Here is a 121896-nt window from a genome sequence, read left to right on the forward strand (position 1 = left end):
TGCTCCCCTTAAAGGCTTGCTGGTCAAAACAGAAGGCTTTTTATCACAAGAAAAGAAATCAGCCCTCGACAACTTAAGCAGCAGAAAAAGATATTTTTTAAAAAATCCATAAGTGCCCGGGGTCACAATTTCATCAAAAACCTGACTTTCGGCAATTGACTCAGAAATGGTGCCAAACCGTTGCACATGCTCCCCTGAAATGTTTGGCGATCGAAACAGAAGGCTTTTTATCACAGGACAAGAAATCAGCCCTCGACAACTTAACCGGCAAAAAATATTTTTTTGAAAAAATGCTTTTGAAAATATTTTTTTGCAAATGCTCCCCTTAAAGGCTTGGTGGTCAAAACAGAAGGCTTTTTATCACAAGAAACTCTGACTTTCGGCAATTGACTCAAAAATGGAGCCAAAGGGTTGCAAAAGCTCCACTAAAAGGTTTGGCGTTCGAAACAGATGGTTTTTCATCACAGGAGAAAAAATCAGCCCTCGACAACTTAACCGGCAGAAAAATATTTTTTTGACAAAACCCCAAAGCCCCTGGGTCACAATTTCATCAAAAATCTAATTTTCGGCAATTGACTCAAAAATAGTGCCAAACGGTTGCAAATGCTCCCCTAAAAGGTTTGGCGGTCGAAACAGAAGCCTTTTTATCACAGGACAGAAAAGGAGCCCTCAACAACGTAACCGGCAGAAAAATATTTTTTTGAAAAAATCCCTAAGCCCCGGGGTCACAATTTCATCAAAAATCTGACTTTTGGCAATTGACTCCAAAATGGTGCCAAACGGTTGCTAATGCTCCCCTGAAAGGTTTGGAGTTCGAAACAGAAGGCTTTTCATCACAGGACACGAAATCAGCCCTGGACAACTTAACCGGCAGAAAAATATTTTTTTGAAAATATTTTTTTTGCAAATGCTCCCCTGAAAGGCTTGGTGGTCAAAAAAGAATGCTTTTTATCACAGGAAAAGAAATCAGCCCTCGACAACTTAACAGGCAGAAAAATATTTTTTTGAAAAAACCCCAAAGCCCCTGGGTCACAATTTCATCAAAAATCTAATTTTCGGCAATTGACTCAAAAATAGTGCCAAACGGTTGCAAATGCTCCCCTAAAAGGTTTGGCGGTCGAAAGAGAAGGCTCTTTATCACAGGACAAGAAATCAGCCCTCGACAACTTAAGCGGCAGAAAAATATTTTTTTGAAAAATTTTATTGAAAAATCTGACTTTCAGCAATTCAATCAAAAATGATGCCAAACGCTTGCAAATGCTCCCCTGAAAGGTTTGGCCATCAAAACAGAAGGCTTTTTATGACAGGACAAGAAATCAGCCATCGACAACTTAACCGGCAGAAAAATATTTTTTTGAAAAAATCCCTAAGCCCCGGGGTCACAATTTCATCAAAAATCTGACTTTCGTCAACTCACTCAAAAATGGTGCCAAACGCTTGCAAATGCTCCCCTGAAAGATTTGGTGGTCGAAACAGAAGGCTTTTTATGACAGGACAAGAAATCAGCCATCGACAACTTAACCGGCAAAAAAATATTTTTTTGAAAAAATCCCTAAGCCCCGGGGTCACAATTTCATTAAAAAACTGACTTTCGTCAACTCACTCAAAAATGGTGCCAAACGCTTGCAAATGCTCGGCTGAAAGGTTTGGCGGTCGAAACAGAAGGCTTTTTATCACAGGACAAGAAATCAGCCATCGACAACTTAACCGGCAGAAAAATATTTTTTTGAAAAAATCCCTAAGCGCCGGGGTCACAATTTCATTAAAAATCTGACTTTCGACAACTCACTCAAAAATGCTGCCAAACGGTTCCAAATGCTCCGCTGAAAGGTTTGGCGGTCGAAACAGAAGGCTTTTTATCATAGGACAAGAAATCAGCCCTCGGCAACTTAACCGGCAGAAAAAATTTTTTTTTGAAAAATCCCTAAGCCCCGGGGTCGCAATTTCAGAAAAAATCTGACTTTTGGCAATTCACTCAAAAAAGGTGCCAAACGTTTGCAAATGCTCCCCTGAAATCTTTGGTGATGGAAACAGAAGGCTTTTTATCACAGGACAATAAATCAGCCCTCAGCAACCTAACTGGCAGAAAATGGTTTTTTTGAAAAATCCCTAAGCCCCGGGGTCACAATTTCAGCAAAAATCTGACTTTTGGCAATTCACTCAAAAATGGTGTCAAACGCTTGCAAATGCTCCCCTGAAATGTTTGGCGGTCGAAACAGAAGCCTTTTTATCACAGGACAAGAAATCAGCCATCGACAACTTAACCGGCAGAAAAATATTTTTTTGAAAAAATCCCTAAGCCCCGGGGTCACAATTTCATTAAAAAACTGACTTTCGTCAACTCACTCAAAAATGGTGCCAAACGCTTGCAAATGCTCGGCTGAAAGGTTTGGCGGTCGAAACAGAAGGCTTTTTATCACAGGACAAGAAATCAGCCATCGACAACTTAACCGGCAGAAAAATATTTTTTTGAAAAAATCCCTAAGCGCCGGGGTCACAATTTCAGCAAAAATCTGACTTTCGTCAACTCACTCAAAAATGGTGCCAAACGGTTTTAAATGCTCCCCTGAAAGGTTTGGTGGTCTATACAGAAGGTTTTTTATCACGGAAAAGAAATCAGCCCTCGACAACTTAACCGGCAGAAAAATACTTTTTTGAAAAAATCCCTAAGCCCCGGGGTCACAATTTCATCAAAAATCTGACTTTCGGCAATTCACTCAAAAATGGTGCCAAAGGGTTGCAAATGCTCCCCTGAAAGGTTTGGCGGTCGAAAGAGAAGACTCTTTATCACAGGAAAAGAAATCAGCCCTCGACAACTTAACTGGCAGAAAAATATTTTTTTGAAAAAATCCCTAAGCCCCGGGGTCACAATTTCATCAAAAATCTGATTTTCGCAATTTACTCAAAAATGGTGCCAAAGGGTTCCTAATGCTCCCCTGAAAGGTTTGGCGGTCGAAACAGAAGGCTTTTTATCACAGGAAAAGAAATGAGCCCTTTACAACTTAACCGGCAGAAAAATATTTTTTTGAAAAAATCCCTAAGCCCCGGAGTCACAATTTCATCAAAAATCTGACTTTCGGCAGTTCAATCAAAAATGATGCCAAACGGTTGCAAATGCTCTTGTGAAAGGTTTGGCCGTCAAAACAGAAGGCTTTTTATCACAGGACAAGAAATCAGCCCTCGACAACTTAACCGGCAGAAAAATATTTTTTTGAAAAAATCCCTAAGCGCTGGGGTCACAATTTCATCAAAAATCTGATTTTCACAATTCACTCAAAAATGGTGCCAAACGGTTGCAAATGCTCCCCTGAAAGGTTTGGCCGTCAAAACAGAAGGCTTTTTATCACAGGAAAAGAAATGAGCCCTCGACAACTTAACCGGCAGAAAAATATTTTTTTGAAAAAATCCCTAAGCCCCGGAGTCACAATTTCATCAAAAATCTGACTTTCGGCAATTCACTCAAAAATGGTGCCAAAGGGTTGCAAATGCTCTTGTGAAAGGTTTGGCCGTCAAAACAGAAGGCGTTTTATCACAGAGCAAGAAATAAGAGCTCAACAACTTAACCGGCAGAAAAATATTTTTTTGAAAAAATCCATAAGCCCCGGGGTCACAATTTCATCAAAAATCTGACTTTCGGCAATTCAATCAAAAATGGTGCCAAACAGTTGCAAATGCTCCGCTGAAAGTTTTGGCGGTCGAAACAGAAGGCTTTTTATCACAGGACAAGAAATCAGAGCTCAACAACTTAATTGGCAGAAAAATATTTTTTTGAAAAAATCCCTGAACCCCGGGGTCACAGTTTCATCAAAAATCTTACTTCTGGCAATTCAATCAAAAATGATGCCAAACGGTTGCAATTGCTCCCCTGAAATGTTTGGCGGTCGAAAAATAAGGCTTTTTATCACAGGACAAGAAATCAGCCCTCAACAACTTAACCGGCAGAAAAATAGTTTTTTGCAAAAATCCCTAAGCCCCGGGGTCACAATTTCATCAAAAATCTGACTTTCGACAACTCACTCAAAAATGGTGCCAAACGCTTGCAAATGCTCGGCTGAAAGGTTTGGCGGTCGAAACAGAAGGGTTTTTATCACAGGAAAAGAAATGAGCCCTTGACAACTTAACCGGCAGAAAAATATTTTTTTGAAAAAATCCCTAAGCCCCGGAGTCACAATTTCATCAAAAATCTGACTTTCGGCAGTTCAATCAAAAATGATGCCAAACGGTTGCAAATGCTCTTGTGAAAGGTTTGGCCGTCAAAACAGAAGGCGTTTTATCACAGAGCAAGAAATAAGAGCTCAACAACTTAACCGGCAGGAAAATATTTTTTTGAAAAAATCCATAAGCCCAGGGGTCACAATTTCATCAAAAATCTGACTTTCGGCAATTCAATCAAAAATGGTGCCAAACGGTTGCAAATGCTCCCCTGAAATGTTTGGTGGTCGAAACAGAAGGCTTTTTATCACAGGACAAGAAATCAGCCATCGACAACTTAACCGGCAGAAAAATATTTTTTTGAAAAAATCCCTAAGCGCCGGGGTCACAATTTCATAAAAAATCTGACTTTCGGAAACTCAATCAAAAATGTTGCCAAACGGTTGCAAATGCTCCCCTGAAATGTTTGGCAGTCGAAACAGAAGGCTTTTTATCACAGGAGAAGAAAAATCAGCCATCGACAACTTAACCGGCAGAAAAAATTTTGTTTGAAAAAATCCCTAAGCCCCGGGGTCACAATTTCATCAAAAATCTGACTTTCGTCAACTCACTCAAAAATGGTGCCAAAGGGTTGCAAATGCTCCCCTGAAAGGTTTGGCGGTCGAAAGAGAAGACTCTTTATCACAGGAAAAGAAATCAGCCCTCGACAACTTAACTGGCAGAAAAATATTTTTTTGAAAAAATCCCTAAGCGCCGGGGTCACAATTTCATCAAAAATCTGACTTTTGGCAATTCACTCAAAAATGGTGTCAAACGCTTGCAAATGCTCCGCTGAAAGGTTTGGCGGTCGAAACAGAAGGCTTTTTATCACAGGACAAGAAATCAGCCCTCGACAACTTAACCGGCAGAAAAATATTTTTTTGAAAAAATCCCTAAGCTTCGGGGTCACAATTTCATCAAAAATCTGGCTTTCGGCAATTCAATCAAAAATGATGCCAAACGGTTGCAAATGCTCCCCTGAAAGGTTTGGCGGTCAAAACAGAAGGCTTATCACAGAACAAGAAATAAGAGCTCAACAACTTAACCGGCAGAAAAATATTTTTTTGAAAAAATCCATAAGCCCCCGGGGTCACAATTTCATCAAAAATCTGACTTTCGGCAATTCAATCAAAAATGATGCCAAACGGTTGCAAATGCTCCGCTGAAAGGTTTGGCGGTCGAAACAGAAGGCTTTTTATCACAGGACAAGAAATCAGCCCTCGACAACTTAACCGGCAGAAAAATATTTTTTTGAAAAAAACCCTAAACCCCGGGGTCACAATTTCATCAAAAATCAGACTTTCGGCAACTCACTCAAAAATGGTGCCAAACGCTTGCAAATGCTCCCCTGAAAGGTTTGGCCATCAAAACAGAAGGCTTTTTATCACAGAACAAGAAATCAGCCCTCAACAACTTAACCGGTCAGAAAAATATTTTTTTGAAAAAAATCCCTAAGCGCCGGGGTCACACTTTCATTAAAAATCTGACTTTCGTCAACTCACTCAAAAATGGTGCCAAACGCTTGCAAATGCTCCGCTGAAAGGTTTGGCGGTCGAAACAGAAGGCTTTTTATCACAGGACAAGAAACCAGCCCTCGACAACTTAACCGGCAGAAAAATATTTTTTTGAAAAAATCCCTAAGCTCCGGGGTCACAATTTCATCAAAAATCTGACTTTCGGAAACTCAATCAAAAATGTTGCCAAACGGTTGCAAATGCTCCCCTGAAATGTTTGGCGGTCGAAACAGAAGGCTTTTTATCACAGGAGAAGAAATCAGCCCTCGACAACTTAACCGGCAGAAAAATATTTTTTTGAAAAAATCCCTAAGCCCCGGGGTCACAATTTCATTAAAAATCTGACTTTCGTCAACTCACTCAAAAATGGTGCCAAACGCTTGCAAATGCTCGGCTGAAAGGTTTGGCGGTCGAAACAGAAGGCTTTTTATCACAGGACAAGAAATCAGCCCTCGACAACTTAACCGGCAGAATTTTTTTAAAAAAAAAAAATCCCTAAACCCCGGGGTCACAATTTCATCAAAAATCTGACTTTCGGCAATTCAATCAAAAATGATGCCAAACGGTTGCAAATGCTCCCGTGAAAGGTTTGGCCGTCAAAACAGAAGGCTTTTATCACAGAACAAGAAATAAGAGCTCAACAACTTAACCGGCAGAAAAATATTTTTTTGAAAAAATCCATAAGCCTTGGGGTCACAATTTCATCAAAAATCTGACTTTCGGCAATTCAATCAAAAATGGTGCCAAACGGTTGCAAATGCTCCCCTGAAAGGTTTGGCCGTCAAAACAGAAGGCTTTTTATCACAGGAAAAGAAATGAGCCCTCGACAACTTAACTGGCAGAAAAATATTTTTTTGAAAAAATCCCTAAACCCCGGGGTCACAGTTTCATCAAAAATCTGACTTTCAGCAATTCAATCAAAAATGATGCCAAACGGTTGCAAATGCTCCCGTGAAAGGTTTGGCCGTCAAAACAGAAGGCTTTTATCACAGAACAAGAAATAAGAGCTCAACAACTTAACCGGCAGAAAAATATTTTTTTGAAAAAATCCCTAAACCCCAGGGTCACAATTTCATCAAAAATCTGACTTTCGGCAATTCAATCAAAAATGGTGCCAAACGGTTGCAAATGCTCCGCTGAAAGGTTTGGCGGTCGAAACAGAAGGCTTTTTATCACAGGACAAGAAATCAGCCCTCGACAACTTAACCGGCAGAAAAATATTTTATTAAAAAAAAACCTAAACCCCGGGGTCACAATTTCATCAAAAATCTGACTTTCGGCAACTCACTCAAAAATGGTGCCAAACGCTTGCAAATGCTCCGCTGAAAGGTTTGGCCGTCAAAACAGAAGGCTTTTTATCACAGAACAAGAAATCAGAGCTCAACAACTTAACCGGCAGAAAAATATTTTTTTGCAAAAATCCCTAAGCCCCGGGGTCACAATTTCATCAAAAATCTGACTTTCGGCAACTCACTCAAAAATGGTGCCAAACGGTTGCAAATGCTCCGCTGAAAGGTTTGGCGGTCGAAAGAGAAGGCTTTTTATCACAGGAGAAGAAATCAGCCCTCGACAACTTAACCGGCAGAAAAATATTTTTTTGAAAAAATCCCTAAGCATTGTGCTCAGTCTGAGATTTCCCTTGCATTACTTCAAAAAGGCAACACTGCTTGTGCTTTTCTCATTGCAATTGATTTCCCAAGCTGGGGTGAACTTTCCTAATGAAGTCATTATTCGTGACTTCTAATGTTTATTACTTCTAATCTTCTGGTAATTCCAGAGTATTTAATGCATAGCAAAGTAGATTTTCTTCTTCTATTTCTATGTAAGGAATTGATCTAAAGTTATTCACTTAGAATAATATTAAGCCTTCAAATAGGATAAACTTCAATGAAGAGAGAGTGGAGGGTGGGGAACACTACAGGTATATTTTCCTGGTAGGTTCTAAATATTATTAGAGTATAGGGATGTCCTACTTAAAATCTGGGAGACATCCACATCTTGCCCTTACCGGGCTCTGAGCTCCCAAGGAAATGGGCTTTATTTGTGGTACCTCTTAATAGAATCATAGAATCATAGAGTTGGAAGAGACCACAAGGGCCATCGAGTCCAACCCCCTGCCAAGCATAATAGAATGGTGTTGCAGCAGATACGGTGCATTAAGGCCTAGGAGAGGGCCACAAATGCACTATAGTTCAGTACTTAGTCAACCAGGTTTTCAGGGGATGTGAAAACCAGTGGCATCTTGGTATGTGCTCATGAGTTCTTGAAACAGCACCATCATAGATTCTGTGACTGGGAAGGAGGTTCCACTCTGGTTCCTAGCAGTCCCATTACATGTACCAGGTTCCCAGCTAGGTGAAATTCTAAGTCCAAATACTGGGTGTTGGGCACATGGAACAGAATAAAGATTCTGATAGTGCACCAACCATCCTGCCGCCTAACAGACTGTGTGATGGCCTGGGATTCGGAGGCTGAACCTGAGGGATCCCAGCCTGCACAGGAGTCCCTGCCTCCAGAACCAGCTGAGCCGGGGCTGGGGCTTGAGCCTGAAGGGTCCTCACCTGTGCTGGATCCTCAGGTGCAGGCACCAGCTGAGTCTGCTCTGGCTCCTGAGGTGATGGAGGACCCATTGCCTGCAGGTGCTCCACTCTCAGCCCCGTCAGGGGAAGCTGAGGTTGCCTCTGGGTCCGGTAACCCTCCAGCCTCTCCTGAGCTGCAGAGGCTCAGGGCAGAGAGGCGGAGGGAACTAAATTCCCCCGGGAGGAGTGCTTGCCTCCAGGCCAGGAGAGGCGAGTCACCGGTGGACCGGGGCCGCCCTATGCCTCGGGGCAGATAAAAGCCAACCAGCCCCAGTCCCATGTTGTGGGAGCATCATTGTTGGTAGCCTGTTCCTGCCTGCACCCTGTCCTGCTCTTCTGCCAGAGTTCCTGACCTCACCCGACTCCCTGCCTTGGACCCCGCTTCAGCTTTGACGGACAGCCTCCATACTGTACCCTCAACCTCGGACTGGACTTGGACCTTGCCGCACGGTTAGCCCTCAGGACCAGCACATTCTGCCTGTACTGGCTACAGTGGCCCCCGACACAGCTTTTCAACCTTTTAGGGTCCACGGCTCTCTTGACCAACTATGTTTTTTTTCTGTGGCACCCCTGTGGGGCTCAGGAGCCCAGTTATGTCACCCCTTGCCTGCAGAGCCAGCAGTCCCTCACCCCTTTTCAAACACCCTCCCTTGTGGAGTGTTCCCTCAGCCTCCTCTCCCTTCTCCTTCGGAGTCCTCTGGGCAGCCACTGCTGCTGCTCTTGGTCTCTGAGCTGACCCCCTGCCCCAAAGAGAGCTGCCTCCTCACACTGCCCCACAGGGGGCTGGGAAGCAACCCCTGGCCAGCCCCAGTGTGATGGCCTGGGAATCCGATTCAGAGGCTGAACCGGAGGAATCCCAGCCTGCACAGGAGTCCCCGCCTCCAGGGCCGGCTGAACTGGGGCAGGGCCTTGATTCTGAAGCGCCTGCACCTGTGTCGGATCCTCAGGAGCAAGCACCAGGTGAATCCACTCTGGCTCCAGAGGTGGTTGAGGACTCAGTGCCTACAGGTGAGTCTCCCCCTGGGCCCAGTAACCCTTCAGCCTCTCCTGAACTGCAGAGGCTCAGGGCAGAGAGGCGGAGGGAACTGGTTTCTCCCAGGAGGAGTGCTCACCTTAAGGCCAGGAGAGGCGGGTCTCCTGGGGGCCGGGACCGCCCCTGGCCTCAGAGAAGATAAAGGCCAGTCAGCCCGGTCCCAGGTTGCGGGAGCAACGTTGTTGAAGAGCTGTTTCGGCCAGCATCCAGTCCTGTTTCCCCAGAGTTCCTGTCCTTGCCCGGCTTCCCTCTGTGGACCCCGCTTTGCCCGAGGAGGACTGTCTGCCGACCCTCAATTCAGGTCCTGGACCTCGCCCCACCGTAACCTCCCCCCTGGACCAGCACACCCAGAGGCTTGTAGCCAGGGCTGCTGCAACAAACAAATAAGCACAAATAAACCCAAATAGGCTTCAAGTAAAAAAACCGAACAAAGTATATAACTATATATACTAAACACCCCCAAAGCCAAATGATTAGGGTGGACTTTTCATAGCAAAATTAAGGCAAAATAAAGAAGGTACCAGTCAGATCTCTTATGCGAGGGAGTTTCAGAGAATAGAACATAAACTGGATTTTCTTATATAAACTCAATATATTCTGTTCCAATATTAACAGACAAGCATCATGACGTATAGCAGGTGTCAGCAAACTTTTTCAGCAGGGGGCCGGTCCACTGTCTCTCAGACCTTGTAGGGGGCCGGACTATATTTTGAAGAAAAATAAATGAACGAATTCCTATGCCCCACAAATAACCCAGAGATGCATTTTAAATAAAAGCACACATTCTACTCATGTAAAAACACGCTGGTTCCTGGACCGTCCGTGGGCTGGATTTAGAAGGCGATTGGGCCGGATCCGGCCCCCAGGCCTTAGTTTGCCTACCTATGACGTATAGATTCTGCATTAAAAATATTGCACACATGAAACACTAGATGTCACTCTAAAGTAAGACATATTCATACACACAATGAAGAGGGAGGAAACGTGTTAGCAGTAGCTTTTATATATATTTTTAAGCAAGATAATATATTTAATTACCGTATTTTTCGCCCCATAGGACGCACCGGCCCATAGGACGCACCTAGTTTTTTGGGAGGGAAATAAAGGGGGGAAAATTATTTCCCCCCCAGGTGCCCTGCGCTAAGCCCGAAGCTTAGGGCGCGCTGAGCTCAGCGCACCCCAAGCTTCTGGGTGCTGGCAAGGTCTCCGCTAGCCCTGGGAGAGCTGCGCGGCTCTCCCAAGGCTAGCAGAGCGCTGTGCTAATCCCGAAGCTTGGGGCGTGCGGAGCTCAGCGCGCCCCAAGCTTCTGGGTGCCGGCAAGGTCTCCGCTAGCCCTGGGAGAGCTGCGCGGCTCTCCCAAGGCTAGCAGAGCGCTGCGCTAATCCCGAAGCTTGGGGTGCGTGGAGCTCAGTGCGCCCCAAGCTTCTGGGTGCCGGCAAGGTCTCCGCTAGCTGTGGGAGAGCCGCACGGCTTTTCCAAGGCTAGCAGAGCGCTGCGCTAATCCCAAAGCTTGGGGCGAGCGGAGCTCAGCGCGCCTCAAGCTTCTGGGTGCCGGCAAGGTCTCCGCTAGCCCTGGGAGAGCTGCGCGGCTCTCCCAAGGCTAGCAGAGCGCTGCGCTAATCCCGAAGCTTGGGGTGCGTGGAGCTCAGTGCGCCCCAAGCTTCTGGGTGCCGGCAAGGTCTCCGCTAGCTCTGGGAGAGCCGCGCGGCTGTCCCAAGGCTAGCAGAGCGCTGCGCTAATCCCAAAGCTTGGGGCGCACGGAGCTCAGCGCGCCCCAAGCTTCTGGGTGCCGGCAAGGTCTCCGCTAGCTGTGGGAGAGCCGCGCGGCTTTTCCAAGGCTAGCAGAGCGCTGCGCTAATCCCAAAGCTTGGGGCGAGCGGAGCTCAGCGCGCCTCAAGCTTCTGGGTGCCGGCAAGGTCTCCGCTAGCCCTGGGAGAGCTGGGTCTCCCACGGTTAGTGGATAGCTTCCTGAAGCCTGGAGAGCGAGAGCGGTCGGTGCGCACCGACCCCCCTCGCTCTCCAGGCTTCAGGGAAAGCCTGCATTCGGCCCATAGGACGCACACACATTTCCCCTTCATTTTTGGAGGGGGAAAAGTGCGTCTTATAGGGCGAAAAATACGGTACCTTTTCCAAATTAATTCTTTGGCAGCTAAAACACATTCTATTCTCTCTCTCTCTCTCTCTCTCTCTCTCTCACACACACACACTATATATATATATAGTTTGTAAATATCAACTATAAAAGCACTCATAGTTCAAACTAGAGTCTGATATATCCTGGTTTAATTTTTGAGGGCAAACATATTTGTGCTTGCTTGCTGAAGTGACCTAATTGCAGGACATTGTACAGTACAGGGATTGTTCCCTGCAAAATAAAATCTTGCATTACTGCTTCCCAAACATTCCACAAGAAGTACTTAAACAAGCATCTTTATACAAATCATTGGCTTAAGTGTTGTAAAGTCATGTTTCTCTTCCAGCGCTTGGACAACTCACTTCATCAACAATCTGAAATATGTCACAGATAGATTTAGTCACAGTTTATGGCCTCTAATTGTGAAGCAAATTGTGAAACGAAGACAAGAGTTTCTTTGTGGAGGAAGCCTTATAAAATATGTGATAATGACAGAAGCAAAGTGTCCCACTTTTCAGAAATTAGAGGACGCCGCTTATGCAACAATGTTTGCACATTTAAGCAGTCATTAGCCATGTTTCCAGCTGAAAAAAAATCCCAAACTGTTATGTGCAGGTGGATTTATTGCAATCAGATGTCTTTAAGGAGCAGATTCATGACTTGGGCTAAAAGTGCATTGTAAAGAAATAATCCAGAACTTTACATGCATCATGTACTTTGCTCTTTTCAGGAAACCAAAGCAGGAAAAATAGTGGATGATTGTAAATGACAATGTAGGTATTTTTTGCAGGTGATTTCCTCCTAGCTCAGGGGTCGGCAACCTGCGGCTCCGGAGCCGCATGCGGCTCTTTAACGCCTTTGCCGCGGCTCCGGGGTGGAGGCGAGGGGAGGAGGCGCATTTTCCTTTGTTCCCGCCCCAAGCCTCGCGCGCCCGACGGGAGCTCCTGCCGGGCGCGCAAGGCTTGCAGACACTCGCCCGAAGCACGGGGAGCCCTCCGGAGGGCTCCCTGTGCTTCGGGCGGCAGGCTGCCGCCCCAAGCCTCGCGCGCCCGACGGGAGCTCCTGCCAGGCGCGCAAGGCTTGCAGACACTCGCCCGAAGCACGGGGAGCCCTCCGGAGGGCTCCCTGTGCTTCGGGCAACAGGCTGCCGCCCCAAGCCTCGCGCGCCCGACGGGAGCTCCTGCCAGGCGCGCAAGGCTTGCAGACACTCGCCCGAAGCACGGGAGCCCTCCGGAGGGCTCCCTGTGCTTCGGGCGGCAGGCTGCCGCCCCAAGCCTCGCGCGCCCGACGGGAGCTCCTGCCGGGCGCGCAAGGCTTGCAGACACTCGCCCGAAGCACGGGGAGCCCTCCGGAGGGCTCCCTGTGCTTCGGGCGGCAGGCTGCCGCCCCAAGCCTCGCGCGCCCGACGGGAGCTCCTGCCAGGCGCGCAAGGCTTGCAGACACTCGCCCGAAGCACGGGGAGCCCTCCGGAGGGCTCCCTGTGCTTCGGGCGGCAGGCTGCCGCCCCAAGCCTCGCGCGCCCGACGGGAGCTCCTGCCAGGCGCGCAAGGCTTGCAGACACTCGCCCGAAGCACGGGGAGCCCTCCGGAGGGCTCCCTGTGCTTCGGGCGGCAGGCTGCCGCCCCAAGCCTCGCGCGCCCGACGGGAGCTCCTGCCAGGCGCGCAAGGCTTGCAGACACTCGCCCGAAGCACGGGAGCCCTCCGGAGGGCTCCCTGTGCTTCGGGCGGCAGGCTGCCGCCCCAAGCCTCGCGCGCCCGACGGGAGCTCCTGCCGGGCGCGCAAGGCTTGCAGACACTCGCCCGAAGCACGGGGAGCCCTCCGGAGGGCTCCCTGTGCTTCGGGCGGCAGGCTGCCGCCCCAAGCCTCGCGCGCCCGACGGGAGCTCCTGCCGGGCGCGCAAGGCTTGCAGACACTCGCCCGAAGCACGGGGAGCCCTCCGGAGGGCTCCCTGTGCTTCGGGCGGCAGGCTGCCGCCCCAAGCCTCGCGCGCCCGACGGGAGCTCCTGCCGGGCGCGCAAGGCTTGCAGACACTCGCCCGAAGCACGGGGAGCCCTCCGGAGGGCTCCCTGTGCTTCGGGCGGCAGGCTGCCGCCCCAAGCCTCGCGCGCCCGACGGGAGCTCCTGCCGGGCGCGCAAGGCTTGCAGACACTCGCCCGAAGCACGGGGAGCCCTCCGGAGGGCTCCCTGTGCTTCGGGCCGCCCCAAGCCTCGCGCGCCCGACGGGAGCTCCTGCCAGGTGCGCAAGGCTTGCAGACACTCGCCCGAAGCACGGGGAGCCCTCCGGAGGGCTCCGCGTGCTTCGGGCGGCAGGCTGCCGCCCCAAGCCTCGCGCGCCCGACGGGAGCTCCTGCCGGGCGCGCAAGGCTTGCAGACACTCGCCCGAAGCACGGGGAGCCCTCCGGAGGGCTCCCTGTGCTTCGGGCAACAGGCTGCCGCCCCAAGCCTTGCGCGCCCGACGGGAGCTCCTGCCGGACGCGCAAGGCTTGCAGACACTCGCCTGAAGCACGGGGAGCCCTCCGGAGGGCTCCCTGTGCTTCGGGCAACAGGCTGCCGCCCCAACAGGCTGCCGCTGGCTGATTTGCTGCTATTGCTTTGCAATTTGCAGCTACTGTTTTGAAGGGGAGTGAAGAACACACACTCAAAAAAAGGTAACTTGTTAATATAACGTTTATTTCTATGAGGAGGAGTAATTCTGAGGGGTCAAACAAAAAATAATTAAAAAGTGTCAAAAAAGTTATTTTTATAATGACGAGGATAACATTGGGCTAAGAAACAATGTATGCAGTGTTATATTTGTTTTAAATGTCGCAATGGTTTTGCGGCTCCCAGTTGTTGTTTTTTCTTCGGAAACGGGTCCAAGTGGCTCTTTTTGTCTTAAAGGTTGCAGACCCCTGTCCTAGCTCATATTTTATGCTGCTAAATTTAGATCACTTTGTGACCAAAGTCTTACATTGCTCCCAGGTTTGGCAATCACAGGCATACTATACCCTGGCCTTTGACACCTGAGATGTGTCAGGGACCACCCTAATCCTGTGGTTGTAATCTGTTTCAACTGTTTTTCATTCTGAAATTTTAATTGCTGTAACTCGCCCTACGACCTGATGGGAAAGAATGGGACGCGGGTGGCACTGTGGGTTGAACCAGAGAGCCTAGGATTTGCCAGTCAGAAGGTTGGCAGTTCGAATCCCCGCGACGGGGTGAGCTCCCGTTGCTCGGTGCCTGCTCCTGCCAACCTAGCAGTTCGAAAGCACATCAAAGTCAAGTAGATAAATAGGTACCGCTCCGGCGGGAAGGTAAACACAGCGTTTCCGTGCGCTGCTCTGGTTCGCCAGAAGCAGCTTAGTCATGCTAACCACATCACCCGGAAGCTGTACGCCGGCTCCCTTGGCCAATAAAGCGAGATGAGTGCCACAACCCCGGAGTCAGCCACGACTGGACCTAATGGTCAGGGGTCCCTTTACCTTTACCCTGGGTTACGAACTTAATTCGTTCCGGAGGTCCGTTCTTAACCCGAAACCGTTCTTAATGTGAGGCGTGCTTTCGCTAATGGGGCCTCCCGCTGCTGCTATGCCGCCGCCGCACGATTTCCATTCTCATCCTAGGGCTAAGTTTGCAACCTGAGGTACTACTTCCGGGTTAGCGGAGTTTGTAACCTGAGGTGTTTGTAACCCAAGGTACCACTGTAATACATAAAATGACACAATCCTCCATAAAATGGTCTTTTATAAGAACCATAGAAGTAAATGAGAGCCACACAAGAGTGCATTTACAGACCCTCCAAGTGTCCCTACTTTCTAGGGACAGTCCTGGATTTACAGAAGCCATCCTGGTTTCTGATTTGATTCTGGAATGTCCCGCTTTTCCTTAGGATGTCCCAATTTTCATTGGAGAATGCTGGAGTATATGGAGTTATGCAACCTCCGAGCCAATGAGATAAGTAACTATACAACCTTTAGAGGACATCTGAAGGCAGCCATGTACAGTGGTACCTTGGGTTACAAACACCTTGGGTTACAGACTCCGTTAACCTGGAAGTAGTACCTCGGGTTAAGAACTTTGCCCCAGGATGAGAACAGAAATTGCACGCCAGCAGGAGACCCCATTAGCTAAAGTGGTACCTCAGGTTAAGAACGGTTTCAGGTTTAGAACAGATCTCCAGAACGAATTAAGTTTGTAACCAGAAGCACCACTGTATAGGGAAGTTTGTTTAATGTTTAGTGACATTTTTATATATGTTGAAAACCACCCAGAGTGACTGAGGCAACCTAGTGAGATGGGCGGGGTATAAATAATGAAATTATTATTGTAATTATGGAATAGGATGTCTCTATTTTCATTGGAGATATGTTGGGGAGTTAGCATTTGTATTCTTGCACAGCTTCTATTACTTGCACAGGACAACTTTCCAGACAACTGTGCCTTTACTTGGAAGTAAGTCCTATTGAACTTAGTGGGCACCTGCTTCTGAGTAAGGAGTAGCAAAATAATAATGTCATTGCAATTTTCTTGCGGGCAAGTATCCCAGCTTAATGTTTAGGACCTTTGAGGCAATTATATAACATTAACAAACAGAGCTTTCATATTAAGAATTCCCCAATAGATTGGTCTTAAGATCAAAGTCAATAATATACAGACTATTTGTCAAAAAACAAGGGAACCATTCTATGTAATATCTAGTCTATGGAGGAATATATTACAGAATATTAGCAGGCAAGCTCGTTCACATAAGAAAAACACAACAATAAGCCAACAATTTTTCTGTTCCCAAGTATAATCTCTTCCTCTTGTCAAAACAAAAAAAATTCCTTCCAGTAGCACCTTAAAGACCAACTAAGTCAGTTCTTGGTATGAGCTTTCGTGTGCATGCACACGAAAGCTCATACCAAGAACTGACTTAGTTGGTCTTTAAGGTGCTACTGGAAGGAATTTTTTTTGTTTTGACTATGGCAGACCAACACGGCTACCTATCTGTAACTCTTCCTCTTGATCATCAGATTCCTTGACTCCTGGACCATCTGACCACTTGAACTGCTGTTGTTCGATCCTAGGACTGGACCTGACACTGGATATAGACTCTGCCTACAGCAAGTGCACCTCTGACACTCTGTTGGTTGGCTGGTTTCCCACTCCCCTTAGCTTGCTCGTTGTTTCTTCAGCACGAAATTGTGACACATTACACTTTACCCAACCCGCAACAGCTCCTTCAAATCCCCAACACTGTTGCCAATCCTCATTCCCTACAATTTGCCAAAATGTCCCCCCACGTCATCCATAAGTTCTCCCTCCTCTACGTAGATTGCCGCAGGCCCAAGATCTCACGGCCACTTGTGGAGGAGAGGATGATGAAGGGCAGAAAGTATTGGATGGATTTGCAGCTAGCTGACTGACCGAACCCAAAGAACGCTCACTAATGGTTCCTCATCAACTTGGGGAAAATGGACCCGTTGTTGTTCAATGTCTTTATAAACGACTTGGATGAAGGCATTGAGGGGATGCTGATCAAATCTGCAGATGACACCAAGATGGGAGGGTTAGCCAAAGCCGTTGAAGACAGATGTCTCAACAGACATGCACAAGAATGCACACCTGCGCGCGCGCACACACACACACACACACACACACTGATTAAGGTGTGTTTTGAACTTTCCCACAAATAAGGTATTGGGAACTAGTAACCAACTTCAGCATTGTACTGATGATGATGATGATGATGATATTTGTATACCCCACCCTTCATCCAAAAGATCACAGGCTGGTTCACAGCATAAAAATACAAAATGAGAATACAAAATAAATGTTTACTTGTAGGTAAGTTCCACTGTGTTCAATGGAGTTTACTACCAGGTAAATATGCATAAATGATTTCAACTTAAAGATCTGAAATCATAACTTTGAACATGAACGAGGCTTTGTCAGCAGCCTGGATGCCACGTTCTAAACCAGCTGAAACTTTCAAAGGCTTTTCAAAAGTCACCCCATGTATAATTAGTAGGTTCACCAACCCCTGGGAACAGGAGACTAGAATTACGCACTGAAATACATTGTAACTGTTAGAAGGCCCCGGAGAAAGGTATACTGCATTTAAATATTATCCTACGATTCTGGAAAAGCAGAGAAGCTCAGTAACATCTACATAATGTGTCCCTTGTCTTCTTTCCTGAATGCACCCGTTGTCCAGCATAACTTTACTTCTCATAATTACATATAATTAAATAAAGTAAAATTAAGTGTGACTGGCCAGATAGAAGACTAGGGTAGTAGCAGGAAAATACATGGCCTCTGTATGTGCAAATGTGATATTCACTTCAGAGCGCAGGATAACATGTACATTTGAATGGTCGCACAGGAGCGTAGGAAGGGGGCACGGGTTGCCCCAGGTGCCATCATTGGGGGGGGGGGTGTGACAATTTATCAAGGAACAATTACTGCCCTACTAGAGTGGTTCATAATGAAACCTTTTTTTGAAAATGCCTGCTCCGAAGGTCTTATCTTACTACAGTAGGGATTATATAGCTATATGTGAAATTTCATGTGTATCAGTTAATATATTGACCCTCCTCCACAAAAATAGCTGTTTACTTGGCCGTTTTCCTATGTCGTGAAGGCTGAAATTTCAATTCAGTGGAGAGGGGTCGAGATACTAACTGATATGCATGAAATTTCAGATAGAGACTTTGAGAGTATGTTGTCCCTTACTCATGAAAAAGAACAGAAACTAAATCTCAAACACCTTATCCCCTTTTGACATGCCCCTGATAGCCATACATAGATAATCCAGGTCTCCATTAGTGGCTCTGATTTGCCTTTCCAGGGATGAGCAACGGCCAGTTGTGTTGCTGTCAATGAAAATAACATTTCCCCATAATTTTTGCACTGTATTGCAGGCCCACTGTGCATGGAAAGAGGAACCACAATTCCTACAGCCTTTTCAACACAATGGGGACATTGATGAATCACTGTATTTTAATATTCTGCTGGAACCCACCCAGAGTGGCTGGGGAAACCCAGTCAGATGGGTGGGGTATAAATAAAAATAATATTATTATTTTTTAAATTATTAAGACCACTACCTGAAGGAAGGCACAAGATAGTTATTTTTTTTGGGGGGGGGAGCAGGACCACATCCCCTCCCATTTGTTTTCAACAATTGCTTAAAAAAAAGGACAAGGGGAACACAGATTTGCCGAAAATGTGCATACATTTGCTAACATACATACATATATGCACATTTAGAAATAAATGCTATAATTTAAATAGTCAAGTACACATCTTGCATTTCTATCTGCTGTTTGGGTATTGTTTGATTAGCAGCTTCAAGACCTCTGCTCTCTTTTTGGTCCTAAGCTGGGACTGGAAAGGCCTTTAAACCGAAAACATCTTTAAAAAGAGGATTGTCCTCTGTACAGCAGGACCCCTGGCCTCTCTAAAACAGTTGCGTGTACAAATTTTATACTAAAATTTGCAGATGGTAGGGAAGAGGAGGTGATGTAATTCTGTTTCCTCACTCAGAATATACAAGGGTGGGGAATAGCTGAACAAGCTATGGGTTTTGCTGTGAGTCACATTTTACTGTGTCATGAGCCCTCTGATATATTTACCAGAAAACTCCTGGTATCTGCTACTGCTGGATGTTTAATGTGAAGTATTTGTTCTACTGATATGCCGACCTTAGAGCAAGCAGAAAAAAGAAATCATGAGATGGGTAGACACTGTCCACTGAAGACTGAACTCAGTCCCTTTTCTGGGGTAGTTCTTGCATAATGACATCAGAAAATGATAAAGGGTAATTACAAGCAACTCTCTCTCATGGAATGATATGTAATCTGATATCAAAGTGCAAAATAAATATTTGTCCATCTAACACTCAGGATAGATGTATGTCAGACCCTCCAAGTGAACCTATTTTTCAGGGACAGTCCTGGATTTACAGAAGCTGCCCCAGTTTCTGATTTGATCCTGGAACGTCCCTATTTTAACGGGAGAAATGTTGGAGGGTATGGAGTTATCTGACCCCTGCAGCCACCTGAAGGCAGTCCTGTATATGGTTTTTTTATATATATATAAAAAGTTTTTTTTAATGTTTTTACATATGTTGGAAGCTGCCCAAAGTGGCTGGGCTAAGTCAGTTAGATGCATGGGGTATAAATAGTAAAATGATTATTATGGAAATCCCTATTTTCACCAGAGAAATGTTGGAAGATATGGTAGGGCCTTTTGGCGGTTCCCTTGCTGCAAGAAGCAAAAGTTACAGGGAACCAGGTAGAGGGTCTTCTCGGGGGTGGCACCCACCCTGTGGAACTGCCTCCCATCAGATGTCAAGGAAATAAACAACTATCTGACTTTTAGAAGACATCTGAAGGCAACGATGTTTAGGTGAGTTTTTAATGTCTAATGTTTTATGATTTTTTAGGTGCTGTATGCCGCCCAGAGTGGCTGGGGAAAGCCAGCCAGATGGGCACGGTATAAATAAATTATTATTATTATTATTATTATTATTATTATTATTATGTGTTGAACTGGCCATGTCCTCCTTTATACTACCATCCAAAAACCCCACTTCCCTTAGCTTCATTCCCGTCAAGTTTTGGGCAACAGCCTGCGGTCATTTTAAGCTGGGCTTCCCAATGGTCGTCTTCCTCTGAGATAAGAGGCACTTGCTGACAATTTGGCGCAAAATGGAAAGAAGTCCCAGCAAAGGAAGGCTGGATATAAAAACTTCTGGAATATACAGAAATGGCGAAACTTACTGGAAAAATAAAAAATCAAGATAACCAACTTTTTATAAAAGAATGGAAATGGTTTATTTACAGATAAATTGCAAACTGATAAAACATTGGCAGGACTATTGTAACAACCTGCAGTTTCATTAAGAGCGTATATGTAAAGCAGATAATGAAACGAGCAAATTAAAGGAATTTGGATATGCAGAAGGTATTTAAAAAAACAAATTTAAGGAACTGCAGAAAGATGGGGAAGTCAAGCTTTGAAATGTTAGAATGATTGTAAAATGAATGAAATGTATAAATCTGGAAAGTGCATATATATAGAGAGAGAGACACACAATTTGATGCAAAAGACAACAGCCTTTTGGAGGAAAGGAAATTAATAATAATAGTAATAATAATATACAAGGAAGAATGAAGGCAGGGATACCCGCTATGACCGGGGATATTTTCCCCTTAGCTTGCTTTTGTCAACTCATTACCACACTAATGATAACTTATGTTGGAAATGTAAAGAGAAAGAAGGCACCTTTTTTCATATGTGATGGGCGTGTCCCAAGGTGAAAGACTTCTGCGAAAAGATTTATAATGAATTTTTAAAAATGTTGAAAAATACATTTATTAAGAAACCAGAAGCCTTTCTACTTGGAATAACAGACCGGAACTGCCCAAGAAGGATGTTAGACTGTTTTTGTATGCCACTACAGCAGCAAGACTTTCATTAGAAATTGGAAATTGCAAGAAATACTGACAATAGAAGAATGGCAGATGAAGATGGACTTTTCGGAGCTGGCTGACCTGACTGGAAGCATCCGCGACCAGAAAGAGGAGGAAACACAAGAAGACTGGAAGAAATTTAAAGAATATTTAGTGAGATTCTGTAATATAATTAGGAAATCCTAGAAGTAACAGATTAGGCTAAGGGATAGAAAAAGATGAATAATAAAGATTATCATGGATGACAATTGGAAGTAAGCTTAAGAAGTGTGTAATGAAAGAAGAAAGTGATGTTATAAATATGAAATTGGGAACTGCTAAATATGTAATAGGATGAAATCCAGATTGGAGGGTGTCAGGGAAGTCTTATACACCAGGGAATAAGAAGAAAAAATTCTTTTATTTTGTGTGTTTTATTGTTAAGTGTTTATGTTGTGTCAAATGTAATGTTTTTCTTTTGTGTTCTTGTCTGTGTTATAAGAGAAAACTAATAATTTTTTTGGGAAACAAAACTCTGAGGCGGGAGGGCGCCTCGAAACCGCCTTTTCCTCGCGCCTCACACAACCTGAGGTCGCCATTTCCTCCGCATCCTTCCCTCAGGAGAGCCGCCTTTTTTGCGCGGGCGAGGGGCACTTCGCCGCCCCCCTCCCCTCACCCCGCGTTGCCCAGCCATCTCCCTCCGTAAAAATCCCCTTTCCCCGCTCCCTCGGTTTCGTTTTCGGCGCCTGCGGCTCCTCCCGCTTCCCTCCCTCGGGAAAGCCAAGCCGCCAGGCGGGCCGAGCTGATTTCCCGCCTCTTTTTTTCCTCCCCGCCTCGAGGCCGGCGGGCCAAACGGCCGCAACGAAAGCGCCATCTACGGGCATGGGGCGCGCACTGCCGGCTCCCTTCGCCGCCGCCACCCCTCCTCCTCCTCCTCCTCCGTCGCGGCCGAGCGGGCAGAAGGGAGCCTGCCGTGGGTCGGCGGGGTTTGTGAGGGGGGGGGGGGATCCCTCCGAGCTGCTCTCGCTGAGGGAAAGTTTGTGGCCGCTGAGGGAGACATGAGCAGCGACCGGAGGGGGAGCAGCAGGAGCTGCCGGGGCGGCGAGGAGGAGAGGGAAGCGGCTCTCCAGAAGCTCATCGTCCGCTTGAAGAATGTCCAGGAAGGGAAGCAGATCGAGACCCTCGTCCAGATCCTGAGGGATCTCCTCGCCTTCGCCTCGTCGCCCAGCGGTAATCTCCGCCTTCGCGTTTCGGGGTTTTATTCTTGCTTGGCTTTCCGAGCTGTTAAGTAACGTGGCAATAACTTTTTCGCGCTCTCTCTCTCTCTACCCCCCCCCCGCATTTTCCTATTTCGCTTTTCTTTTTTATTTATTTTCTCTCCCTTTTCGATCTCGCTCAGGTCCTCCCTTGCTCGTCGGGAAGAGCGTCCACGTGCCTCTGTTGTTGGTGCTGGCCTCGTACATGAGGGTGGCGAGCGTGCAGCAGGTAAATGAAGAACAGCAGGTTTAAAACAAGAACGGAAAATGCTTGCATGGGTGAAAAAATGTGTGCATTTTTTAAAAAAAATCCCGCTGGCAGCACTGACATGATAAATTCAACGGTGTAGATCAGTTTTGATGGATGCAACACTGAATGGTTTCGCGTTATGTAAAATAGGCAGGGATTTGTGGTATGTAAAATGAGAAAGAGAAGAAGGGAAGCCGTTGGTTTAAAAGAATACAGTGGTACCTCGGGGTACATACGCTTCAGGTTACACACTCCGTTAACCCAGAAATAGTGCTTCAGGTTAAGAACTTTGCTTCAGGATAAGAACAGAAATCGGGCTCCAGCGGCAGCAGTGGTGCTTCAGGTTAAGAACAGTTTCAGGTTAAGAACGGACCTCCGGAACGAATTAAGTACTTAACCCGAGGTACCACTGTATTCTAAAATGTAAAATAGAAAAACTGAATAAAAATCCTACAAAATAAAAAATAAAGAACTGTTTGTTAGGTCGTAGAATTGAGCACTTGGAAGGGGACCCCCCCTCCCCAGGTCATCTTGTCCAAGGCAGGAAGAAACATGGTCTAACCCACTGAGCTATTGGCTCCTCTTTTTTTTTTTACTTCTCCCACCCCTGCTCCCACTTTTTAGCCCAGCGCATAGAGAATTGTGGAGTCGGAACCACAAGGGTTGTCTAGTGCAACCCCCTGAGATGCAGGAATCTTTTGCTCAAACCCAGAACCCTGAGATTAAGAGAGTCGTGATCTACTCACTGAGCTATCCCAGCCGATAAAAAACAATTCGGCTTTGTTTTCTCCAACCTAACTTTATTGCAGGGTGATGTCTACTGCAAAGTTTTATATGATATAGGGATATAGAAGGGGATGCCCAAACGGAAATCCTAGGTCCGAAGATGCTCTTTGCGGTGACTAGGGATGTCTCAACTCAATTTGTACCCATTTCTAAAGCAAATTTGGTTTAGTTCATATCTCTCTGAAAGGCTCATGTGTGAGTTACTTGAAAATGGGGAAGCAAGGAAAAACGTGCCATCCTGAAGAGAAACTATTAGGCTCATGACATATGCATTCATCCTTAAGGTGCCCTAAAACTTGATGTTTCCGCTGCTAGTGCATGAGGCTGTCTACCCTTTGAAAATGAGAGTACTGCAAAATAAATGACTTGAATGTTCAAGTTCAGCCATCATTCCAGTTCCGTAAATCCAATTGACCTTGTCTTGAAGCTCTTCCCCTGGGGCATTTCTACCTTTTGTAAACCACCCTTTGATCCTTGAATGAAGGGCAATATAGAAATTTAATAAATAAAAATTATTTAATAAATAAAAATCTGATGGCAGGCAATGGTTAACCCATGAAATTCTTGCCATTAGTTTATTTTCATGTCGGAAAAAATGTTAACTGTAAAATATGTGCTGCAGGTATAGACTTCAGCATGGTGGTCTTATATCACAACTGCTGTCTCATTTTGGTTAAGTTTAAAAGCAGCACAAGATGAAAGGAAATGAACCCATCTATTATATGTCTTAAGATTTGACCTGGATGTTCTAACAGGCTAGCCCACTTTAAAACAACAATGTGAAAAGTATTATTTAAAGGAGTTATTCAACTTTGCTTGATTTGCATGTATAATTTTAATTGAGATATGTAACTATAAGTATTTTCAAACAACGTTCTTAGAAAACATGAATACAAAATAGTTAGAGACTAAATGTCAAGAAATTTACATATCTGTTTCATCCGGCTGATATAAATGGTTTCTGCTTTAAGTGCACGACATATTGTATAATGAGCAGAGAATATCACACCTCAAGCAGTAATTTTAAATAAAGGAAACTGTTGGAATGCAAAGCATACATTTTAAAAAGGAAATTATGTGGGTGTGTTTAGTTATCATAATAATATGAGTGTTTTTCAGGCAGAAATGAACAAGAAGGCAGCTGGCAGCCTCTACGTCCTATCAAGTCTGGTTCTGCTTTTGGGGGAGGGTACCTGTGAAGATCTCTCCATGATTAAGTTATCACACACTCAAATTAAAGAAGAAGTGATTTCCCCCCCTGTTCTGTTCAGGATTTGATCCTTCTGCATAGTCAAAGAAATGGATGATTTGGACAAAGTTGATGATTATGGACTCTTTGCACTGCTGTAGCCTTTTTTCATCAGGGCAAATCAGCATGCTAGTTTATTATTGGCTTTATGACTGCAATACAAGCAGCGGCTTGTGCCGTAAAACCAAATGTGCATCCTACACAATGCATTTCTGGAAATAAGTGATTTGCTATGGTTTTATAAAATCTACCAAATCAAGTGGTTAAAGCTTTTCCTTCAAAGTGTGAGGGGAGAAGTTTTAAGGAATGTGGATGAGGAAATATTTGATCTCTGCACTCTTGGGGGGGGGGGGAGTAGAATACATTGGACACTGTATCCGTGATCCGTGCGGGATGCACTTTCGTAACCCAGAGCGTTGGCAATCTGCCTGAAATGGTAGATTCCATGATAATTCCTCCCATTTTGATTCTGCTGATTATTTGAAGTGGTTTTTAGTTATGTTGTCACTTGAGGAACAGGGCTGCCCTGAGGGCCCTTATAAATGAGCGCAAGGCATTTCTGGCAGCTCTTGTCTTTTCACTTTCATGCCACTCTCCAAAAGCGCTTGAAGCAACACTCCTAAGAGTGACTTTCCTCCTACTTGCTAGTAGTTCCATGTTGAAAGCTTGGGACTGTAGCTGGGTAGCAAAGCACCGGATGCTGCCGTCACTGCAAAGGATTGAATCAGGAGAGAAATAACAAGAAAAACTTGGGCCAATCTCATAATATTTTGCGCCTTGTTAACTTGTATGCTGCGTCCTATTAATTTGTTGGACTAGATGACCCTTGGGATCCCTTCCCACTCTAAAATTCTGTGATTCTAGGAAGTGAAAACCAATTTCAGATCCTCATGACAGTGTGTTTTATCTCTTGAAATTGACAGAAGGAGAAGTACCGTATTTTTTTGCTCCATAAGACACACTTTTTTCCTCCTAAAAAGTAAGGGGGAATGTGTGTGCATCTTATCGAGCGAATGGCGCTGCACAGAGAGAGAGAGCTGCGCAGCGCCCCTTCAGTGAAGCGGGAGGAGAAATGGAGCCCCTTCCATTCCTCCTCCCGCTTCACTGGAGAGGTACTGTGCAGAGATGGAGAGCTGCGCAGCGCCCCTTCAGCGAAGCGGGAGGAAAAATGGAAGGGGCTCCGTTCCTCCTCCCGCTTCGCTGGAGAGGTGCTGCGCAGAGATGGGGAGATTTTTTTTCTTATTTTCCTCCTCTAAAAACTAGGTACGTCTTCTAGAGCGAAAAATATGGTAATGTCCTTAGGTGATTTGCCTTTATACTATCTTAATGCCTTTAGGGTAAACTAGAGGTTTATATTTCAGACCTCAGTTTCTGAATTTGACTAAATAAGTAATACACTTAAAATGCAAATATGTACTTGTGTTGCGAATTGGTCACATGGCATGCATAAATTGGCAGGACGCCTCTGGAATCCTTTCAGATTACCACTTCGATGTTTATTCTGCAGAGATCTGACCTTTTAAGTGTGTATTATTCACACTTGAAAGTATATTCTATGTAGTATACCATTTAAATGGATATTCTTTGAACTGGAGTGATGTGGGCATTGCTTCCACATTGTCTGGACATGCAGTGCGTTGATAACACATTAATAGACTGCGTCCACAATGCCTATCTCACTATGTATGATGCATACATTATCAGTGAATTACCAAGCTGAAGTCTCTCTTATGGAAGCTTGAGTAGTGTTGGGAAATCCTTAAGCATGTGAATGAGGCTCCAAAGGTGTCTTGTGACAATAGCAGTAGCTGTCAACTTTTTTTGGACTGGCAGTTGGAATCAAATGCAGAATGAAAATACCCAAATTGCACCATAGGAGGAAGTTTATGTGTATGTATTTTTAAATAGCAATTGTGCATGTATATATGTGTGTGAGAGAGAGATTTTTGAAGCAAAAAATCAATTAAAAATCCCCTCAAACCACTACAAGTTAAAAACTTGTAAACTAGTACAGTGGTACCTCGGGTTACATACGCATCAGGTTACAGACTCCGCTAACCCAGAAATAGTACCTCAGCTTAAGAACTTTGCTTCAGGATGAGAACAGAAATCATGCTTCGGCGGCGCGGCGGCAGCAGGAGGCCCCATTAGCTAAAGTGGTGCTTCAGGTTAAGAACAGTTTCAGGTTAAGAACAGACCTACAGAACGATTTAAGTACTTAACCTGAGGTACCACTGTATCTCAATCTGAATAGTGTAATAGCATGTTTTGAAAGTTGGGCTAAATCTGCCATTGTAACAGTCTATCCTAAGAACTTTGTAGTTGTAAAGCCTTGTGATGGTGCAAAAAAGAGCTTGATGTGTGCTTTGAAAACTAGTTGTGTTTTTTGCTTTTAAGGTGGGATGGTCGCTTCTTTGCAAACTTATCGAAGTTTGCCCAGACACGCTTCATAACTTAGCAGCTCCTCAAGGTGTTGGGAAGGATTGGGAAGTGCTTGGTGTTCACCAGTAAGTACATTAATGTTTAAAAAATAGTGTAATGTGTACAATTCAGTGTTTCCACAAAATGGAAATACATAGAAATTACTGTTATTACTGGAGAAATGTAATATTCTTCTCTAAACCTTTGTTAACTATTTCAGTTTCTGGGCAAAATCAAGCAAGCCTTACTTTTATCACAGTTTTGGGGCAAGAGTTGTGGGGGTTGTTGTTTTTTTGACCTAATAATTTCCCATTTGAGATTGTGGGGCTGTTCGCTAGGTTTGGAAAGAAACTAAATATGGAAAGAAATTTCTAGAGTGGTGTGCCATTTTAGCTTTTCTAATGTATAAATGGATTGTTGTGTTTGGTTTGGTTTTATTATTTTGTGGCAGGGTGACTTTAGTGTAAATGTTTACTGTTATGTTTAAAAGCTGTTTATCACCTAGTGCATTTGTATTGTTTTAAAATATGTGTTTTGACAGAGTTCCCTGCAAGAATATTGATAACTTACACTAAAAACAAGTGAATAATAAATTGTCACTAACTGTTGGCAGAAGATTTGCTTCTTCTCCTTTGACTTAATAACCAAATGTATGAATCGTTCTAAGAAGAGAAGAAAGAACAGTTGTAAATATAATAAGTTGGTGTTTAATTTTGCATGTTGTTACTGTGGACCAGAATATAATATCTGATGTCAGGAATACCTGATTGTCTCAGCCTCACTATGTGAAAAACAGGTTTAGACATCTGTGTTTTTTAATTTTCCACTGCCACCAATTCTTTCAGAATGTTAACAAAACCTGCTGGTAGCTAGTGTATTAAGCTTAGATGTGAAGTGGATGCCAGCACTAGACAAAGGACGATATTTTACCTAAGATTGTTTTATTGAGTGGAAACTATGTAGTACATAAGGAAGCAGCATTACAGTATTTACATTAAGGTCTTAAAAGTGCTTGACAAGAGTTTCTGTAGCCTCAAGACAATGTTGCTGACCCCAGCCTTTTAGTGGCTTTTACCTCAGGCCAAATTCCATTAACTTCCACCCGAGCCAATTACTCCCACAACCCAGTCCAGCTGCTGAAGACAGCCTGCCTCCTAAATCTGCTTGTACAGCGGTACCTCTAGTGGCGGACTTAATCCATTTTGGGGTGCCGTTTGCACCCCGAAAAGTCTGCAACTAGAGCGCCTCTTCTGCACATGTGTGCGGCACGATCCAGTGGTTCTGCGCATGCGCATAGCGCGCAGATCGCTCATGTGAGCATGCTGCGTTTGCAAGCTGAAAGTCCATAACAAGAGTGGAATGCAACTTGAGGTACCAGTGTGCTGGCTGCTTGGAGAGGTTAGGCCACTTGTGTAATCTCAGAAGAACTTCTCAGCCCAACTCAATCACCAGGTCCCTTCCAATCTTGACCACACAAGTATTAACAACACACAAAGTATTAATATCCAGGCCTTAGCTATTCTCCTCAGCTTTTCCCTCTGGTCCTTTGCTCATTCCTTCCTTTTTTATTACAATTTTATTTATGATTTTCAATTTTATACATTTCAATAATTTTATAATCATTTTAACATTTCAAAACTTGACTTCCCCCTCTTTCTGCAGTTCCTTAAATTTATTTTTAATATTTTCTGCATATCCAAATTAACTTAGTTTACTCATTTGTTCATCTACTTTAATATATACTTTTATAAAACTGCAGGTTATTACAATAATCCTGCCAATGTTCTTATCTGTTTACAATTTATTTGTAGATATTCAATAAACCATTTCCATTCTTTTATAAAAAGTTGGTTATATTGATTTCTTACTCTTCCGGTAAGTTTCGCCATTTCTGCATATTCCATAAATTTTTGAATTCATTCTTCCTTTTCTGGGACTTCTTTTTTCCATATCTGGGCAAGTAATATTCTTGCTGCTGTAGTAGCGTACATAAATAAATTTCTATACAGTTTGGGCAGTTCTGTCCCTATAATCCCAAAAGGAAATTGCTCACTCCTTCCTCATCAGCTCCTTTCTCTTCCACCTCCTCAACTGCTTTTCCTTAACTGACAGTTGACTTTCCTGTGACATATAACTCCCACCTGACTGGACCTTCAGCCAATCAGATTCTGCTCTTAACCACACCAGCCAGACTAAGAAGGTAAAGGACCCCTGCATAGTTAGGTCCAGTCAAAGGTGACTGTGGCGTTCTTCAGGCCCGAGGGAGCCTAAATTAAGCTGATTCAGGACCTACTTAATAAAATCTGAGATTGTCTCCCTCTCACCTCTGTTAGAACCAGTCACCAAAAACTGCTGCTACACAAGGCTGTGGCATCGTAACACAAGGGGTTCTGCCCAGATGGAACCACTGTTCAGATTATATTCCCCTCCAGTTTACATCATTTTCCTTCCAACAAGACATTGTACTGCTTATAGGATCTGTGCATAAGCTTCAAAGAAGCAAATGGGTGGGGTATTATTATTATTATTATTATTATTATTATTAAGTTTCTTGCAGAGGAAATTGATTACAAATGCGTGAGGTTGTTGTCATTTAGTCGTGTCCGACTCTTCGTGACCCCATGGACCAGAGCACGCCAGGCACTCCTGTCTTTCACTGCCTCCCGCAGTTTGGTCAAACTCATGTTCGTAGTTTCGAGAACATTGTCCAACCATCTTGTCCTCTGTCGTCCCCTTCTTCTTGTGCCCTCCATCTTTCCCAACATCAGGGTCTTTTCCAGGGAGTTCTCTTCTCATGAGGTGGCCAAAGTATTGGAGCCTCAGCTTCACGATCTATCCTTCCAGTGAGGTAGGGTAGAGCTAATTTGGGAAACAACGTCTATAGCACAAAAGGGGCCTAGGTGGAAGGTTTGGAGAAGATAGGCTTTTTCTCATTACATTCTTAGTTTTACCTAAGTGTCTCTAGCTTTTAATGAGTTTTTAGGGTGGTAATAAGTCCATCTCTCTTTCTTATGAGCTGAGTAAAAAATCACGGAAATGTGATATTAATGCTTATTTTGGCTATTGTGTATATTTGTATATTAGTATCAAGCAGATGACCTGGATATGCTAAAGGAAATCTTAAAAATGTACACACAACAGCAGTGCTGTAAGATGATTAAAACTTTCAGAAAAATATCTGCCCCTTTTTAGAGAACAGAAACTTCTGTAACTGATGAATTTTTCATGAAAGCTTTTCCCGTAATGAATGTGTTAGTCTTTAAGATGCCACAGGACTCTTGGATGTTTCTGTTGTAGAACTAGGCTAAATCTGCCCAGGCAGCCTACCTTTTCCCTTGGGTCTGATGACTAATGTTGTGGTAAATAGTAACCATTTTCAACAAGGAAAAAAAGTAAAGTTACTTTCTGAATATTTCAACATCTGTTTTGTCACAGAGATTTCAGGAAGTAGGGGATGTGAAAACATTTCACTTCTGTCTTTAAACAGCTTTTGAGGTTGTGAATACTGGGAGAGAGGTTTCCGCAATATGTTTTACAGTTGATCTGAGTAGTGAACTAATAATTTTCTGCGTGTTTTTTTACCCCACCTTCATATTGGTAGCTGCTTCTTACTATATTAGTTCATAGGCTTACACAGCTCATATTTCCTACTCCTAATTTTCATGACGTTTGTCCCTTGATAAACACAGAGTTGGAGTTACATGTGTGGAGTTCTGCCTATTAAATGGGGTGCTGCAGCATCTCAATTCTGCCTTCTTCCTGTACCCTTAAACAATCTGCCTTAGGTAGGTGGGTAACCATAGCAGCAAGTGAAATTATACTTGAGTATGAGGGGGGTTTGGCGAAAATCCCCCCCCCCCCCCCGTTCACAGGGCTCAAGCCCTTTCATTGGCAGGAGGACACTTTTGGATCCAGCCAAAATGTTTTGTAAGATCACATAAACGTATACTTTTTCAGAAATCGAGAAGAAAATCCATCATTTGATAGACCTGCCAAACTGTAGCAGGTTAGCTCCTGTCCCCTCCTGCTGTTTCCAGCAAATGGTATTCAGACGCATACTAGCTCCGGCCATGGAGGCAAAGCATAACCATTGCGGCTGGTAGCCACTGATACACTTATCTTCCACAAATTTCCCTAATCCTTCTTAAAAATAATCAAACACTACTACTTTTGGGAGTGAAATCCACAGTTTAACTCTGAATCTTCCAACACTCAGTTTCACTGGATAGCCCTGAGTTCAAGTGTTAATGAGAGGGAGAAAAACTTTTCTTAATCCATTTTCTCTACACCATGCTTCATTTCATACAACTCTTTCTCCCCTTACCTTTTCTCTAAACTAAAAAACCGCAACCTTTCCTTATAAGGGAGTTGCTCCATTCTCTTGATCATTTTGGTTTCCTTTTCCCAAACCTTTTCCTGCTCTACAATACCCTTTTTGAGGTGGGGCGATGAAAACTGTGCACAGTATTCAAAATATGTTTACACCATATAATTGTATAATGGCTTTATGATACTGATGTTTTTATTTTCAGTTTCTTTCCTAATGATTCCTACCATGACACTTGCATTCTTCACAGCTGCCACACACTGGCTCAATGCCTTCATAGAGCTATACACTACAATTCCAAGGTTTCAGTAGTTTACACCCCATGAGTGTTTGTGTGAAATTACAATTTTTTTGTCCCAGTGTGCCAGCCACATTGAATTGCATTTGCCATTGAAGTGCATTGTCCATAAACCCAGTTTGGAGATATCCTTTTGGAACCCTTCACAATCTCTCTTCATTTTAACCACCCTGCATGATTTAGTATCGTGGGCAAACTTGCCTATCTCAGTGCTCACCATTGACTCTAAATAATATACAGTTCTAAGCTGCATATGTGGCATTAGCATTTAAGTTAAATTGCAGTACTTGAACACAGCATGTGCAACTGGAAAGATAAAAATTTCTGAAGATCTGTTGATCTTGAGGAATAACAATACAGTATATAAAATAAAAGCAGATGTGCCACATTAAGAAAGTGGGAAACCCACCTGACACATTAAGGGAAGAATAAGATTGACAGCAAAGCCAGCTGTTCTCTGTGTGTTTATGTTTATACACACATGTATAAACTGACACCAGGTAATTGCCTTGCTGCCTGCTAAAAACATTTTTGTTCAGTTTTATTTGATCAAAAAAATGACCACTGAGCATATGCAGAGTAACTTTCATCACTAAGAATAGGTTGCCGTTGTCATACTCCTAAAATTAATTATCCCCAGGGCAGACAGCAAGGGTGTCACATAGATCTGTGCCGTCTTTCTTGTTAAAGATTAAGCACTGCTTGCGCTCCCTGGATTATATTCTGAGAGCAATCCATTTTTTCTCTTATGAAACTGACAGTGCTCCTACTTTCACTACTACCAAATGACATGAAAGAACTTCGTATCTGACTATAACTTCTTATTCTTTTATCGCTGTACACAGTTGAATGTGGGATGAGTTGAAGGTATACAGCACTGCTACCTAAGACATTGTATTCCATAGCCTGTGGAGCCATTCTAAAAGTTTGGAGGAAATTTGCCCTATCCCTTCATTTCTGCATATCTTTGAAGCTTATTTACATGCACTGAATGCAAAGCTAATAATTAGACCCTTTGGGGAAATATCACCCTGGTATGTGACAAGGTTTTAAGCTGATTTGAATCTTTCCTTGGAGTCTGTCAGTGCAGAGTTTAATGATACAAGGCGGTTGCACAGGAGACAGTTGTGCCTTGGAGTACCCTCTGCAGCATAATAAATATTGACAATGCACCATGGCAGCTTAAGAAGTATCATGCTTAATTAGTGTGTTAAGCTGAATCTTCCTTTCTAAATGTCTCAAACTTCTTCAACAACCGCTAAATCACTCTTCCTGTAGTTAGTGCAAAAAGCTGAGGATGCTCTGTCTTATTGGCAGAAGTTCAACAGTGAATTGAAGTCATTGCAAGGCCATGTATGTATCATGTAGAAGCTTTCAGCTGCATTGCATTTCACCAGTGTACCATAAATATCTTATGAATACTTTGCTATATGAGCACCTCCATGCATTTGTATGCAAAGGGGTGGTGGTCAAGGTCATTTGGTCGTTGTTTGTCTGTGAGCTTTGCTATATCCTCAGCAAGAATGCCAGTCTCATTTTGGTTCAAGTGTATGCATGGAGTGGGGAGAATGCATAGCACCTTCCTCTGATAATCCAGGAGATCCTTATTTATTTTATTACACTTGTATCCCATTCACATCCCCCCACCCCACCCAGCGGTTCTATCCCCTTTTCATTCTTGGAACGCTTTGAGGTAGGTTAGGCTGATTTGATAGTGACTGCCTAGGGCTTTTGAAATTCATGGCTGAGTATTTGAACTTTAGTCTCCCCAATCTAACACTCTAACCCAGGGCAGTCTAACTCGCAGTCCTCAAGCCCTTTCTTAGCAGCTCTTGGCAACATTTCATGCCCCTTATCCTCCTGTGAAGCGGGACGCGGGTGGCGCTGTGGGTAAAACCTCAGTGCCTAGGACTTGCCAATCGTATGGTCAGCGGTTCAAATCCCCGCGGCGGGGTGAGCTCCCGTCGTTCGGTCCCAGCTCCTGCCCACCTAGCAGTTAGAAAGCACTCTTAAGTGCAAGTAGATAAATAGGGACCGCTTTATATCAGGAAGGTAAACGGCGTTTCCGTGTGCTGCTCTGGTGCTGGCTCGCCAGCTGCAGCTTCGTCACACTGGCCACGTGACCCGGAAGTGTCTTCGGACGGCGCCGGCTCATGGCCTCTAGAGTGAGATGAGCACGCAACCCTAGAGTCGGACACGACTGGCCCATACGGGCAGGGGTACCTTTTGTACCCTCCTGTGAAGTGCTGGACTTTGGCAAGGAGGTGTGAGGGCTCTGACAGGGTCCTAGAGTCTTCTAGCCTCTTTTCCCAAGCCTAATTTGTGCTTTCTCAGCTTTGGGAAGGAGGTGGAAGGGTTCTAGGACCCTGTCAGAGCCTCATGCCTCCTTCTCAAAGCCTGGCTCCTCACTTATCCAGCTTTGGAAAGGCAGTGTGTTTGTGTGTGTGTGAAATTTTGACTGTGCTCCCCCCACCTCTGCACAACAAGGCAGTGTGCGGCCTGTGGGTTATGTGTCAAAGTACTTTTGGATCCCATTTGGTCTGAAAAGTTGGGTTGCCCTGCTCTAATCAATTTGGCTCCCTTTGATTATTTGGGTGATATGAGAGGGTCCCTAGAGGTCTGATTGCTCAGTATACAGGCAGATATTTGATGACAGCCACCTGATAAAGATAGTGAGATTTGTGTTCAGAGGTGCATGGATATACATCTGGATATTCATCCATGTCAGGATATTCATTCAGATTCCATTAGCTAGTTGTGTCTTTTGAAGCATATGTCCATCTCAATTGGTCCATCTCAATATGTCCATCTCAATTCATTGTTGCACTCAACTAGAGCAACTAGAAGCATCTATGTATGTCATGTGATTTTTATTAACTCTGATGTGGAAAGAAAGTACTAGCTTTCTTGAAACCTAATTTTGAGTGTTTTATTCTGGTATCAAGTTCATTTTTTCTGTTTCCACTTCAGGCACATTCTTAAGATGCTTAAAAACCACAATGTGAACATACACCTTTCAACAGTTGGCCTCAAAGCATTAAATATGCTTCTCTCTTCAGGTACTGCCTTTTTCAAATATTACAATTACTTAGGGTTAGAATACTGTACAGAATGCTGCCAGTCTTTCATTTACCTTAGCCTTTTACCTTTACCTTACCTTTAACAATTGGTCTGGTGGCTGTTTAATCTATATTGCATTAGTTAATGCATAAGTACCTCCTATCCCAGGAGAAAAAAAGTGTGCATGTGTGCCATCAGTATCCCATTCCTGGATTGAGCAGGCAGCTGTTCCAATGTGGCAGAAGCTGTTCAAACATAGAGCCAGAAGCATAATTGAAAATGGCACAAAACTCTTCCATCATTCTCCAATAATTATCTGTGGAAGCAGGGAGGTAAGCAGCCACCCACTTTATGCTCTTAAGAGGGTGGAAGAGATAGATTGTTAAATCACATTTCGGCATGAGACGAAGGTGTCTCCATTCCTAGTAAAAGGATTCAAATTATTTTGTATTGTGAGAATTCTGGTCCTAGGGACTTCAAAGCAAGCATGTTACCTGTTGCTTTGCTGAGGGACACAAGCTTTACTTGCATTTTTTTGCACATCGGTAACACAATTATGTTTTTTGCTTGAATCCTGCATTGCCTATTATCAAATTATATAGATGCAGAAAATGTGTAAAACGGCTGCTAACACTTTTACTTTTGAGGACATTGCCATTTTTTATGATAACGGTAATGGATTAACAGTAGGATTAAGGATTAATGCTGTTCTAGTACAATATTTATTTGGAAGTAAGTAGAGATGGGGAAGAAATTCAATTCAGTTTGCGTGTAAAGCTGAATTTATGTAATCCATATACAGTGCTGTAAAATAATTCACACTTCTCAGATTTTTCCAGTGCCAAGCATTATGTACACAAGTGTGTATACTAGGTTAAAGTGTGTGTATAATTGCATATGTTAGTGAAAATTACATACAAAATGCATTACAGCATGGGAAATTGCTTTACAAAATATGTGCACAGGCAAAATTGCACACAAAAATGTGTTTTATCAGGAGAAATGTGCACTAAAATGTGATAAATTATCCTGGTTTTTGTTTTTAATCAGAAACTGATGTGGAAATGTGGAGGACTGAATTTAAGATTGGAAGAATCTGACAAATTGCCCATTCCTAGTAGGAAGTCCTATCAAATGCAGTGGGTTGTACTTCCATTCTACATAAACATGCATCAGATTGTTGTGTAATTTAGGTGTGCAATCTACATACATACCTGGGAGTAAGTCCCACTGAATCTTTGTGGCTTATTTTTGACAATCCAATTCTGAAATAATGTATTTTTAAAGTGGTTTCTGACTGCAGAAAAAAAGAAATGTTTTGGTAAACCTGCAACTTCCCTCTCCCCCCCCCCCCCATTTGTAGATGTAATAACACTTCTTCTCTTGGAGGAAGGAACAGACGTATTTTTACTGATATTTGATGCCATGGACACATTTTCTGATAATGAGGAGATCCAGAAATATGGATGTAAAGCTTTGCACATGCTTCTTGAAAAAGGTAAATCGTGAGAACAGATATTTTTGCTCTTCAAGTTCTTGGTGTTGCCTGATGAAACAGGAAATTGTTGTTGTTGTTGTTTAGTCGTTTAGTCGTGTCTGACTCTTCGTGACCCCATGGACCAGAGAACGCCAGGCACCTCTGTCCTCCACTGCCTCCCGCAGTTTGGTCAAACTCATGCTGGTAACCTCGAAAACACTATCCAACCATCTTGTCCTCTGTCGTCCCCTTCTCCTTGTGCCCTCCATCTTTCCCAACATCAGGGTCTTCTCCAGGGAGTCTTCTCTTCTCATGAGGTGGCCAAAGTACTGGAGCCTCAGCTTCACAATCTGTCCTTCCAGTGAGCACTCAGGGTTGATTTCCTTCAGTATGGATAGGTCTGATCTTCCTGCAGTCCGTGGGACTCTCAAGAGTCTCCTCCAGCACCATAATTCAAAAGCATCAATTCTTCGGCGATCAGCCTTCTTTATGGTCCAGCTCTCACTTCCATACATCACTACTGGGAAAACCATAGCTTTAACTATACGAACCTTTGTTGGCAAGGTGATGTCTCTACTTCTCAAGATGCTGTCTAGGCCTGTCATTGCCCTTCTCCCAAGAAGCAGGCGTCTTTTAATTTCGTGGCTGCTGTCACCATCTGCAGTGATCATTTGAGCCCAAGAAAGTAAAATCTCTCACTACCTCCATTTCCTCACCTTCTATTTGCCAGGAAACAGGAAATATGTTTGTGAAATAAGGTGTTCCAGAAGAAAATACTTTGTAGTTAAATTCTCAACTGAATCATTTAAATTACTCATTTTCCAAGCACTATTTTGGAAAATAAAGTGACAGCAGTAGTTCTGGGTGGGTAGCAATGATAACCTGCAATTGTAAGCTGCTGCTAACAAGAAGAGTTGATTAGCCAAGGTGATAGTGATTAAAGAAACCACCTCTTCCTACGATTGACAGCCGCAGGAGTGTGGATATCTGCATCATCACTGGTGCAGGGAGCTACAGACTGTCCAGGAAATAAGGACACTATCCCAGATCACTTGATGTTGAATTGGTACCTTTATAGTCTTTAATTAACCTGTCTATCTACTGATTGGTGTCAAAGCAAATCCCACCCTTCATTCCTTTCAATACATTCCTTGCCCTGCCAAGCACTGGAAAACCCAGGGCATAAAAGAGATGCTATGCAGTTGCCTTTAGTGCTCCTTTGCTTGTGTCTGGAAAATTTTGTGACTGCTGTGGCCAGCTGCAAATCTTCTGTGACACAGCAGCAGGAGTGGTAATGGCATACAGTCAATACACAAATGCTGTATCTGGATCATGGGCATCTCTTGGATCTTGTGGCAGAGCTTGGCCTGTTAAGCATCCACCCACAGTTTTTGTGAATTTAACATTTAGTTAATAGCGCCAAAAACTGATCAGTTCATGCCAAAAAATCTATTTTAACCTTGGAAATCCTCTTCTGAAAATGGCACACATCTACTATCCTTTAATTATACGACAGTCCAGAGACCTTTGTTCTGACTTGTGTTTTGTTTGGAAGACGATAATAAAAAGAAAATTGTATAAAGTTGGTTCATCAGTAAGGACTGCAACTCAGCGATAGAGTGTGTGCTTAGCACACACAAAGCCCCAGGTACAATATCCAGAATCTTCAGGTAGGTCTGGGAGGGACCTTGGTCTGAAAACATGGAAAACCGCTTCTAATCAGCATGGACAATACTGAGTTAGATGGACCAGTGGTCTCACTCAGTATATGGCAGTTTCCTGTGTTCTGTGTTCAAAATCCTCCTGCATGCTGCTATAAGGAAAGTAAATAAAATAAAAAGTCACTTTTGTAGTTAATGGTCTTGTTTTTGTTCACCAGAGCTCATACCCAACAACTGTTGTTAGTATCAAGGCAATAGCTAGAGCTAGAAAGAATTCCCTAGAGAGGGGAGTTGGAATACAGTGGAGTAAATACATTTGGTGTGTACAGGAAGAATCAGGCATTCATGAAAACTATATTTTGGACCAGACAGGAAATGGAAATTTGTCACTCTTCCTATTCCTTTTCCTCTCTATCCTGTACAAAATTCCTATTGTGCAGACAACCAGCACACATTCTAAACAAGGGAGAATAATTCTCTCCCTGCTGATCCACCCCCCCCCCCAAAAAAAAACAACCTGTGGCTTCCACTGCCTAGGAGATGTGCAGACTGCCCTCATGTCTGGAGTTGGCACATCTCTCAGGTGGAGGAGATGTAGAAGTATTTTTTGCTAAAACAGAACCAGTGAAGAAGTTAGCGACAACCAGCAGACACACTCCCAACTTAGGATAAAGAGTGGGTAAGTAATCAAATAAAAATAAGTGCTCACACAAGTGGTTTGCTCACGTTAGTTGTGTAACATTGGAAGATTGAAATGACACAGGTGAATGGAGAATTCCATTCATAAAAGAGGAGATATCTTTACCAGTTCAGATGTGGAGGATCGGGATGGATGAAACTCCAAGTTGCAACAGAGAAGACGCCAAGAAGGGAAGTGGGTGAAGATGAAAGAGAGAAAGGTTGGATGCTAAAGCAGGTACAGTGGAACCTTGGTTCCCAAACGGCTTAGTTTTTCGAACAAATTGGCTCCTGAATGCCGCAAACTCAGAAGTAAGCTTTCTGGTTTGTGAACGTTTTTCGGAAGCCGAATATCCAATGGGGCTTCTGCTGCTTCCGATTGGGTGCAGGAAGCTCCTGCAGCCAGTTGAAAGCTGTGCCTTGGTTTTTTAATGTTTTCGGGAATCAAACGGACTCCTGGAATGGATTAAGTTCGAGAACCAAGGTACCACTGTACTTCCTCTGGGCTTGGGAGTCTGTTTTTTTTTTTTTTTACAGGTTCATGTCTCCCTAGCTTCACTCTTAATTTTTCTTCCCTATTGTTAACTCATCTGAATCATTATTCCTTCTTTATACTTTAGAACAGTCAGGTTTGCTTTAGAAAGAAGAAGAAGCATGGATAGTGGTCTGGTTGCTGGTAGACTGCTCGTGTGTTGTCCCAGGTGTATCCTTAGTTTGCCTTCAGTGAGTGAAAATTTACACATGTATCAAAGTGCTTATGTCTTTACATCTTTATTTTTAAAATTCAGTTCCAGAGGAGCAGCTGATTGAATTTGTTGAGGACAGAGATCACATGATCATACTGAATGTGCTCAAAAAATTCCCCAAAAAAGAAAACTTAGTACTCCTTGCCCTGTTGTCTTTACATTCATTGGCAGGACCACGTAAGTATTGTAGTTTTTAATATTTAGAGTGTGCATGGGGTGAGGGTGTGCCCTTAAGAATTAATCAGCAGTTCCTGTCTGGACTTGCAAATGAAGGGCAGTTCCTAAAAGAGAGATCATTGGTGTGCTCTGATCTGTATTTGATGTCTGAAAATTATTTCTGAACTGAAAGATGGGTGCTGACTTTGTTTTGGCTCAATTCCTCAGTATAAGAGCTGTACTGAAATTCACATCCTCTTTGTGAAACCATTTGTGCTGCATGAAAACTGGAGTGTGTAGGGATTGACCATGTGCAAATTTCATAATTTTTTTGGGGAGTGACTTTCCTTACTTTATATGAGGTTTATAGGAGGTTTCTTCTCATTCATCTTTTCACTTTCTTAAAAATAATTTTAAAAGGTTAGCTGCTGCTTGTAGCAGTGGCAGTGCTCCCCACAGCCTCCTGGCTATGTTTCCTGTACCATAATGCTCATGAGTATAATACTTAAAAGGTTTAATCATGCTAGCTATATGACCTGGAAAGTTGTTTGCGGACAAATGCTGGTTCCCCATAGTTAAATTCGACTGGACTTAGCCGTCCAGGGATCCTTTACCTTTACCTTTTACCTATGTTCCTAATGTAAAGATTAAGCAGGCAAAGCTTTTCCTGGCCTGGAGATGTGGAGTGAAAAATTGGAAGTATAGTAAAGCAGTGCATGAAAGAGAGCTAAGCACAACTGGAAGGTTCAACACAACACACTGGGATTCTTTTTTGGGTGGGTGTCAGCCTTTGAAATAGTGGCTGCTGGCACTCTTTTCTGCTCAGCCTACAGTTGGCATGCCAAAGCTAAAGTGGGAAACATTTGAAAATAAAGGTTTCTCAGAATTCTGTTTTGAACATTGTAACAGTACATTGAAACTGTGTGTTTGCCTAAGATATTGTGAATGTTCTGTTCAGAATGCAGGGGGGGAAACCATGCTTGGTCTAGCAGTAGAAATATGCAAGGTGATTTTGTTGTGCACACTTCAGTCTTACAATGAATTAATATTCCCATCAGTCAATTTTAAAAGAACACTTGTGCATGAATTTTTCTTCTCTCAAATAAGTTTATTCCTTCTGTTGTGTTCAGCTAGCAATGCAGAAATTCTTATGTCTGGAAATGTGAGGTGTTACAATGTCATCGTTCAAATGATGAAAGATTTCCCCGACAATGAACCAATTCAGGAAGTGAGCTGCTGCTTGTTGCACAAACTTGCACTGGGTGAGAACATGATCCCCTTTATGGGTGATATTTCTAGAGTAAAGTGAATTTATCTGTAGATAAAATAGTAAAGAGCTCCATGAATATAGAGGAGCTTCTGAAGCCCTTCTTTCTATGCTGCCGGACAATATTTCCTGAAGCTCAGGGGACTTTGGGGGAGCAGTCTCCAGTGCAGCAAGAGAAGCTGCACTTGAAAAATAAAGCTGTGAAACCCCAGTGAATGCACAGAAGCACTCACTAAAGATCCAAGGAGTTCCTTGGATCTTGGGCACTTACATAATCTGAAAAGGTCTCATTTGTTCAGGCCTTTTCTGGGTGTAGCTGCCTTAATCGTAGGAACAACCCCCTTTTGTGTGAGAAGAAATTGAGGAGAGACCTGCTCACAGTTGTGTGTTTAGATTTGCTGCCCCACCAGAAAAACAAAACAAAATGCCACATTACTTAATGTGTCAGATTGGTACTGCTTGGGAGGGATTTTCCCAGTAGAACCATAGCTTTTGGTTTCAAGATTTGAATTTGACTCCTTGGGACTGTTTCCATTTTAAAGCAGGGATATGGAACCTGTGGCCTTCCAGATGTTGGAGTCCAGCTCCTGTTCGTCCCAGCCAACATGAGCAATGGTCAGGGTGTTCAGAAATATAGTCCCGTCACATCTGGAGGGCTACAGAGCCACACTTGCAAAACCAAAACCAATCTTAAATGCCTTTGAATAGTTGTGATTCCTCAGAAGGAACAGAAAGCAGGCAAGGGATTGGACAGAGCTCCCATCTATTTGACCTTCCATAAAGCAACAAGGTTTTCCCACTGCAGCCACTATCACCCCAGTTCATGTACCCCCACTTTTGCAACTATGTACAGATACCCATAGTTGTTTCGAGAGGAGAATTTTGGGGCCATTGATTGAAAAATTGTATTTACTTTTCATGAATATCTATTTTCTTCTTCATATGATGGCCATTGCTGCGCAGTATGTGTGTAAAATGCATGCATCCAGTGTTTGCTTGCGACTCAGTTAGCTTTTTTAAATCTCTTGTATACAGAAAACTTTTTCAATATCCTGGTATTGAATGATGTACATCAATTCATTGTAACAGCTGTTGGAAAATACCCTGCTAGTGCAAAGCTGCAGGCTGCAGGCCTCAGTTGTTTGGCTCTTCTCAGTAAGTAGCTGTATAAGTTAAAGAAATTATGTTTCTCAACGCTCCTACAACTTGCTGATAGAATATTTTTGTCATATGTGACTGCAAAATTGAATGAACAATAGCCTTGTCAGTGAGGGGAAAGGTAGACCAGTCTTCCCCAATATGCTGCCCTTTAGATTTTGGTGGACTAAAACTCCCATAATCCCTGACATTTGTCCAAGCAAATAGGAGTTGGAATCCAAAATATTTGGACAGCAGCAGGTTGGGGAAGACTGCTCTAAATGACTCTATAAACACTTTGCTTGAACCCCTCTGCCCCAAATCACTATTGTGTTTTCCACTTTTCTGAACCGATGGCCACTTTCTATGTATCCCCTTTGCAGCCCATTTATTACATCTTGTTAGAGCTGATCAGCACGAGGTTCCTGCTTGCTGCTGAAAGCAGCCACATCCTATTGAATCATCTATGTTCTTCCTAAAGGATGGAGGCGCTCCTGACCCTGTTCCTCACAAAATATTGTTGAGGTCCCCATGTTTGAATCTAATGGGGACTTCCAACATGATAGCTGTAATTCATGTAATTATCCCACAAGTTATGGATGGAGTAGGTATTGACCATGAGGATGCTTTGGGCAATGTTGCCTTGGTACCTCATAACAGATACTCCAGCTCTTTGTTTCCCTTCTTCTCTGTCTAGACTCCTGATAGCTTCCTCATCTCCAGTCAGGTTACCAGGCAGGCCACCAACATCCCCTGACTTCTTATGCAATCCTGTCAGCAGCACAGGGGCTTTCCTTTCTCCCTGAAATTTTCCTCAACCTTTGCATCTTACAGCCTTTCTATGTACACCCATCGTATGAGGTGGATCACGTGCCATAGAGTTTCTGTTATTGTATTTATTTATTTTTCTACCGCTCTGTGTGTGCTCTCTTGCTGGTGAGACACAGAGAAGCCACACTGTGTTTGGGAGTTTTAAAAAGAGAGAGGAGAATGGCCGTCTTCTGCTTACCCTGTCGAGGGCAACCATTCCCATTCTGGCCTAAAGCAACGCATGTAGCTGAAAATCTGTAGCAGAACACCTGAGAGGCTTAGTAAATGGTAAATCTCCAGAATTCTTTAAAAAAAAAACTTTTTAAAAAATGAGGAAGGCAGATGTAAGAGATGAATAAGCAGAGTGCTGGATAAATATATATATGCAAAGCATCATTTTGTTTGCCTGGAGGAGCAGGTTGTGAGCATTTCATATGCTTGTGGTTGCAGAGTTTGGCTTCTCGTGGTCAGATAGGTAGATGTCTTTGCAAATGAGTGTCATCTCCTTTTAAAACTACATATTAGCTGTATTAAATAACCTCAAATCATCTTTGTTTGAGTGTAATAAGACTAAGGGGGACGCAGGTGGCGCTGTGGGTTAAAGCCTCAGCGCCTAGGACTTGCCGATCGAAAGGTCGGCAGTTCGAATCCCTGCGGCGGGGTGCGCTCCCGCTGCTCGGTCCCAGCGCCTGCCAACCTAGCAGTTCGAAAGCACCTCCGGGTGCAAGTAGATAAATAGGGACCGCTTACTAGCGGGAAGGTAAACGGCGTTTCCGTGTGCGGCTCTGGCTCGCCAGAGCAGCGATATCACGCTGGCCACGTGACCCGGAAGTGTCTCCGGACAGCGCTGGCCCCTGGCCTCTTAAGTGAGATGGGCGCACAACCTCAGAGTCTGTCAAGACTGGTCCGTACGGGCAGGGGTACCTTTACCTTTACCTTTAATAAGACTAAGACAGTCAAGCAGCTAAAAACTTGGAATAGAAGTCAGACCTAACACATAGTCCTAGCAGTCATAAGCTTGCTTTTAATTTTAAAGCATCTTATTCTGGCTGAAAGAAAAGCAAATTGTAGATAATAGGAACACACCATGGGGGTGGCAGCTGCCTCACCTAGATCAAGTAAATCAATAAAAACACTTAATTAACTGAAATTCTGCTCTCACCCTAACATGAAGCCTGCCCCTCCTAACAAGGAGCGTGCCCCCACCCCAAATCCTGGCTATGCACTTGGAGTTCACAGTCTAAAGTTTTAATGAACACCATTCTGTATCAAAATGTCCATTGGTACCAGTGATGGGGTTTCAGCTTTAACAGAATTCAGTTGCTGTCTTAAATTCTTGAGTCAAATGGTAGCTTGCTGAAGCTTCTGTTAAAATGCTTCTGCTATAAATATGTCATTGTGCTTTTGGTTTTCCTAATGATAAGCAGTGTTTTGATCATTGTGTTTCATCACCTTCAGTAGTCTGTTCTAGAGTGTGAAAACAAAGGAATAGTCATACTTTCAAAATGCGAATAAATAACTTTTCCCCCAAGCGGAAACAATATTTTTAAGCAGAGACTTGGAAGAGGAAGAGGTGGAGGAGGAAGAAAAAGAATTGTGTTGGCTGGAAGCCTGTTATAAAGCATTAAAATCGCATCGGAAGAATATAGATGTACAGGTAAGAAACTGCAGGTAAAGAATTGGGAAACATGAAAAGAGTCCTAAATGATGTGCTGTATATAAATTGCAACCAGAAGAAACAGCAATAAAATTGGGTAGAAATATTTTTCTTAAGCATTTATTTGCTGCCAATAATGTATTGCATTTTTTTAATGTATTGCATTCTTAATTTTCAAATCATACCTTACAATCTGAAGAAGGTATCTGAAGAAGTGTGCATGCACACGAAAGCTCATACCAAGAACTGACTTAGTTGGTCTTTAAGGTGCTACTGGAAGGAATTTTTTTTGTTCTTACAATCTTCAGTTTGTTTTGTTCTCAGAAGTGGTTGGTTTTTTTCACCGTTTCTCTGTTTTATTTCTTAGTTCTCTGTTCTCATTTCTCTGTTCTCATCTTACTGGAGAGGAACTGAAGCTCAGGGATAGTAGTTAGCATAGTTGGACTTGACTTTACTGTGGTTCAGAGAGCAGGGTCCAAGGGCTTGAAGTCTTGGGCTTGGGATGGAGGAGCTTAAATGCTATGGCTTCCTTGATCCCTAACTTCTTGCTGCTTGACAATCTTGTTTGGTCCAGATTTTAAAGCAAGCATATACATTTTGTACTTCCCAGACTAAACCAGGATAATACAAAAGGCCGTTATATCAATTGTATCTGCTTATCTTATTCTAATATATGATGTCATTCCTTCTAATTTAGCCACAAGCCATAATTTATTAAACTTCTCTGTTCATGTGAAGTATTGTATGCTGTGATCCACATGACATTAAAACTGACTTGGAAAAATATTTACATTACAGATTAAGCTCACATCGTTTATTAACAACAGTACAGTAATCTCCCTTGCGTCTCAGTTACAGCAGCCACTATGGTGAAATTGTCTTAGCACTTTAGATTGAAGTACATGCTGTGGCCATGAATTATATTGATTATTCTTCTTGGAATAGTTTGGAAAGGTTTAATTGAATTTATTGACCAAATAGTTCCTTTTGTTGTTCCTTCCTTCACTAGGAGGCTGCATGTTGGGCTTTGAACAATCTGCTTATGTACCAACGTAATCTTCATGAGAAGATTGGAGATGGAGACAAAAAGTTAGTAGCTTGAATTGAAAACTTGGAAATGTGAACCACTAGATTTATAGCCCAAGATCTGGTTTTTCCCTCTTCAATATCATTTGTCTTAAGAATCTGAATTGGGAGAAGGAGACTGCCTTCTGGTGACACTGGTATTGTTGCTTCCTGCTTATCTGTCTTGCATGGCAAAGAGGACAGCCTGCACCTAGCCGCTCCCTTAAATACACCAGGGCCAGACTGGGTGCAGCTGTCATGCCCCCATCCCCAATTGATCTTGTGGGTGAGGCCCGCCTCACCTGTAAGGTCCAGTGCGGCCAGAGGTAGCCCTTCTCCCGCCCGTGCAGGAAGACAACAGCCTCCCAGAACCAGCCGTGGCCAGTATTAGTGGTAAAACATGAAAGAACATAAGGGGAATCCTTGGACTAGGGTTTGTGTGTAGAACTCTCTGTTTGGAATGCTCTCGCCGGGGAGGTTTGTTTGGTGCCTTCATTATATATTTTTAGGTGCCAGGCGAAAACATTCCTCTTCAACTAGGCCTTTGGGTAATATTTTACAGTCTTTTTAATGTGTCTGTGGGAGGGGGGTATTGTTTTGCTGTTTTGTTTTACTTATTTACTTGTTTTCAGCTTGTATTTTATTCTGTGAACCACCCTGAGATCTTATGATGAAGGGCAGTATATAAATTGAATTAATAATAATAATAATAATAATAATAATAATAATAATAATAATAATAAATTAAATCTTACAATTTATTTGTTTTCTGGCACAGTTTGTTCATTGTTAACCTTCGGAGCAGGGGTAGAACTGGTGATAACACTGACAAGTTAGTTGAAAATCTGACCTTGTTAAATTATAAATAAAAATTACCCTTATGTTGCTTTTAGTTCCTGACTGCTTTGGAATGGCACTTTGGCCCAAGATGCATGGTGACAACTTGATGCTAGAACAGAATAATAACATTTATTGGCATCTCTTTTTGCTATAACAATGTTTGATTGTTATCATATCCTTTTCTGTTTGCATTAGATTCCCAGCCCACAGAGAAATGATGCTATCCATGTTGATGCATAATTCTTCAAAAGAATTGTTTCAAGCTGCTGCAAATGCCTTGGCAACTCTACTGGAGCAAAGTGGTAAGGGATTGCGTAACACTAAACCTGAGGATGGAGTGGAGTACAAAACCTGTCCTTGACACTGAATTTGACAGATATAAATTCCAGTGATAATTTAAGATTTAACTAGAACGACAAACAATTAACAATTTTGGGCTGTGAATATAATAGCTGGTTTGATTTCCCCCCCACAAATTCTTTTAGATATGCAGTTCCCCAATATCCTCTGCTGTCAACCAGACACATTGCTCCCTCCAATTATAAATAAACACCAATAACAAAAAAGTAAGGAGAAAAAAGGGAAAGTAAAAAGAACAAAAAAGTGTTTCAGAATGTTCCACGGCATGATATGTCATAAGTTTTGTTGGTCTCCAGGTGTTAGTCTGCAAACAGCTCTACAAACTCGTTCCAAATCTCAGGCAATTGTGGGCTGGATCTGCACTAAGGCTGCAATCCAAATCACATCTACTCTGGAGTAAATCCCATTGAATTCAACAGGGATTAGTCCCAGGTAAGTGATGTTGGGATTGCAGCCTAAATTAGTTGCACGTTATGCCATTTATATCAATGCCACCAAAGTCATGTTGATTTCAGTAGTGCACCTAACTTAGACTGCACATCCCTTACATACTTAATAGAGAGTCAGTTGGATTGAATTCAATAGAACACACATCTGAGTAGACTTAAATCAGACTGCTTGTTTAGTCTGCATCCAACCTGAAGTACTGTAGATTGTTACACGTGTCTACTACCTTTTGGGTAAAAATGAAAAAGTTAGGTAGGTGTTTGCAGCCAACATTCATGCTCTTTTTCATATAGTACCCTATTCTTCTTGTAGTAAATATTAGAACAGTTCTGCTGGCAAAAGGAATACACATGAATGTGCTGGAGATTATGAAGAAACACTCCAACTCCCCGGAAGTTGCAGAAAGTGCTTGCAAGCTGCTGAACCGTGCTTTCAAAGGAAGGTAACGGAATGTAGTTCTGCGATAGGTACACTCAAAATCAGAATCATGATTTTGCAAATGTATCATTATATCCTAGAGCAAGTTTAAATTTTGCATTTCATTCATTGGATTTGTATGCCACTTTTCCAGGAAAAGAAATCACACTCAAGGCAGCTTACAACAAAGAAACAGGGATGCATTTCAAACAAGCTAAAAATCAATTTCACATTAATACAGCAAAACAGTAGCAAATATAATAATACACCAAAAACACATTTTATACAATAAATATAGGAAGCTCTCTTAAACATTAAGCATCCCATAGAAAACATAACAAGGGAGCTTCACAGTTTCACCTTAGTCCTAGAAACATTCCTCCCATGTTGTTGCTTAGTGTCCCTCTCCTTCTGCAGCTTCTTATAAGGCTTCCAAGGGCAAACAATCGCAGAGAGAGGCGCAACAAAACAAAATAGTTGTGCATAATACAAAAACAGGAGCAAATACCAAATCAACACAACAACTAGTACAGCAAAACCATAGCACATAATCAGATCCTAGTTCTAATTGTGGCGATCACACAGGGTCGCCGGACATTTAACGGTCTATTGATCCCTGTGCCACCACTGTGATCGCTTCCCCGCTGCCACCAACCCATTACTCTTGGGTAAAACACTGAGTCCAGTCAGTTGTTAAAAGTGAACACAAAAAAACCAAATTTATTTTACAAACATTAACAAGTTTATGGTTTCTCAGATAATTTTCCTGTCAGTATCTTAACTTTAGGCTCTTTACCTTCCTAAAACCTTCTGACTGATTATCTCAACTGTTTGACTGACTCCTCTTAACAAATTCTCTCCCTCTCTCATACCAGACTAGCCCAACCCACAGACGTATCTTCAATCTCTCTCGTCTAACACCAGACTGTCTTCTCAACCACTCGAATATCTCCTCTTAACAAATTCTCTCTGTGCTTAAACCTTATACACAGTTAACTCTACCCCTTGGGTTCCCATTGGTTAGTCATTTTACAATTAGTTAACCCTTTCCCTATGAACCCAGTATGATGATGTCACACACCTAGGAGGGCAAACGCTACACTAATGCTCTACAAATGTCTGTGGAAAAACATTTCTTTCAAACATGTGGCAGATACTACTACATATCTCATGGGGAATGGCATTCCATTAGCAGGTGCCACCACTGAGAAGGCATCTCTCATGTTGCATCATAACAGATCTCTTATGCCTGAAACACAGGCAAGAGGGCCTCCATTGCTGATCTAAGTCAAGGAGCTTCCCACCACCCACCCAGGTTGATGCTGGATTTTATCATATTTAGTAGCTACCCGTGTGTCTTGGGTACTGTTCCCCACATTACTACACAATCTCACCATGTGACAGCCACTGCTATGTAATGATTATAAAGTGGCTTTTCCACATAGCTGCATGTAAGTAGTGAAATCAAGACGATGATGATGATGTTGAAGAATATGTGGTTTGTGTATTTCTTAGTCCAAGCAGGTTTCAAAGCACTATGTTAGGTGTGCCCAAAGCATGCCCAGTAGGATATTTGATTCCCTTTCATTGAGGAGCAGATTGCCACATGAATGGCAATCTGCTTTGGAGTGCAGAGGGGCTGGTGTTCAAGAAAGACAAGATCACAGCCCTTTTCAGTATAAGGAAATAGGTGTGTATTATATTGGATCCTGGCCAGGATATATAAATAATATACAAAAATTTAGAACAGAATATGCAATATTTCATAATGTAAAAATTAATGGATATTTAATAAACAGATGTGTAATTGAGAATGTGGTTCGTTGATCCTGCAGTTTCCCTCCTCTGGATATAATGACAGAAGTGGCATCGAGAGTTGTAAAGGCTATGAAAAAGCATAAATCATCCCCATCTGTACAGCTGGAGGCACTAAGAGTTATTTTACATTTTATGACTTCAGGTAAGAAAATGCATGAAGAATATTTGCTTACATCATAATCTAAATAAGCAACTAGAAATAAGGAGTTAATGAGCCTGCTGCCTAGTCATTTTGCTGTATGGCTTCTCATGAAATAGTGATGGAAATGAAAACTTAATCAGTTTCTGCTAATAGGAAGCCAAGTGATTTTATGCAGGGGAAGGGGGCTTGTTGATGTAGGAAATATACAAAGTTTTATATGTTTAGGTCCCATTGGTTTATGTGAGAAAGGTTTAAGTATGTGCTGTACTTAACTTTCCCATTGAAATTAACGGAAGTTATAGGTGTTTTGACTTTAGATGGATTCTGGTTGTAATATGTACTTATTCAAAGTGAAAACATCAGACCAATGCATATTAATTCACAAATGCAAATTAATCCATAATGTGTCACATACCTGTTTTAGTTCAAGTTGCAAAGACATGCACTAAAAATACACACACCAAGACACAGGAAATTCTGGGTCTGTGGTTCTATATATATTTAGCGTAAGTTTCATTTCCACTTTTTCACCTGAAAGGGAAATACAAGTGTTTGTGTTTTGTTGCTTGCTTGTATGCCAATATTTGTGCAGGTTTGTGTGGGGCTTATGAGGTAGACATGTGAAAGTTGTTGACTAAGGATTTAAGACTGAACTATGGGAGTGTTTGCAGACCATGGAGTGATTTGAGATTGGTTTAGACTAGAGTACTGATGTGTTTGACACACTTGCATCCATCAAGTAAGGGTGTGCGTGAGTGAGATTGAATGGAAAGTATCCTTTGTGGTTAGATTAAGTTTTGTGTGTGCAATACAGGTAACCGGGAATTTAATTGGATTGATTTGCTTAATAGTATGATTGATTAGTGAATGGTGGTTTGCAAATGTGAGTTGATTTTCTTTTGCCTAACAGTCAATCATGTATGTTATTTAAAAAGATGGAACTTAGAGCTCCTAGTTCATTTCTCATTTGTAGTATTTTACGTCCTGACATTTAAAGGATAATTTGTTTAGCTGTTTATTGTGATGCACTATATTTCTGTAGCCAGTATTTATGTGCAATGTTTATTTTGATACTAAAGAAGATACTTTGTTAAGTTGCTAATTGTGTCTGAATAGAATAGAAAGATTATGCTGTAATCTCTCAGCATGTTTTTTGGAAGTGAGTTTCGCTGAACACAGTGGGTTATTTATGAGTAAATATGTTTGGGGTCAGGTTGTTTGGGTAAAAAATAAATAAATCCAAAATGAACTTGGTAAACTTGGTAACTATCTGGTATAGAAACCTGCAGCTTTTTCCATTTTGAAAATGGGAAATATTCAGTGGTAATTTATCCCTTGGAGTAGCTTATTTAGCCTGCATTTTTAGTGTGGCATCTTTTCTCATGACTGAGTCATGAGAATGCTCTAAATACAGTAATTTAATTTAACAGTCATTGATTTTGGCATATTACAGCCAGTGATGGGGTTTGCTTTCCTTTCCTTTATTCATTCAGTGTATGACTTGCTAGCTGAAGATCTGCTTTTTTAAAATGCTAACATTTTGTAGGGTATAGAATGTGTGAAATTGAACACTAATGATCTGATCCTGTGGGTGTTTATAGAGAATAAGATGCCCCTGGTTTGAATGGGACTTGGGTCTGCAAAAGCATGTTTAGAACTAGGCGCACCTAAATCAGAAGTGAGGCTATGGTAATTTATGTTCCAGGAAATAATAATAAATTTGTAATAAGTTGCCAAACTCCCTCCTCACAGAGTTGCATCTGGCACCTTCATTATATAGTTGACTTGCAACTTGTGCAAGTGTTAGGTTCTGGGGATTGTGTGTAAAGCTGAAATTGTGTATAGCAAGAAGAACCACAGAACTGCCACTATATGGTCATCCCTGCCTTTCTAAAGCTGTTTAGAGACCAACTAAGTTTGTTCTGGGTATAAGCTTTCGTGTGCATGCACGCATTTTCAGATACGTTTAACACTTCAGATACATTTAACACTGGTATCTGAAGAAGTGTGCATGCACCTGAAAGCTTATACCCAGAACAAACATAGTTGGTCTCTAAGGTGCTACTGGACAATTTTTTTATATATTTTGACTGCGTCAGACCAACACGGCTACCCACCTGAATTTCTGAAGCTGGCACGCCAAACAGGCCTTGTCCCCCACATAAGACAAAGAGCCTTTAAGTTCTCTGTCTTGCTTTCTGGGCTTCTGGAAGGTCTCATGCAAGCTCTCAAAAAAGACCTTCCCAGAGTCCAGTAAGTTAGCCATAGAGCTTTGAAGCTCTCCACCTTGTGTGTGTTTAATTTGTGCAGTTGCATGCTGGCCAACCACCATGCACGTAAAGCATTAAACACAAGTTAAATGCAAGTTGCAAGTCGACTGTGCAGCTTTTAGTACGTGCTGAAAATGTACCTCTTTATTCTGGCTTTTGACACTTGAGGTCTATGTTTTAGGACCCTTCTTATTTCTGTGATTTAAGTTACTTTGAATTGTTTTTAATACTGTGTTTCAGTAGTTGTAAACCACCCTTGGACCTTAGGATGAAGGGCAGGTTATTAGAATTATAATAATCATTAATAATACTAGTTACAGATAGGTAGCCGTGTTGGTCTGCCATAGTCAAAACAAAAAAAATTCCTTCCAGTAGCACCTTAAAGACCAACTAAGTCAGTTCTTGGTATGAGCTTTCGTGTGCATGCACACTTCTTCAGATACACTGAAATAGAAGTTACCAGACCCTTCTATATAGTGAGAAGGTGGGGAGGGGTATTACTTATCACCAAACTTAAAACCATGGAGAAACCTGGTCTGAACAAAGACCTTGGATTCTTATCTCATTATACATGACAAAGCCATTTTTCACCTTTTCACCCCTTGCTTTTTCCTGTAAGACCTATTGCAGTCATTAAGAGTCGTCAACAGGCTCATCACAGCTATCTGCCAATCACCCATTCCCACCACCCTTCTGAGTAATACCCCTCCCCACCTTCTCACCATATAGAAGGGTCTGGTAACTTCTATTTCAGTGTATCTGAAGAAGTGTGCATGCACACGAAAGCTCATACCAAGAACTGACTTAGTTGGTCTTTAAGGTGCTACTGGAAGGAATTTTTTTTGTATTAATAATACTGTGTATTGTCTTCCCCAGCATACCATAAGGCACTGATAGATTGACCTTTTTTACTTTTGAAGATATCAGCAAAATAAAATAACAAATTGCAAAAATTGTTATATAAAAAGAGGGAGGGAGAAACAAACAGCTGATTACTTGGTCTGTAATACTCAGAGAAATTTAAAGTGAAAATATTGGGCTGTAGATTCATTCAGATAGATAGATAGATAGATAGATAGATAGATAGATAGATAGATAGATATCATTGACTCATTTTAACTAAGTATTTCTTTTTACAAGGAAAATATTTTGGCGGTTTTTATGTTACAGGCATGCTGAAAAAGCAACCAAATAATTCTGACTTGGGAGATACAGAGTTGGCGCTAATGCTGAAAGTGATAAAAAACCAATGTTTGTTGCAAGGTGCTCACTCATTAGTCCTTGATGCTCTCAACACGGTATGACTCAATTTTTTCCTCCCATGGCAAATTCCCTCTAAATAATTTCAGTCTCGTTTTCCTTTCAAATCAAGATTTCTTCTGTTTCTCTCTACTCAAGTTGGAATGTTCCGTCCATATTTAAAGGGTAAAACATAAATTGTAGCCTTGTGTATTGAAATGTAGATTTATTCAACTACACGGCATAATTGTCATTTAATCATATCACTCACTTATTTACCCTGGTTATTTGAAGTCTGTAATTCTCATCTGTCACTTGGAGCTCTCTGAGGACATGATCCAGAGCTTTAACGTACTGTTGCACACATTTCTGGCAGTGCAAGCAGCATATCACCAACAGACCCCAACCTCTGCAAGGAGATTGGATGCTGCCGGGCAGTTGTGCCAAGTAGTATTCCATCTCTTAGGCATGTCTGGATTTTGCCAGTGCTTGTCTTCCTGTGCTGGTCTGAAGGGCATTAGTGCAGTGATGCAGTGGTGATGAATCTCAGTGAGCATTGAAGAAGTCTTCCAGAATAATAGATGTTTTTAAATGTAACATCTGATTCTGCATTAATTACAAAACTTAGTAGAAATAACTTAACTGTTTGTTTTTGCTTTTTCCATATAAGATAACCATACTTTATGTGCATGTTTTTGTTTCTAGTTTATTGGAAATCCTGGTATTCAGAAATGTGGATTTCAGGTACTTTCTTCTGTTGTGGAATGTTCAGGTGCGCTAGAAATGTTGACACAGCAAGGAATGACAGATACCGTACTCCATACGCTACAGATGTATCCTGATGATCAAGGTACAAAGCAAGATGGGACTAATTGCACTTAATTGCATCTTGCATAACTTAACTGCATCTAACCCAGTCCTCCTGCCCTAATGCAGGACACCCAGTGGCTGAAGCATCTCTGATATTTGCTTGTTCATCCTTGCTTGAAGGGCAATTTAAGGCCTATTTTATCAGCTGCAATGAGACAAATGAAACAAAAGCCACCCGAAACATCAGTCTAGAAGCATGTTTTTAACAACAGAAAACAGAGTTTCAGTTTACTTTGTTGTGTTAAGGGCTTTCCATGTTCCATCAAGCTCCCAAATGCTGGGAAATTGCAGCTGTTGAGGACCATGCCCTGAACAGCTGTGTTGTTTAGGCAATATTTATATGGCATGGTACCCTATTACGTGGTTAACTCCCGCTTTACCACTACCTTGGAGCTGGATTGCTCTTAATGCCAAAGTGATGAACCCCAATCCCAAATATGTCTGTTTACTGGGATCGAAACATGAATTCTATGTGCAAACTGAAAGTACCATTCCACATTAGAAGTGGCCCTTAACAGCTGTGATTTCCTGGCACTTTGGAGCTTGAATGGAGCCTTAATATGCTTAATCAAAAGTTTTTTTCGCTGACCAGATTTAATTATTTTTTTTTTAAAAAAAGGGAATGGAGCAAGAAAGGAAGAAATATATTTATTAATAAGAAATTGCACACCATTTAGAAGAAAAGAATTCACATTCAGCAGATGAGACACACACAGAGCCATGTGGTTTGCCCAAAAATCTCCCTCCCACTTTCTTCTGAAAGGAGCTCCTGTGTTTTCAAAGCTGCACCTCTACCCTGCAGCCACCTGCACATCCTCTGGAGGGTTGGAGACCCTCTGGAACAGATATGGGAGGAATGTGGGAAGAGAGGAAGGGGAACTCCCTTGTGTGTGCAGAGTTCCACTTGTAGAATGTTGTGTACAATAGGAGCAAATAGGAAAGACACTATTCTGTGTTCAATACCATGCATTTATTTCAATATTCCTGATCTTCCTTTCCCTTTTCTCTTTCCAGAAATACAGTGCTTAGGCTTAAGTCTTCTGGGATCCTTGATTACAAGAAAGATATTGTGCATTGCAATTATACAAGTTCTGGCGGCAATCTTGGTTTCTACTTTACGGCGCTTTAGGGAGGTTGTTGAAATACAGGCACATGTATGTAATGTGTCTGGTATAAAAATCCAGCACTTTTCTGTTTGGCTGGGAGGCTTCTTTGGGGAAGGTTGCTTTCTGAAATGTATTTTCATATTAGGTTTTGAATGTAACCACATTTAGTGGACTGTAATTCTGTGTCTCACTGCTGGTTTACTCATGACACTAGGTCATATCAACTCGAAACTTATTTTGTTTTAGATCTTACAGCTACATCTCAAATCCCTGTTGTAGCCCTTCTCATTATACCATGCTCTATAGTTGTTTCATGCACAAGTTGAACCCACCTCTTTTTGTGATCACCACCCATTGCCCCTTTCCCTCAAAACTCTTTTTTGGCCATATTCTTCTGTCTCTGAGAATATCGTTTCTCCTGAAATACTTTCACTTGTGACTGTGAAACAGCTAAGACAGTTTCATATTTTACATGCCACACAAATGATTGCTGCTTCAGATGTTGGTTTAAATTTACAGTAATCTTGGTGATCTGCAATTTCCCATTACTATCTCTGTACCATAGAGAAGCATGTTTTCATGGCTCTCTTCCTGGGGTACATAGCCTCTCATTCACTGATACGTATGGCATTTCCAAGAGCATGAAAACTGCATCATGAGAATTTTGTGCAAATGCAGAAAATTCATTAACCAAACTAAGTTACTTTTGTGGAAGTAGATGTATACCACAAGCATGTTTGCTTGAGAACAGGTTTCATACCTTCTACATTCATTTCCAAGTAAGTATGCTTAGGATTGCCACTGTGTAGTTGCTGTCCAGCTGCAGTATACCAGTGCATAGATTCCAAGTATTGTCCATGCATGTATGTACCAGAATTTAGGTCTTCTCCATGAGGGATTACCTAAAAATTACCTTCTGGTGGATGGCAAGTGGTACTAGAAAGTGAAATGGAGGAGTGGTCGTATGTCTTGTCTTATTAAGACCATATTTTTTTAGAGCTGAGCCGAAATATCTCAGAAAACATGTTGTTGACATTTCTTATCCCCCCCCCCCCCCGAAAAAGCCATTGTTGTTTGGTTGTGGATGTGGTTTCTCTTGTGAATGTTAATCTGCTATCTGCTATCATTGTGGGTGTTGAATGACACCTGGTGGTTGAAGGCAAAATTGCTGTTCACAAGAAAGCTTCCAACCTCTCATGAGCTCTTAGTTTTGATTTTGTCTTCACCATTATCATTGATTTTCAATAGCTATTTGTATCTCCACTTCTTACATGCTTGTTTCCCTAGTTTGTTAGCCCTGTTTTGTCCTCTTTTGTTCCTTAATAAAAAAAGAGGCCCTTCTTCCTCTGCTCTTTGCTCAGCATTGCCACTTCAAACTGCTAATACTTCCCATCATTCCACTCCACGAGCTGGGAATCTCCCTCCTATTAAAAAACAAAAAACCTCAGCCATGAGGAAGGTAACACAAGATTCCTCCATTTCCCACAGGTCCCAAGAGTTATTGTCTCCCTTGCCAACATCACAAGCTTTCATTGCAATTAAAAAGTTGGGGAAATTGCAAGAGCAACTACTGAAATGCAGCCTTAGTGTCAGGATAAGACCTCAACGTCAGCTGCAGGAGGGGCTGGAAACGGAGGCACTTCAATGGACCCCTCTAGCCCTTCTAGTCAGTCCTTCACTTCTTTTGGGCTCGGGTACCAAAAGGACCACCTCCTGTGTGCCGGGCTCCTTACACGTCAGTTTCTCTGAAATGCAGGTAGGAGGAAGAGATGGAGGAGAAAGGGAGCTCCAGCCCTATCTCACAAAATGTCTAGCACACATACCTCAGATGGCTCAAGAAGGACAAAGGGGGATAGCTCCCAAAAGGACTGAGGACTCTTTTTACTGCCCAGACTTTATCTGAGAATTTTTCAGGCTTCCAGGGGGCTCAGAGCATTTCAGATTCCTAACCCAGCTTTATCAGTTATTACTGCCCTGACCACTGCCTCCCAGCTTCCAATGCAGGACCTGCCCTTTGTTCACCGGCTCCTAACCCTTCCCTTGCTGCAACAGCTTAAGGCAGTGGTTTCCAACCAGTGTGCTGTGGCCCCCTTGGGTGCCTTGAATGGTGAACAGGGATGCCACGGGCAACACTGGCCTCTGTCCCCCTTTCCTTTCCTCCCTCCTCTGATGCCCTCTTGCGTCTCGCCTCTCAAAGGCTTGCACAGCTGTTTGTTGCAGCAGCCCTGGCTACAAGCTCAGCGGGTGAATGGTTCCTCTGGGGCTGGCCAGAGGGTGCTGGTTGCCAGGAGCCGAGGTGGCCTTGAAGCAAGCAAGCAAGTGGGTGAGGGAGCGCAGCCAGCCAGTCCGCCAGCCCTTGCTGTTGGGAACGGACAGAAAAGTCCCAGGCCCCTGTGGGGCAGTGTGAGGAGGCAGCTCTCTTTGGGGCGGGGCAGCTCAGAGACCAGGGCATCAGCAGTGGCTACCTGGTCTCCCAAGGGAGAGGAGAGGAGGCTGAGGGAATACTCCACAAGGGAGGGTGTTTGAGAAAGGGTGAGAGGCTGCCAGCTCTGCAGACAAGAGGTGACATAACTGGGCTCCTGAGCCCCACAAGGCTCCCTCAGAAAGAATGTAGTTGGTCAAGGGAGCCATGGACTCATAAAGGTTGAAAACTTCTGGCTTAAGGAGGTTTTGCTGTCAGATTTCGCCACGGAGCTGGCTTCTCATCTTTCTCTTATTCCTGCACTGGCTGTTTGTTACTTATAACCCAGCTCTTCCTTCTTCTGTGCCTCAGCAGCAACCTACTTTGAACTCTGGTGAAATAGTCCCTCCACTTTCTCTGCTCATAAAAAAGGTAGAGGATTTTGAGAGGCCATTTTACCCAGCTTTTAATTTTTCCTCCTATGCTGCCTGTTTACTGTTCAGTGTAGAGAAGCTACCTAGCTGGAAAATATTTATTCTGTAGAAAGAGTAATCATACACATGATTTTTTTTTAATGTGTAAAAACTTATGTACTCCACCTCTCCCGTTGTTTATGGAAGCTGCAGTTTCACTTCTAATTTGCTAGAAGTCTGATGTGAAAGATAACAACATCTTTGACATGCCATGGTTCTGTCTTGTCAGTGCAGGAATCTTCTGTTCATGTGCACCAAGGCTTACTGTTCAATTCTGCCCTGTGGCAAAATTGAACAATATGATTAAGGGCTCATCTAACATTTCCATTTGCGCTGCACTTTCAAGCACAGGTCTAGGATTTCCTGATCTGTGTCCAAGTGGTTATTGCCATTTGCTCCAATTCAGCAGTAAAACACTCTTGACACGGACTTGGAAACTGCAGACCTGTGGCTAGAAATGTGGCACAAAAGGAATTGTGGATGAGTACCAAAATATTTTTGGTCCTATTTGTCATTTGGTCTGAAGGTTTGTTGTTTTCTTGAATGTGTTTAGCAATATACTATTGACTGTTGTCCTAACCATTTTGATTTCATTTTATCTGTAGGGATTTAATGTGATTATAAAAATACTTGACCTGTCACCTTGTTTTGCAAAGCTGTTAATACAGGAGTCATTTGATACAGCCATTTTTTATCAGATGTCCATGTGTTTCACTGAGCAAAGAGACCAGCAGGTATCTCATCTTTCAGTCTTCTCTTTTCCTCTGACCTTCTCCCTGCTCCTTCCCCAGAACATTTAATGCGACATGCTCTGGAAGATGTTCACCCAGTTTCAATTGCATGTCTTCTCAATTTAGTTTCAGAGTCTTTGTTGTAAATGCTTTGCTAAAATAGCTGACAACGATGATTTAAAAAACCTGATGTTGGAGAAAGCCTGTGCTGAGTATAATAGCATTATGGTTGAATGCTTACTCTTGCTGGGAGCTGATGTGAATAAGGAGACAAAGAAAAACTCTTTAATCTATCAAGTACGTATGTTAAAATATAATTATTTGCATCAGTTTGAAATATGTTTGCCTGGCCTTTTTAAGAAAAACATCCTGCAGAAAAAGCTGAAACACAGATGCATCTGACACCATACTGAATACACAAGAGAAAAATTCTTAATAGTTAATTAAGAGGCTGCCCTTTGAAAAACTGATCACTTGGCTCCAATCATGTCAAACACCCTAAGCATTCATGAATTGCATATAAGTATGAAGCAAAGTCAGTTTCCATCCTATTCCTCAAACCTTCTGTCACACTTTAGTGTGACCATTGACTAGAACTCAGAATGGTGCTACACAGGCAGCAACAAGCTTGAAAAATCTAGAGAAACACTAAAGACAATGAACAAGCATAGCTCCCAACTCCATAATGTTCTGGTTTACTTTCCAGTTCATTCTCCTATTTGAGTGACTGCCTTTCATTTTTATAGAGGAGCACCATTGGATTGCTCTTAAATGCACGATGGCTGGCTCAGCCATGGCCAGAAGGGTTTCCCAGAGGCTCTTGAACAGTAAAAACCTTACTACTGCATAGTCATGTGGGTTTTCTGGAAAATTACAGTAATTTTGCATAGTTAAGAAACTGAAAACTTCGAAACAGGCATGTTTGCCTAATATTAATTTGCATTTGGCATGCATGGTTACTTATGAAATGAAAAGTGTTGATGGGAAAAGAAGACACTAGAAAGCAGGGGTGCCAACTTGTCCCCCACATTGAGGAGGCACAGTCATGTGATGTGTCACATGATGCTTCCCGGCGTGCACCAAGCAGGGGCAGGCTGCACAGAGGGCGATCTCTGCTCATCCCAGCCTCATACCAGGAGCCAGGCAGCGGCTGGGACAAGCAAGCGCAAAGGTCACCCTCTGCACTTGTCCTAGCTGCCGCCTGGCTCCTGGGCTGCCGGGTGGAGGCTGGGGCCGGGGTACGCAGAGGGCACCTGGCGGCAGCAGGGGATAGCGGCCCCCTCAATATTGGGGGGCAATGCCCCTTGCTAAAAGATAATGGCGGAATTGAAGCCTCCTTTGCCCCAAAGGTGTGTTTGTGTGTGTGTGTGTGTGTGAGAGAGAGAGAGAGAGAGAGAGAGAAAGAAAGAAAGAAAGAAAGAAAGAAAGAAAGAAAGAAAGAAAGAAAGAAAGAATTGTAGGAACAGGAGACACACCCACTAGCTTGCCAAAATTATGTGCCGTTTGCATTAATCATCTATTTCTCTTTCATAGATTTGTGAGAAAGGGAGCAATCCCAAATTGGTAGAACTGCTATTAAACGGTGGTGCTCGAGAGCAGGATGTTCGGAGTGCTCTCACAATCAGCATCAAGAAGGGAGATAGCCAGGTCATTAGCTTGCTCTTAAAAAAGCTTAGTCTGGATTTGGCCAACAGCAGCATATGTCTCGGCGGTTTCTGCATTGGCAGAATTGAACCTTCCTGGCTTAGCCCCTTGTTTCCAAGTAAACAAGGATCCTTCAAGAAACAAAGTAAGTGGCTGTAGATGTTCATGTTCAAGTACAGTATGTATTGTTTGTTGTTACCTGCATGGCCCAACTACATATAATTTTCAGCTTGTTTAAAGCTAGTTCCTTCAATAAGCAGTGTAGGCCCCTGATTTTTCTTTGCCATTGATTTAATCTGTACAAATTGCTGGAATTCAAACATGATTTGTAACAGGCCATGTTTTACCTCCAAAGTTCTGCCCAACCCAAGTTTCCTGGCTTTTTATGTAGGAGGTTAATAGTTCCAGGTATGTTCCTTATTCACAGTATTGTAGCAACACTGGTGCATTCTTTCACATTGCGCCGGTTCAGATAATCGTAACTTGACTTAGTAAGCCATGGTGGGAAGCCAAAAATTAGATAAACAAGAAGAGTTATTACCAAGTCTTTTATTCAGTATTCACAGAGAGAGGCTTTGAAAAGTGCCTCTCTTGCAGTAATGGCATTGCTCCGAGTAAAGCCCCACTCCCTCTGTCTCTCCTACATATTGAACATCATCCCTACGTTGGCTGATCTGTGCTTTCTGCCTATGAGCTTTCTGTTCTCCTACTATCTATGCCTACTGGGTTCTGGGAGAAGGGGGTGGGTCTGGAATGCTTTCTAAAGACACTGAGTTTGTCAGATATCTCTCCCCTGGTGCTTTTTCTTCTTCTAACTCCTCTCCTAATACAGTGGTGCCCCGCAAGACGAAAAACCCGCTAGACGAAAGGGTTTCCATTTTGGAGGCGCTTCGCAAAACGAATTTCCCTATGGGCTTGCTTCGCAAGACGAAAATGTCTTGCGAGTTCCTGCGGGGGTTTTTTCCCCTTCCCCCCCTTTTCCTAAGCCGCTAAACCGCTTAACAGCTGATCGCTAAAAGCCGCTAATCCGCTAAACTGTCAATGGGTTTGCTTCTCAAGACGAAAAAACCGCTATACAAAGAGCCTCACGGAACGGATTAATTTCGTCTTGCGAGGCACCACTGTATTTCCCAGCTTCTCCCCTCTGCAGCCTCTGAACTATGACCTTCTGCAAACCACTGTTGTAAATCTATGCTGTCTTCCTCTTCTCTGGGGGGACAGTCTCCACCATTCCTCCTCAGACCAGTCCCTGACAAGTAGTAACCATAATTTCTTGTTTGGGATTAAATGGGGAACTATGGTTAATTAGAGACTTCTTGAAACAAAAAAAATTCCTTCCAGTAGCACCTTAAAGACCAACTAAGTCAGTTCTTGGTATGAGCTTTCGTGTGCATGCACACTGTTTCAGATACAAGTAGTGTGCATGCACACGAAAGCTCATACCAAGAACTGACTTAGTTGGTCTTTAAGGTGCTACTGGAAGGAATTTTTTTTGTTTTGACTATGGCAGACCAACACGGCTACCTATCTGTAACTAGAGACTTCTTGGTTTAATCACGGTTCACAAAAGGGCAACAGACCTGTGCATATCTCTTCTTATTAACCAAATGCAACTATTGTATATATACTCTGTCCAATGCAAGTTTTTTTTTGTTTGTTTGTTTCCTGCCCATTAGATGCAGGCTCTGCGCTGGCCAGAATGGTGCTTAGATACCAAAAGAAAAGCAGCTATGAGGACCAGTCAAGTTCTAGTTTTGAAGAGAATACTGATGAAAATATAAAGGAGCAGCTTGATGACTGGGATCTTCTTCCTGACCATTTAGTCGACAGTGTTTTCTGCTTGAGTGATGGTATAGATAGTGAAGGTATATTTGCTAGATTAAATGAAGGATTTGCCACTCCATTACAATCTTTTATCCAAATAATTTTTATTGGTTTTCATGTGAATACAAGAACAACATATAACTACAGTAACTTGTCCAGTGGTACATTCTTATTAAGTTTCATATGCAGTACACAAGCAATACCTTTATTTATGCATTGTCAGTTCAAGATCAGAGATTCTTGTGTTGTGGGTGGAATAAAAGTATCTTCTGTCTCATTTATAAAACAAAAGAATGGAAGCCAAGTCTCACACAAAATGTCTATCTTTGAAGTGCCTTTAATTACCCTTCTATGGCGAGTAAGGCATTCTGATAGAGGCACATTCCAAATATTATTTACCCAGGTTTCAATGGGGATTTCTATAGGTTGTTTCCAGTATCAGGCTATTGTCTATCGGGCTGCTGATAATAGAAAAAAAATTCTAAGTCCCTGCATTTAAGATTATTTAAATTTGAATCTAAAGATAACAAGGCAAGAGCTGAATTAGGTGGACGGGATTGCTGCGTAATTTTGGAAATAGTGTGGAACACCTTTTTTCCAAAAGGAGTATACCAATATGCAACTCCACCATGCATGAAGATATGAGTCTATCTCTTCAGCCTTTCCAGCATAGGGGAGAGATGGTAGTGATTATTTTGGCTAGACATGATGGAATCCAGTGCCAGTGAAATATAATTTTAAGAGAAGCTTCCTGCAAACTCCATTACAATCTTAGCCTTCAATTTGTAGCCTTAACCTGACCTGTTTGACTGTTTGGCACAAGTGTACCTAGCTACCCTGTATACAGGGGTCTTGCATAGGGCTAAGGCTCCTAGTAAGGGAGCATGTTCTTGCAGTTATCCATTTGCTGCTGGCCATGGTTAAGAGTGCAAGGACGCGGGTGGTGCGGTGGGTTAAACTACAGAGCCTAGGACTTGCCGATCAGAAGGTCGGCGATTCGAATCCCTCGCTCAGCCCCAGCTCCTGCCAACCTAGCAGTTCAAAAGCACATCAAAAAGTACAAGTAGATAAATAGGTACCACTCCGGCAGGAAAGTAAACGGCGTTTCCATGCGCTGCTCTGGTTTCGGTGTTCCGTTGCGCCAGAAGCAGCTTAGTCATGCTGGCGACATGACCCGGAAAAACTGCAGACAAACACCATCTCCCTCGGCTTGTAAAGCGAGATGAGCGCCCTAACCCCAGAGTCGTCTGTGACTGGACTTAACTGTCAGGGGTCCTTTACCTTTAAGGCTCCTAGTGCTACTCCCTCCCTTCTCTAACAGTGTTCTATGAACACAGTCCCTTGTATTCGCTTTTATTTTTTATTTGTTGAAATAAAAATGAACTTAAAAGCACAAATGATTTCTCTGTATGCACACATATTCACATATTCACACATGTACACCTGAGTTGAATGTGCAATGTAGAGGAGGGGGGGCGGAAGGTGGGTGAGAATTATGCTTCTGTAGAAAATAAAAAAGGAATGACTGTTCGGATGGAAAGATAAATGAACTGGGCTTGTCGCTTGTGCACCTCTTTATTTTGTTTGACCTTATAATGCTGCTGCTGCTGCTGCTGCTGCTGGCAGAACTGAATCCCACCAGAGAAAAGTTGCTAAAATATAAAGTCACTTCCAAAGTTTAGTATTTGAAATGGTGACCACAAGTCAAATCGCCCTGCATGAGATGGAATGGAAAGGATAGTAGGAAAGGGTATCCAGAAAGTGACAGCAGCATGGAAAATCATGAAGTTAAAGACTGTGTTAAAAGGAAGCTTTTTGAGAGACACTGAAGGATAGTAGATTCTATCCAATAAGAAAAAAAACAGCAAGAGAAACCAGTATAATCAGCAGGATGTAGTCAAAGGGCACGGGAAAAGAAGAAAAGGAAAACAGTACAGTTGTACCTTGGTTCTTGAACGTAATCTGTTCAACTTCTGAAACATTTGAATACCAAGGCACGGCTTCTGATTGGCTGCAGGAGCTTCCTGCACTCAAACAGCAGCTGCGTCGGACATTCGGCTTCTAAAAAATATTCGAAAACCAGAACACGTCTGGGTTTTCGGCGTTCGGGAGCCAAAATGTACAAGTACCAAGGCGTTTGAGAAGCAAGGTATGACTGTACAGAGAAATAGTATCTGCTGTATGTGTAAATTCGTCTTCATAAATGTTAACATTTATTATTATTTTTTATTTTTTTATATCCTGCCCTTCCTCCCAAAGGAGTCCAGGGTGGCAAGTATCAGTTCCTGCTCCTGGTGTTGTGCTGGTGACATTTCTGGCCTGTAGGCTTCTATTTGTTTGGATTCTTGGCTTCAGTTTATGTAGCCATTCTTGCAATCTCATTTAAACCCCCTTTTTGCCTCAGGGAGTGAAAACTCAATTATCGTGAAGAAGAAATCCAACTCCGTGGCTGTTGCAGACATCCACAAAGACAGGGCCTTGCAGATGTGCTCTCAGACCCTGAAAAGGAATTCCAAGTCTGTGGTAAGAAAAAATAATCAAATGGGTGTAAAGTCACATTAGATGGTTTATGTTGTAAACCGCCCTGCAGTTTTTTGATGAAGGGCAGTATGTAAACTGAATGAATGAATGAATGAATAAAAGGTGTATCTGTAAGTGGTAAAGGGACTTCTTTAGCTTTTTGTCTCTTGACTCCTTGTCTAGGGAAAGGGCAGGATATAAACAAATATCATTATCTACATACATAGCAGAAAGAAATGCAATAACTATAGCATAACAGTGCATTGCAGCTGAGAAATTTGTATAAGAAATAGCTCCTGGACCACATATTCTTCTTAAAGCCCCTTTGTCCACAGTGCTAATCACATCAAACAATCTGCACTGATTTCTCATATGCTCATTAAGTGCACACGGGGCAGTATTCAACTAAAATAATTGTGGGAACACAAGGAACACCACTGGCGCAACAGGACTAACCTCTCTGTTCACCCACGTCCACCTCATGCCATTCCCAAATCTGCTCTAGAGGGTTGGAGGTGGTCAGTTAATGGGTTAATTCTCCACAAGTCAGCAGAGATTACTCATTTCCCGCAGTACACCTGCAGGTATCTTGTGATTCTCTTATATGGCAAGTAACTTTGTATATAAAAGGGCTCAGGTTACAGCATACTGTGTGTTTCTGAAACTTAGGTTGCTTTGTTAATGCTGGTACCGCAAGCAAAGCATAATAATTTGATCATCCACTCTTTTTAAATGCATCTAAATGTTCATAACTGCAACATTTAAGCTTTTGGTGTTTTCCAGGGACCTGGGTCACATCACGAACCATTCAAGAATCCAAGAAGAGGGCAAATGTCTTCTGAAGAATCGCACAGTAAGTGTATATCCACAGTAGGTTTTTAATTAAAGAAGTTCACATCATTCTGTATTCACTTAAATTCTACATACAGTTACCATTCTTCATAAGAATATGTGTGTAATTTAAACATCTAAGAAGTAGACTACATAGTACAAACTGGGATAGAATTGTGCAATTGGAGAAATAAAATGCCCACCTAATTAAATTTCTTGCTGCATCAGTGGGTAAAGTCCCATCAACACATTCTAAGCCCAAGTCTTCTACATGCCTAGAGAAAGTAGTTGTAAAGAACTATGCTTGTAAAGAACTGGGTCTCTGGCCTGAAGCAAAATTCCTTTTTCATGCAAAATAAAGTAATACAGCCAAGATCTTGAGCATATGCAAAAACATTTGTGCATTTCCTCATACCTTGAACAACAACATCATAGTATAGCTTGTACCTATTAAAGCTGCAAGAAAGAGAATAAGCATTGAATACGTGGAAGCTGTCAAGTTGTTTTTGGTCCGGCTAGCCTAGTGTTGTCTGCTCTGACTGGCAGAAACTGAGGTTTCTGGTGGTGATATTTCTAACTCTACTTCCTGAGATCCTTTAGGTGAAGATAGGAGCATTTGAACCTGGGACTGTCTAGTTGTAAAGCATGTACCTGGTTTATCTATAAAATATTTGTATACCAATTTGTCATTAAAAAAATCAAAGGGGTTTTGCAGCAGTAGAAACATAAAATCATACAAGAAAAACTATAGGAAAATTAAAATCAGACATCAATTAACCATTCTTGATTGCCTGTCTAAGCCTGGTGCAATAGAAAAATTTTCAGCAAGCATTTAAAAGTTGGCACAGAAGGCCGCCTGAGCTATTTTATTTCTCCGCACCCCCTGAAGATGGAGGGGAAAGTTTCCTTATTTATTTATTTAATTTAATTTTTAGTTTTTTTATTTGTTTTCCAAAAATGTCCGTTGCACAAAAAATACAGTGAAGCAAAAATTATATACACCTGGCTATCCTGAAGCTTACCATTCCAGAGCCTCACAAATAAAAACCATATTTCTATAAATTTATTTGACTGTTGTTTCTTACTCATTCTTCTGTAATGTTAATTTAAATAAGATAACTATTTTCCATATTCTGCTAAAGCTGTTTGGTAACACTGGTACTGTACTTTTTTTCCAATTAGCTGCTATAGAAATCCTAGTAGTGATAAGAAGATTAATAACCATTTCCAAGTTAACGTAAATAATTAAGTCTTTTAAATATCCCAGTAATTACACCTTTGGTTCGAGTGGTAATAAGTAACCAGTCATTTTCCTAATTAGACTTTGAATTGTAATCCAGAAAGTCTGAATTATAGGGCATTTCCAGAATATATACAAAAGAATGTCCGTTCTGCTTCACACCTCCAAAAACGACTCTATTGACAGATAAATCTTGCTTACTCTGTATGGTATTAAATGCCATTGATACTGAATTTTAAGGAAATTTTCCTCTGATATCAAGCTGTGTAGTATCTTGTTTCACATCTGTTGAAATTCTCTGATATTTCTGCCGTAGGTTTCTTACCCTTTTCATCATTAAGGTACCTAATTTCCCCCCAAGTAGAATTCAGCGTCATACTATTACAAATGTTCCAGCTGCGCAGTCATTGCAGTTTGCCAGTTGGAGCAATTGGCCATCTCCCCCTGAATACTGTAATGGGGGTACCCCTCCCCCAGAGCCAGGAGTGCAGGGCACAAGGGAAGGGGGGGAGCCCCATTGCATGAAGGAATCCTTGCTCAGGCTCCTGCTTAATGAGCTATGTTAGGTGAATCCCACTCAAAATATGTATTTTGCCTATGCTCACTATATTGACATTTTGGTGACACTATGGCAGAGAAATGTATCTCTGCAAATACATTTCTGTGTAAATCTATTTGTTTTCCTCTTTACTTGCATCCAAAATGGTAGATCCCGACGGTTAGAATTTTGAAGTAGTTTCTTAACCATATGGCAAACCAATCAGGAAGTTCTTAAGTGTTCATAACCGCTGGTCAAAAAGAAATGTCATTTATACTGTAGCAAGCATTTCCTGATAAATCTAATGTTTCTGCATTCATTCATTCATTCATTTATAAAATAGACACCCCAAATCGATTGGACAGTTCCTCTTCGTCAATCCCTGACAGGGAATTTATTAAGTCACTTGATCTTTCATCAAATGAGCTGGAGAATATAGATAGCATCAGTCAAAGCTCTTGCTTAACTACTCATTTGGAACATCTTGAGAAATTAGAGCTCCATCAAAATGCCCTTCCATGCATTTCTGAACAATTGTGTGAGGTGAGTCTAACACAGTTCTGGAATATATATGTATGTCATACTATCAATGTATTTACTATATCATAAAATAGTTTAAAGTGCCCACTAAAAACATCCAATTCATCCTTCTTTCTTTCAGAGCTTGAAGTGTTTAACTTATCTGGATCTGCACAGTAACCGTTTTAAATCGTTTCCTCCGTACCTGTGGAAAATGCCTCATATAGCACATCTTGATATCTCCCGCAATGAGATTGGTCCTTCCTTAATTTTGGATTCAAAGATTGTCTGTCCATCTCTAAAGCTACTGAATTTATCATACAACCAATTGTCATGCATTCCTGAATTTATCTCCAATGTTGCACAAAACCTGGAGCACCTTATATTAGAAGGGTAAGAACAGGTCTTGGTGATTTTGATATATGGTTCTCAAGGGTTGTTGGCAGCAGTGAATTGAAAGATTAGGAAAGGACCAGTATGTCCCTCCGTATGATGTTGGATTACAACTCCCAGCATCTCTGACCATTGGAGACCAACATTTACAGGGTCACTCCTGCCCTACACGAAAGTTTTGTAGCTGTGTATGTCCCAGTTCATCATTTTATGAAACCTTATTAACCCCTCCACCACCACCATCCATACAGAAGGAGGAGTGGGAGCATGGGAGCCTGAGGTTTCCTTACCTCATTCCTCCACATGATGTTAAACTGATTTAGCATGACATGCAAATGTGGCCAATGCACTGCAGCCCAAAGTGTGGGCTGCAGACCTCTAGCGTATTTCCATATGCATCTTTTTTGTATATGCTACTTATAACTCTATTTAGTTTTATTTTTTTCCTAGTAACAAGCTTTCAAGTGTGTGCTCACCGTTATGTTTGAAGGAACTGAAAGTGTTAAACATTAGTAAGAATGCTGTATCCTTCTTGGCTGAGAATTTTCTAAAAGACTGTTTGAAGCTGGAGACACTCAATGCTGGGATGAATTCACTTGGTGAGTGTATGAAGTGGCGCAATATTATGGCTGTGAGGCATGGGAGCAAGTGAAGTGGGGTGTGTAGGAGGAGAAGGAAAATGGTGTAGTTAATATTTGTGCTATTGTTTGCTGTCTACTGCAGTGTATTTATAAGACTAGTACTGTCATGAGTCACTTTTAGTGTATATAGTCCTTGGTTTTTGTATTGTATGGTTTCTTTAAAGGTGTACATCACCTTGGATGCCTTTAGGCAGAGAGGGAAATACTATGAATTAAATATAAAACCAACCTGAAAAATAGAAAGCTTTAGTAATTGCTGTGCAACTGCAAAAGGCCTTACTTTCAAGTATTGCTCTTAAAAGGAGAAAGCCATGATTTTTGCAAATGTGTGAACAATAAATGGGGGTTTTGTGCTCATACATCTGCATCCAAAAGAGAAATGTCTTGTTGGAAGTGGCCCTAATGTTGCCATATTACAAATGGGAAATTGAGGCTGAGAGATGGCCTGCACAAAGCCACTTGTCAAATTCATGCCTTAGATGTGATTTTTAGTCCCATGCCATCTTTACATGTCTTTTCCAGGCTGATTAATTTTATAGCGCAAAACATCCATAGCTGCTGCTAATTTGTGCATTAGGATCCAGACATCTTCCAAATTTCACGTCCAGTCCTGATGAGGCAGAACCCGTGGACGGATCAGGGAAAAGGAGATCAGACAAATAGCCTGAGGCAGAGGCTGTTGAAACACGAAGTGTTAGGAAAGCAAAACAGTAGAAGTCTCTTAATTCAGTGGTTGGCATCTGTCTGTCTCAGGAGACAATGGAAGAGTGTGCCTTCGGGGGTGAAGTCAAACCTTTGGAGAGTTATAGCTTCTGTGGCTGTAGAAACCGATACAGGAGTCTTCTTTAGTAGTAGTAAATTTAGGCCTTCCCTCTGTTAGTTGTCTGAACAGAAAACAATGCCTTGCTTGCTGCATTTCAGTCTGCAATAGAGGGAGAGAGCAGGCAGAGTTCAGTCCTGGATCAGGGTTCCAAAAACAAGGACACACAGAGGCAGGTCTTTGAGAACCCCAGGCAGAGACCAGGAAGCATCCTTTTCCAGGAGGACCTTCTGCTATGGAGTTATTTACTTTCCCCATGCACCCAAGGCTGTTTAAAAAGGTGCTAGAAAGGTTTAGTTCTTTCTGTAGGAAATAGTTCATTTGGTATAAGGTGTTACAAGTATCTTTTGAGATTGCGTGTCACATCATTTCCTGCCTATGCTGTCTGTGTGTGTGTGTGTGTGTGTGTGTGTGTGTGTGTCAGAGAGAGAAGGGGAAAGAGAACTTTTTAAAAAATCTGCCCTCCCTCTTTTGTGCCTCTACAACGCTGGAGCACTCGGCCAACAGTACTTTAGATTATTCCTCCCTTTATCATCTAGAAAAGTCCTGTGCTACAAATAGTTAGATTATATGATAACTGCCTTCCTATATTGTGCGTATTAACAATTTTTACTAACTGGTAACGTAATTGCTTTTCTTTTTGCTGTTTTTAGAGGCCACACCTGATTTGCCGCCTAACATAACTACATTGAAATTATCTCAGAATAATTTTTCTAGTATTCCAGAAGCAATTCTTCTTCTCCCACAGTAAGTTTCTACAGTATTTCCCTTTCTGAACAATTGCATGCTCGTGTAGCCAGTGCAGAGATTTAAGGATCAGCAACATGTGTTGCTGCCCCACTAAAACAGCCTGTCAGTGGTTTTCTGCACCAGCTGCAGAAACCAAACAGTCTTTGAAGTTAGCCCCACATAGAGCACATTGCAATGCTCCAATTGTGAAGTTGCTGCAGCATGGGCTGCTGAAACCACACCATCCTGCTCAAGCACTGGCTGTAGCTGGTGAAGCAGCCATGCGGGGCAAAGGCGCTTCTCAAGACTGAATCCACCTGGTACTCAAGTAACAGGGTGGAACTGAGGAGTGTCCCCAGGCTACACTCCTGTTCCTTCAACAAAAGCGCAGTTCCATCCAGAACAGGCAGTTTCCCTAAATTCTAGACCTCAGAACCATGCACCCACAGCATCTCCCATCTTTTCAGGATTCAGGCTCACTTTATTGTCCCCATCACTACCTCCAGACAGCACCTGCACAGTCTCGATCCTGATTCAGATGGAATGGAGAGACAAAACTGGGGGGTCATCAGCATATTGGTTACACTGTGCTCCAAATCCCGAAATAAAGTCTTTCAGAGGTTTCATATAGCTATTAATTAGCATTGCTTCCTTAGGGGCAAAGCCCTTTGGGGAGAATGTAAGGTGGTCGGCCAAGTCAAACTCTGTCCCATGCATAGACTTTGGAAATCCAGCTGTCTGTATTCGAAAGACATAACATGTATGTTGCTTCAAAACTGCATTTTCTGTCTCTTTCTTGAAGCTGAATGTCCAGCAACTCCGCCATAGTTCGGCTATATTAAGTCTTTCATAGACTCCCCTATGACTTTCTTAGTTTAAGAATGTCTGAGGATCAAAGCAGTCCTAGTCCATCTGTCTGATCAAGACCACAATGAGTGTTCTAACGGATACCACTTAGGCCTTATTAGTATAGAAACAGAGATAAACAGGCATCCATTGGCTTAATCTTCAACACGGTGGGTAAAATAAATATGCCTGTTCCAGGACAATAATTTTTTTTAATGTATAGTTCTTTGAAATAATCTTCTCATAACAAGTTTGCATATTCCTCATTTTCTTTTTAGTCTGAGATCAGTGGATTTAAGCAATAATAAAATTGTAACTCTGCCTGGGCCAGTTCATTGGAAAACGTCTAATTTAAGGGAGTTGCTGTTTAATCATAATCAAATAAGCATCCTGGATCTGAATACAAAAGCTTTCTTGTGGTCTCGGCTCGAAAAGCTTCACCTCTCCCACAACAACTTAAAAGAGGTAAGCTGTGAGCTTCACTATTAATAGGGTGGTTGCTCTTAAGAATGATATTCTTACTTCACCACAGCAGAGTTCTATAAAAAAATACAAAAAAACTGTTTGATAGGGACAAGGTTTTCCCTATGATTTCTTCTTGTTGTTGCTTTATTTTCAAAATTATTCTTTCAACACCAATTTATTTGGATGCCTGAGCAGCAAGGTGGCCTTATCACTAAACAACTGCATAGGGTAGCACTTCTGCCACAGAAGCCAATGGGAAAAATTGTGCTGTGGAGGAACCACAAGAAGACAAAGGAAGAGCCACAAACTTGATACTATAAGTATGCAAGGAAGGCTGAGGCAACAGGCAAAAGACTCCCCAAGGATCAGGCTTTCATTATGCCAACATCTGTGTGTGATGGATGGACAGTGACACACTAATAAGACCCAGTGAAGTAGTTGTCCTGGAAGGGGTCAGTTTACTGGCCTAGTTATGAGAAAAGAGTTATAGAAAGCTCTGCTTAAGATCAGTTTGGTGAGACTCTTAAGAGGAGGGAAGGAGAGGGATATCTGCTCAAAAATGGTGAGGAGTGCAACTTTGATTAATCATTTGCTCCTTTTCAGAACCCTGGGGTGTGTGTGTGTGTGTGTGTAGGTAGGTAGGTAGGTAGGTATGTATAGATTCATATTTCTTTGGTCCATAAATGTTTTCAGAGGGATCACTAAGAATGAGTCACTAGGTCCAGGATCTGTAGGGTGATGTCTGAGCTGAAACAGAACACCATTTTTAAATAGCTCTCCAAGGGTATTAGCATGCCTAAAATCAGTTTTGCAAAGGAGTAATATAGCATTTGTATAGGAGGATGCATTGCTACTGGAGAAAAATGATTTATTCTAAATTAATCATTTGTTCCAAATTGCAAGCTATCCACTGTAGATAAAATATGTTGTCTGTGTTGCAGATATTGTAGAATAGTAAATGAAACAAGGGAATTGCTATATTAATTATTATTTGTTCATTTTAGCTGTTGACATGCTTGATCTTGCACAGATAAATTACTCTGGCCCTCCCCCCAAGAAATATTTTTTGTTAATATGCTTCCTCTCTCTCTCTAGATTCCTCCTCAAATTGGGTTCCTTGAAAACTTAACATCTTTCGATGTAAGTTACAATCCAGAATTAAGAAGCTTTCCTGATGAAATGGGAAAGTTATCCAGAATATGGGACCTTCCTTTGGAAGGGTTAAATCTTAACTTTGACTTCAAGTATGTGGGATGGAAAGCCAGGGACATTATAAGGTTAGTTATCTCAACATTCTTATGGGTGGGTGTGTATTGACTGTTTAAAAGCAAAACAAAACAATACCAACAGTATACCGATCAATTCAATTAAATTTATATGTTTAAAAAATGGACAAATTGTTGAAAACAGGAGGCTGAAGTGGCAAATAAATAGGGACCGCTTACCAGTGGGAAGGTAAACGGCGTTTCCGTGTGCGGCTCTGACTCGCCAGAGCAGCGATGTCACACTGGCCACGTGACCCGGAAGTGTCTCCGGACAGCGCTGGCCCCTAGCCTCTTGAGTGAGATGGGCGCACAACCCCAGAGTCTGTCAAGACTGGCCCGTACAGGCAGGGGTACCTTTACCTTTTTATAGGTAAGATTAGCCACAGGTTGTCCACGTTCAAACAAAACACTACGCTGTAGTTGGTCTGAAATGAAAACTTTTGGTCACAACCTCCTGCTGTTCTGATGGGGAGTGCAGGAGTATACAAGCCTTTGACTTCTCTACCTCCTTCTCATAGCAGTAAACTATACATAATGCTAATATTAATGTTTTTCAATATCTAACTTGATCTGTATGGTTCATATGTCTTTATATATGAAGGAGTTTTTTTTAATTACCATTTTCTTACAAAGGTTCCCTCCCTTACTCAAGGTTTCTTCAACAGCGTTTAAAGAAAGCTGTCCCTTATAATCGGATGAAGCTCATGATAGTTGGAAATACAGGCAGCGGTAAAACCACACTGTTACAACAATTAATGAAATGCAAGCGACAAGACATGGAAATTCCGAATGCGACAGTTGGCATTGATGTGATTGACTGGAGGGTTACAGTGAAGAGTAAAACAAAGAAAGAGCTTGAATTAAGTGTCTGGGATTTTGGAGGTATCTTGTCATATTTGCATTTAACATCAAGCTTGGCTTATGCACAGTGGGGAAATGGAATCACAGCTACTTCCTTATCAGTTGTGCCCCCATACATGTTTTTTTAAGGTCCAGTTGTGTAGACCCAAATGGCATAGTTGTTGTTTCCTATATTTTATGTAGATTAATAACTGCATGGCCTTAGTCTACTTGGTTCAGACCTATGCACAAGGCAGTGGCTGGTGTAAGTTCTCAGTAGAAATGTGTATTATGAACTTCCAGCCTTGTCCAAATCCAGCTTGCATTGATTCATCAAAACAATATTAGGTTACATAGTAAATATTGGGTGGCTCATAACATTTTAGCAATGTGAAAATGCAAGTGGTCATTGAACGTTTGTAATGAAAGTGTGTTGTCAGCCTTGATAGGTAAGGTGTTCGGTCTGGTTTAGTAGTCAAGGAAATAGAGATAATTGCTAGGTTTCAAAGACTTAAGCATGCAGATGCAAGAGAACTCTGTGCACAACCTGCAGCCTGCTTAGTTATTTATTCAGTTTATATACCACCCTTCATTCAAGGATCACAGGGTGGTTTACAGTATAAAAACACAAAAACATAGCACAATAAAAAACAAAAAATACCTCCCCCACCCCTGGACACACACACATAGTTTAAAAGGCCTTAGATTGTTTAAAAATCTGAGAGAAAAGGAATGTTTTCACCTAACACCTAATGAAGGCACCAGGCAAACCTCCCTGGGGAGAGCACTCTCTGGACCTTTCCCTTTGGTTAATTTTGTTGCAAAACGTCTAATATCCTTCCAATATTAACAGCAGTGGAAATTGTTGCAGAGAAGAAAGAAACTGGAACTGTTCTCTGGATCCTGTCAAATCTGAGCATAAGAATATCAATACTGCTTCCAAATTTCAGGATTCTTGGGAGTGTGGTTACCTAATTCGGACTCTCCTGATGTGTTTGTAGGGAGCTTTTCAGAACAAGGTGCCTCTCAAGCTGTGCAATGTTATTTTTTTTCTTAGCCTAAAAAGATTTGAACTCGGGGGTTTTTCTGTAAGAACTGGAGGTTGTGCAGATTACAGCATAGGAATGTTATTGTGGTTTTCTGTGACCTAGAGGAGAGAGAAAAAGCAAGTGCATAACACAAAAAATGATGTTGTTATTTAGGCCAGGAGGAATTCTACAGTGCTCACCCCCACTTTATGACCCAGAGAGCTCTGTACCTTACTGTTTATGACCTTAGCAAAGGAGAGGCTGAAGTGGATGCTATGAAGCCGTGGCTGTTTAATATCAAGGTAACTTTATCATACTGGAGGTATCCCCAGTAAGGTGGGTCCAAAGTTTGTTGAAAACACATTTGTGTGCTCAGGCTTTTCCTGACAGTGTTATTGGCCTGTCTTAGATACTGTTGTTTTTTCTTCATATTTTATTTAGAGTTTTATTAAATTATAAATTTAATAGATATAGTAACAATAACATGTTTTGTACTACGCTCATAAAATGTGGCGTAATATCATAGATGGACAAATTTTCTATATTCGCTTTTCAAGTCTGCATATAACATTACATAGTTTCCCAGTTCGCACATAATGCTAAGCCAAACCATGATTTAGCTCAAACAAACAAGATTCCAGACCAAAGTTCATGGCTGTGCAATGCTCTTCTCCTAATCTACCTGAGGCTAAGTCTTGGTTTGGTTTAGGATTATGTCCAATCCTGGACTCATAGTTTGTCTCAGTTCAGAGAAATCATAAACCATAAACCTAGAACAAACCTTGAAGTGGTGCATTGACTGTTGAATATCCAAACTATATGTGATGCACTTTATGGGAAATATACTCCAAAGTGTAGGGGCAATGACTGACTCAACAAAACCATCCTAAAAACTGTATATTATATACTGGATGAGAATCTTAATTAAGCACTGTGATTATATGTTCTTTGCAGGCCCGAGCTTCATCTTCACCTGTGATTCTCATTGGTACTCATTTAGACATCTCTAATGACAAACAGCGTAGAGCTTGTGTCAACAAAATTACCAAGGAACTGATGAATCAGAGGGGATTTCCAGCAATCCGAGATTACCATTTTGTGAATGCTACTGAAGAGTCTGATGCTATGATGAAACTTAGAAAAACTATAGTAAAGGAGAGTCTGAATTTCAAAGTAAGCCATGCCATTCATATAGATACACGTTCACAAAAGTTTGCTGTAGCACTTTGTTCTTTAAGGCTTGCACAGTTGAATCAAAGCTTATGGGGCCATTAATCGGAACTACTACACAATCTGCAATATGTTGGGATACTGCCAGGGAGATATGGCCCATCATGGCCCCCACGTTGCCTCCAGACGATCCATCGATCTCCCGTAGATACAGTATCAGCAATTAGCGACACGAGCTCCAGAAAATAGCTTGTGACATTCCAGAGCTGATGCATGCTCTATCAGCAGAATTCGCACAGCGAAAGATGCACGCAGGAGAGTATTATTTAGAAGTTTATTCACCGTTGGTCAGAACAAAGAAAAAACATGACTGCCTGCTTCGGTCTGCTCAGGCAGAGAGAGAAACGAAAGCATAGACACAACAGAAACATCCTGTGAACAGGAAATACACAGACTCTGTGACTCACAAAGCCTGCTCCCTTTTAAGGTGGAACGGAAATATCCTAACACAATATGATATCTCCTTAATGAGCCAATGTAGTTTAGTGGTTAAGAGCAGTGGACTCGTAATCTGGTGAACCAGGTTCGCTTCCCCGCTCCTCCACATGCAGCTGCTGGGTGACCTTGAGCTAGTCACACTTCTCTGAAGTCTCTCAGCCCCACTCACCACACATAGTGTTTGTTGTGGGGGAGGAAGGGAAAGGAGATTGTTAGCCGCTTTGAGACTCCTTAGGGTAGCGATAAAGCGGATATCAGATCCAAACTCTTCTCTTCTAATGTGCAAAAAACATTTTACCAATCCTTATATCATAACCTTGCAACAAAAAGTAGTTCATATGTTAGTCTCATTGCATAGACAGTGACTGTAAAGGCTTCAGAGAAATTGTAAACAATGCAAAGTATCCCAGTAAAGCCACCGTTGGGCTCCTTTGTACAAAGGTGTGGGGTATAAATCTAATCAAGTGAAGGGAGAAGAGATTTGGAACTAGAAGTCAAGTACTATGCACAGTGTCATGTGAATTGTCAGTCGAGAGCAGTAGAAATAAGTCATATGGATTTATACATTTCTATGTCTTAAAACACTCTCTCTTGTTTTCTCTTAAGATTTGTTGTGGCTGCTTTTGCTTGCCTTTTTCCCAGAGTGGGATTCAAGGTGGCTTGCACAAATTATCATGAAAAAATACAAAAAGATAAAAAAGACAATAGTTTAAAAGTAATCAAATTCTAATAGAATTAAAACAATATGAAAACAAATCTATTAAAATACTGGTAATAAAAATAGCACAGCACTTTTAAAAGCACTCTCCTTAAAAAGTGTCAGTTCCAAATGGCCTGTTGGAATAAAACTGTCTTCACCTGCTAGCAGAAGGACAATGAGTTTTGGCAGTGGAATAATAGAAGGAGGTCTCCTTCCTCCACTGTCTTAGCACACTGCTTTGACTGAGCCAGCACTGCTGAGGTCAGTAGCATTGGGAAAACCACCCCCTGCTCTGACAGAGTACAAGAGCAGGAGGTGAAGAACTTCCCATCTTCTTCCACCACAGCAGCTGCCCAGGCTACTGAATGGGCAGAGTGGAGGCCGGCCAGCCAGGATTTGGAGTTCCATTTCCCATGACATCATGGTTGTGATGAGGTCCAGTTTGACCTAGAAATGGGTTCAGACTTGACCAAACTGTCCCCCAAGTTTGGGGATAAATCATTTAGTTTTCCAAATCTGAGTAGGGAGGCTTGACCCATCACTAAAGAATTCATAAAAAGGTCTAGACAAAGCATGTTTGTTCTACAGATCGGAGACCAGCCCGTTGTTGGGCAGCTAATCCCAGACAGCTACTTGGAACTTCAGAAGAGGATTTTAGAGGAATGCAAAAATGTTCCAGCTGAATTTCCTGTGATTGACCACAAGCGGTTGTTAGAATTGGTGCAAGAAAACCAATTGCAGCTGGATGAAAATGAGCTCCCACATGCTGTTCACTTTCTGAATGAATCAGGTAACATGCATCATCAAAATATGTTGTTCTTAGCTTTTGCGTCCTTTCCACTCTCCCTCTCCCTCCATTTTTTCTTACAGCTGGATTCTTATAGACTCATACCCTTAACTAGGAGAGAGACGACCCTGAGGAAGGTATTTGTAGGGAGAATAGATAGGCAAGAAAAAAGGTAAAGATGCCACCCATCACTCCTCTGCAAATGCCTCTCCTTGCATTTTAGCAAGTAGAAACGTGTTTAGGAAATGTGTTTGCTGCAACAATGTATATTTCTTCCTTCGCTCTGGCATAGTTTTGGTGCGTGAGACTATTTTCAAGGGAATTTTTAAATGATTGGAAGCCCCTTGCTATCCATGTCTGAAAATGTACTACAGTGGAACCTCAGGTTACGTACCGTCCTCCTTACGAACGCTTTGGGTAATGAGCTCCACTAACCTGGAAGTAGATGCTCCTGGTAGTGAACTTTGACCCAGGATGCGAGCAGAAGTCGTGCACAGTGGCAGCAGAAGGCCCCATTAGCAAAAGCGCGCCCCAGATTAAGAACAGTTTCAGGTTGAGAACGGACCTCCGCAACGAATTAAGTTCGTAACCAGAGGTACTACTGTATGTACCTTTCTGTTTGTTTATTTTTGCTAAGAATAGCACACCCCATGTATAAAAGTTTTGATATTGATCTGAAGTAGAATATCTTCATTCTCCTCTAAAATAAATACAGTGGTGCCCCGCAAGACGAACGCCTCGCAAGACGGAAAACCCGCTAGACGAAAGGGTTTTCCGTTTTGGAGGCGCTTCGCAAAACCAATTTCCCTATGGGCTTCCTTCGCAAGACAAAAGCCCATAGGGAAATCTCCGGGACAGCGGGGAAGCGCAGCGCGTCTTCCCCACTGTCCTCGGACCTCCTCCGAAGGCTGGCGGTGGGGCGGAGAGACCTCCTCCCGCCGCCAGGCTTTGGAAGGCTCCTCCGAAGGCTGGCGGTGGGGCGGAGAGACCTTCTCCCCGCGCCAGCCTTCGGATGGCTGTCCTGAAGACTTGCGGTGGGAGGAGGGTTTTCCTTCCCACCACCAACATTCAGAATGCTTTTCTGAATGTTGGCGGTGGGGAGGAAAAACCCTCCTCCCACCGCAAGCCCCGGGAACAGAGGAGAAGCGCTGCGCGCCTTCCCCTCTGTTCCCGTACCTGTCCTGAAGGCTTGCGGTGGGGAGAAAAGTCCTTCTCCGCACCGCCAGCCTGGCAAGCGGTTTCCATAGGAACGCATTAATTGATTTTCAATGCATTCCTATGGGAAACCGTGCTTCGCAAGACGAAAAACTCGCAAGAAGAAAAAACTTGCGGAACGAATTAATTTCGTCTTGCGAGGCACCACTGTAGACAACTGCTGAGATTTGTATTGTTGCATTAGTGAAAACTGCTTTGCAAAAATGGGTATATTGGGAGAAATTTGCACTAAAATGCTGGTGAATCTTATTGAAGATCTTTTGAAGAAAATAAAATCACAAGCTGATGTGGAAACGTGAAGAAGTGAACATAAGATTGGAAAAAATAGAAAATGAAACTGACAGATTTCCCCATCCCTAATCCAAACGCACTGTTCCATCAAAATTGTCTTCTTCCTATAAGATTCAGTGGAGTTTTGCTCTTGGCCATTTTGGGTCCAACCTACCATAAGAACCAAGCAGTGCTAATATCTACAAGTACAATATGTGTTGATTAAAATAATAATTTGTGCTGGTCTTCACCCAGGTGTTCTGCTCCATTTTCAAGATCCGGCACTTCAGCTAAGTGACTTGTATTTTGTGGACCCTAAATGGCTATGTAAAATCATGGCACAGGTGAGTTTTCAGATGTTTTCTTTTTTTGTGACCAACTGAGTACACATCGACCTCTTGCCTTCCTGCTTCAGGCCCCACTTTTTTCCCCAAGAACTCTGAGTTTTGTTTCTTTTCCCTAGATCTTGACAGTGAAGGTCGAAGGCTTTCCTAAGTACCCAAAGGGAATCATAAAGCGTACCGATATAGAGAACTTCCTGCTAAAGAAAAGCAAATTTCCTAAGGTTTACATGTGTAAATACTTCAGGCTTCTGGAGAAGTTTCAGATAGCACTGCCACTAGGAGAAGATCAGCTCCTTGTTCCAAGCAGGTAAACAAAAGGCTTGAAAGCAGGTGCTGTGTTAAGGAAATGTAGTGTTAGAACTTCATGACTTGTTTTATCATTGGTCTTTTTAGACTTGCCCACTAATCAGAACTATGAAGACCACCTGAGAAAGAGACTCATTGCACATTCTGGCTACTTCTAACCCCTGCTTTCAGTCTATAGAAAAAAATAAAATCAGAAATGTTAAAAACAACTTTTCTTTTTCTTCCAGCTTGTCAGATAATAGGCCTGTGATAGAGTTACCACACTGTGAAAACTCTGAAATTATCATAAGGCTGTATGAAATGCCCTATTTTCCCATGGGATTCTGGTCCAGGCTAATCAACAGGTTGCTTGAAGTGTCACCGTTTATTCTTTCAGGAAGAGGTACATTAATTTTCACATGGCTCCATTATTGTTCTCCTTGGCTAAAATGTGATTAAACATAGGGAGTCTTGGGTGGGAGAGGGGACAGTATCCCAATGCAATGTTGAAAGTAACTCAGAACTCTTAATACTGAAATTGCTGGCTTCTTTTTGTTTCCTTAAAAAAAATAATCTGTTGGGGTTTTTATATTTTCTGTTTGATTTCTAATATTTTTACATGACATTACATGACCATAGCCTATACAGAAGGCCCCAGATTCAATCCCTAGGATCTCTATTTAACAGAAATGCCTCTGCTGCTGGAAAATTGATGCCAAGTCAGGAATAAACAATAAGGAATTAAATGGTAGTCGGATCCAGTATAAATCAGTATTCTGAACTGGTATAAAACAGATTCCTGATACAGTAGTATGTTATTTACAAAATTACAAATTGGGGTGGGCACAGGGGAGGAAAGGTTGAAATAAATAATGGAGCTACTTCTTTTGCTTACTAATTTTTATTGTGTTATAGCTGAACCCTAGCCTTTGCTGAATCAATATTTCATCATTTCAGTTTATCTTTCTCAACTGATTCATGACATGTTATATATGCTCTGAGGCCATGCAAATATGCAAATATGCAGTTACTGCAAATATGCAGTTACTTACGTGTTTATGCTTTGCACTTTCACGCAGTGATGTAAAATCATGGCAATATATAGCTAAGGGGTGGTGTGCTTTGTCAGATAACCTGTGTAGACTTACAGCAGGAAAATAGTCTTTGCAAAGCTATTTTTTTCTTTCTCTGCAGAACGAGCTCTTCGTCCTAACAGGATGTACTGGAGGCAAGGCATATATCTGAACTGGTCACCTGAAGCCTATTGCCTGGTGGAATCAGCAGTTTTTGAAAACAACCCAAACAGTTTCCTCAAAATTACTGTGCCTTCTTGCAGAAAAGGTTAAACTTACATCAGAGTGAATATTTGGGGGAGGAGAATGCTGTTGGGTTTGCACTTTGTAGCTGTAGCACACCACGGTCCAAATAACATTTTCTTGACTCTCATTCAGGTTGCATCCTCTTGGGGCAAGTTGTTGATCATATTGATTCTCTTATGGAAGAATGGTTTCCGGGCTTGCTAGAAGTGGATGTTTGTGGTGAAGGAGAAACACTCTTGAAAAAATGGGCTTTGTATAGCTTTGAGGATGGTGAGGAGCACCAGCAAATATTACTTGATGACCTTCTGAAAAAAGCAGAAGAAGGTATCTAGTGCTTTAGCAAAGCTATCCTAAAATACCTTTTCAGTATGCAAATAAATGTATATCTGTTCTCATCAATATACTCGTATTTTTATCACAGATAGCCTAATTCACAGGTAGGGGACCTTCAGCCTGGGAGGCGTGATTTAGGACCACCAAGGATCCCCATTTGGTCATGAGACTCTTTTCCCCAAGTCCCACCAAGATGCCCCACACCTGACTTCGTTTGATATCAGGCATGGAGTTTATGCAGCCATGACTGCAGAAGAACTATTGTGAGCATAACAGGGCACTCCGAATTGTTTCTCTGCAAGCAAAGCTTGCATTTGGTGCCAAATACAAGGCCCACTGCGATTGGTTCCACTCAGGAGCCTCCCAAATGCAGCCAATCCATCAGTGGCACAACTTGGTTTTTGTTTAAATTCAGCACTGAATGCAAACACCGCTGAGATCAGCTGCACTCAGGAACTCCTAGGATCAACTTCATCCTCGATGGTAAACTCCACAAACAGCTTCTGTTAACTGCCAGTACAAATATAATACGGACTGCAGCTCTGGATATTATTATATTTATCACTTCTGTGGTTTCTGTGTGCTTCTATCCAGCTCCCAGTACAATGATGTACACAAAATATGTACAGTATTTTGTACAAATATGTACAAAATATGTACACAAATACATATATCTACAGCTATAAGCCAAGATTTTGCACCTTGCAAAATAACAGAAGTTTCACAGTGGTAATAAGCTGTTTGATTTGATCTTTCAAGTTACAGAAACCCTCTGTCCAGAGGACCTTTAACAACAGATCAGTGTTTTCATTTTATGCTTCACAACAAATGATGCCATTTAACCTCTTTAAATACATGGCATTTATTATTCAAAGGTACATAGAATTTTATATGTATCCTAATGGGACGCAGGTGGCGCTGTGGGTTAAAGCCTCAGTGCCTAGGACTTGCCGATCGAAAGGTCGGCGGTTCGAATCCCTGCGGCGGGGTGCGCTCCCGCTGCTCGGTCCCAGCGCCTGCCAACCTAGCAGTTCGAAAGCACCTCCGGGTGCAAGTAGATAAATAGGGACCGCTTACCAGCGGGAAGGTAAACGGCGTTTCCGTGTGCGGCTCTGGCTCGCCAGAGCAGCGATGTCACGCTGGCCACGTGACCCGGAAGTGTTTCCGGACAGCGCTGGCCCCTGGCCTCTTGAGTGAGATGGGCGCACAACCCCAGAGTCTGTCAAGACTGGCCCGTACGGGCAGGGGGACCTTTACCTTTACCTTTAATACATATATGCATGGAATAATGGATACCATGAGTATTTGCAGGGGCCAGGTCCTGAGCGCAGTGAGGAGTTGCAGAACCAGGCCTTTGCTGTGTTTGTTTTGGGGGAGTCGGGTGCAGCCTGGCAGGTGTGGCCAGATCAGGAGATGCATTTTCCCCTGGCTCTTTGCCACAACAACATGGTTTATTCCCAGCTGTTGCCAGTTCCTACTTTTGCTCCTGATCCAGTTCCTGATCCTATGTCAGCATTCCTAGCCTTGCTCCAGTTCCTTCTCCTCCAGTTTCTGTCCTCCATTGAACTTCTTAGCATTGTTACCATCTATAGCCTGGTCCCGGTGTGTCGGGTCTGGACTGCTGCTGCCAATGACCCAGACCGTGACAATCTCTTTGTTCAATCTTTTGTATTTTTGTTTCTCTTTCTCCATATAGGTGACCTCTTGGTGAATCCAGATCAGCCAAAATGTACTATTGCAATTGCCCGAATTGCTCCAGACCTGATACTGGCAGATTTACCTAGAAATATAATGTTGAAAAATGAGGAACTAGTATTTTGCCAAACATCAGAATTTCTCCTAGGTAACTATTATTGTTGCTATAGCTGTGAGACTGCCAGCTTGTATAATTTTCCAAATTGGTATACATTCCTTGAATCAAGAGGGGCATACTTATATGAGAGAGGGGCTATTGGCACTGAACACCCTGATTACCCTAGTACATAACATTTTAACATTTATCCATTTTATTCTGAGTTGAATAAAATAGATTAACTGTGCAAATTGATTGATAAATTATATGAGGCCTAATTTAACTTGTTCATTGACCAGTTCTCGAGAAGTATAGGGAGCACCTATATTGTAGAACATACAAAAAGGAATTCTTTGTACTGTATATTTTAAAGAACGGGCCCTGGCAAATTTGGGATGGATTACAATCTATATATTTTTAACATTGTTTTCTGTTTTCTTCCGTGAAAGGTGATGGTGGATTTGGATCTGTATACCGTGCTTCTTACAGTGGAAATGAGGCAGCTGTAAAGATTTTTAATAAGCACACATCTCTTAGACTTCTAAGACAAGTAAGTCTTTGAAGAGCTTGTTTGAGAGAAGCACCCATTCTGAAGGTTTCAGCAGCTTAAAAGAAGAAAAGCTCACTTTCTAAATATTGTGAACCACTTTTTGAATGCCTCGAGGGACTGGGTGAACAATTTAAATCCAGATAAGACAGTGATACTGCTAGTTGGGGAAACTGGTTATCCCCAGGTTTTTGTATCCCAAGGTTATTTTTGTGTTTTTGTGTTTTTTATGTTTATATTTTAATGGCTTGTGGATTTCCTCTGTAAAAGAAATGGGGGCTATTAATATTTGAATTACCTTAACTTTTAAGAAATTGTGTTTCTGGCTTGTAGGGAAGTTATTACAAGTTAACACAGTAACTTGTTGTATAATACTGGCAAGGTAGAAATTTAGAAGCCCTTCCCAAATTGTTTTCTGACACTTTGTGCATACAAGATAGAGTTGGCTCCAATAATCTATTTGACCTCACACCCACCTGAGCACAGAACTGCCACTGAAAAACCAGTGCTTGTGCTTCTGTTGTTTCATTTTCATTTTACTGTTTCCAGGAACTTGCAGTTCTTTGCCATCTTCATCACCCTAGTTTAGTGCTCTTGCTGGCTGCAGCAGTGCGTCCACGAATGCTTGTCATGGAATTAGCACCAAAAGGGTCTCTAGATCGATTGCTACAACAAGACAATGCCAGTCTAACTAGAACACTCCAGCACAGGATAGCTCTACATGTAGCCGATGGCTTAAGGTAAAACTATCTTTAAATGTTTGTTTCAGCACAAAAAAATAAAAATGGTTTTTTCCCCCATTGCAATACATGTTTCTGAATATTCTATTTCTGCTAAGTGATTTTCACTTATACTAATGGATTTCCTAAATTTGATAAATCTGAAATGTTGTGCACTCTGTTCGCATATGACTAGATGTTTTGAAGCTGCCTTGTGGACTGGCACTACTTCTCATTTTCAATATTTCCAATACATATATTTTTCTCACAGGTATCTGCATTCAGCAATGATCATCTACCGTGATCTAAAGCCCCACAATGTGCTTCTCTTTACACTGTATCCCAATTCAGCGGTCATTGCAAAGATTGCCGATTATGGTATTGCCCAGTATTGCTGTAGAATGGGGATAAAAACATCTGAAGGCACACCAGGTATGAAGGACTTCATATTTAATCAAATCAAGGTATCACGTGAGTCTCTTGTAGTGTAACAAGGTTAACATTGTGACACAATTGAGAAATGCAACTTAGAAGAACTACAGTATTTTTCGCCCTATAAGATGCACTTTTTCCACTCCAAAAATGAAGGGGAAATGTGTGTGTGTCCTATGGGGCGAATGCAGGCTTTCGCTGAAGCCAACCCCTCTCGCTCTCCAGGCTTCAGGAAGCTCTCTGCAAGCTGTGGGAGGGCTGCATGAAGTCGCCCAGCTTTCCCATGGCTTGGGGAGAGGTGCCTGCACCCGAAGCCTGGGGGCGTGCGCTGAGCTCAGCGCCCCCCAGGCTTCAGCCTTAGCGCAGCTCTCTGCAAGCCGTGGGAAGTCTGCACCCAGAAGCTTGGGGCGCGCTGAGCTCAGCACACCCCAAGCTTCGGGCTTCACGCAACTTCGCAACTTCGCACAGCTCTCCCACGGCTAGCGGATAGCAGCCTGTTCTGGGGGCTGGGGTCGGGGGAAGCTCGGGCTTCCCCTGCCCCAGCCCCGCACCTGGGGGGGGGAATAATTTTTTTTCTTTATTTCCCCCCCAAAAAACTAGGTGCGTCCTATGGGTCGGTGCGCCCTACGGGGCAAAAAATACGGTAAATTTTCCAAAGCCAGTGACCAGCCTGACTCTCCTCATCCTAAGGGGAAATGGTTTTAAAGTAAACGATTACTCTTTTCCATTTGGGAACACAGGGTTAACTCCTGCTTCCTAGAGCCCTGTCAGGGTCCTGCAGGTGGTGATGGCAATTTTTCATCTTCATGATTGCTTCTTTTCCTATGTCTCTGTAAAACCACTGAGCAGGACTGTTTAGGGATACAGAATAAGATGTTTCAACATGTGTTATTTTAATAAACTGGCTTGCAGTCCAATCCTAGTCATGTCTATTCAAAAATATATTTTTTTAAAATATATTTTATTAAAGTTTTTAAACATAAATGCAAAAATAAAAAACAGTATAACATATATCATAACATACTTCCGTAGCTTCTTTGGACTCCCTCACGTCTCCCGCTCCCACTTGCATCATTGTCAATTCTTGCCTGCAATTTATCATCTTGTTTACAATCTTGTATCACATTCATTTAACTCTAATCTGTTAATTCTCCAATAGGTTTATAATTTTTCCTCAACTTACTTGTCATCTTAGTTCCCTCTAGTTTAGTGGTGCACAATTATTTATGATCTAGCATCCTTTCTTAACATTCAACCAAATTACAATGTTTTTTTAAATAAATCTTGAATTTCTTCCAGTCTTCTTCAACCCTCTCCTCTCCCAGGTCTCGGATTCTGCCAGTCATCTCGGCCAGTTCCATATAGTCCATCAGTTGCATCTGCCACTCTTCCAGTGTGGGTAGATCTTGAGTTTTCCAGTTCTTAGCGATGAGTATCCTTGCTGCCGTTGTTGCATACATAAAAAATGTTCGGTCCTTCTTTAACACCTTCTGGCCGACAATACCCAGAAGGAAGGCCTCTGGTTTCTTGGTGAAGGTATACTTAAATACCTTTTTCAGCTCATTATATATCATTTCCCAGAAGGCCTTCACCCTAGGGCAAGTCCACCAGAGGTGAAAGAATGTACCTTCATTTTCTTTACATTTCCAACATTTATTATCAGACAAATGATATATCTTAGCAAGTTTAACTGGGGTCATGTACCACCTATATATCATTTTCATTACATTTTCCTTCAAAGCATTACATGCAGTGAAGTTCAGCCCAGTGGTCCACAACCTTTCCCAGTCCTCAAACATAATGTTATGCCCAATATCCTGTGCCCACTTTATCATAGCCGATTTGACCATTTCATCTTGTGTGTTCCATTTTAACAGCAAGTTATACATTCTTGAAAGTACCTTGGTCTTAGGTTCTAACAGTTCTGTTTCCAACTTCGATTTCTCCACCTGGAACCCTAACTTTTTGTCATTTTTAAAAACTTCTTTAATCTGAGCGTAGTGTAACCAGTCTCGCACTTTATCCTTCATTTTCTCCAAACTCTGCAATTTCCAATTGTCTCCATCTTTTTCTAATATTTCCCAATATTTTGGCCATTTGGCCTCCATATTGGGTCTTTTTCGGGCCTCATGTCTATTCAGAAATAAGTTCCATCGGGTTAAATGGTGCTTACTTAATGTATTTTTAATCTTTGTTGGAAGCTGCCCAGAGTGGCTGGGGAGACCCAGCCAGATGGACGGGGTACAAATAATAAATTATTATTATATTATTATATTACTCTCGGGTAAGTAGTGGTGGGGTTGCATCTTAAAACAGGCACAGAATCTTTATTGAATTTGAAAAACAAAATCTGCTTTGCATGCAGACCGTCCCATGTTTAATCCTGAGCATATCCAGATTTGGCTGGAGAATCCCCTGACTTGAGAGCCATTCAGTGTAATCTACTGAGCTAGATACACTAATGGTCTGACTCAGTATAAGTCAGATCTCCATATTGCATTAATATGGGACAGTCTCTCATGGCCAAAAGTTTCAATTTACCTTTGGGGTTGTTGCTTGTTGACTCCATAGCCAGCTTGGACTTTGAGTAGATGTATGAGAGCCTGTGTATAAAGTCTTTCAGTGACTTTCTTATTCTCCTTTGCATATTATGCTTCTGTGGAAAGAGAGACAGAGACTGAGTGTAAGAGATGGCTTTTCTTATTAACGTTCATGATTGCTTTCTGGAAGCTCTCGGCTCTTTTTAGGCCCTAAATAGTTGGTGTTCGTGTGAAGTTTCTTATGTCGCTTAACATAACTTGAGATTCCTAAATTAAAACAACAAATTCAGCAGCAGAATGGCAAGAAGCACAACAATTAATGGCTTGGGTGTTATTTTTTAGGCTTCAGAGCACCAGAAGTTGCAAGAGGAAATGTTATTTACAACCAGCAAGCTGATGTTTATTCATTTGGCTTGCTCCTGTATGACATTTTAACAGCTGGTGGGAGAATATTAGAAGGCATGAAATTTCCTAATGAATTTGATGACTTAGCTATCCATGGAAAATTGCCAGGTATGTTTACTTCTGCTAGTGTTCAATACAGTGGTTGTTGCATGAGCAGTAGACAGTACTGAAAGCCAAAAAAGCGGAAGAGGAAAGGTTTGGAATAAAGATATCAAGTGGCCTGGAAACTGAAGGCACTGCAAACATACTGTGCACAGTGTTCCATTAAAACCAACAGAAATTCAGGGCAGCTAATACTATCTGGCTCAACCTTGCTGTGTAGGTTTACAGAATACATTGTGCCTCCTTAGTTATGTTGATATACTCAGGTTGTTCACTGGTGGTTTATTTTTCATTATTTAATGTCCTTCTCATATAAGATGGTATGTAGGACATTATGTGTATTATGTGTGCACACAATTCTGCATGGGTGGGGGTGGTTCATTCTAACATTAAAGCAAGATTAATGAAATATTTGTGTAAGAGAACAAGGTTACATAACAGTATTAAATAACAGTGTACCATCCACTGCTTGGAGTTCATGAGTCAGGACCAATATTTTAAAATTTGTAATTTGTTTAATTCTCTGTGTCTTGATGCTGAGAGTAAATTTTGGGCTCTTCTATGAAAGAACCAAGACTTAGCAAAAAGCCTCGTCTTATACACAGAAAAATAAGGTACTTATGGGAGGGATGTACATTCTTTTCAAACCCATTTTGACTGAAGGAATTCTTGCAGTAAGCAAGAATTTAAAAGCAATTGATTTTACTATAAATGGGTAAAGGACCCTTGGACAGTTAAGTCCAGTCAAAGGTGACTATGGGGTTGCGGCACTCATCTCGCTTTCAGGCTGAGAGAGCTGGTGTTTGTCCACAGAAAGCTTTCCGGGTCATGTGACTAAACTGCTTCTGGTGCACAGAGAACTGTATACTTAACACTGGTCTGTGTAGTTCTTTTTCTTCATCTGAAACTCAAAAACTTAAATTCTAGATCCTGTCAAAGAATATAGCTGCACCCCCTGGCCAGAAGTTGAAGATTTAATTAAGAAGTGTTTGAAAGAAAATCCTCAGGAAAGACCTACATCTGCTCAGGTAGGCATTTGCTGTGGGTTATGTGTTTATGACTGGAAAAGACCATCTGATCTGCTGTATAAATGAATGTGTCATTAAATGCCTTTTTAAACAATACAGTATATGCAGTATTGGCAGTGCATTTTATTACTGTGGTGTAAGGAACGTAATGTATAAGAAGGAGCCATTACTCACTGTTGCTACTAATGTGGTATTTCTGCAGGTTTATGATATTTTGAACTCTGCAGAACTGGTCTGCTTGATGAGATACATCTCGGTACCCTCTCCTTTTGGAGCAGATTGCATGGTTGCTGCAAATCCAAGTTGTAAGAAGACAGGAATCTGGATAGGTAGCGGAAACTTAGAAGCAGCACAGATCTCATTTATTGATTTAAATTCAGATGGACACAGGTGTCAGGTAAGTGTAAAAGCTGGTGCTTAATACAAATGCTTCAGTCCTGGTAGATGCAGTATATAATAAACTTCATGCCTTAGTAGAATCTCAAAGGACAGTTAATTCAGCATGTATATATACTTGCATGCAATAGAAAGGTTTGTTTTGTTTTGCATTTTGTAATGGAGATTTCTTTTACATCTCAGATCTATCAGTCTCATAATAGCATTCAATTACATACTCAATTGGTAGAGGAACAATACTTGTTACCATAGCAGTTACAGTTTTCAAGGTTAGCGTAGCAACAGTTGAGTCCTATCTTTTAAACCTCTTTATGTGTCAATAAGTGCTGTAATCTTACGGGCATATAAAACATTAAATAAAAATATATGGAAGGAACCCTGACTAATAATAATAATAATAATAATAATAATAATAATAATAATGCAACTTTGAAAGGTTTGGTTGTTTTTTTAAATTGTTGAGAGAGAAAAAGAGGACAGCCCAAAGGAGATGATAGGAGGCAGGCTCAGTATGTCTTTTCGCTGGAAAGAAGTCAGAGCCCTGAACTGGAACAAGGGTTCAGTTTCAAAACAAAAGAACACGTGTTTCAGGACCACAGTCAGCAATCATGCAGGAGAGCTTAGTATTCAGGTGGTAAACTTTTCGAGCTGCTGGGACTTGGCCAATGGAAGCTGTGCAGGGCTTTCTTGGTCCTCAGAGGAGATGGCAGTCTATCAGCCTTCATAGATAAAAGTACTTCCTCTGAAGGCTACGTGTAGAATCTGGTGCTTTGTAGGCTTATTCAGGGCCCAGTGAGTGGATTCATTTCCTCCTTTGAGCTGCCACTCCTTGGACCTTCAAGAATCCAGGTTCATTACTACTATGAGTAGAGGAAGGGCAGCAGGGAACTGGCCACTTAATCTTTGCTCCTTAATGTACTGCTGCTTACAAAAGTGTAACGTTCAGAGAAAAGGAAAGTGCACCTAACCAGCTGTCCTTGGAGAAAAAGAAGCATTTACTGTTCCATAGCCCCATGGTAGCTACTAATTTTGGAATGATAAAGTAGTCAGTCGGATGGATCTATTTCTAGAATTCAAGGGAATTGGTAAAATAAAAAGATAATAATAAGACTAATATGCATTTATGTAATTGTGTCCAGATGTTTACTATATATATTGTTCCCCACCAGGAAATTGCAGATAACAGAGTATTGTGTATGGCCTTGGTAACTCTTTCTGCAGAGAAGGAGAACTGGATTGTAGCAGGAACTCATTCTGGTTGTTTGTGGGTCTTTCACGCAGAAGAGGAGAAGCCCAGGCACCAACTTCAGAAGATGTCGGATTCTGTCACATGTCTTTACTGCTACTCTTATGCAAAGCAAAAGTATGGTTGTATCTAAGTATAGATGAAATTTCATAGATTTATAGTTAGAAAAGTACAAAAAAAAAAACCATGTCCACCCAGAAATAATTTTACATACCTGTGCATCTCATACCTACATATTCAATAGCTTAAATTGGTGTTGTGAGAATTATTATCACCTTTGTGCAGGTGTCTAATTGCAATATTACTTGAAGGGTAGACTTTTAGAAAAAGAAGTTGAATGCTTTTGATTTGTGCTTCCAGTCATAATACTGCACACGCATATTGGTGCATCTCACTAAAAATTATGCTTGTGTAATGGTTCATTTAGTATGCAGTGAACGGTTATTTCTGTAAGAATCATTCAGTAGTTTAGTAAGATATATATAATCAGTTTATTTCAATGATATACTTGCAAAATTCCCTGTTTCATTTCAGCAAACAGAACTATTTATGTGCTGGTACCGCTGATGGACAGCTAGCAGTTTTTAAAGACACAGCAGTAAAGGTACATCTGCAACACTATCTTCCAGTAATTATGTAGCAATGAAACACATACATAGTTTTTGATGCACTTTCCCCTTTTCATTTGTGTTGAAAGGTTAGAGGTCTTTCTAAAACTCTTTGAAGCAGATGTTATTGAAATATCACTTAATAGGGATGCCATATAAAGGCCCCTTTCACACGTTATGTAAGCTATAGCCTGAAACAAATTATGGGTTACCACAAATGAGCAGTGGGCTTTTGCACAATGATCAAATCAAGGCTAAGCTGCTCCTCTCTTTGCTTATAAATATAGTAAACTGTACAGACAGCTCAAGAATTATGATTAATTTTAATCAAAATCCATTTTATAAACAATGTTAAATTCATTTGTCGCATTACAGAAGAACTGTGGCTCATACACAATGAATTTCATTCCTTCACTAGTCATGTTTCCCTCTTCAACAATGGTGTCTCCTCATATTTTCTCATTTTCCATAATGCTTATGAATGCATCTTGGTTTATATTTAAGTTGTTTATGCTTAGATCTTATAGATTCTGCATATCATATAAGTGGTATTCCAGTATTTTTTTAATGTAATTATTTTTAGGTTTCAAACAGGTTTTATATATGTATATAGTTTTATCAGTGTTTAATTGTTTTTAATGATTGTTCCCCCTATTTTTTTAGCAGTTCTTAATTTTATTTGTAAGCTGCTTTGAGTACCGCTAGGGGAAAAGGCAGGGTATTTTATTGTTATTGTTAGTGTTGAATAACCATGCAACAATAACAACATTTAAAGTTATGTATATGAGCAGGGACTGGTGTTTTATTCATGCCTGGAGATTTTTCTCACCAATGTTTTTTGCTATATTTCCAGTGCAAAGATGTTGCACCTTTGAAGATTTTACAACTTGGAAACCGCAGCACACCTCTTATGTGCTTAAGAGAATCTGTTTATTCATGTGAAAAAAATACAATCTGGGGAGGCTGTGGAACAAAAATTATATCATTTTCAAATGACTTCTGCGTCCAAAAAATCATTGAGACAAAAACAAGCCAAATGTAAGTTCATTTGTTTAAATTTTCACTACATGCCTTTGTCTCTTTTAAAGGGACGCAGGTGGTGCTGTGGGTTAAAGCCTCAGCACCTAGGACTTGCCGATCGAAAGGTCGGCGGTTTGAATCCCTGCGGCGGGGTGCGCTCCCGCTGCTTGGTCCCAGCGCCTGCCAACCTAGCAGTTCGAAAGCACCTCCGGGTGCAAGTAGATAAATAGGGACCGCTTACCAGCGGGAAGGTAAACGGCGTTTCCGTGTGCGGCTCTGGCTCGCCAGAGCAGCGATGTCACGCTGGCCACGTGACCCGGAAGTGTCTCCAGACAGCGCTGGCCCCTGGCCTCTTAAGTGAGATGGGCGCACAACCCCAGAGTCTGTCAAGACTGGCCCGTACGGGCAGGGGTACCTTTACCTTTACCTTTACTTTGTCTCTTTTGGTTGTGTTCTTTAAAATACATCATTTTAAAAGTATCTTGCTTTTCTTTTTGCCTGGTACTTCTCTTTACAGTTACCCTATCTGCATCTTTTTGGTGGAATGAGGAAAATAAGATTCTCCTCGCCCAACCATGAGAAACCTTATTTGGCCTTATCACTTGTAAAATATAAATTGTGTGATAAGGTTAACCAAATTGTTTACAGTTTCCAAACAAATGCTGAGTGTCTTCCATTCATATGACTGAGGGTCAGGGAGTCCCAAGTACTTTCACGCTTGCATAAACGCTGCACACCTTTGTCAGATGAATTTTCCATTTCTATTATGCTGATCCATATTTCTTATAAACATCCTGGAATACACTTTTTTTTTGCAAACTCCCACTGATTTTTCCTTGTGAACTTTGGATGCCCAGAAGCTGATCTGAACAAATCCATGGATGTCATGGAGGTAGTCTTAAGTGACATCAATCGGCCATAAATCAAGCCCTCATTGAGCATATATAAACGTTTGCACATTATCTGCACATATCTACATCAGAGGTGGTCATGTGATGCCCTCCAGATGTTGTTGAACTCTTAACTCTCATTGGCCCCAGCCAGCATTTTCAGTGTGCAAGGATTATAGGAGTTGCAGACCCTTCAACTTACAGATACTAGGCTGGGTATAGAACCGTGGTTCCCAACGTGGGGCACACCCCCCACAGGGGGGGCAATTTGATTTTTAAGTGGGGCAATTTAAGAATGCGTTATTAACAGTTAATGTCCTTCTATGCTTCCTCCACGTGAATAGGAGTTCACTTTTTGAATAAGGGGAACACCAGGGTTTTAGAGATGCTTAGGCCAATAAAAGGTTGAGAACCGCTGGTATAGAACATGAAATACACCACAACAGAACAATGAAATTCAGAGCAAAGGCAGCTGAAAAAGCAGAGGAAGCCAACCAACCGTCAGCTAAACCAACAACTATTGGGGGGGGGGTGAATTTGGCACTAGAGTGATGGCAGTATCGATGCCAGTCAGACTTAGTTTGGACACACATTAAATTCAAACATGTAGCCACTGAGGATAACTCTGAATATTGGCCAGTACCCAGAGATTTCTGTGTAAAAGCAGAAAGTACCGTACTTATCTGTGTGAGCTGGTGCTGGGGAAGGGAAGTATCCTCTCCCACTGTGGCACACATTTTTTTGAAGGGTACCTTAACCCCTAGGAGCGGATTTTCAGGGGAGGTGAACAGCTTTGGATGTGGAACTTCTGCAGGCAGGCCTTTGGATCTAGGTTATTGCAGGGATGGGGAGAGTCCACCAAGCTTTTCAGAGGTGTCTATTGTAAACTTCCCATCTTTGCAAACATATGTTATATGTTCTGTATTATCGTATATCAATCTGATTTTTTCTTTTCTGCCCCTCAGATTATGCCACAGGGCTCACAGTGATGCCAATATCATTTCAATAGCAGTAGACAAATCCATCTACTTGGCAAAGAAAAATAGCTATTTTGTGGAAGTTTGGGATAAAAAGACAGAGAAGCTTTGTGAACTAATCGACTGCATGCATTTTCTAAAGTGAGTGTTTGATATTTTGTGTACAGCTGTCACAGAGAAGTCAGGGATATCATGGGTGGTTAAGCTGATTTTAAAAATGTGTTCCACAAGCGGAGCTTTAATAGTAAAAAATAAATAAAAAGGCTTCCAGATGACCTGTTTGTCCTGATTGCACAGAGGTTATACAGTGTGGTAGTTATCTGATACATTCCTGTGCTTTTCCCCATCATTTTTCTTACTGTAATATATTTGCCCATTTAAAGTGGATTTGTAGCTCAAGAGTGTGGTAGAGATTTTGCTATGTATTACAATGCACAAACTTTTCTTGTAGGTTTATTATGAAGGCACACTTTATTGCAAGAAGCACATATGTTGGCAACTACTCAAACTGGGCAGTTGTTCTCACAGGCAGGAAGTGACCAGAGTTTGCTAGGTGTCTGCTTTTAGTATTCTAAATGATAGTGCAAAGAGAGACTAGGAAGTCGGTGTAGCTTAAAGCATTTCTGTCCTTCTTTCAGTTAAACAAATGGCCACTTAATGAGATGTTTATGTGAAAATATACGGGGAACGAAAGGAAAGGCATGACCCATTTCAACTTTTAATATACAATGGTATCATATTGTTTTAGGGAGGAGGTGCCAAACCTGAATAAAGAATCAAAACAAGAAGTTGCTATTTTGGGAAGAGTGAAGAGCATCTGCCTGCAGAAGAATACAGCCCTTTGGATTGGCACAGGGGGAGGACATATCTTACTGCTTGACCTCTCAACTCGTCGGCCCATAAGAATAATAAGGGATTTCTGTGATTCTGTTAGATTCATGATGACAGCCCAGTTAGGTAAGTGAAGGCTTCACAGGAAATCATCATAGTCCCAGGAATGAAATGTATTTATGTATGGCTTCTCCTTTGCTTCCTTCAAGGAACCGAGCACAAATGTTTACCGTTTTCATTTTTACTTTACACGCATATGTGTTCAGTTTTTAACATCTGATCCACGGCCATATTGAACCATTTTGAAAGTACAGTGGTACCTCGGGTTAAGTACTTAATTCGTTCTGGAGGTCCGTACTTAACCTGAAACTGTTCTTAACCTGAAGCTAATGGGGCCTCCTGCTTCCGCCGTGCCGCCGGAGCATGATTGCTGTTCTCATCCTGAAGCAAAGTTCTTAAGCTGAAGCACTGTTTCTGGGTTAGCGGAGTCTGTAACCTGAAGCGTATGTAACCCAAGCTACCACTGTACTGCAGCAAATCTACCCTCATATACCTTTTTCACTAACCTCCATTATTAAAATTAATGTGTGTTAGTTGAGCAAGACCACTTTGCTTGTGGGAAACGCATCTGCAGTCTCCAGTTCCCAAGTTAGATATTAATAAAGATCTTTTTCAGTGCTCTACCCACATGATTCTTACAGGGTCATCCTAGACATGTCTATTAGAAAGTAAGTATTGTTTTCAGTGGAACTTACTCCCGGGTAAGTGTTTCAACTCAAAACAAAAAGTCTGAACATTAACTGCAGTTGGTACGGCTTACTGTGGCTTGCTGCATGAGCTAAAAGTCGAGCTCCGAAGTCTCCTCCTCTTGATTGTAAAATCTTGAGTATGGAATTTAGAGCAATAGTACTATTTGTCTTAATTCTACAATACGTGCTGTAGTTTATTTTTGCCCTCTGCACTTTCTTGATTGTTTATTTTCTTGGCAGCCTTCCTCAAGTGTAGCCTTAAATTATAATACTTTGTCAAAGCACAGGGCCTGAATCTAAAGAAGCCTCAGTTTGCTTCTACTTACACAAAGAAACTTTCCTGCTTTCCTCCAAAAACCCTTTCAAAGATTTGGAGGTGGCATTAGAGATTACAGTCAAAGGGATAGGACAATCCCTGCCGCTGCTGCCAATGCACTCATTGAGATACTTTCCATTTGCACACAGAGGGTGGGGCTGGATCCAAGCCGATGTACTTTTAATACTGAAACTGTTTCGTTACTAATTAAAGTTTAACTTTGGATACTGGATTATATCTTACTTTTGTTTGTCTGGTAAAAGGGAGCCTGAAGAACGTAGTTCTGGTGTTGGGCTACTGCCATAAAGGTGAAAGCAAAGACAGCGAATACGCCACAGGTAAGGATTAGTGCCTTCTGTATTAAACATTTTAAAGGGAATCTGTACAGCTTTTGTGAGATCATGCCATGATAATATTTTCACCGCTGTTTATTCACTCTTCTGCTCCTGCTGACTCTTGACAAGTCTATGTTACACGGCGTCAATCATACACAACAGAATGCGATAATACACAATAGAAAGCCCACATAGTCTTTCCGGGGACCATTTCTGTCTACCCAAAGTTTTAATATGCCACATAGCATGCTGATTAACTAGGAGTGCAGACCTTTGCAGACTTATTTCCAGGTAAGTGTGTAGGATTGCAGTTTACTGCTTAACTTGTTGACTAAAGCATTCTGATGGATAGCTATTGTTAGGTCCACCAGTCAAAGACCAAGGTCCAGTTCAGATGTAATGGGAAACCTTGGTTTTCTGTTGTGAAGCACAATTGTGCAGGGCTCTTCATACATGTTTCACTCCTCTTCAGTGAATCAAAAAAGGGGATCTAAAGCTCTCACTTCTGCTTTGAAACTTATCTCTGTTCTTGATTATGTCCAAATTCAGGCTTTGTTTATAAAAGGCACAGAACAGGAGACTGTGGTTTTCCATTATGTTTGAATCAGGCGTAAATAACCACATACAGTATAAAGTGCCCTTGTGAGGCTGTAGGTCCATCCAGCCCAGAACTCGGCAAATTCCTTCACAGAATAACCTGATACGCACCTCTTGGACTAGCGCAGATCAGAACTTGGCTTTGGCCTTGTCTGAATATTGTGATGCAGTTCATGTAAGCATGCAAGATGCTCATTTAAATAATTGCTTTGAGAAGATTTTAATTTAAATGTTCACAAATTAATGCAAAAATCAAATGGAATTGTGGGTAAAAGCACGCAAAAGTGATTTAGGCCATAAATGCAGAGTTGCCCATTACTGCTCCCAGGCCTCAGGAGGCAGAGGTCTTTCCTACCTTCTGCATGCAACCACGTAAAAGGCTGAATCTGCCTGGTTAAAAGTCAGGACTTTTCTCATGTGAGGCAACCATGATTAGTATTTCACTTACAGATACCATAGAACTCTGAGAACAGGAATCCCACTCACGTTTGGGTCTCATATATGCAAGATTTTCCTTACTTAACCAGACTGATGAAACCAGCCCACATGAGTCTGCTGCCATTATGGCTAGCTTGTCCCTTTCTCACACTTGGGCTACATGGGAACTGTGGTTTACCTATCACAGAGCTACATTTCCCAGCACCCTTTGCAAACGACTGTATCCAGGAATTTTTGCAGAACTGAGGCTGGGTACACACCGTACATTTAAAGCACATATTGCTAGCCATTAACAATGCAATCCTATGCCTGTCTACTCAGAAGTAATCTTATTGAGTCCGATGGCACTTTTCCCCCAGTTGTGTGCATAGGATTTCTGCCTAAGTGACTGTTTCAGCTCCTATTTCTAAAGTTTCTAAAGTCCTATTTCTAAGTTGCCCAACAGCTGGAAAAATGCTTGAGATATATTTCCTGATTAATATCTTCAACCATATTTGCCTCCATTTGTTCACAGGAATACAGTCATGTTTGACTATATGGGACATTAATCTGCCACATGAAGTGCAAAACCTGAGAAAACATATTGAGCTGAGACAAGAGTTAGCAGAAAAAATGAAGAGCATTTCTTTGGATTAACTGGCTATGAAAACACATATCTCACTGGGCTCATACAGGAGGTTTCTGTTCTAGCTCCATTGAAATATGCAATGTAAATATTTCTCAGGATGCATCAGCATCAGTTTTGTTTAAAATATAGAGAATATTATTGACTGGGCAGTGCCTTAATTTTCCAGTGATGAAAGGTACGTAGGAAACCCAGCTGTAACATGTAATCTGAACGCCTTTCATCTGGTTTTCAATGTCTTTTATACCACTCCACATTTAGAGTAATTCCACTATCCCATGCTGTATTTATGTGTGTATATTTAATCAAGCAATATTTTTATACTTTGTAACTTTTTGAAGCATTGTGATATAAATAAAGGCATGTTATAGAGCAGGGGTTGGCAACCTAAGGCCCTTGGGCCAAAAGTGGCCCATGGGGTCATTTTACCGGCCCACGAGCCACCCCTGAGCCAAGCTACCTGCTTGGCGAGTCCTTGCACGCTGCGCTAAACTGGCGCGACGCGGAGACTCACTTCGGCGACACCGGAAATCACATCTGCACAGATGCCAGTGCCAGAAATCGCTGTCGGAATAACTTCATTGGACACAACCACATGCCAGGTCAGCACTAAGTCCAACTGAATTAAATGGAATTTACTCTATGGTAAATGGGGGCTAGATTACAGCCCAGCTTTGGTCCCGTTGAGATCTATTCAACTTACATAATCCTGTTTGCATCCAACCTGTTTAAAGCACTTTAGATTGCTATTGTTGTGAATGTAATTATGATTTCATGGCGTCATTTCAGTTTGTGGGGCATTGTATCCAATGGAATGGGTGTTCACTCTGTCGCGGGACACTAGACAAGAGCAGACTTGCGAGAAGTTGGCTGGACTCCCTCGGTTTTTCCTCTTGTCTAGACACACAGTACGTTCTCCTGACTCAGCTAAGTTTTTTACTAGATTATGAACCGCCTTTTTTTCTTTAGATTTCCTTTAACGTTGTTTTTGTTCTACAATTCTTTGTCCACACGTTGTGGTTTTTTCCACGAAAAAAGAAAACCCTTTCCATTGCTGTTTAGGTTTGGTCATCCCACTTATTTGCTTATTTAAAAACGGTTTGGCCACCTCCTCCCAGTTTGCTGTTTTGACACTGGCAACGGAGTGAGCATTCCTATTACATCCCTGCTGGTTCGCTTTGGCAGAGACATAGTGCCTGCCCCTTGTCCTTATCTTCCTGGTTGGTGGTTGTCACAAGGAGAGTGTGTGTAGCTTCTGTTTTCCCCCATTCCAGGTCCACAGCGTGGCAAGTGGAATGTGTGGTGTGAAGCTTTTGTCTGCCTTTTTTCCTGGTCCACGGAGTATTTATTTGGTGAAAATTTGAGTCTGTCTCTGTGTGTGCGCACGTGCACACACACACGCCTCTTTGCTGTCTTAATGGCTGCTATGGAGGACACTTGTGGCTTAAGCCGCCCACCTCTGAAAAAAGCAAAACAAAAACTGTAGCACTTAATGTCCTATAAAGCTGGAGGATGTGCTAAGACTGCTCCTCTAGCTCTTCCAATGAAGCGTCTTTCTTCCATAATTTTACCCCAGTCCCAGGCTCACAATACAGAGCAGGCGTCAGCTCCTAAAAGTGCTTCCACTCAGTTGAATGCTCAGACTATACCACCACCTGCTGATTTTATTACAGAAATTTCCAGGGAAGGGGGAAGTAGGCAGGGGTTTTTTTCTCTTTAGGGACTCCGTCGGTACTTTCTGCTTGGCGAATCCAGAAAACTTACCACAAGTCTTTGCTCCTGTCTAGTGTCTTCATTGGATGCATCGCCCCCCTCTCAAAACTACACTTCAGATGAGATCAATTGTTCTTTCTCTGTTGAATGCCAGTAGCATATTCCTGTCAGGATGCTCCTTCCCCTTTCCCACATTCTCCCTTGGCAAATTTGTATTTAATTCTGATATTCCAGGAGATGTTCTGTTTGTCCTTTCACACCATTCACCTTTCCTTTCTAACAAGCTGGAATTATAGTGGGAATGTAAAGCAAGGTGATTTAAGGCGGTTGCTGATGGCCCGAAGGGGTTTGGTTAGGATCCTCTTCACATGACAGAGGCAGGAGAGAAAAAACTCCATCAACAGAGTGATGGCTCCTTACAGGATGAGTAAGTTACCACTCCAATGTGTCCAGAATCTTAACTTTACTACTCTGTTCCACAAGGTCATGTCTACTTTAGGTTTGGTTCGCAGAAAGACAAATCTGCTGAGACCTCAACTACTAGTGATATTTCTTTACTGACTGATAGCTGATAACAGGCCATTTATATTAAAGAGGGTGGCTAAGACTGAGCCGGATGTTCCTTTGCAGTTTAGAAAGGGCACCAATTTGGCAGATAAGATTTATTTTCTGGAGACAGATTTCATGGCTTATATAAAGACTCTTTCTGTGGACTGTCCGGATGCCATTCTTTCCTCTTGCAATTTATTGCCTCAGGAAGTTGATGTGCAACTGAAGGATATGACGGATAGGCATTTGGATTTTGCCTTGCGTAAGGTGCATGAGGCCATAGCATTGTCTATGCAGGCGGCTTGCCCAGCTGCCTTTTGTGCAAGGGCATGCATGGTTTGGTTGGAGGACTTGCTGCAAAATCCCCCGCAGGATATTGTGAGGCTGAGGCAGACCTTAAATAAATCACTGAAGGCGCAAGCCTGTATGGCTCATGCCACCTTGGGTGTGACTCGGTTTTCTGCCAGGGCAATGTTCACTCAAGTCATGGCACGCCACACTTTGTGGTTAAAAAACTGGTGGGCGGATGCGGCATCAGAAGTCAGTTTGGCCACTGTCCCATTTGTGAGGGGAGTCACTGGTTTGGGGATGGGTCCCTGAAGGATGTGCTTATTACATCTAAAGATAAAAGAAAAGTGCTGATGACAGCGGCGGAGCAAGCCGATCAGGTGACTGGGGCGGCGCACGTGCCCTGCTCCCGGGGGCGTGGGCACCCACTCACACAGGCACCGTGGGGCCACCTAGAAGTCTGCCTGCCTCCTCCTACTCAGCGCGGAGCCTGTGGGCGTCCAAGCCACCACGCTGCTCCCAACTGCAGGCCCTGCGGTGAGTGCCACCCACCATTTTGTCACCCCTCTCAGTGGGGACACCCGGGGCAGGCCGCACCTACTGCACCCCCCTTGCTACACCCCTGGCTGATGAGTCAGAAGGAGCATAGGACGTATGCCAGGCGTTACACCCCTGTCCTTTTCCACCTTTCGTAATCAATACAGGCAAAGGGACTTTAGGATTAGACCACAGGGGTTTAAGCCTAGATTCTGTTTTTTTATTATTATCAAGTTCTTTTTTGCATACATCCATATACGTTTTCCAGCCTTAATTTGAACTATACGTAGCAGTAAACAGTTACGTAAGAAAAGAAATACAGAAAAAATTACGTAGCCACTAGATTCTAAGCTAGACAGGGTTCCCAGTGTTTCCCAAACGCTGCTGGTTCAAAAAAAAAGTCCGCCAAGAACCATAACCAATGGTGGGACAGCCAGCCAAGTTGGGGCTTGACTGCAAAAAAATTATTCCTGCTTGGATGGAGGAGGCAAAAAAGCCACTTGAGGTGGCTGGGTGAAACAGGAGAGAAGATAGTTTAATAAAAATGCTAGTTTTGAGGCCTGGCGATGAGGGGTTTTGGCCTTCTCTTTTGATGTCCTAGGATGATGAGTTCTCATTTCTGACTTACAAGACCATTGCTTTAGGTTATTTAAGCAATTGGGCTGGTTATCATTTAAGGAGATCGTTTTTTATTATAGCGGCTATAGGTATGAGGAGAAGAAAGATTGTGAAGTAGAATGTTGAAGCTAATTGGCCGATAATAATGGGTGTTCTACAGGTTGGCCCCCAATTCATGTTAAAATGGTGATGTCTGAGATTAAAAGTCAGAATAGTATCTGGGATAGTGGAGGCTAGCAGTAGATGTGTTGTTTTGATAGATGAGGTATTGGCATAATAAGCAGGCTGAGGATTGAAAATAAAAGGACTAGGACGCCACCCAGTTTGTTAGGGACTGAGCGAAGAATGGCATGGGTGCTAAAGACTAATTTACTATGGTGGATGTTGAAGCCACTGCATTGGATAATTTATCACCATGTGACTGTGGCAGGAGCAAAGAATTGTGGGGGGCAGGCTGAATCTCCTCAGTTTTTTTCTGATGGAGCAGTTCGTCGTCGTCGTCCCCCCCCCCCCCCCCCGGCATAAAACTTAATGCAAGTCCCCTATCCAGCTTCATTCCATCTCCAATTCCAAAGCACCCAGAGAGTTGAGCAGCAGTTGAGGCTTGCATGCCTCACCTCCTAAACATGGGGGCCATTGGTACCCTCCCAGCAGAGCAGTGATTTCAAGGACTTTACTCAATCTTTGTGGTTCCAAACAAAAGGCCACAAGAAGTGGAGGCCAGTGTTGGATCTCAGATTCCCCAATCTCTGGATAATTTACAAGAAGTTCAGGATGCGCCCCATTCGACTCATCAGCAACCTATTAAAGCGCCACTTCGGGTAAGACCACAATTGTCCTTTCTCATATAATGTCTTATACTTTTAAACTTCTTTTCTCTTTAAATAAAATAATGTGCTACCATTTTCTGTTTTTTGTCTATTTGTAATGTTATGGCTACATGCAGATTCAGGATTGTGAAGTTCTCTGCTTTAACACATTCTTGTTGATATACCACAAATTTTCTGTGTATATACGAATGTATAATTTGCAGACTGTACATGACCTTTATGTAATAAAAATAAACATTTTTTTAACTTTCACACAAATTTCATTTTATAAGTCTTTTGACAGATGCTACACATAACTGTAAGCTGAGTGAAGTTTTCTGTTGAAATCAAATTGTTCTTAGTAATTAATCAGTTACATTAATGAGATAATGTATGTGTATATCACTTGAAATACGTGTAAAATTTTATTCATTACGTATGATGTATCTGAAATGAGGTGAATTGGAGCGATCAAATTACGATGCCAGTAATCCCCTCCCCCAAATAAGATCAGGACCTCCACAAAGCCACACATACAGCTGCTTCCTTTGGGGAACTCTGATGATGGAAGCACAGACAGGAAGCCTTGCTTCTCCCCTAAACTTCTCTCACCACAGATTATTTTACACACTTATAAACTGTCTTACAGCTAGAAGCTGCTGGCATGGTGTATAGGAAGATAAAATACAAAAGATTAAACTCCAGTCAAGTAATGTATATGTTAGGGTAAAGTGTGCCTAAAACACATAAAGGTAAAGGTAAAGGTACCCCTGCCCGTACGGACCAGTCTTGACAGACTCTGAGGTTGTGCGCCCATCTCACTCAAGAGGCCAGGGGCCAGCGCTGTCCGGAGACACTTCCGGGTCACGTGGCCAGCGTGACATCGCTGCTCTGGTGAGCCAGAGCCGCACACGGAAACGCCATTTACCTTCCCGCTGGTAAGCGGTCCCTATTTATCTACTTGCACCCGGGGGTGCTTTCGAACTGCTAGGTTGGCAGGCGCTGGGACCGAGCAGCGGGAGCGCACCCCGCCGCAGGGATTCGAACCGCCGACCTTTCGATCGGCAAGTCCTAGGCACTGAGGCTTTAACCCACAGCACCACCTGCGTCCCGCCTAAAACACATAAATTTTACACATAAATTAGTGCAAATAGCATACGCAAATTGGCCTTCTGACTGTATTCTAATTATCTTGGCAAATGTGCACAAGTCCCTTTGAAACTATCAAGAGCTCCTATGAAAGGGCTTCAGGAATTTGGGAGGGACTACAGGGGTAGCCAATCTGGTTCTCTCCAGATATAGCCCCTCATTGGCCGTGCTGGCCAGGCTAATGGGGGTTGGAGTCAAAATATCTGGAGGGCGCTGTGTTGACTACATATATTGGATACAGAGGGTCTTTGCTTTAATTCTCAACATCTCCCACTAAAATTTTTGTTGTAGGTCGAGCAACGATTACATCAAACATTTAAAGAAGTTGCTGGACCGTATTGATCTAACTACCCACAAGGAAGCTTGTGGTCACACAAAGGTTCAGTACTTTGAAAAGGGCTTTAAAAAGTGATCTGGCAAGGACAAATTCTGGAAAGTGACAGACCCATGTTCTGATTGGCATTTTTATTCTGTACTTGTTTATTGGACTTCCTAGATTGTCGATGCGCAAATAATGACAGGAGCAAAGGGACACTGGTAATAGCATTTTGCCAACTTGTGACAGAACAGTGATGAATCAGAAGCAGCTGTGTACTCATTGAGATTGTCCCAAGAAGTAACAGCGCCAACCTTACAGGTTCTAGCTGAACTTTGTGGAGGAGATCCCAGTTTTTCCTTTAGGCAAATTAGCTGTTTATTCAGCTATCACTATTGTGGATATCAGCATATCAAGGAAATAAGACAGAAAAACAAGAGCAAGTAGTAGATTATAAAAAGCCAGATGATGATGATGGAAATATTAGTCTTCAGTGGCAACCACAAGTCACCATTATGAAATGGACAGTGCTGTACCAAATTCTGATGATCAGCATTTATGTCAAAGGTAAGGGAATATCATTAAGACATTTTGGGAGGGTGCTTCGTTTTCCTTTTCCACCCTTCAGATGTTGATGCTTACAAAGCATAAGGGAATCATGAGTCTTACCTGTTCTCACAAATGAGAAATTCCACGTGTTCAGGTTTCATATGCTCATACAAAAGTTCAGCACCACGAAAAGAGGTTTAGAATGTGCTCCACTGAGTGAGGATGAATTCCTGAACTTGCTTGAAATCTTACAAGAATAGCTCAGGATACAGCTGTCGCCATTAAGTGCAACAGTCATTTTTGACACATCATGGACTGGAGCAACTGACTTTAGCTGATTGACTACTAGCTTGTAAAATAAGGATTTTTGCTTGTAACAAACTAGCCATATGACTGATTGAGTACCATCTTGTTTTAAGATGAGAGCCAAACCATATAAATAATTGCACATGGGAGTGGGGTAGGGCAGAGGCGCTAATGCAGCGAAGGCTAAGCATGCTCAGTGATTATTAAAGAGTGACTGTTGTGGTAGCAGAGACAGAAAATCAGGTGGGAGTACAGGCAGAATGGAATATCCTGGAGTGGGGAGTGACTGACTTACTGGAACACGGAACATCATCAGAAGTCCACACTGCAATATTTTGTTGCAACTCAGTCGTTTGCATGCAGGTATCAGTATCAATGGGGTCACGAAGAGTCGGACACGACTAAACGACTAAACAACAACAAATCAGTATCAAGGGCCATCGTGTGTGTTTTTCTCTTTTTAAATACAATTTCAGAATGGTACCCTTGTTCTAGAAGATGGAAAGTACATGTTTATTAAAGATCCTGGAAGCTCTCAGTGTGAAACTGACAAGCAACCATACACAGTGTACACGGTTGGGCTGTACTTGATAATCAAATACATACATGGAATAACATTGATCTGGGACACAAATACCAAAGTTTCTATTATAATGGAGCCAAACTGGAAGGTAAGCACAATGTAGATAATTTAAACACTTACCGTATTTTTCGCTCTATAACACGCACCTGACCATAACACGCACATCGTTTTTAGAGGAGGAAAACAAGGGAAAAAACATTCTGAATGAAACAGTAGATGTATCATTTTTGGGCTTCATGCTGTGGCCACAGACATGTGATCTGATGGTGAATTTGGGGTGACCCAATGCAAAAATCCTGAGAATTCCTGTGGATCCATGCTTTGTAACCACATTTTTGCACCATTGCAGCCCCAGGCAACAGTGGGTGCGTGATTTTTTTGGTGCAGGCTGTAGCCATGGACATGCTATGTGATCTGATGTTGAATTTGGGGTGACCCAATGCAAAGATCCTGAGAATCCCTGTGGATCCATGCTTTGTAACCACATTTTTGCACCATTGCAGCCCCAGGCAACAGTGGGTGCGTGATTTTTTTTGGTGCAGGCTGTAGCCATGGACATGCTATGCGCTCTGATGGTGAATTTGGGGTGACCCAATGCAAAGATCCTGAGGATCCATGTGGATCCATGCTTTTTAACCATGTTTTTGCACCATTGCAGCCCCAGGCAACAGTGGGTGCGTGATTTTGGGGGGGCAGGCTGTAGCCATGGACATGCTATGTGATCTGATGGTGAATTTGGGGTGACCCAATGCAAAGATCCTGAGGATCCATGTGGATCTATGCTTTGTAACCACATTTTAAGTGGGGAGCGAAGGGACATGAGAGGGGTGTGCAGAGAAGCAGCTGGCTAAGAATGCAGGAGAGGGATTTAACGGGAGGGAGGAAAGAAAGGCAAAAGTTTCCCCCCACCCAAGCCAGCTGTCTCTCTCTCTCCCTCTCTCTCTCTCTCCCTCTCCCTCCCTCCCTCCCTCCCCCTCTCTCCCTCCCTCCCTCTCTCCCTCCCCCCCTCTCTCTCCCCCCCTCCCCCCTCTCTCTCTCCCTTCCCCCCTCTCTCTCCCCTCTGCTTGCCTGGAGGGGAGGGGCTTTCCCTGCTCTTTGTTCTGTTTCAGCAAACACAGCAACGAAACAGAGGAGGGTGGGCAGTAAGACCCTGAGGCAGAATGCAGGAAAGCAGCCACTTCCTCTTTTCAGCCTTCCCTTCTCCGTGAAGCACCGCGGTTTGACTATTGCTTGGTTTTTCGGCTCCAGGGACCACACATTCGCTCTATAACACGCACAGACATTTCCCCTTCCTTTTTAGGAGAAAAAATCTGCGTGTTATAGAGGGAAAAATACGGTAACTATTTTTACGTAAGATTTTTATTTAACAGTAAATTGTGCTTGATCGTATCCCTGGCAATAATAATGCAAGCAGAACCCTGCTTCTTATATCGTTACATCAACTTCTTACATCATCTTCATTAGTGTTATTACCCCAACAACATATGTAACCTATAGATCAGGCTTCTTCAACCTCGGCCCTCCAGATGTTTTGAGAATACAATTCCCATCATCCCTGACCACTGGTCCTACTAGCTAGGGATCTTGGGAGTTGTAGGCCAAAAACATCTGGAGGGCCGAGGTTGAGGAAGCCTGCTATAGATTCTTATTTATACCTCAGGAGCAGACCAGAAGAGAGCAGTTCCCTCTCTGGTCCACACAAAGGGCCTGCCCCCAAGGAAACTTACTGGTGTGGCCAATTCGCTCCCGGGGTAGGGCCCAGGATGCAGCACAGCCAAGCCTAGGAGGTGCTTCACCATATCTTTCTGCTTGCAATACAGAGACAACTATGTGTCCTTTGTGGAAATCACAATGGAAATCTTCAGGAAATCTTCAGAACCACTAGGCATGGTTCCCTAGCCGCCAGACCGATGGAGTTTGGCAACAGTTGAAAGACAAGCTTTGCATGTTGGGACACAATAGCCGAGACTTACCCATGCGATGCAAATGCATACTGCAAAGAGTGGGCCGAGAAAAAATGCAAAATTATTAGAGGCTGTAGGTTCAGAGCCTGCCACAGCCAGGTAAGCCTTTGGAAAGAAGATTTGCTCAACACTTTTATACATAAAGTCCCCAACAAGACTTTGGGGTGGTTTAGACAATAGCCTGGTAAGGCCCTATAAGAGGCAGCCAATATGTTTCAGTCTAACCTACCTCACAAGCGTAGTAGTATTAGTAGTAGTAATAATAATAATAATAATAATAATAATAATAATAATAATAATAAATTTATACCCCACCCACTCTGGGCAGCTTGGTCATATGGTGGAGAACAGACACATTCCCATCGCCATGCCAGGCAGCAGATCTTGGCGCCTGGCTAAGCAGTGGAACCACAGACCTGCACCCTAAAAATAATGGTAGTTCAACAACACCTTCTCCTTAGGTTGACCCCACTCCGTTTCACAAGGCTTGTATCGAAGAAGCTTGCGCCTGCACCATGGAAGGGAAGTACCTTGGGCTCTGTACTGCTGTTGCGATGTACGCAGAGGCATGTGCAGCAACTGGCATCTGTGTACAGTGGCGTACCCCAGAACTTCGCCGTAAGTGAAACATCTACTAATTCAGAAAAACCAAACTACTGTATATGAGGAATAATAATAATAATAATAACAACAATAATAATAAATAATAACTTTTATTTATACCCCGCCCTCCCCAGCCAAGGATGGACCGGGGCGGCTAACAGCCAATAATAAAAACAAGTTAAATAAATACAACTGAAAAAACAAGATATAAATACATTAAAACATTAAAAGGAAGATATTTGTAATCCAATTTGCATTCTTCCTTTTCCGCCGCTTGTTGGCTTAATCCACTGGTGACCTCTGAAAAGCGCCACAAACTCCAGCAACAATGGCGAACAGGGTTTCCAATGTCTTCCTCCTTACGAAACGATGCTGGCAAGGGGGTGAATTTTATAAGTCCCAGCGCCAAAATCTCCTTCTCCAACACTGTCTTAAATCACCCAACAAAGCCCACTTATCGGCTTAGTCCACTGGAAGCCTCAAGAAAATGCCACGTACTCCAAAAGTAATCAGGAATGGGCTTTCTGGTGTCTTCCTCCTCACGAAGTAATTCCTTGCTCCTCCTGCAACCTTCCGCCATATGCCATCTTCTCCCAACTTCCAGGACGGACTCCCTTCCTGCGCCCCGAAGAGCAGGAGAGCACGACTGGGCACCGCCAGGTGCCAAATCCCCCAAGATAACCTCTTGAGATTCCAAGGTCCGCGTAGCCTTTGCTGAACCTCTAAAAAGCCCCCGCGTTGCTTGAGATTCCATGGAGGGCTATCTCGCACTTCTTTCAATGGCCACGGCTCCGCTAGAAGTTCCCGGAAGCTTATTCAAGATCTTCGACAATGATGTCCTCTGGAAGAGAATGAAAAAGAGAGACTGAATTAACAGCCTCTCTCAACAACGCCTGCCAAACAATACCCAAACCCAAGGGTCCAAGCACCTCAGCCTTTGTAGCTGGAGTCAGTCAGGGCCCTGCCTATGAGGTGAAGTGAAAAAGGCCTGCAAGGCACAGCAAGAAGGCCTGGGAGATCTTTCTCAGGAATGAACCATAACGCCATAAGTGAAAAGTCCCCAGGGTGTGGAGATTCGTTTACCTTCTTCAGGAGCTGGCTGAATACGGGACCGGTGACGGGCTATTGCCTTCTGCAGAGGAAAGAGAAAGCTGGATGAGACGCCTTTGGTGAAACTACAAAACCCACCATTGACGGGTGCAAGGGAGCCCACAAGGAGGCCCCAGCCAGGAAAGAGTGGCTTCCCTCAGGCTTGGGCCCAATCCCTTGCCCCAGAGGACCTCCATGGGTCCTGCAGCCTCCTGGGCAGAGGTGGAAGGGCAGCACCAGGGAAGAGGGCAGGACATGCCTCTGGCATCATCCTGACACCCCAGGAACCCATGCCACTGCAGAATTGAGGGCAAAGACCACAGTCAGCAGGCAGAGGGTCTGGGGGATCCAGTCCCTCCTCTTTTGTTTCCCCCAGTACTAACCTCAGGCTTCAGAACAGTCATGAAGAGCTTTGTCACAACTGCAACAAGAGAAGGACATGGGAACAGGTTAGTTCGTCACTTTGCAGCTTCCAAGATTGTTGCAATAATCTTCTCCTCGATTCCCTTGCTTCTACACTCCTACTACAGGGGTGGCAAACCCCAGGCCTTGGGGGCCAGTCTTGGCCTGCAGCCCCCCAAATGAGGCTCACAAGAGAATGTGGCCCTCTAGCCATGGGTCAGAGCCAGCAGTCTGGCTCTTTTGGTTTTTTTCTTACCAGCTTCCCCTACCCCCCAAATCCTATCCTATACCTTGAGCTGCCCCCTAGCCTATTCCTGCCCTGCCCTTCCCAAAATGTTGTCTGTGGGGGGGGGGGTACTTCCTCACCTGGTGTCACAGAAGGCTCCTTGTGGTGCAGCGGGGCCACTTTATTGCTCTTTTTGAGCTGCATGAAGCTTCTCATTCGCCTGAGCCTAGAAGAGGTGATGCAGAACAGAAATACGTTTAGCCTAATAGAGAATTGCCAATAGGTGTCACCCCTATTCATGGAGGAAGAGGGGAGTATCTACGGTTATGATCTGAAATAGCTAGAATGAAACAAGCATTAGACAAAGGGAGGGTCGGGTGGGTGAAGCTCTGGAGCCAATCACATGGTTGCTGCCAGCTCCGCCTCCTATTTAAGCAGTCTGGCCCCGCCTCCCTGCAGGGCTGATTGGCTAACTGAGGTTTGGCGGGAACCTCCAAAGACTAGCACAGGGAGGCAGGCCAGCCCAACAAGCTGATGGGTCCCAAGTGGGCCGAGGTGCTGTGTGCGGTCCCTCTAAAGAAGGTGTGAGCGCTCACTGCGTGCCCAGGTGGAGACCCCCCCGGGCCCAAGAGACCCACCAGAAGGAATGATGACTCGTGACAATGTGTTCTGGAATACAAAATTGGCCACAACTTTATTTAACCTTTCAGACCTTGGCTTAGGCATTGGGTGTGTCTCCCTCCCAGCCCCCCAGCCGGGGGGCACAGGGGCTCCTCAGGGTGAATGGGATATGGGAGGATGCACAGCAAGGTTTTTGTGTACGTTGGCAGCCCACCCCCATATCCCGGCAACGCAGCGGAGTTCACTGACAACCTTTCAGTGTATGGCCAGTAACTCCCATATACAAACCCCTTTAAGAGGGGACCCTGGAATCGCCACCTTGGGGGGGTGTCACCACTTCAGCCCCCTCCCCCATTTAGGGAAGATAGACTAAAGGATTCTGCAGGCAGAGCAGCTGTCCCATGCAGGGACCGAGCCTGCAACCTTGGCATTATCAGCACCACGTGATAATGAACCTACGGGAATTGTTCTGGGGAGAAGGGGCAAAGAATAGGATGGGGCCCCACAAACTTACCATTCTGTCCCGCGAAGGACAAGTCCGCTGATCCTGCCTTCCTCCTGAGTCTCTAGAATTGACCGCAAAGTTGCTGCTGCCTCCACCTTCTATTAAAACAGTTCCTGCCTCCCTCAAAAACCAAAACCAAAGCCTCTCCGAAATCTCCTTCTGCACTCCCACCTCTCTCTCTACTGCTCCTCACTATCCCACAATGGACACCTGTGGCTTTTAAGGGAGAAGCAGGAGATGTCACAAAGGAGGGCAGGTCATTGTTCCCATGGCAACCCACCCACCTGGGCCAAACTCCCCCCCCCAATGTTTCTTCAGAACTTGGAAGCTGCTGTTCCGTCCTGCTGTTCCGTCTGCAGGTGAATCTTCTCTTTTGGAGTTCATGTTTATATATCAGATCATTCTTCATTCAGCCCCATTTCCAAAGGGAGACAATCCCAACGTCCCTTGAAATGCAGGAGAAGACTCCCAAGTCTAGGGGTGTCCATAGCACAGGATTAGACAGTCTGCTTTGCATTATCCCCATCCTCACAGATAATCCTGGATGACATCTTCAGGTGGGGCAGAGAAGGTTTCCTGTCTGAAACCCGGGAGAGATGCTGCCAGTCAGTGTAGACAACGCTGAGGTGGATGGGTGGATTCTGGCCTCTGTAATGAAGCAATAGGCAAAGGGTCCTGAAGCAGAGCTAGTTGGGGGGGGGCATCTGTCAGGGACTCCAGCTGTGATTCCTGCATTGCAGGGGGTTGGGCTAAATGACCTTTGGTGTGGCCCCCAGCTCCATGATGCTGTAATTTTAAGTTTCTACTCTGTACTGGGTCCTGTTAGATTTATGCAGCATCACTTTTCTATAGGCCTGCTTCAGTCCTTGGAGACCTAGTTCGTTCACCCTTCAAAAGCATATATTTAATGTGGTACAGTGGTGCCTCGCAAGACGAAAAGAATCCGTTCCGCGAGTCTCTTCGTCTTGCGGTTTTTTCGTCTTGCGAAGCAAGCCCATTAGCGGCTTAGCGGATTAGTGCTATTAGCGGCTTAGCGGATCAGCTGATAAGCGGCTTAGCGGATCAGCTGATAAGCGGCTTAGCGGATCAGCTGATAAGCAGCTTAGCGGCTTAGAAAAAGGGGGGGAAACCCGCAGGAACTCGCAAGACATTTTCGTCTTGCGAAGCAAGCCCATAGGAAATTCATTTTGCGAAGCACCTCCAAAACGGAAAACCCTTTCGTCTAGCGGGTTTTCTGTCTTGCGAGGCATTCGTCTTGCGGGGCACCACTGTACCTCGTCGAAGGTGCACACCTCATTCCTGGCATCTATCTACCCTGTGAACACAACAAGCACATTTGTACTACAAACAACAACAAACCACCAATCCTTCATTGAACACACACACACAAAATTTTCATTAAATTATCACATGCATCAAAACTTATTTACATTGTTGAATTTATCTTAAAGCTGCCAATGTTTTCAAGTATACACAATTCCCCCCATATATTCAATAAACATTGTCCAATCTTCTTTAAACATGTTCTTCTTGTTCTCTTATTCTATATGTTAGGTCTGCAAACTGTGCATATTCCATCTGTTGAAGTTGCCATTCTTTAGTTAGATGTTAGCCCTGCCCTATAAATCTATTGATTGGAATTCCGTTCCTCAGTTTAAAAAACCCCTGTTTATTTCCTCCCAGTGTGTTCCCTGGGTGTAACCAGTGGGTGTAACCCAAAGGGCCACAATAAATGTGATAATGCGTACCCCTGTAAATCCTTGAGTGTGCTTCTAATAAAGAAGTTACGGTAGCCTGTTACTTCATGAAACTGATGATTTTTCAACATGTGCCACCCCCTTTGGGGGTAGAAATACAGCTGATATGTAAATCACAAAGATACAGTGCAAAGCTAGAACAAAAGTTGCTCCATGACGCAAATGGCTACACGTGATACAGGTTCCCAACATGCACACTAACACAATGTATTCCTGCACGGTCATCGCAGAACACGGTGGAAATCCAAGCTTAGTCAGCAAAAACAGCCAATGCTTATGCATATGATTGATCTATCAACTTAAATGAGGTAATGATGTACAATTGGTGGAAACTGAAATGCTTTGTTTGAAACTTTATAAATACCACTGCCTGGACCACTGGGTGGGGTTGCAACTTTTGTGGAGCTATCCCATTGTAACCTATAGCTTTGCAATAAACAATGTTGGACTTCTACCCCCCAGTGTCCTGAGTTTTCTTTACTAGCATGACACAGGAGATAAGGCATTTTTTGCTTAAAACAATGTGTGTGTGTGTGTGTGTGTTCACCTGCATGCACTTGTGTGTGTTTATCTGGACCTGTTCCCTAAAAGAGGCCCCCCAAGATCAGGGTTTTGAGACTCAGGAGCTTTTCCACAAGGAAGTTTTGATGTCATAGTAGGGTTATCCCCACGTACCTCTTTGGGCAGATCTTGATGTGGTTGGTGGGGAGTCCTAAGACAGCTTTGATTTTGTGCAGATGGTTATGCTTTCAGCCCCATGGTGGAGACATGTGGCGCATCTGCTCTCATGCATCTTAGTAATGTGAAGTGCTTTTACTGTACCGTATTTTTCGCTCTATAAGATGCACCCAACCATAAGACGCACCTAGTTCTAGAGGAAGAGAACAAGAAAAAAAATGTTCTCTCCCTCTCTGCGCAGCGCCCCTTCAGTGAAGAAGCGGAGCCCCTTCCATTTATCCTCCCACTTTACTGGAGAGGCGCTGTGCAGAGAGAGAGAGAGCTGCGCAGCACCCCTTTAGCGAAGCGGCAGGAGAAACGGTGCTCCGTTTCTCCTGCCACTTTGCTGAAGAGGCGCTGCGCAGAGAGGGAAAGCTGTGCAGCGGCTCTCCACCAAAGCGAAGCCAGGGATCGATCCCTCTTGCTCTCCTGGCTTCAGCGAAAGCAGCGCGAAGCCTCCTGAGCACAGCGGGAGCGCTCCCGCTGCGCTCAGGAGGCTTCGGGCGGCTATCCCTGAAGCCAGGAGAGCAAGAGGGATCGGTGCGCACCAATCCCTCTTGCTCGCCTGGTTTCAGTGAAAGCTGCGCAGCCTGCATTCGCTCCATAAGACGCACACACATTTCCCCATACTTTTTAGGAGGGGGAAAGTGTGTCTTATAGAGTGAAAAATACAGTAATTTGAGCCATTTTATTATATGTCATGATTTATTAATATTTTTTTGTTAAATTGCTTTGGTTTTATAAAGAAAAGCAGGATATGTTTTAAATTAATGAAATAAAGTCTTCTCTCTGCAGCCACCACCCTACTTAATTTCAGATTGTTGGGGAGTGGGGGGGAGGGGGGACCCAGAGGAGAAGCTCAGAGGGTAGATGCAAGGTTTTTCGGGCATGTTCATGCAGTAAAATGAAGCCTTTTAGGAATCCAGGTCCCAAAATATAGAATCATAGAGCTGGAAAGGGCAGGAATCTTGACTAGATCATATATGACAGATGGCCGTCCAACCTCTGCTTAAACGCTTCCAAGGAAGGAGAGACCATCACCTTCTAAGAGACTCTGTTGAACAGCTCTTACTGTCGGAAAGTTCAGTCGGAATGTAGCAGAGATGGAGGACTCTCATCGTTGGCCGTGCTGTTTGGGGCTTCTGGGAGTTGGAGTCCAGCAACATCTGGAAGGCCACAGGGTCCCTACCCCTTGTACTCAAGCACCATTTGAAATGTGCCTGAAAATAGACCCGTAGAAAAATCTTCAGAGACAACAAAAAAATAGACTAGTAGCCAGTAGCTCCCTGCCAACAATTTAGAGGTTGTCAGTGCTTGGGCAGCAGTGGCCAGACTTTGTCTATTCAAGAAGGTACTGCTATTATCTCAGTTATAACTTACTGTTTCTTGATCACCGTTCAGTTTCCCCTCTCAAAGTATAAAGGTAAAGGGACCCCTGACCATTAGGTCCAGTTGTGACCGACTCTGGGGTTGCAGCGCTCATCTCGCTTTACTGGCCGAGGGAGCCGGTGTACAGCTTCCGGTTCATGTGGCCAGCATGACTAAACCACTTCCGGCGCACCAGAGCAGCTCACGGAAACACCGTTTACCTTCCTGCTGGAGCAGTACCTATTTATCTACTTGCACTTTGACGTGCTTTCGAACAGCTAGGTTGGCAGGAGCAGGGACCGAGCAACAGGAGCTCACCCCGTCACAGGATTCGAACCGCCGACCTTCTGATCGGCAAGCCCTAGGCACTCTGGTTTAGACCACAGCGCCACCCACGTATAGCTCATAACTAATTTGCTTTTGCTTTTCCCTTTTCGTACAGAATGCCCTACAGTTCCAGGTATGTTTTCTTCTTCTTTGTTCCATATGTGACAAGAAGTAAGAGTTTTAAAGGAAGATCAATTAGAAGCAGCAATGCAGAAAACTGAATGCAGAGCTGGAGCTATGGGGGGGGGGCTAGCCTTTTTTTGCCCCAGGTGAAGTCTCCAGAGGGGCACCATTGAGGCTCGCAGCCTGTGAGTGTGTGTATGCAAATGTGGGGTGGGTAGGTGCCAATCTGGGTCTTTGAACCGGGTGAAATAAAGGCAGATTTCACCCCTGCTTAATGAGAGATCTTCAGATGGAGGGTGGCTGTAGCATCTCCTTAGAGGAGTGGATTATTAATTCTTGGTGATGCAGATTTATAGTATACTGGTAGATTATACAGAGGAGACTCATAGGCGTAGCCTAGGGGAGGGGTAAGCCTCCTCAATCAAGTAAGTAAAAAAAATTAAATGCTTCAGTAACTGAGGTCCTGCCCCACCTAATTTAAAGCCTGCCCCCACCCAATATATGCATGTATAAATTTATATGTATGTATAAATATATCTGCATTTATTACATAGCAAATAAGATTTTACCAACCCATTTAAGAGGTAAGAATTGCAATCTCTCACACACTTACCTGGGAATCATCCCAGGGGCTAACTTCAGAGCAAACCTAGAGAGAATTGGATAGCAAATAGCCTGAAGTGGATTGGGCAGGGCCCAAGGCGCATTTTGTAGGAAGAACAAGCCTCCCAGTTTATCAGCAATGCCCATTACTATTGGAGAAATGTACAGAATGTGCTTGCAGCAGCTAAATAATGAGATCTCTATATATTTGTTTTTTCAGTACCAACCTCATGTCGGTTTCAAAATAAATACTACCAGGTGAGCTGAATTTTCTCTCTCACAGCGAGAGTTCTGAATAAAAGCTTTCATTCCTGACCCTGTCCCTTGGACACACAGCAAGCACTTAATACAAGGCAATGTTCTTTTTTGTCAGCATGAAGGCCATTTTCTAGAATCATGAGGCAAACAAATTGCCTGTAGCTGGGGATGGGAGATAAATTTGATCGCCATTAAAAGCTGCTCCTGCGGTATAAGCATAATGAAGCTGTGATCCGAATTGCGATTCGAAACTGCAGTTGTAAGAATCACAATTTTGAGAGAACAGGATCAGCTGAATTAAATCGTGCTGAATCGGGCTTTGGGGCCCAGAGTTTTGCTCGGAGGCAACGCCAACATTGCTACCTTTCGTTATTAGGATTTTCCAGACTGGGGAAACGTTTACTTCCCCCTTTTCTTCTTCTTAAAACCTAGCCTATTCAAGAAATACCAAGAAACTGCTGTTCCTTGAGGCTCATAGGCCTTTTTTTCTTGTGCAAGTTTAAAATACTCCTTGGGCATTTTCTAGAAGCAGGAGAGAAAACCCTTTTGTGATAAATCAGATAAAATCACAGTACAAGAGCAACAGTGATTTTATTTTAGTGTTTTGTTGGAAGCCGCCCAGAGTGGCTGGAGAAACCCATCCAGATGGGTGGGGTATAAATATTAAATTATTATTATTATTATTATTATTATTATTATTATTATTATTATAGTTCAAAAACTTAGCTCTTTACTGATGCTCTTTCACGTTGTCCAATGCTTCAGCCGTGTTTACTATCCTTGCTAGGTGTAAATGAATGTAACCTGGTTCCTGTAAAGGGAACAGTTAATGCAGACGGCTGCAAAGGCCAAATCCTGATGGCAAAGTGTGTTGGAGAATGCAAAAATAAGTTGATTTTGATGCTTCTTCATAGACATCTAGAATAAGCTGCTTACATTGTATTGAACAGGGGAGGTGAAGGTACCGTAGATTGTGGGGAACAATTCTGCTAGACAATCACACAGTAGAATGTAGTGATTTTTTTCCAGCCATTTCCGCAGCACATGGTCCTCTCGATTCAGCATGTGAAAGGCACATGGCTGCAGTGGCATTTGGACCATGGTGTTCACAGGGGACGCACTGAACAATTTGGCTGCTTCCACTGATAGGGATTGGGATCCCCAGTACATACAGCTAGAGCTGGTATGGGGCCAGTCTTTTTAATCTTTGCAGCTGTGGCTTTAAGGAATCTCCCCAAACACACTTGCTAGAAAGTGCTTTAAAAACACAGTTTCGAACCCTTCAGCACTGTTCAATTTTAAAAAGAGTATTTTTATTATCAGCTCATCATGTTTTTCTCTCCTGTTTTATTCTCGTTTCAGGTATGGTGACGTTGACCGTAAATTGCTGAACAGGTGTCCTTGCTGCAAGGCAAAGAAACATATAGACAATATGTGCCACACAGGAAAAATGGCACAGTATAAATGTCGGCACACATATGTTGCCAGCAGCTGCCAGATTTACAGTGGTTACCAACGTAATCGTATTTTAAATGGTTTCTCGTCCGCCCTTGCCCCGTACTCTCAAACATTAATAAAATGTGGTTTTGAGATTTCCTATGTAACCACAGCCAGTGGTTTCAAGAATTGATGCAATTAAGACAATGCCTCGATCTTCAGAAAATTCCAGAATATATGATTATCTTCCAAAATCTCAAATCGAAATGGAAAAATAAATTCTATTTTGAAATAGCTGTTCCCAGTTCTGTTGGTTTGGCAACTATTTGCACCACTAAACAGATGTGCTGTACAAACTTTCCATTGTTGTGACCTATGACATGACTGAAATAAGTTGCATCGTCAGTCTGAGTTAACTTACGGATGGGTCAGGGTTTCCCAAACTTGGGTCCCCAGCTGATTTTGGACTACAGTTCCCACCATCCCTGACCCGCTAGCTAGGGATGATGGAAGTTGTAGTACAAAAACAACTGCAGACCCAAGTTTGGGAAACCTTGGGCTGGATGAAAGCATGATCCTGAAATATATTAACCAACTACTCACCTGAAAAGGAGTCCTGTTCAAAGTGAAATATGTTTACAGGAGGAAGTGTGATACAGTAAGCAGGAGGTTTCTCAAAGAAAGCTGGAAGACCACCTTGATAAATAAGCACCTTGCAGACCTCAAAATGAAGCCATCTGAGACCCACGTACCTACGGGACCACCTCTCCTGGTTATGCCCTGCAGAGGATATTTTGGAGGTCCCAGGTTGCAAAGTGGTTAGATTGGTCTCAACTAGGGCCAGGGCCTTTTCAGTACTGGCTCCGACTTGGTGGAACGTTCTATCACAAGAAACTAGGGCCCTGCGGGATTTGACATCTTTCTGCAGGGCCTGCAAGACAGAGCTGTTCCGCCTGGCCTTTGGTTTGGATTCAGTCTGACCCTTATGTCTTCCCTCCCCTTACGGCTTTGATCTATGGGCTACTTTTAAAATGAGGCTGCATTAATTGCATTTTAACCTGTATTTTAAATTGGGTTTTTTTTCTCCCTCCCCCCATTACGTTTCTATTGTAATTTACTGGTGTTAGCCACCCTGAGCCCGGCTCTGGCTGGGGAGGGCGGGGTATAAAATTTATTATTATTATTATTATTATTATTCTGAAAGTTCATACGTAGACCATTTTCAGAAGCTTGTATCCCTAAACCTGGCCCTGTTTGTCAAGAACCAACAGCTGTTAGTTTCCATTCAGTTTGCAAGTAAATGAAAGTAGTTCATTTCCTGCAGATGAATCTCAAACCGGAGAGCAGTCAACAAACAAAATAAGTTCCTCAGGCAAAAATTACCCTAAGTCTGGAATCTTAAGAATCCTGTTTCTGCAGGATTGCTTTCTTGCTGGAAAACAATTCCGTTAGAAAACTCCCCTCCTGCGCAGACAGCATGCAATGCAGGAGCTGCTGATGGTATTTCCTATCATTTTGGGTCCTTGATGAATACACAGGCTACTTTCCACATAGAGAAAGCCTTAGGAGTTTAACTGGTTTAAATTATTTTTCTAAAATACGAAAGCAGGAGAAGATTTAACAGGCTTGTTCCTCGCAGCCATCAAGAAAACTATGCTGAAGGTCAGTGGAGCAAGTCATCCTATATAACCTGTATTTGCTCGATAACACTTCTGTAATTCTGACCATTACCGGTGTTATTAGAAATATTTGGGGGGAGGGGGGAGGATTAAGGCTGCAAAGGAAAATGCAAGATAAAATGGTGATGGGCAACTTCCAAATTAAGTCATGCTCAAGAGGAGAACTACTGGCTGTATCCAACTAACTCGTTCCATCAGTACAGGGATTTACATAAACAAAAATCTGCTTTCCTGGGGCGCGGAGGGAAAACCCCATAACAGATTAAGGGGGTTGGTTCTTGGGGGTGGGGCTCCACTGCACAAACAGAAATCCTTACGCTGACCGGATTGGTTGGATATTGTCCACTGAAACTGACCACAGTCCAAAGATGTCTATGGTTCTACACTTGCGTATGAGATCACCTTATGACTTGCTCTGTGACACCTGCTCCAGATGATGCCTTTCTCCTTTTGACTGCCAATATAGAGCCTAGGACTTGCTGATCAGAAGGTTGGTGGTTCAAATCCCTGCTACGGGATGAGCTCCCGTTGCTCGGTCCCTGCTCCTGCCAACCTAGCAGTTTGAAAGCACGTCAAAGTGCAAGTAGATAAATAGGTACCACTCCGGTGGGAAGGTAAATAGCGTTTCTGTGTGCTGCTCTGGTTCGCCAGAAGCGGCTTAGTCATGTTGGCCACATGACCCAGAAGCTGTACACCGGCTCCCTCGGCCAATAAAGCAAGATGAGCACCGCAACCCCAGAGTCGGTCACGATTGGACCTAATGGTCAGGGGTCCCTTTACCTTTATATAAAATACATTATTATACTGCTGCCAACACAGCTGGTCTCTCTTCTGCTTATAACCAGAGTGTCTCTTACATGCATTTATGTAAGAATGGGTTAAGAACCTCGGAACCTGTGTGTGCTACCTGCGGCCCTCCAGGTGTAGCTGGGCTCCCAGCTGCCATCATCCCTGGACACTGGCTTTGCCAGATGGGACCGAATGAAGCCAAAGTCCAACAGCAACCCCTGGAGGGCCACAGGTTCAGCATCCATGAACTCACCTTAGGCAACCTTCAGGAAGTCGTTCAACATGACGATACCTTATTCCCAGGGACAAGAGCAGGTGTGATGACATAGCAATGCTGCCAAAAATAGGCTTCTCAGTGGCCCCAATGGTGGTGTTCTTTCTATGGATCAGAGTGATGCTGCCAATCTCTACACCAGGGTTTCCCAAACGTCAGTCTCCAGCTCCTTTTGGACTACAGTTCCCATCATTCCTGACCACTGGTCCTGCTTAGCAAGGAATGATGGGAGTTGTAGTCCAAAAACAGCTGGAGACTCAGGTTTGGGAAAGCCTGCTCTACACCATGGCTTCACAAAACCGATAAAAAGAGAAGACGGCTGTAATTCCAAGCAAGGAGGATTCAATTGCAACCAGGAGGCTATTTCAGGTGGTCATTTCTCAGGCAAACGTAGGGCATGTTCCATCCTTTGTTCATAAAATGTCATTCTGAGAATGTGGTTATCATTTTAGAATACTTTCAACACACTATTAAATCCTTATCACCTTCATCTTCACGAGGAGCCTGCAGGTCGGTCAGTTTTATTCCCATTTTACAGATGGGCAAACTTGGGAAGATAGACCAGTTTTAGCGAAGTTATGGTTGGGGGTGGCGTCAACCCAACTTTCCCAGCTCAAAGACCATCTTAGCCACATTGTTACTTCAATGAACACTAGACACTTTTCCATCACTCAGGATTTCTTCACGTTTTTTCACCTCGGCATCAAACCCATTGAAAATGGTGTCTGCAAGGCAGCATTCTACCCAGCAGCTGTCTGAATGCAATTTCCCATGTGGTTTGACAATCGGGATGAGAAACACATACATGCCGCATGTACCCAAGTCTTTGGCTATCTGCTTGGAGTTCCAGAGAGTAGTACTGTCGTGGAGAGAGGCCTTCAAAAGCTACCATCATATTCAGTGCTATCTGATTTTCCTTATCCTTGAGCATCTAACTCTCATAAGAATTTTAAGGTCTCAAATATAGAAAAAATATTCATAAATACACACATATCTAAATATGTATAAACCATGTGTCTGAAATAGTCCAGGAGAGGAATCCTGAAGCCATTCTGACTCTCCCAATGACCTCAAATATTCCTCCGCAGCAAGGGAGGAAAATGGGGAAAGGCTTCCCATTGTCTTTTCGCTTACAATTCCTGTCTTTGTGTATGAATAGGGTCAGCCTGGGACCTGGATTCAGGAACTAAAGTTTTAACCATCACAAAAGAATGGCCAGGCTGCCAGGTAATGCAACCAGAGACCATTATCGGGTATCCTGGCAGACAGGATTTCTGCTGCAGACCACCTCCTATGGTTTTTGTATGATGATTTTGGGGTGGTCTTTGGCTAATGTCAAAAGTCTTTAAAGGTTCCAGCACACTTTAAGTTCAGGGTCTCTTCCTCCTTGGAAGGAGGGGAGGGAACTCTGTTGCAAGAGAAAAATTAATATCTGCCTTGCTTTCCACTGGATCCTGCCTCCACCCATTCTTCTCTGACCAATCATGGACTAAGGGGACATAAGAGTCCCATTGGAGAGTTCGGCAGCAAAAGCCAAACCCCAATTTTTACATCAAAACTCTGACTGATCTTTCCACTTTGGCCTGTCCATCTAATATGGAAGATATTAGATGGTCCCATTGATATTCAAGTAGCACCAAGCATTGCACATTAAATTTACATCCTAATTTCTGCAAGGCAAGGGACGCTTTTGAGACCTTTCCTTTCTTTTCTTTTCTCTTCATCAATTTCTTCAAATAAGTCTTTGGGAAATAGATATTAGCCAGCTGATGTCCGAGGGCCCTGAACGAGAAC

At 42.7% G+C, this 121896-nt stretch overlaps 2 protein-coding genes across 4 annotated transcripts; both read left to right on the forward strand.

Moving 5' to 3' along the window:
• Window positions 1-21458: 21458 nt before the first annotated feature.
• Window positions 21459-102730, forward strand: LRRK2 (leucine rich repeat kinase 2). 2 transcript variants are annotated; one of them, XM_083701234.1, is made up of 51 exons: window positions 21459-22101; window positions 22271-22356; window positions 26810-26919; window positions 34429-34517; window positions 35882-36016; window positions 39123-39257; window positions 40367-40498; window positions 41539-41658; window positions 43983-44107; window positions 45117-45196; window positions 46208-46314; window positions 47132-47261; window positions 49072-49196; window positions 52637-52764; window positions 53411-53555; window positions 54590-54729; window positions 58161-58289; window positions 58413-58583; window positions 59820-60075; window positions 61607-61795; window positions 64159-64277; window positions 65058-65127; window positions 67227-67426; window positions 67545-67795; window positions 68246-68394; window positions 69910-70003; window positions 71110-71296; window positions 72392-72573; window positions 73214-73443; window positions 74604-74731; window positions 75384-75602; window positions 77386-77587; window positions 79325-79413; window positions 79533-79720; window positions 79947-80101; window positions 80893-81039; window positions 81150-81341; window positions 83047-83193; window positions 83592-83692; window positions 84239-84429; window positions 84680-84840; window positions 87723-87893; window positions 88815-88915; window positions 89118-89312; window positions 90481-90674; window positions 91092-91161; window positions 92019-92203; window positions 94041-94193; window positions 94801-95009; window positions 96212-96286; window positions 97833-102730. In XM_083701234.1, the coding sequence occupies exons 1-51, from the start codon at window positions 21930-21932 to the stop codon at window positions 97952-97954; spliced, it is 7581 nt and encodes a 2526-aa protein (XP_083557360.1). In that variant the 5' UTR covers window positions 21459-21929; the 3' UTR covers window positions 97955-102730. The 2 variants fall into 2 exon arrangements, with proteins under 2 accessions (XP_083557360.1, XP_083557361.1); XM_083701235.1 differs by lacking the exon at window positions 26810-26919 and having other exon boundaries at window positions 21813-22101.
• MUC19 (mucin 19, oligomeric) lies at window positions 98420-117652 on the forward strand. 2 transcript variants are annotated; one of them, XM_083701669.1, is made up of 6 exons: window positions 98420-98545; window positions 103898-104489; window positions 105254-105448; window positions 115055-115072; window positions 115886-115923; window positions 116711-117652. In XM_083701669.1, exons 2-6 carry the CDS (start codon window positions 104481-104483, stop codon window positions 116718-116720), a joined length of 270 nt encoding a protein of 89 aa, XP_083557795.1. In that variant the 5' UTR covers window positions 98420-98545; window positions 103898-104480; the 3' UTR covers window positions 116721-117652. The 2 variants fall into 2 exon arrangements, with proteins under 2 accessions (XP_083557795.1, XP_083557794.1); XM_083701668.1 differs by having other exon boundaries at window positions 117286-117652.
• The last annotated feature ends 4244 nt before the right edge of the window (window positions 117653-121896 follow it).

This window comes from Podarcis gaigeae (genome assembly GCF_964106915.1).
Source record: "Podarcis gaigeae genome assembly, chromosome: 10".
Taxonomy (NCBI): domain Eukaryota; kingdom Metazoa; phylum Chordata; class Lepidosauria; order Squamata; family Lacertidae; genus Podarcis; species Podarcis gaigeae.

Excerpts from the sequence above, each read along its gene's own strand:
- MUC19 (XM_083701668.1), top strand. Across the intron at positions 115,924-117,285 it reads TTCAAAATAAATACTACCAG|GTATGGTGACGTTGACCGTA; the intron begins GTGAGCTGAATT and ends TTCTCGTTTCAG.
- LRRK2 (XM_083701234.1), top strand. The coding sequence starts at position 21,930 with ATGAGCAGCGACCGGAGGGGGAGCAGCAGGAGCTGCCGGGGCGGCGAG. Across the intron at positions 79,721-79,946 it reads CAGCTCCTTGTTCCAAGCAG|CTTGTCAGATAATAGGCCTG; the intron begins GTAAACAAAAGG and ends TTTTTCTTCCAG. Across the intron at positions 91,162-92,018 it reads TTAAAGACACAGCAGTAAAG|TGCAAAGATGTTGCACCTTT; the intron begins GTACATCTGCAA and ends CTATATTTCCAG.